Source organism: Lampris incognitus, chromosome 5 (genome assembly GCF_029633865.1).
Source record: "Lampris incognitus isolate fLamInc1 chromosome 5, fLamInc1.hap2, whole genome shotgun sequence".
Taxonomy (NCBI): domain Eukaryota; kingdom Metazoa; phylum Chordata; class Actinopteri; order Lampriformes; family Lampridae; genus Lampris; species Lampris incognitus.
In genome coordinates this window covers 16,184,476-16,328,654 of record NC_079215.1, presented here as the reverse complement: position 1 = coordinate 16,328,654, position 144,179 = coordinate 16,184,476, and the positions used below count along the sequence as shown (strand labels likewise).

Sequence of the window (144,179 nt, the reverse complement as noted above, 5' to 3'; positions counted from 1 at the left end):
GCACTTTAGCTTCCTCTGGAGATCCATTCAGTTTTATGAATACTTTACAGTTTGTTGTCCATGTTGATTGAATCTTGGTTTGTTCCTTCAACATGCGTGATTGTCTGGCGATGTCCGCGTTTTTCTTCGTCGGGTGCTCGTTGAGATACACAACGCTTTCTTCTCTGCTTGAGCAGTGCTGTTTTTGTTTTCTGCTTCATAAAGCGAATTATTGTGGCTGGTTTCACGTTATTATATTTTTGGGGACGAGGATGACACGCCTCGATGTCTCTGCTGTCCACTTTTATCCCCTTACTGTCGAAGAAGGTGATCACTTGCTGCTCGAAGGAGACCAGGTCAGGCTCGGTGGGCTCTGGATCCTTCGCTGCAGCCCTGGCGTAGGACCGGGGCTGGGTTTCCAAGCCGCCGATAATAAGGTCATTTATCTTGGAGTATTGTTCCAGGTCTGCCACACGGCCCTCCAGTATGTTTTTTTTTATCTTTGTCGTCATTTTGTCTTCTCAGTTCCTTTATTTATCCTATCATTTATCAAGTCCATTATCCGTTTCTGTTATTTAGAGATTTTTACAATCGCTTCCGACATAAAGTTTAGAGATTTTGTTGAGATATGACACCAGTGTATTTGTATGACTCTGTGTTACTGTATACTATTATTTTGTTTACAGTCAGTGATGACTTTGTCCACAAGTGGGGGGTGTTGCGCTTGCATGCGCGGATTGATTACGTCACTGAGACGCTGTTCATTTTCTTCTTCCCAAAACGACCGAATAAACGGAGGCTGCATTTTTCCCTCCAGCAGAAGTTCGGTAGTCAGTACGATTCTTAATAACGGTTTAATAATTCACTTCATCTGCACAGAGACAGACATAAAGTATTATTCTAGTCTTCTAACAGGTTATGGGCCCAGATAACGTTGGATTATTTAGTAGTTTGATAAAAGAAGTACACGAAGTGTGATAACCTCGGATGGCGGGATGCGCGCAGGTTAGCACGGAGTAGCAAGTTAGCAAGTGTGAAGCTAGTTAGCATCGAGAGAGCCTATCGGGAAGCTAATGGAACGCTAAGCTAAGCTAACGCTACCTAGGGAGATGGAGCGGAAGAAGAGCAGATGGCCCACATTCAACGGACAGGCCGATGAGTATGAACTGTGGGAAGAGCGAATGCTCTGTTGCATGCATGGTGTGGGGCTGAAAACCACCATCCTTACCGAGCCCGTGGGACCTTTGACAGCGGAAGAGCAGGCCCTAGACGAGGAGCGGAACGCGGACGCCTACTGCGCATTGGCGCCTTTATTGGACAACACAAGCTTGGGACTGATCTTCAGAGAAACGAAGAACAAAGGTAGAGAGAGTCTACGGGTGTTGCGGGAACATTACATTGGTAAGGGCAGACCCCGGATTGTCACTCTGTATGTAACATTGACTGGGCTAAAGAATGCTGATAATGAGACGATAACCGAATACATTATCCGAGCTGAACAAATCATTACGGCTCTCAAAGGGGCGGGAGAAGCACCGAGTGAGGGTGTTATGTCTGCACACATCGACAGTGCTGCATTTGATTTGGTGCTGTTCTATTGTGCTGGGATCGATTGGTGATGCCTGCGGACTCTGGGTTATTTGATCGGGTCTGCCTGTGATGCTGTGTCAGTCTAAATAAAGAATGCATCGTGTCCTGACGTGATTTCTAAATACAATATTGGCGACGAGGATGGCTGATATCTCTCTCCCACCACCTGCCCCCTTCCTGGCATTACCTGGCGAGCCTCCGGTACCATGGACTCGCTGGCTACATAGTTTTGAAAATTACATCATCGCCTCAGGGCTCGACGACGTGAGCCAGGCTAGGAAGACGGCTCTGTTGCTACACTGCTTGGGAGCAGAGGGTCATCGTGTGCTCGGGACTCTGGGGAACGTCACAAACTTTGACGAAGCTGTGGGACTTATGTGCACCCATTTCGCCGCTCCACAGAGTGCCCTCCTTCGGCGATTTATATTCCGTCAGCGACACCAACTGCCTGGTGAGTCTGTGCAGCAGTTTGTAGCTAATTTGCGAGGGCTAGCTAGCTCATGCAAGTTTGGCGCGCTTCAGAGGGCTTAATGATGGCCATGGTGATGAGGGGGTTACCCGAGAGATATAAGCCATTCACTCTAATGGTGACACATGGCGACAGTGAGTTGACATTGGGACAATTTAAGGCCAAATTGAGAAACTTTTGAGGCGGCTGAAGATGTGGCTAATGCTACAGCATCGGACGAGACGTCCGAGAGGGTGATGAAGGCCCTCGCAGCGCCTAAGAAAAAGCCAGTGAAACGCTGTGAGGGAGATGATGAACAAACGGTGTGCTGGCGATGCGGTGACAAAGGCCATTGGAAAACGGACTGTTCACGCAGCGTGTGGTGCAGCTTCTGCCGGGTCAAGGGTCACACGGACAAAGTGTGCAAGAAGAAGGACCGCGCTGATGGAGCCAGGTGTGCACGCGAGCAAGGTGGCGGCGGCGGTGGTGGTCACGGAGCACGTCGAGGTCAGGGACCGGGGAATGCTGCGGAAGAAGAGAACTACATCTTCAGAGTGCAGGCTGGAGAGACCAGCTCAGCAGGACCAGGACGACGGCAACAGTTCAAACCAGGATTGATTGTGGACTGTGGGGCTTCTTCCCACATAGTCAATGATAAGAAGAAGTTCAAGAGCTTTGACAGCTCGTTCGAGCCAGAGAAACACTGCATGGAGCTGGTGGACGGTAAGCGCACCTTTGGTGTGGTGCAGGGCAGGGGAGATGCTACGGTATGTCTGCTCGACAGTGAGGGGCGACGGTGTAGAGTGACACTGCAGAATGCACTATATATTCCATCGTACCCCCAAGAGCTCTTCTCTGTGAAGTCTGCGACAGCACACGGAGCCAGTGTGTTCTTCGAAGAGGGCAGAGATGCCCTGATGTTACCGGATGGTACCAGGTTTGACATTTTTGTACAGGGGAAAATGTACTATTTGCAAACTGAATGTGTTGTTGAAAAGTGCCATGATATAGAAACTTGGCATGAGATAATGGGCCACTGCAACTATGACGATATCATAAAGCTACAGGATATCACTGATGGTATGCATATAAAGGGTAAAGTGTGTAAACCTGACAAAGAGTGTGCAGTATGCATAGAAGGGAAGTTTACCCAAAACAGGAACAGGAAACCTACAGACAAAGCCAAGACACCACTGGAGTTGGTAAACACTGATTTAGCCGGTCCTGTGGCAAACGAGTCCATGAATGGTTTCAGGTACATGCAATCATTTATAGATGTGTGCGCAGGGGCAGTGTGTGTTTATTTCTTAAAAACAAAGAGTGACACAGTGCAAGTGACCAAGAAATTTCTGGCAGATGTAGCTCCCTATGGGACAGTGAAATGCATAAGGTCGGATAATGGAACTGAGTTTACAGAAAAGGAGTTTCAAACCCTGTTGAGACGGAACAAAATAAGACATGAGACGTCCTGCCCATACTCTCCCCATCAAAATGGCATTGCAGAGAGAGAAGGACGCACACTATTCGAGATGGCAAGGTGTATGCTAACAGATAGTGGTCTACCAAAGAGCCTCTGGCATTATGCTGTACAGGAGGCAGCCCACACCAGAAACGGATGCTTCAACAAGCACACAGGCACTACGCCATACACGGCAATGACAGGAAAAAAGTGCAACATGGCTAGAATGCAAAAGTTCGGGACAGAATGCTATGCTTACCAGCAGGACAAGGGAAAGTTAGATTCTAGATGTGAGAGGGGGCGTTTTGTAGGACACGACAAGAACAGCCCGGCCTACCTAGTCTACTACCCTGACCAAGAGAAAGTACAGAAACACCGACTAGTTAAGTTTGTACACAAGGCAACTAGTGAAAATGAGACTCAGACACCAGGTCTGCACCCAGAAGACTGGGTAAGAGAGAGAAAGTCTGTTGAGACAGCTGCAACTCAGCCTAGAGTACAGAAAAATGTACAGACTGACGGTACACAGTCAGCACCCGAGGATGATGACGAGGAGCACCCAAGGGTGACGTCACAAGCCTCAGCCAGTGGGAGGTACCCCCAAAGGGAACGCAACCCTCCGAGATACCTGATTGACTATAGTCAGGGCGACAGTGATGACAGTTCACTCACTACTATAGATTATGCATACAGGGCAGTATGCGGTGTCCCTCTGACCTTTAAAGAGGCCATGGAATCGCCAGAGTCAGAAAAGTGGTCCAGGGCAATGGACGAGGAAATGGAGTCTCTAAGAGACAACAAAACATTCACCCTTACGAAACTGCCAGAGGGCAAGAAAACATTGGGAGGAAGGTGGGTGTATGCGATAAAGACAGATACTGCGGATAGACGCAGCACATCAGGTTACTGTGTGAGCATGAGCAGGGGAAGTGCACTTATCTCTTGGAAAGCCAAGAAACAAGCTACTGTAGCACTTTCTACGTGCGAGGCGGAGTATTAGGCTCTGGCTTTAGCCATCCAGGAATGTATTTATGTTGAACAGTTACTGGGAGGTATTGATTCATATGAATACAAGAGAACAGTGGTTTATGAGGACAACCAGGGGACAATAGCTTTAGCGAAGAACCCGGTGTGTAGGCAACGCTGCAAACATGTGGATATCAAATACCACTTTATAAGGTCTACCATGAGAGGAAAGGATGTCATTGGTGTATTGCCCTACAGACGAAATGGTTGCGGATGTAATGACGAAGCCCGCATCCAAGGTAAAACTGAAGACATTTGCTAAGGCAATGTTTGGTGTGTGAAATGTGAGTGGTATGGGTTATACCAAGTTTCTTTTCATTTTGTTCTATGAATATGAAAAGGTATACAGTAAGCATATGATTCATAAGTGGGAGTGTTGAGATATGACACCAGTGTATTTGTATGATTCTGTGTTACTGTGTACTATTATTTTGTTTAGTCCGTGATGACTTTGTTTGTCCACAAGTGGGCGGTGTTGCGCTTGCATGCGCGGATTGATTGAATAATCCACTTCATCTGCAGAGAGATAGACATTAAGTATTAGTCTAGTCTTCTAACAGATTTCTTTATGTCTTCGGCTTCCTCGTCTGTAATTGTACTTGCCTTCTTTGGTCCCATCTTGTGCCTCAGTGTGGAAATCGCAAGTTAATTTGGTAGTTAACTTTAACACTACCAATCATTAGAGTTGATCCCATCCTCGTCGCCAAAAAGTTGTTGTATCTTATGACGAATGGATTGTCTACAACATCTCAAACTTCGTTTCAACATTTTACTGACTTAGCGCGGAACCATTACACGTTACATCCGCATGTCTTCACGTTGTATCAACACCGAGCTTCCGGCCGCCGACGCCGCTAACTCTTATTCTACGGTTACAGAACATACACTCTGAACAGCATGACAAGATCGCCGTCTAGTGGACTTTTCAGTAATACAATGATACAACGATACATTTCATTTAGCAGCCGCTTTTATCCAAAGCGACGTACATCTGAGAGTTAATACAACACAAGCAATCAAGAGGCGACAACGCAAGTAAGTAATAACCCATCTCATTACTCTGCAACAGAGTAATGAGATGGGTTATTCCTGAAATCATTTTCAACCCATTTTGTGCGATACTGGACCCGAGGACCTGGACACGTTACATTCACATGTCTGACGCCGACAAATCATTTTCCCCAGGCGCTGCACGGCAGCTGCCCGCTGCTCCTAGCTACACAGCTAGGATGGGTTGAACGCAGAGGAAGAATTTCCCCACGGGGATCAATAAGTAGTTGTTGTGTAGTCGGTTCATTCATTGTTCATGCATTGCAATACCACCACGCCACCAGAGGGCGCAGTAGCCTAATGATTGTTGCTGAGTGTAGTACGGTGCTGAGGGTGATGAAGAAGTGAGTAAAAAAGAAAGGAGTTGAAAACGTACGGTGCTCGTCTCTTGCCTCGTTATTATTTTACAGCTATACTAATGTGATAAAGTCTAGTATAGGACAAATTGGCGACGAGAAATGGCGACTGCAGCTGTGCCCTTACCTGCTTTATTTCTGCCGTGTGCCGGACAACCTACAATTCCGTTCGACATGTGGGCTAGGATGTTCGAGAACTATCTGCTAGCCATTGATGCGGATGGTGATGACTGGCCAGACACGAGGTTACGTGCACTTCTTTTACATTGTCTGGGTACAGAGGGCCAGCGTGTGTTTTATACACTTGCAAATGCAGGTAGGACTTACAAAGAAGCAATGATGGCACTGCGTGCACACTTCAACCCAGCCATAAATGTTGTGGTGGAACGTCATAAGTTCAGACAGAGAATACAGAGACTGCAGGAGTCCATTACAGAGTACGTTGCCGCGCTGCGCGACCTTGCCACAACATGTGGGTTTGACAACAGTAGAGACGAAATGATACGTGACTAGATCATCGAGCATATCCATTGTGCAAAGATACGCGAGAGACTGCTAGGACAAGCAGATGCAAATTTGACACTTGAAAAAACACTCCAGATTGCATGCCAGGCGGAAGCTGCCATCGGGTATGCGCGCACGCTAGGTTCAGAGTCCCAGGTTCCCGTGCAAGCTGTAACGGCGAAGCCTAAACGTCCATTCAAAAATAAAGGGAAATACAACCGCTCTGCAGAGCCTGCAAACGCCACTCCAAGACAGGACAGATGCTGTTTTAGGTGTGGGTCGTCTACTCATCTTGCAAATGCTCCAGACTGCCCTGCCCTGAAAATGACTTGTCGGAAATGCAATAAAATAGGTCATTTTGCCAAAGTTTGTAAATCTTCTGAAAGGTCAGGTGAAAAGTCTACCAAAAAAGTAGGTGAAGTTGTTGTGCAAGTGCTGGGAATTAATGCAACCCAACCAGCTCAGAAAATATCATGTGAAGTGACTATTAATGCCAAGTCAACTTCTTGCCCAGTGGAGCTAGTGGTGGATACGGGCGCCGCTGTGTCCATCATTCCTGAACCCGTCTACAGAGAGCATTTCAGCGAGGTGCCCCTGACAGAACCAGAGGTTAAGTTAGTGTCATATACAAAGTCAGACATCCCAGTAATAGGCTGTCTATCAGCTACAGTGCAACACGAAGATACTACAGTTCCGGCTACACTATACATTGTGAAAAAGACAGGTACCGCTGTCTTGGGTATGGACTTATTCAGGGCACTGAGACTTTCTATAGTAAATAATACTGTGCTCTCAACTGCGGCTCCAGTGACAGAGGTTAAAACTGGACCAGTGAAACTGGGCTTAGCCAAGGGTTTTGTCCACCGTGTTAAAGTGAAGGAGGGCAATGAAGCAGTACAGCCCGTCCAACAGAAGCTGAGGAGACTTCCCCTCTCCGTGAGACAAGCTGTCTCCACAGAACTTGAGAGACTGTTAGAAATGGACATGATAGAGAGGATTGATGCATCTCCATGGGTTTCACCCATCGTGGTCACGCGACGGAAGAATGGTGTGGTGAGACTGTGCGTGGACTTACGTGAGCCTAACAAGGCTATAGTGATGGACAGTTACCCACTTCCACACATGGATGACTTGTTCTCCGAGATGAGCGGTGCTACTGTATATTCTTCCATAGATCTCGCAAACGCATATCATCAAGTCCTTTTAGTGCCAGAAAGCCGGGACTTAACTGCATTCATAACGCACGACGGACTTTTCAGGTTCGAACGGGTCCCATACGGGCTGTGCTCCGCCCCAAGTGCGTTCTCCAAGATGATGTCGTTCGTACTTAAAGGCCTCAAGGGGGTCCAGTACTACTTGGACGATGTCATAGTGTATGGCAAGGTCAAGGAGGACCACGACTGCAACCTGCAGGAGGTGCTCGCCGCTATCAGGGGCGCCGGCCTCCAACTAAACGAGGAAAAATGCCAGTTTAACCGGTCCAGCCTGCGGTTCCTTGGGCACACGATCTCTGCCCAGGGCCTGCGGCCACTCACCGAGCACGTCAGAGCCATTACAGAGGCTCCAGTGCCAAGTGATGCCACAACACTTCGCTCATTTCTAGGGCTCACGGCGTGGTACCAGAAGTTCGTAAACAACTACGCGTCGCTTGTGGAGCCTATGCGAGCATGTCTGCGTGAGGACACATTTCAGTGGATTTCAGCAGGTCAGGAGAGCTTCGAGGCGGTGAAGGACCGTATTGTAAACAGCCCAGCGCTGTCCGTCTTCGACCCCAGCCTCCCCACCTACGTGTCTACGGACGCATCCGATTATGGCTTGGGGGCCATACTGACACAACTACAACCGGATGGGACAGAACGTACAGTTTCATGTGCCTCACGCACACTTAACCCCGCTGAACGCAAGTACTCCATTGTTGAAAAGGAGGCATTGGCCTGCGTGTGGGCCGCTGAAAAATGGAGGACCTTCTTATGGGGTACTAGGTTTACACTACGCACGGACCACCAGGCTTTGACCACACTACTTGCAACAAAAGGCCTGGGCCGCGCAGGGATGCGTATTGCGCGTTGGTCTGCGAAACTACTGTGCTTTACATACGACGTGGAGTACCGTCCTGGCTCACAAAACCAGGCGGCCGACTGCTTTTCCCGGTTGCCCCTCCCTGCAGACGAGGATACAGAGCCAGTGACCGAGCCGGAGCTTGTTGCTCTGTTGGACACAGAACTGAAAGCTCTTTCAGTAAAAGACTGTACGGAGGCATGTGAGGCGTCCCCTGAGCTCACAGCTCTTAGAGCACAGATAAACAGGGGCTGGCCTAAGACAGCTAAGTCCCTACCAGACGAGCTCAAACCATACTTCGCCACGAGAAATGAACTGTCAATACAGGATGTGATTATTTACAGGGGACCTCACCGACGACTTGTGCCAGTTGCCCTACGGAAGCAGCTGGTGGACTTGGCACACGAGACACACCAAGGGGTGGTCCGCACCAAACAGAGGCTACGGGACTTATACTGGTGGCCCGGTATGGACACGTGTGTGCAGGAGACTATCCGCTCATGTGGATCGTGCCAGATGAATGATAAAAGTGCCAAGACGCATTCTGCTCCTCTCCAGCCCATCCCACTCCTGGATGCCCCATGGCAGAAAGTGGGGATAGACATAGTGGGACCGTTCGAGTCAGCTACTTGGGACTGTCGCTTTGCTGTGACGCTGACTGACTACTACACAAAGTGGCCAGAGGTCGCTTTCACTTCAACTATCACTACCGCTGCAATCACTACCTTCCTGTCTGCTGTGTTCTCCCAGTTTGGAAATCCTATCGAACTGGTGAGTGACAATGGAACACAATTCACCTCTACCGAGTTGGCAGACTACCTTGCAGCAAGAGACATTAAACACAGTAGAGTGTCTCTTTACTATCCACAAGCGAATGGAGCCGTGGAGCGCTGGAACCGCGTTCTCAAAGAAACACTACTCTCTGCCTAGCAGGAGAGAAGGCCATGGAAGCCATATGTACAGGATTTCTTGTCCACCTACCGTGCTACCCCACATGGCACCACCGGGGTGTCACCGTATGAACTCATGTACAACCGACTGATGCGCACCAAAGTGAACATTGGCCCTGCACGAAAACCTGACCCACGGTCGGAGGAACAACTACGCAGTCGGGTTGCTGCCAAACAGGAGGCATCGAAAACCTACACTGACAAGAAAAGGGGAGCACGTGTGCCTAAGATCAAAGAGGGAAGCTTAGTCAGAGTGAGGAAACCTTTCCATGTGAAAAAGGGACTGTCTTAAGTTTCAGAGACCTACCCGAGTGATACGCAAAGCTGGTTTGAGTGCTTATCTGGAGGATGGGCGTACATGGAACGCTGTCCACCTCTCTCTGGTCCCTGAAAGCGGAACAAACAGGGAATCCGATCCAGAGCCAGTTGACAACCCTGCTCCAGTGCCGGAGTCGGCCCGACAACCTGAGCCGCCCCAACAACCAGTTGGCACTGGGGTCATGGACAGACCTGTGAGAGTAAGAAAGGAGCCTGCTTGGCTGAAGGACTATGACCACTAGTTAGTCCAATGGACGGTGAGAAATGAGGAGAGAATGAGTGGATGTGAAAATGGGAAAAAAAATGTTGATACTAAAATGTGAAAAAAAAACAAAAAAAACAATGCTGTGACTAAGAAAAAAAAAGAAATGTTTGTTTTGCACTGATTTTGATTGATACCAGGTTACTGTGATTTTAGTGCCTTGTGATTGAAAGTGCCTATGTTACACTGACTAACATTTTTGGGATTACAGGTTCAAGATTTCCTGCTATATTTTATTTACAGTAATATTACAGTAGAACTGTGGTCCATGGTTATTGTGGTTGATGGTTATTATAACATTTCTATTGTGGGAAGTTGTGTTGATGCTGATAGCACTTGAGTTATTGTACTACTGATGTCTGTGACATGGGACATAGTATTTTCATGTACGGGTAAGCTTCTTAAGAGAGGGGGAATATGTTGTGTAGTCGGTTCATTCATTGTTCATGCATTGCAATACCACCACGCCACCAGAGGGCGCAGTAGCCTAATGATTGTTGCTGAGTGTAGTACGGTGCTGAGGGTGATGAAGAAGTGAGTAAAAAAGAAAGGAGTTGAAAATGTACGGTGCTCGTCTCTTGCCTCGTTATTATTTTACAGCTATACTAATGTGATAAAGTCTAGTATAGGACAGTAGTAAAATAAATAAATAAAATTATAAGGTCTGGGTTATCTCGCCGCACTAATGCTAGCCAGGAAGCGGACCAAGCTAACCTCGGTAGCTAAACTAGCTAGGCTTGGCGATTTGCCGTCTCGCTATTTCAAGTCTGTTCTTTGCTCGTTGTTTCAATCCATAGGTCAAAGCCAAAATATAACAATCAGTGAATCCAAGATCCGAAATCCAAAAGCAGTTGTTTAAGGCAAAGACAGTCAAAAGCCGGGTGACACGAAGTAGATACACAGTAACACAGCGGCCGTATGGAAAATCCGGATCAGGAAATCCCTCTTATTTGTCAAAAACTGAACGTGAGGAAATGATTCGACTCATTGCAAAAAAAAAAAAAAAAAAAAAAGATGCAATTCTGGCTGACGTGAAAAATGCCGGATATTTCACGTTTTATGAATACTAACAGTGTTTTCAACAATTTCCAGTCTGGTTTTAGAGCACTTCATAGTACTGAGACAGCTCTTGTCAAGATGCCTAATGACTACTGCTGACTGCAGACGGAGTGGAATGAATGCTCAATTTTAGTTCTTTTAGACTTAAGTGCTACCTTTGAGACAGTCGATCACAGTATCCTTTTACATCACTTGGAGACTTGGGTAGACATCAAGTACTCGGTTCTTTGTTTATAACACTCACACCTCTCCAACATCATTCTGGGTAACTCTACTTCCTCAATGGCTCAGTTGGGATGTGGTGTCCTCAAGGTTCAGTTCTTGGCCCCGTTCTGTTTTCTACATGCATGCTGCCTCTTGGCCAGGTTATTCAATATCATGATGTTTTAACATTTTTATGCTGACGACACTCAGTTATTCATGCCACTAAAACCCACAGATCGTAGCAGCCTAGCAAATCTTAAAACTTGCCTCTCTGATATTAAATCCTGGATGTCCCAAATTTTTCTCAACTTTAAAGTTAATTCTGAGGTAATTCTGTTTGGTGCCCCAAAAGGGCTTATGGAATCATAAGCCCTTTTAGTATTAAGCAGGCTGCTTGGAATCTAGGGGTAATATTTGATGCTAACCTCTGTCTTGATAACCAAGTCAAAAATGTTGTTCAGTTACATTTCTTCCAGCTCAAGATAATGTCTAAAATTAGGTCATTTTTATCAATTGCTGATCTACAAAAGTTGTACTTGCTTTTATCCATGATTATTGCAACGCACTTTATTCAGGTACAAGCCAGGGCTCCTTCCACCATCTCCAGTTGGTACAAAACACCACTGCTCCACTACTGGGACAAAGAGGCCTGATCACACCACCCCTGTGCTTGCCTCCCTGCGCTGGCTACCTGTTACATTTTGAATTGACCCCCCCACCATTTTTCTCCCCAATTGTACTTGGCCAATTACCCCACTCTTCTGAGCCACCCCGGTCGCTGCTCCACCCCCTCTGCCGATCCGGGGAGGGTTGCAGACTACCACATGCCTCCTCCGATACATGTGGAGTTGCCAGCCGCTTCTTTTCACCTGACAGTGAGGAGTTTCGCCAGGGGGACGTAGCACGTAGAAGGATCACGCTATTCCCCCCAGCCCCAGCCCCAGCCCGAACAGGTGCCCTGACTGACCAGAGGAGGCACTAGTGCAGCAACTAGGACACATATCTACATCCAGCTTCCCACCTGCAGACACGGCCAATTGTGTCTAGGGACGCCCGACCAAGCCGGAGGTAACACGGGGATTCGAACTGGCGATCCCCGTGTTGGTAGACAATGGAAGAGACCGCTACACTTCCCTGGATGCCCATATTTTGAATTGATTTTAAAATTTTATTTCTCACTTCTAAGGCCTAAAACGGTCTTGCTCCTAAATACCTCTCTGATTTATTGACCTGGTATGCGCCCTCTTGACCATTAAGATCCGCAGATGGAGCCCTGCTGGTTATTTCCAGGTCATGGTTTGTCACAAAGAGTGATGGGACTTTTGCAGTTAGAATCCCATACTATGGAACTCTCTGCCTACTGAACTCAGTCACACTGTCTCTAGTTTCTTTTAAATCTCTTGGAAATGTTTGATATTTGTTTTTATTTATTTATACTGTTTTTATTTTTATTCCTATTTATGTGGTCTTATTCGTTTATTGTCTTTACCTCCCTCCTCTTTGCTCATGTCCTTTGGTCTTATTCTTATTTTTGCCTAGTGTGGTTTTATTTCATTTGTAAAACACTAACATTTTTAAGAAAAGTGCTATATAAATTAAGTTTATTATCATTATTATTAATCTGGACAGTGTTGCAAAAATTTGGCAAGTGACTGCCTTGTTTGGTGACAGCTGTGAGCAACTCGTCCATTTCTTTTAGCTTCAGCCTCAGATTGTCGAAAACCATCCTGCAAGGGGGAGGTGGAGGCAGATTGGAGAGAATTTGGTGTTTGTTGGCTGTTGTCACAGTTATGCGATTGATGGGAATGGGTAGGCCAAGTATAATAGCCACGCAAATGTGTTCTTCCATGTCCTCAGCTAGGCCTAGCAAAGGAGTGGAGCAGAAGGAGTAGCAAGACAACATGCTGGGTTTTTTTGGTGCATTTTCCACCTTTATTGGATAGTGATAGGTGAGAGAGACAGGAAAGGCAGGGGATGACATGCAGCAAAGGGCCCGAGCCGGATTCGAACCCAGGCTGCTACGGTAAGGACTCAGCCTTATGTAGTATGCACTCTACCAGATGAGCCACCGGGGTGCTCCCAACATGGGTTTTCTATCCTCATCACTGTCCTTTGCCTCATGGGCTGCTGGGCAGGAATTAGGTGATGGTGGGGAGGAGAGGACCATCTGTATCTCATCACCGTCCCCGTTTTTCATGTCATCTATAGGAGGGGGAGGAACAAAGCAAATGGGATCTTAATTTGTGTCTATATCCAGCTAACAGATAACTAAAGTGAGAATTGTAATAGTGAAGTCATTCAGCATGTTTTACAACTGAACTAGAAATCTACGTATATGTACCACTGCATTATTTCATAAGAATAACATTCAGGTGTTCTGTTCTCCTGAAGCTGCAGTGACCTGTGTTATGGTAACAAGTCTCTGTTTTTCAAATAAAGTCTCACAAGAAGGGAGCTGAGCTGAACAGAGAAAAGAAATCTCTCCATTACACAAGGGGAATATTTTCCCCTTCCCTCTTCTGTATTCCATCCTAAGTTCACAGGCAAGGCCAAAATGCTAGATTGCTTCTCCTGGTGCCAAATTGAATTGAAATTGACACAGCTTTAAAGTTGGCATATGCTTAGCGATCTGGAGCCAGAAACAGACTAGCAGGTTTGGAGCAGGTGCTCACTGCCCACAGTCTTTGGCAGTAGAGCCAAGTTTCTTGCTTTCTTTTTCTTTTCTTTTTTTTGTCCACTGAAGAATACGCATTACTACATTTGTTGAGCTTAAGCAATGAATAAAATTGACTTGACTTGACCAAATGATGTCACACAGCGGCTACAACAAGCGTCGCTACTGGCTCATTATAAGCTTGGTTATTGCCATAACCGTCTTAATACCCTTGAATGTGCTGTGGCTCATATGATCCATTATCAGAGGTGGAAAGTAATGACACTACTCTCATACAGTAGCCTACTTGAGTACATTTTCCCTGTAATATTACCTTTTGAGGTATGATAAACTAATGGTACTTTGAGTTCCTGTATAATAAAATATTCCACTAAGCTATTTTCATTGTGATAAACAGGGTACAAAAATGGCTTGATGAAGAATTAGTCAGTCTCGAGCGTTACCGACACTGGCTGTTTTCAGAGATTTACATTGCCAAAAGACATTTGGTTTGTTGTACATAGCCTACGTTTGTCGAGGCTATTTCCAATGATATAAGGTATGACAACTTGTAGGCCTTTTTTTATATATTGTATTTTACTTGCAGGTTTGCTTTATCCCCAAAGCATTAGCGCTTTCACCTGAGTAGGAATTTTCAGTACTCTACACTTCTGACCTTTATAAGGGTAACAGCACACATCCACAACATACATCAGTTTTTTAAAGGCTGCATAAAACGTCTCTTGCAGGTGTATGCATACACACGCACACGCGCACACGCAAAGCACACGTTTACAGCTCGCGTCATGGACCCCTGTATAAAATGCCATCATGGGGCTTGGAAGCACGAGCTGGCAGACGCTGGGCGCACAACGCAACGGATTTGCGGAAGTGCACAAGCGCACAAGCGGGTGGGGCTTGGATGGGAACAGAGAGACAGACCGTGGTCATTGACCGTAGACTTCACTGGCTTTCATTCTGGAGCAAGAAAAAAAAACAAAAACCGTATGTCTGACCCCGAGGCTCGCCTGCGTTACAAGAACAAACGGGATGTATTTAGCAGCTGTCGTGCAGGGACGGATGTCAGGATGAAAGAACGTCTGAAATAGTTTTACATTTTGCTCGGATAACCTATTTATCGCGGTTGCCTCTCTCATTTTTTTTTATTATAATAGGAAGAGAGATCCATGGTCGCTATGTGAGGTGCAGATCGCTCTATTCCCTTCGCGAACTGAGGACTAATTATGAACAACGCGCAAGATATGTCGCCCGATTTTGTCTTGATGCGCCTGGTCTCCGCGGCCGAAGATGACCGCCTGGACGAGGAAAACGGTAATTTGTCGTCGGGCGGAGTGGTGGGAGGACTGGGTAAGGAGATCTTGGCTCACAGCGGCATAAAAGGAGACCCGTCGACAGGCCTCCCCCATACGGTGAACAATGCCCAGCCGAGCGGCGGGTTAACGGCTGCACCTGACACCGCAGCGATGGCGACCGGAGCGTCGCTGTCCGGTACTCCTCATCCTCCTCCTCCTAATCCTCCTCAACTGAGCGCTCCGGAGGCCCAGGGCTTCGAGTTCGCTCCCAGAGGCGGCCTACGGCCTCAGCTTCTGGTGTTTCCCAATTTAATGCGGGACGCTGATGGGCTTTTGGACCGCGAATCGGACCGAGGGAATCAGGACAAAATCCCGGGCTCGACCTCCTCTAACACGAGCCTGCCTTTGCCTTTCAATAACAACGTTGTTCTGAGCCCCGGCGGAGCGCAACAGCAGAACCGCTTGGACCAGACCTGGAATATGGGGCTGCTCCCCCAGGTGGTGGCCGGGGAGATGGAGGGGGGTGCGGATGTATGTCGCCGACACCGTCTGATCACCTCCCCTCCGGAGTGGCCCTTGTTGTCGGATAAATCCGGTCCTCTGGTAACCATGGAGTCCAAATGGAGCTGCGCGGCGGGGGACCGGGAGGGAGCCGTCTTCGAACTGGCCCGTCGGTTCGGAGAGCTCGGGGTCAGCGCGGTCCCGAAAATGTTGTTCAAAAATGGGGAGCTGGCGCAGTGTTCGTGTCAGGGGCCGGCGGGAGCGGGGATGGAGCCCGGAGACGACCCGACCGAAACCAGCGACGCCTTGTTAGTGCTGGAAGGTTTAGGGGGCGGGGATGTCGCCAGCCTGGGCATAGCGGGGGAATGCCCGGAGGACGCGACAGATGACGAGAATGGACGCCGTGCGTTTTTGCTCAACAGAAAGAGGGAGATAGTTCAAAAAATGTCCGGGGCTTTCTCCCTTGGCAGCTTTCAGGCGGAGCTGAGCAGGCAGCAGGTGGAGGTGATGGGCCGGGAGCCGCGGGCGGCAGCGGCGGCGGCGCTCATGGACACTCAGGTGTGTGGCGTCCACGGAAACGTGAACGACCGCAGCTCTCATGTCGCCGTGGGAGATGTCGGGGTACTTCTCAGGGACCCGGACGTCTCGTCGCTGTCACCGACGCCTTTACAGAGTTGTACCAGGGCGGCCAGCCCGAACCCCAGCCGGGCATCCACCCCTCGGCGGCGGCCCGAGCGGTGCGCCAGCGCGCCGCGGACGCCCACGGACCGCGGAGGCGGCGTGGACAAAACGCTCAAGATCCCCGCCAAGCCCAGAAAGGGGTCGTTAAAGAATCGCTTGAGTAAACTTTTCCGGACTAAGAGCTGCAGCGGCTCCAAGCATCTGCTTGACAAGAGGCCCTCGGTGACCTGTTCGGTCTCTTCCGCCGGAAGTCTGATGGATGTGGCCAGCACAGGTGGTGCTGAACAGGACGTAGACAGGTGAGGAGTGTACTACTGGTGTTCACTGAGGCGGCGTCTAACAGGGTTTGTTTAAACAAACATAAAAGCTCCAAAAACATCAAATACAAAGTGTTAAATACCAAAAAGTCCCAGTATTGTCTTACACACATCTATTTATCTATCTATCTATCTATCTATCTATCTATCTATCTATCTATCTATCTATCTATCTATCTATCTATCTATCTATCTATCTATCTATCTATCTGTCTGTCTATATGTCTATCTATCCGTCTATCTATCCATCTATCTATCACTTTCTTCATTTTTTAACAAAGCATAATTCAGGACTTCCCCCTCAAACTAATTCTAGTAGTTTTCTCTGCTTCACACTGATGAGCCCTGTATCTAACACTGGTAGTTTCTGCTATTCTTCCCTGTTGTTTCTCTCTCTTGCCCCCCCCCCCCCCCCCGGCATTCTCCCTTCCCTCTAGCCACAGCCAGCCTCGACTGACCAGGGCCCATAGTGCCTTCTCCCCCACATCCCTCTCTGCCTTCACCGGTAAGGGATACTGGCTCATATGGGTCTGTGTATATATCGGTTGACGTCGAGTCAGGTTTATCACAATTTCAGCCATTTAGGTGAACAGATGAAACAAATTGGGGTTCTAATGGGCAGCAAGAGGTTAACAGTAAACATCTAGTGGACAGAAGCAGCAGTCCTTGACATTACAGTGCATGCAACGGTGGTAATATAGTGCAACATTACAATACAGTTATCACAGAACAAACCGTTCACTGAGTGCAATATGAAACCAGAGCAAACTTAAGGACAGTGCATGCAAGTATTGTAGTATATCATGGTCTGTACTGTTAAAATTGAGCTATATCAGTGTATACCAGGAGCATTTGCATTTTGCAATATGAATATTTTCTGTAGAAGCCCTTTGAAACCAACGCTCGGGATATTCTTTGAGGCAGCGTTTTATGTAACGAGACCGTAAAGATTCTCCGAGATTGGTTAGCAGTCTCTGTAGCCAATTTAGTAAGTCTGTAAGTATGCTTGGAGGTTGTTTCAAGTACAAACCAAAGAGTTATGGCGCAAGCACAGGAATCAGATATAGGCCACTTTGAAAAGTAGATGTGAACAAGCAAGCGGTCAAAGAATTCAGATGTAGGCAAAATATCAGAACTGGGCATCAAGACCTGTGGTGTAAATGTAACCTCAGCGACCTTATTTACATGTGGCATTACGATGCCTTTGTGAGCCAATATCAATTCCATTGTCCTTATTTGCGTTAAACATGTAAATGTGAATGCACCTGAGAGATGTTGGGGAGTGGATAGTTGTGCGATTGTTTAAACCATCTAAGGGGGTAAGTTCCACACTCATTGTGGTCGCATGTTAGCTGAAAGTCAGACAAATCTCTTGTCTCTACTCCTCCCAAAAAATTATGGCCCCTGAGACGTCCAGGTAGCATAGCGGACTATTTCGTTGCCTTCCAGCATGGGGATCACCAATTCGAATCCCTGTGTTACCTCAAGCTTGGTTGGGCGTCCCTACAGACACAATTGGCCGGATGTGGGTATGTGTCCTGGTCGCTTCACTAGCGCCTCCTCTGATCAGACAGAGCGCTTGTTCGGGGGGTAGAGGGAACTTGGGGGGGAATAGCATGATCCTCCCATGTGCTACATCCCCCTGGCGAAACTCCTCACTGTCAGGTGAAAAGAAGCAGCTGGCGACTCCACATGTATCGGAGGAGGCATGTGGTAGTCTGCAGCCCTCCCTGGATCGGCAGAGGGGGTGGAGCAGCGACTGGGACGGCTCAGAAGAGTGGGGTAATTGGCCGGATACAATTGGGGAGAAAAAGGGGGGAAATCCACAAAAAAAACCCAACTAGGATGAATGGTATGTGGAAAGTTAAGGTCTGTATCATAAGGGTTGTTGAGAGGGCTTGGCCCCTCACAGATGGTTGGACTAACACACAGGTACCTAACAGCCAAGTTCATCCAAGTACCTGAGTAATAGTATGATGTAATTGAGATATGTTTTAGAGTTTAAAAAATATATTTATGCTCACAGGAGCAACCTCATTCTGAGCTAGAAATATCCGTGGTCAGCGTTTTTTTCCAAACCCACATCCACAGGCATCCTCGTGGAGCCATATAGAATCACCCAGAACGTCACAAAATTTCAGGAAGTCACAGAAGCACAGTTCCATAGATGACACTGAGGCCTTCTCATTTTTCACCTATTATTGCCCTCTCCTCTCTCTCTGGTTTTCCTCTTCCCTGGTCTTCTGTCAGGTGAGACCGTTTCCCTCTTGGATGTGGACATTTCCCAGCGAGGCATGAACACGCCACATCCGCCGACACCTCCGCCTCCCCCACGCCGAAGTCTCAGTCTGCTAGGTACCCGACATTCATCCCTCACTCCCTCCCTCTTTCTTTTTATGTCATGACTCTCTCATGTTCTGTATTTGGTGTTATCTTTCTCTCTCTCGCTCTCTTTCAGTTTTCCCCCTTTTTTCACTTTTGGCTTATTGTGCTCCGTTTACCTCGTTCATTTTTAAGCGTCTGACTTTCAGCCTTTCTCCACTCCTGTCTGTTATCCTATCCTCTTGCATGGCAACACTCCAGCTCTGTCCTGTTGAACCCAGTGTGAATATTCTGGATATGCCGGCTGGCTGTGTGTGAAGTGATGATGTCAGTTCAGCTTCTTCAGGGCACTGTACATCCGCATCCATTGACTTGACTTCTGACTTTGGCTATTCTAAAATCAGTTGGACCACTGGATCCCACATGCTAATTGCTCCAGCCTTAAAATTTGTTGCATATCTCAAGTGCAGATGAAACATGCTGGAGTTGTTGGATATTTTGAAAACTTTCTATATTTAAAAATGATATCATGATACCGGCCATGGCACTGATGTTGTGTTATCCTTCTCTGACACATCAGTTTTTCTTGTAAAAGTTGTATCTGGCATGGTCTTTAATCTGGCCTGCACAGAAGCCATATTCTTCTCTATGTACCCATGTACATAATGGTTTTCACGCTTCTTCTTGCCTGTTTTAATCTCTTAAAAAAAGATGCATTATCAGCAATTGATATTGGCATGATGGCTCATGATGTAGGGTGACACGATGTAGGGTGGACAGCAGTGGAAAGAGCTGGAAGGGTCATTGGCAGAAACGATCTTAAAACGGTGTTTCCTACTCTTTTTTTTCTGTCACAGCACACCACTACCCACTATGATAGAAGGATTTCGAAATTCCAACACAAAACCTTATTTCCACCAGTAAACATATGAACTTATTTCATTTTTTATATGAATAATTAGTTTTTAAGTGGAATTTGATTTTTTTCCCCCCATGGCTAACCACTTGAAAAACTGCATTAAAACTAAACTGCGGCGTTTTCCATGAAAACAGATTTGGATTGGTTTACAGTCATAATTTCCCCTGTGCAGACGTAAAGGATGCTGTTAGACCTGACTGACTATGTGGACAAATGTTATTACCTTCAAAGATGTTTGGAAAAAAGTTTAATTTTTAATATGTAGAATGCTTTGATGTTTACATTATAAAGGTCCATTTTTTTTAAGATTCTTTTGGCATGTCTGCTTTATTTGATAGTTATAGTAGAGAGAGATAGGAAAGGCAGGGGGAGAGAGGGGATGACATGCAGCAAAGGTCCTGTGTTGTATTTGAACCCAGGCCGCTGTGGTAAAGACTCAGTCTTGATATGTGTTACAAGCTCTACCATGTGAACTACCATGGTGCCCCAAGGGTCCAATGTTAAAATCTGGATTTCAGCGCAGCGGCTTAAAGGGAACGCTTCCATGGCGTTAAGAGTTTTTGTTATGGTATGGTGACCCACTTTGCTCAGTAGTGCTACCAGATGCCAAAAAGTCCACAGTTCATCTTTAGATTGTTAAAATCTAGGTGGTGTTAGCACTCTTTATTGGAACTTTAAGATCTACTAGAATTCATTTCAAGAGATTAAAAAAAGAAGAAGTCATAATCGTGTCATAATGAAAGGAAAAATAGTCAAAAAAAATCATTGGATGTTATTAGAGGCATTGTTTTCATCCTCATGCAATTTTCTATAGAATAGAAATGCCGATGAATCTGGAATGGAACTGCAGAGGTTCATAAGGTCCTTCCTATCTGGAAACATCATCACTGCGTCCTTAACAAACCAGTCTCTGATTCAATGCAAAACTTCCATCTGGATTTCCCCTATTGCACAAGAATGTAACAGTCCTACTTAAATAAAAGCATTACAACTAACAGGTTCACAAGAATTTCACAATTTTGAACTGAATTCAATTGTAGTTCTTTGTAAGCAGAGCATGGCCTACGACCCGAGAGGCCAGGAGGTATTTAGAACTTAATATTTCAGTCTAAAAATATGGCTTGGTAAAAGCTTTAATTGGTTGCTGTTTCAGCGTGTCTAATTTCCACAAATTTAACCTACGCTTAACTTGAATTAACATGCAAATTATGTTTTGCAACCGTATTGTAATTTTTAACAGGATTGTTGATATTAACTTACCCAAAATGTTAGTACTGCTCTTGTGAAAATATATCTGAAGCCCCTTGAGAAACTATCATCGTGGTTGTCAACATACTTAAATCAATTGGGGGAACAAATCTGCTTATGTTAATAGATAACATCATTTAATACCCTGATTTCACTGGACAATCAATGAATTGTCTGTCATCAGTCTGTCAGTTGGAGTGTTTTTGAATAGCTGCCTAGCAACATTGTGCAGGTTAGCAAGCTAGCTAGCTATCAATAAACAGTCTTATGAGCTCAGGGCCACGTCAACTTCCTGAGACTTGGCTATGCTCAGAGGTGTGCTGGAACAGTTAAAACAAATCAAATGATACCTCTAAAGTAGGAAAATGACACTCCTAACTTTAATATTCCATAATAAAACTTGTCTGACTGAATTAAAATCATTGGGCGTCATTCATCAATTGTTTGTACTTACAAATTTGTTCTTAAACACCCATGGAATTATTTTTTACTCTCAAGATGGTCTGACAGAGCGAAGCCAGATGATTATTTTTAGTTCCTTCCCCCTAACATTTAATGTCTACCTCTTTCAACGAGCAATCACACAGGCTTGCAAAGAAATTAGTGTTAGCCTATTGGTGTCTAAATTCAGGGGTTACTCAGGTTCTACACTGGCCTCTGAGACAAACTTCAGGGCTAAAAAATTCCATGGGTGTGGAAGAACAAATTTGGACGTCGAATGATTGATGAATGAGGCCCATTGCCTCCATTCCCACCCATACTAAAAATACATGTACCATTAATACTGTAGTCCCTCAGACAATACTGGCCACCAAATGGTTGCAGCATGAAATATTTAATTTTGCAGCTTAGATCCAACAAGTATGAATTTCTCTGTATTTTCTTCTGAAAATTAGTTTGGTCAGTGATGTGGAAGTTCTCCAAGTCAGACAGACTCCATCAGAGACTGTCTGCCTCTGCAGCAGTGTTGAAAAAGACTGTTACTACATAGTCTTCCTTGAGTCTGAAATCCATTCCTTCCTTCCTTCCTTCCTTCCTATTTCTGTTACTTTTTCCACATTCCTTCTTTCCCCATTTCCCTCTTTTTTCCACCCGTCCTTCTTTTTGCTTTATCCTTTCTTCACCATTTCTTCCTTCCTTCATCTCCATCCTTCATTTTTGCTTTTTCTTCATCCATCATTTTTTTCTTCATACATCTTTCATGTTCTTTCACCAATCACTCGTACCTTTCTTCCTTCATCTCCATCCTTCATTTTTGCTTTTTCTTCATCCATCATTTTCTCCTTCGTTTTTTTCTTCATACATCTTTCATGTTCCTGTTCTCTTTCTCCAATCACTCATTCCCTCCTCCCTTCCTTCCTTCTTTCCTTCTTTCAGATGACATAGGTGGGCCGCAGCCTGGGCCTTTCTTAGTGAGTGTCATGGGGGCGTCCCTGCAGTCCCTCCCCCTGCCTCTTCCCCCTCCTCCCTCCTCCCACACCACCATTCAGCACAGTCTCAGCCTCAATGGTAAGAGTGCAGGGGGCTATTGGGGCGGGGAAGACTTTTAGGGTTGGTTTCCTGGACACAGATTAAAACTGGGCCTGGATTAAGCTAAATTTTGAATGGGAGAGTCTCCCTACAAAAGTAAATTTAGTGCAGGATTAGGCCTTGTCTGTGTCTGGGAAACTGGTCCTTAAAGTCCTAATTGACTGGGGAAAGACTCTGCATTACACATTTAATGACCGACTTCAGCATAATTACAATTGTAAACAAGGATACTGGATATGACTGCTGTCATAGAAATGCATATACTGGTGTCTGGGTAGCATGGTGGTCTATTCCATTGCCTACAAACACGGGGATCGCCGGTTCGAATCCCCGTGTTACCTCTGGCTTGGTCGGGCGTCCCTACAGACACAATTGGCTACGTCTGCAGGTGGGAAGCCAGATGTGGGTATGTGTCCTGGTCGCCGCACTAGCGCCTCCTCTGGTCGGTCGGTCGGGGCGCCTGTTTGTGGGGGAGGGGGAACTGGGGGGAATAGCGTGATCCTACACGTGCTACGTCCCCCTGGCGAAACTCCTTACTGTCAGGTGAAAAGAAGCGGCTGGCGACTCCACATGTATCAGAGGAGGCATGTGGTAGTCTGCAGCCCTCCCCGGATTGGCAGAGGGGGTGGAGCAGTGACCGGGCCAGCTCGGAAGAGTGGGGTTATTGGCCGGATACAATTGGGGAAAAAAGGGGGGGAAATGCATACACTTGCAGATAAGCTTATATTTATCCAGAGTCCAGCCGTAAAAATCAAATTTTTCTGATGTTATCGCGACGATTCTGGCGGCCAAAGGCTTGATCAGGAGGCGAGCGTTTTCTATCTTAAACCACCACACATTGCAAGATAATGTGCCAGTTGTCCATGGTGACCTGTTCTGTTTTACACAGACCAGTGCAGACTTGCCACGATCCTCAAAAACTAGTCATTATGGCCAAACCGGGGTTATGGTCATCTGGTGTGTTCACAGCTCGGTTGTGTACCATGCTCAGAACTGGGAGATGGCCAAAAGTTAAATCAGATGTGTCAGAGGTGTTTCTGAAATGACCAAAAGTTTGTGAACACTGACATTATAATATTTTCACTATGGAAAAGAAACAGTATTATTTTGTAAGCAATGTTTTTAAGATGAATTATCATTTGAAAAGAAACCTGTTATAGGTAATTTTATTTTTTGGTAACTGCCCTTCGTTATGTTATTGTTTTTCGAAGTAATATTAACAAATAATTATCCGTAGTCCAAATTTTCTCTCAAACGGGCAAGTATTTTGGACGAGCAGGTGTCACATTGTTCAGACAGTAGTCTCATTTTGCTATAAAACTCTTCGTTTAGGTGTCATTTGCTCTGGAATTGCTTGTAATGAATGGAAGGAAAGAAAAGGCTTGTTTCTTTACAAGTGATGCTTGAGGCACCTGAAATCCATCATCATTATGAAAGGGTTTTTGTTATTCCTGGAAAAGTCTGAGCAGCATAATGTTTAATGACGTGGGTCCTGGATAAAACAAAGATATTATGAGACTCGCCTTGTTCTACAAGGGAAAATACGGTAGCTACAGGGACAGGTCTTGGTGACATACTAGCTGTATTTCTATTACGCTACTTCATGCAAGTATTGGCGCTTCTAACATGAAAAGCTTAATAAAGACAGAGGTTTTTAAGTTTTTGGCCGGTTTTCACTGCTCGCAGTTCCCCATCGTTGAACTTTGTGTGAAAATGAAAGGGCAAAACTGCTTTGAAAGCGGAAATGATGCTATTTTTCCCCCCTTTACATGGAAGGTGAAATGAATCTTGGCACAGTTTTCTGTAGATGTGACCGCCCCTTGACAGTGAGAGGGGTGCCATGTGTAATTCTACTTGAATCCTGACCTCTATAATGCAGCAATGTCAACGATGGCTCCAGAAAAAGCAAGACAAACAAACTCAAATAGGAAGGTAGCAGATGTGCAGCGCTTTTGCCGACAAAAGCGATTTACCAGAGTCCTCAGTATATATTTCTTTTTATCAGTCACGACAAATCAGCCGTCCTTGCTCTTGTGTTTCTGAATACAGAAAAGGGAGGAAGCAGTGTGTGTGTGTGTGTGTGTGTGTGTGGGGGGGGGGGTTAAGTAATTTGTTCCAGCCAGAACCATTCAGCAACACCTGCTGATATTTACTAGTCATATTATACTTCAGGAAAGCTGAAATACTGCACATGGTACATTTAAAAAAAACCCCAAAAAAACAGGTAACAGAGGTTATCTAATTTGTGTTTGAATGTTTTTTTTTTATTCTTTTGATATTTGTATGGAAACATAGCTATTCAAACAGTGGACTCTGAACTATGTGAGAATAAGAAGCCTGTATGCAGGTTTTCATTCCAGCAAATTAAGTGAAGACTGTGCAGTAGTCACATAATACTGCATTTTGCTTTTGCCACTATGTGCAAAGATAGTTATCGCCAAAATTTGTTTTAGCCCCATACCAACTTGATATTTTCCAAAGAAATAGATTCTCTTAGATTTTTAGATAGACACTTGTAGTCTTGCCACATTAAGAATGATGTCTTATATCCTGTGTGTTTGTTTATGTATCCCAACCAGAAAAAAATCTTATACGTGAAAACCCGATATGAGTGAAAATAAAAAACTTGACTTGACAACGCAACTTGACTAGACTCGAGGTCCTCCAATGGCACCTGACCGGCGATCGCTGCAGCGGACTACACAAATCCTTCTTTATGTGACCAAACGTAACAAAGTGTGTCTGTTTTAGATGCGTTCCTCCGGGCCTTGCCTCATGCGAACCTAATGCAGGCGGACACCCAGCCCCCAGCCAGGCTGGCCCCGCCCTCAACGCTCTGCCCTTTGCGGAGGCCCGACGCCAGCAACTTCACTGCCAGTCTGAGAGAGCTGGAGAAGGTACGGTGCAATGTGTGCATTTGCATTTTCACGTGCTTCTGCCAAAGAGACTGTGGGACTTAGCATTTGTGTTCATGCATGTTGTGATTGGAAATAAGGAGAGGGTCCAGATCAGTCAGGCCCACCTGGGCCACCAGCTGGTCCTGATGGAAGGACCAGCTTGAGCCCTCCGTCCTGCATCACCTGTACTGTCCTGTGTTTGTGACATGGGGGGAGGGAGAGAGTGAAAGAGAGAGAGAGGGGAGATTGAGGGTACGTTTACACAGCAGCTAAATACAGACACAATAATGCTAGACACAATTCGGTTGCCTACCAACATGGGGATCGCCGGTTTGAATCCCCATGTTACCTCCGGCTTGGTCGGGCGTCCCTACAGACACAATTGGCCGTGCCTGCGGGTGGGAAGCCGGATGTGGGTGTGTGTCCTGGTCACTGCACTAGCGCCTCCTCTGGTCAGTCGGGGCGCCTGTTCGGGGGGGAGAGGGAACTGGGGGGAATAGCGTGATCCTCCCACATGCTACATCCCCCTGGTGAAACTCCTCACTGTCAGGTGAAAAGAAGCGGCTGGTGACTCCACATGTATTGGAGGAGGCATGTGGTAGTCTGCAGCCCTCCCCGGATCGACAGGGGGGTGGAGCAGTGACCGGGAGAGCAGCAACTGGGATGGCTTGGAAGAGTGGGGTAATTGGCCAAGTACAATTGGGGAGAAAAAAAAGGGGGAGGGTAAAAAAAAAAACCCCACTAAAGCATCCAAAGTTGCTGTCAGTGTTGGTTTATCACAGCCTGATGGAAAAGCTTACGCCTCCGGTTGCTTGATTAGTCAGGTGAGATAAAAAAAACACTTCCAGAAGCTGCTGAAGTCACCGTCTTTGGTTTGATCTAAGGTAGCAGGCGTTATTCATGGATACGGCGAGACTGGCTGATAAAGAGAATTATCTCTGTTTACTTGTTTATACACGCAGTGCTCATTTCAGTCCACTCTGCTGTAATGTCTGCAACACAATTTGAGATTCACTTGCATTAGTAAACACAGCTGTCAGTCCCAAACACTGACAGTGTGAACGAACGGAGCCAGAGAGAGAGAGAGAGAGTGAGAGAGAGAGAGCATTCTTTTCTACAGGAGATCTAATATTCAGCATCCTGTGCTAGTACAGGACACCACCGAGCAAGAGCAGCTTTGATTCAATGCACAATAATGACTTTTTGATTGGATAGAACGAGACATAACCAAGGCTCAGCGTTTTCGGTTTTTATTTTTCAAAGCCATCCAATTCAATTTCGTCACAAGAAGACACTGTTACATAACCTCACACAAACAGGAACAACTTTTGGATCCGTGGAAACATAAATCCGGGTGAAAATCCGTTTAAACCGATCTGCTCCTTTTGAAAAAAAATCTGGGTATTTTTCGATGAAAATCGGAAAAAAACGAAAACGCTGAGCCTTGGACATAACTCAGAGAAAAGGAATTTGTGAGAAAAGATGTTATTTATAAAACTGTCAGGACAATGTTTTTTCTAAACTCTCCCTAAACTCAAATACGGCCGTCATAAGTGCCCCGTATGGGTAAAATGTTTTGGAAAACCACACTTTCAACTACATAAAGTTGAAACTTCATAAATCAACAGGTACATTAACATCAGCTTAAAAAGTAAATTCAGGGTGAATCAAATCAGCTGCAGCCATTTTTGTCAGATGTTACAAGAAGCACTTTTCATGCTACATTGAATGCGGCAACAGGTTTGGACATGTGTGGAGGAGAGATGCTGGGTATATTGGGAGAAGGATGCTGAATATGGAGCTGCCAGGGAAGAGGAAAAGAAGAAGGCCAAAGAGGAGGTTTATGGATGTGGTGAGGGAGGACGTGCAGGTGGCTGGTGTGACATAGAGAGATGCAGAGGACAGGAAGAGATGGAAACGGATGATCCACTGTAGTGACCCCTAATGGGAGCAGCCGGAAGTAGTAGTAGTAGTAGTTTAATGCAACAACAAATCGCATATGATGTCATGTTGCTTACCTTTGCTGTTACATGAAGTAATTGTTGCAATTCAAATCATTCTCAATGACCAGTTAGTTATATTTAATCCCATTTGATATGGCTATACCATTAGCTAGCTAGCTAGCCCAAGATTTTAATACATGTGAGACAACAGCTAACGCAATCTCTGCTGGAATAGCAAATATTGGGAGCACGTCAATGTTCCCTCAACCCTGTTTCATTGAATTTACCTAAATTTAACCTAACCTACCTTAACCTCAACCTCTACCTAACCTGACCCTGAACCCAATGCTTTCATAGCTAACCTGTTCAACAGCTAACCAACAGGGCTGAGGGAACATGTGGCTGACCCTGCAAATATTTCTAACTCTAGCTAGGGGGTTAATGTTGTTGATCAGCGTTGAGTAAAAGCTGTATAACATTGCAATGTTAGACAAAAAAATAAAATAAATGGACTTTTTGCCTAGCCTGCTGTGGCATACAGCTCTTGATCAAATTCAGTGAGCATTAGCTATAACGCTAAATGAATGGGTTGATATATTTAACTAAAAATGCTTTAACTAACAAACCATCATCTAACCACAAACGTAGATTTTTTTTCATAAGCGGAAGATGTCTGTATGTTGATGAACATCATTATCTGTATTGGGAAGATGAACAGCTCTCAGATGGTTACAACTAATTTGCTGCCGTGTTGGGGGCAAGATGAAGATGGTGTCGGACGAGGCAATTAAGGAGCAATTCAATGGCAAGCAACAAAACTGCTAGTGTCTTTATTGTGCTGATGTGTCACTGGAATTATAATAGTCATCTTGAAAGTTCATTGGACATAGAAACAGTAGCTAAGGGAGGTGAAGCATTTGCAAATGGTCAGTTTTCTAGTTGTTACTATTGTAAATTGTATCTCCAGGTATCATTAATGTGGATGCTGAATGTGACTCTGTTGGGCTCCTACGAACTGTTCTATTAAGGATTTATTCATATTATTATGATATTATCAATATTTTTATGTTGTGTATTAATTTAGAAATGTAACTATCATATTTTCTTAACCCAGCCACTGAGAATGCACAAGCAAGTGCATTCTTAGTTATAATTCATTGGTTATGTTAAATAATAATGTATAAAGTGTGGTTTGGTTCTGAGGTCCTATTGACCACTAAATATTTTTAACGAATTATTGATATGTTTTTACTCTTTTTCTTATTTTCTTAAAATGAAATGATTGTATTTTATTACCATGACATTATCATTCACTTAACCTGATAAATCTGTATGCAGTGCGGTTGGTACTGGGGTCCTATGAACTGGGAGGATGCTGAGATGAAGCTGAAGGGGAAACCAGATGGTTCCTTTCTTGTCCGGGACAGTTCTGATCCGAGATACATCCTAAGCCTGAGCTTCAGGTCCCAGGGAGTCACACATCACACACGTATGGAGCACTACAGGGGTGAGACATGCACACACACAAGTTGAGTCATAAATGCAGCATATGTATGGAGCACACAGGGCAAGTGACATGAAAATAACATTTTGGTTGCACACATTCACTTGCTGAGCCACAAAATTATATGCACAATATATATTGGTGTACAAAACACAAGCACAAATCCATATGGTTATGGACATATACCAGATATGTATCACACCTGTGGTATGTTTTTATATATGCACGTATGTATTATATTAATTATGTGGTATATTTTTTAGATTTGCGCAAACATATATTTTCACTTATTCCCAGTTATGCATTAATGAGTTCACCCAGTGAAAGAAGGTACAGCCTGGTAGTAATACGCTGAAAGACAACTGATGTGAAAACGCTGGTATGCAGGAACTTTTAACACAAGGGTTACCACGAAACACAGTGCTCTTTAATATTGTGGCAACAACACATTCCAAGTGCATCTTTTCTCATGCCGCTAAAGAGGTTTTACCAAATGGAGACAGTGCAGGCTGTCACCAAGACATTGTAAGACAACTTTTACAAACCACCTGTGGACAGAACCTCCTTACACCAACAGTATCATGAACTCCCAAGGCAGGGTGTTGTCAAATATTGCCAATATCAGCATATTCCAAGACATGGAAAGAAACAAGTGATGCACACAGGGAGGACATCAAGTACGCAAGGGGGGGGGATGTACCAGTGTATAAAAGGAAGGGACTGAGCTTGCAAAAGTCAGTCTGCTCTTGAAACTACCTGGGTTTGTTGCTGTTGTATGACTATATACTGCTGCAAGGACTCAAGATTTTCAGTGACTCGATGTTTGACTTTCTGGAAATCAGAAGAACCAGGGGAGGCCAAGGATTAAAAATCCTCCGACACACTATAGAATAACAGAAGATGTTGTGTACACAATAACGTGGCAATTTACATAAGGGAGCACACAAAGACGCCCAAATGTTCACTGACTAATATAGTAATCCCTAACAGTACATGCATATCTGAGGTCTTGCGCACACAGTCACACACACACACACACAAACACTCATGTATAGATAAACACTCACGCACACCTAATGCACAAATACAGTTCTAACTAAATTAGTCAATCACTGGGTAAGATCCATACGACCATGCCTGCTGCAGACACATTCATCATGCAGATGATGCAAACCCATACCGACATGTTCACATGAACACAGTCATGTTTGAATTTGGGTCAGTAGACAGACCTCCAGACAAACATCCATTCTCCAATGGTGAGATCACTGGCTCCTTGTCGTGTGCCACCGAGGAAAAAGAATATGCAGGATTTCAACACTCGCCCAGCACTGCATCAGTTGTGAAATGAGGTAGAATGTGGAAATAGAACGACGACTGCGCACGTCTTGGGCTTTGATGCCACATTGTTCAGGATTGTTGGTTGTCATCGCAGTCTCATACTAACAATTTAAGAAATGAAATTTTAACGTGTCCATGAACACTCACCTGTCATGCTAATATATTACATATCCATATCGATAATCACATCCTCTAAGGTGTTATTGTTTAAAGCCAAGTTAATTAAATAACAAAAAACTTGCACAATATTTAGTTGCTAGTTATCTTTGCCAGCGCCTGGGTGGTGTTGTGGTCTATTCCGTCACCTACCAACATGGGGATCGCTGGTTTGAATCCCCGTGTTACCTCTGGCTTGGTTGGGCGTCCCTACAGACATAATTGGCCTTGTCTGCAGATGGGAAGCCGGATGTGGGTATGTGTCCTAGTCGCTGCACTAGCGTCGCCTCTGGTCGGTTGGGGTGCCTGTTCGGGGACTGGGGGAACAACAGTTACCTAGGGAGTGAAAGTTAACATTTTTTGAAATAGTGGTGAGCATAGGCCAATGCGTGTCCTTAGATTGTGTTGCCGTCATGATTAAATTGCTATTAGATATTTCTCACAAACACTCAAACAACATCGCATTTTTTGTAAGCCAGAGGACAAAAAAAAAAAAACTAAACCCTGAAAAACAGTAAGCCAATGAAGGTAGCAATGTAATTTTAGAGCAAAAATCCTTACATACGTTTCCTTTGGCCATCTCTAGGGACTTTCAGCTTGTGGTGTCATCCTAAATTTGAGGACCGCTGCCACTCAGTAGTGGAGTTCATTGAGCGAGCCATCATGCATTCCAAGAATGGCAAATTCCTCTACTTCCTCCGATCCAGAGTGCCAGGTAAAATATATAAGTTACGTGTTCGTAGGAAACCCAACCTGATCACAAAATAAATGTGATTTGCTACGAGAGAGAGAGCTCGATAAATGGAGCAAGAGATGGAATGTATGTAACTGTACATCTCTGAATGTGTATATCTGTGTGTGTGTGTGTGTGTGTGTGTGTGTGTGTGTGTGTGTGTGTGTGTGTGTGTGTGTGTGTGTGTGTGTGTGTTAGTGAGCATTTGTGTGCATCTTAAAAAATATTTCAAAATATGATTTTCTGTGTTTTGTTTTTGTTTTTAACAATTACATGATAATTTGGGGTTCAATTCTGTGTATTTTACATGTGCATGTCTGTATTATGTATGTGTGTTGATTCCTTTTTTTGCATGTTTGATTTTTCTGTTTTTATCTGTATTGTTGAGCGTTCAAAAAGATCATTAAGGGGCTCAATATTAAACTGCCTGGCTTATGTAATTCACAAATTGACTTCAGTGTCGACACATTGTGCACAAGCCAACAGAGACTGACAATGGACACAGTAGCCTAGTATAGAGTCTGACAGGGGGTGGAAATTATTCAGCATGTTACTAAAGCCACTCATCAGTATGGCAATGTCCCTGTTCTGGCCGTGTCCTGGGGGTTGAACATTGATAGGGTTTTTCAGTCTGATATCCCCATTTCTGATCATTACTGTGTGTTCTTTGATGCTCTTCTAACGACAGTCAAAATCATGACGGATTATACAATTCAAATGTGGTATCTAGACACTATATTAGAACTTGTGTTTTCCTGAGCTTATAAGTTCATCTGATCCATCTAGTTGTGGATGGAATGGTTGACACCTTAAATAGAATTTTAGTTTGTCCACTGAGCATAGTTACCACACCTAAAGTTAAAAAGAGGTTATGTCATGAAGCATCACCATGGAGAAATAGCTCTGTTTGTGAACTAAGGAGATCATGAAGAGCAGCCAAAAGGAAATGGAGAAAAACTAGACTTGAGATCCAACGCAGAAGTTACAAGGATTCCATCGCTGCCCATAACAATCTGTATGCACTGCAAGAACGACCCATTAAGAATAGTAACAACTCTAGAATTTTATTTTCCATTATTGACCGACTGTTAAATCCTACTCCTAGTGCTCACCTTCTCAGCTGAGCTTCTACTGCAAAATGCAAAGAGTTTTACTAAATTTTTAACAATAATATTTCAACCATCAGAGCTTGTGTGGTTTCAAACACTCGTGGCCTCTACTGTCATTCCTGCAAAAGACAGGTGACCGTGAGGAAATTCACAAGTGTTTGTCCTCCAGAATTTTATAAGACTGTATCTTAGGGTAAATCCTCCACCTGTCATCTTGATCCTGTCCCTACTGCATTTTTTAAGTATGTTTTTAGTTGTATCTCCATGGGAGAAGGTTGCTGAATATGGAGCTGCCAGGGAAGAGGAAAAGAGGAAGGCCAAAGAGGAGGTTTATGGATGTGGTGAGGGAGGACATGTAGGTGGCTGGTATGACAGAGGATGATGCAGAGGACAGGAAGAAATGGAAACAAATGATCCACTGTGGCGACCCCAAATGAGAGCAGCCGAAAGTAGTAGTAGTATAATTGTTTCTCCAGCTCTGTTATGAAAATTATGAATACATCTTTTGAGACTGGAATTTTCCTAACTGTCTTTAAAACTGCCATCATGAAGCCACATAAAAAAAAATTGAAATCTAGACAGTGGGGTTTAAGTAACTACGGGCCCATAGCTATAAGTCACTACTTGAAAAAGTTATTTGTAATCAAATTTGCAAGTTTCTGAATGAAAACAATATACCGGAGAAGTTTCAGTCAGATTCTAGAACCAATTACAGTACAGAGACTGCTCTTACTAAAATAGTCAGTGATCTGAGACTTAGTATTGATACAAATAAAGTCTCAGTCCTGGTTCTTTTAGATTCAAGCACAGCATTTGACACAATTGATCACAATATTTTCTTAAATCCTTTTGAGAACTGGGTTGGCCTCCAAATGTGCTCTCAACTGGTTCTGCACATACATAAAAAGGAGGACGTTTTATGTTAGTCTTGGGGATCATGTGTCAGAGAAATATGACATCTTTTGGTGTTGCACAAGGAAGCTGCCTTGGTCCACTGCTTTTCTCACTATACAGGGTTGTCATCAGGGAAGACAATGTTAGCTTCTATAGCTATGCCTACAATACACAATTATATATTTTGGTCTAACCAAATGATGCAAATTCCATTAGTTCCCTGACATCCTGTCTATCTGAAGTCAATAAGTGGATGAGTAATAGCTTCCTAAAACTAAATGAAGACAAGACCGAAATATTCTTACTTGGCCCAAAAGCCAAGAGGGACGTGCTTGTAGAAAGACTGTGGAATTTGAGTCCACAGGTCAAATCAGAAGTAATAAACCTCGGTGTCATTTTAGACTCTGATCCAACATTCAAATCCTATATTATTAACAAGGTGACCAAAATAGCTTTTTTTTTCCATCTTAGAAATATTGCCAACTTTAAGCCATTCCTAACCTGACCGGATGCAGAATACCTTATTCAGGCCTTCATTTCAAACAGATTAGATTAATGCAATGCACTCCTTACTAGTCTCCAAAATCAGTCAATAGGGTACAGCTAATTCAGAACTCTGCAGCCAGACTTATAACAAAAACAGAAGAGAAAACAAATCAAAATGCTGCCAAAGAAAAATTGTGCAATTATGGACCAGGAAGGTGAGGAAATAAAGAAATTGCTTGACTTAATGTCGGAAGAGATTACAACTATCTCTAAACAGAAAATGATAATGGATTTGATAGGAGAGAATGCGGAGAAGGATTAGGGGTGGCCATCTTGGAATGTCGAGTATCGGACCTGGAGCAGTATTCCTGCAGACAATCTAATTGTTAGCAGGTTTGAGACCCAGCACCGGTCATATGCCGGGGCTGCAGTAGCTTCGGGTGGAGAGCCCACCAAACCTGAACTGGACTCCCTTGAGCAACAGGTGATCACGTTGACAACAAATGCATATCTGTGGACATCAACAGTATTGAGGGATGTCATCCTCTCCCCTGCAAAAACAAAAGCGAGAAACCTGCAATAATAATTCGCTTTGGGATCAGACAAAAAAAATGCACTGCTCAGATAAGGGAGAAAGCTGATGGGATTCACTGTGTATGTGAACCAACACATGACAAAGAAAAATGCTGACATTGCAAGACGGGCAGTTCCTGAGAAAACAGAACAAGATGTGGACAGAAAACTGCAAGGTTTTCATTAAACTGAATTGGTCACCAGAGGAGGCAAAAGTGCAGGTCATGAGGGAGATTGCAGAATTAGAAAAGTGCCAGTGACAACAACTCATGGGAGAACAGCACACCAAGGTCATGATATAACTGAACATTACTCATTCAAAATGGGTGATTACTTGAACTCAGGATAGCTCACTAAGAGCATAGAGAGTGACTGCCTATGGCCTGGAATGATGATGGAACCTTATAAGGAATTGGATGGATAAAATTGTCAAACAGCAGGAAATGAGCCTTGCAAAGAAGGTAATATCATTTTTCCATTCAACAGCACTGATGACGATGAGATCAAGTGGATAAACTTGCAAGAAAGCTGCAGAGGGCTGGAAGGCCTTTATGAAAAGTGTGATGGTTTGAATCTCAAAACTTTCAAATACACTGAACATAATATGTATGAATTTGAACAAAATATTGACCCCAAGAATAATTTCTTCAACAACCTAAACAACAATTGCTGTCACGACACAGATGATCAGTTTAACAGGAAGGTTCAGACAGATCACGAAATGTCAATTGTCCACTTTAACAGCGGGAGTCTATATGTAAACTTTCTAAACATCAGAGAAAATTTAAGTCAATTCAAGAAACCCTTCAATGTTATGGCTATTTCTGAGACCTGGCTCAGCTCTGAGAAGGGTGTGGACTTTGAGTTGAATGGATACGAATTGACTTAGATGAATAGGGAGAACGAAAAAGGAGGGTGTGGGGCTCTGTCTGTGTATCTTCTTTCAGCTGCTCTCATTAGGGGTTGCCACAGCGGATCTTCCGTTTCCATCTCTTCCTGTCCTCTGCATCTTCCTCTGTCACGCCATCCACCTGCATATCCTCCCTCACCACATCCATAAACCTCCTCTTTGGTCTTCCTCTTTTCCTCATGCCTGGCGGCTCCATCTTCAGCATTCTTCTCCCAATATACCCAGCATCTCTCCTCCGCACATGTCCAAACCATCTCAATCTTGCCTCTCTTGCTTTGTCTCCAAACCGTCCAATCTGAGCTGTCCCTCTAATAAACTCATTCTTGATTCTGTCCATTTTTGTCACTCCCAATGAAAATCTTAGCATCTTCAGCTCTGCCACCTCCAGCTCCACCTCGTCTTTTCGTCAGTGCCACTGTCTCCAAACCATATAACATAGCTGGTCTCACAACCATCTTGTAAACCTTCCCTTTAACTCTTGCTGGTACCCGTCTGTCGCAAATCACTCCTGACACTCTTCTCCACCCACTCCACCCTGCCTGCACTCTCTTCTTCTCCTCTCTTCCACACTCCCTGTTACCTTGGAGTTGACCCCAAGTATTTAAACTCATATACCTTTGTCACCTGTACTCCTTGCATCCTCACCATTCTGCTGTCCTCCCTCTCATTCACGCATATATATTCTGTCTTGCTGTTACTGATTTTCATTGCTCTTCTCTCCAGTGCATACCTCCACCTCTCCAGGCTCTCCTCAGCCTGCTCCCTACTCTCTACAGATCACAATGTCATCCGCGAACATTATAGTCCACTGAGACTCCTGCCTGGTCTCGTCCGTCAAACTATCACCATTGTAAACAAGAAAGGGCTCAGAGCCGATCCTTGATGTAATCCCACCTCCAACTTGAACCCATCCGTCATTCCTACCGGACATCTCACCACTGTCACACTGTCTTGCCCTCATACATATCCTGCACCACTCTTACATAGTATTTCTCTGCCACTCCCAACTTCGTCATACAATACCACACTTCCTCTCTCAGCATCCTGTCATATGCTTTCTCTAAATCCATAAAGACACAATGTAACTCCTTCTGGCCTTCTCTTTACTTATCCATCAACACTCCCAAAGCAAACATTGCATCTGTAGTGCTCTTTTGTGGCATGAAACCATACTGCTGCTCGCTAATCATCACTACTCATCACATCATTACTTTACAGCACAGTGACCCAGTGGTTAGCACTGGTGCCTCACAGCAATAAGGTCCTGGGTTCGAACCCAAGGCCACCTCTGATCCTTTCTGTGTGGAGTTTGCATGTTCTCCCTGTGTCTGTGTGGGTTTCTGCTGGGTGCTCCGCTTTCCTCCCACCATCAAAAAGACATACACATTAGGGTTAATACTCCCACCTGTGCCCCTGAGCAAGGCAATGGAAAGAATAACTGGAGTTGGTCCCCGGGTGCTGCAGCTGCCCACTACTCCTATGCAACAGGATGGGTTAAATCTAGAAGACAAATTTCTTTGTAATCAAAACCAACTGTACAATGACAAAAATAAAGTTTCTTTCTTCTTCACATTTTTATTATTTTCATATTCATCAATGGTGCTCCATTTTTATGTGTCTGGTTTCGGTGGGTCATGTTTTAAAACGTCAATCTCTCGTGGTGCCATTTGTTTGATTGTTTGAGTAACTACATTGTGTTATGCAGGCCTACAATCTGCAAATGTATTTGAGCGTAACTGGGTCTCGTCCCGGGAGAAACTGACTGACTGTCATTTTGTCTGAGTAGCTACTTTGTGTTAGCAGATTCAAAATCTGCAGGAAATTAAGGTGAGCTTGATTTTATTCTGCAAGTGCTGTTCCAGTGAGTCTTCCCCCGTTAAACTAGTTGCAGTTATGAATTATTTCACCAGTTCGTTATTTTATTCCTTTATGCTTTTATCTTTTAATTTCCATTTTAACATTTTCTTTTCATCCTAGTTACTATTGAAATATTTCATTTTGTATTGTTTTACATACTTTTGAATTGCTTTTAATTTTCACTCTTTCTTTTTGATTGAAATTGTATTTTTTCTGCTTGTGGTTGTTTTGTTTTGTTTTTTGTTCTTTTTTTGGGGGGGGGGATTTTTGGAATTTCCCCCCCCTTTTCTTCCCAATTGTATCCGGCCAATTACCCCACTCTTCTGAGCCGTCCCAGTCGCTGCTCCACCCCCTCTGCCGATCTGGGGAGGGCTGCAGACTACCACATGCCTCCTCCAGTACATGTGGAGTCGCCAGCCGCTTCTTTTCACCTGACAGTGAGGAGTTTCGCCAGGGGGACGTAGTGGATCACGCTATTCCCCCCAGTTCCACCTCCCCTCCAAACAGGCGCCCTGATCGATCAGAGGAGGCGCTAGTGCAGCGACCAGGACAAATACATCCGGCTTCCCACCCGCAGACACAGACAATTGTGTCTGTACGGACGCCAGACCAAGCCGGTGGTAACACAGGGATTCAAACCAGCGATCCCCGTGTTGGTAGGCAACGGAATAGACTGCTACGTTACCCGGACGTCCTGGTTGTTTTAATTTTAGTTAGAGCTGCATCTCATACACGAGAGGTGCTGTATAAATAAAGTTATTATTATCATTGTTATTTCAGGGCTCCCACCGACCCCCGTGCAGTTGCTGTACCCTGTTTCTCGCTTCAGTAATGTCAAGACCCTGCAGCATCTCTGTCGCTTCTGCATCCGGCAGATGGTTCGCATCGATCACATCCAGGAGCTTCCGCTGCCCAAGTACGTCCTATCACCTCATTCCTATTGCTCGCTGTTTAGCGTCTGCTTGCCAAAAGTTAAAGAAATCTTTCACTAAGATAACGCTCACTGCCAAGGTTGTGTATTTGGGGTACTGCAAATTTGCTAACATTCCTGCAGCACTAATGAATGCATTTTAGTCTCATGATGTTCTTAAAGCCACAATCCTGAAGACAGTTTTTTTTTTGTTAAACTTACTGACTTGGTAATCGCAGTGTTGTCTGAGCACTCAAAATCCCAGAGATACAATATCCAAAATGACCCAGTCACCAGTGCTGTTGTGTAGCACCTTCCCTACCGCCAAACCAAATTACACGGTTGGACCTGAATTTTTCTTACTGATGTTGTTAGTACATGTCGGTAAGGGTCTGCTACCGGCTTGTGCAGTCGTATCTGATTGTTAAGACACAACAACTTCACTTCCTCTTCAAACTCACCTTTACCTGCCTACTTCTTATTCATTTGGCTGCTATGATAAAGATGTAAAAAAACTATGCACCCTGCCGTTGTTTATGAGAAAATCTTATCAGACACTAACCAGTAAAATAAGCAACTGCTAAAGGTGTCATGATTTAGATATTTGTAGATTAGCTATTATCTTAAATATGCCAGCAAGAGAAAATATGAAAAAGAACATTTTTCATATTGTAACAATCCCGCATGAATAGTCTCGGCAGCCCCTGGTTAACGGGTCAGATCCTTTAGTCGACTGGTTAACGTTGTCACTCACGGTGCGGGAAATACGGGTTTGCGTCCCAGCTGTAGCGGTGGTTCCTGGACTGCCCCCCTCCTAATTCGCTACAATATGTGAGCCCTCAGGATTGAAGTTCTCATATGTTATATTTTTAAAAAATTAAGTTCAGGTGTTTTTTGTTTTTTTTATTGACACCTAAGTCATTTTACACATACTAGGAAGTTGTCTTGGTGGGGAATGTCAACATAAAGACACAAATACATGAATAAAATGTTTGAAAGCTTACGTATCTGGCGATATTAATTGGAGGGCACCTATATGTCCAAGAATATTGAAACATAACTGTCTGATGTGGCAAATATCTAATGTCGAGTCATACAGCTTTTTTTGCAAATACAAATATATTGAGTAAACATGTTTGTTTTGACTAGGAATTTATTATTTTTGTACCCTTATATAGTTTGATTTTGTGACTGGTTCCAGGGTTTCTTTTTTTGTTCTTCTTTTTTTGCATTTGTATTTATTTATCTGTACCTCTGGCTGTCTCCAGACCGCTGATCTCCTATCTGAGGAAGTTCTATTACTATGACCCTGAGGAGGAGATGTACTTGTCAATCAAGAGCATCCGTCTGGGGGCGGGACCAGAGCAGCAGGCAGAGTCTCAGACGTAGCAGCAGAGGTCTTCTCAGCTCAAGTGAGTTATCTTAGACTCATATGACTCAGAGTAATTGGACCCTGTCATTACATCTTCTTCTCGCCAAACTATGAAATTTTGTCATTCACTGAGTGTGATTTTTTTAGGCACACTGGGTACTTAGTTCGTGTAATTATCCCCGCCAGGCGGATAATTTCAATTACAGGGGATAATTTCAAGTCGCGTTTGGTCACGTGTGTGTGTGTGTGTGTGTGTGTGTGTGTGTGTGTACCTACGTACCTGTAACATATACAATAATCCACATCGTTTTTCCTACCCATCAAAAACCATTAAAATTAGCCACTAAAAAAGCGTTGATGTTTCAGATATGTATTCATGCATTAGATATCGTGTTAAATATGCCAGCAATATGAAGTGTCAAAAAGACATTTGATTTGAAGGGATACACTGGCGTTTTTTGCATTTTTAACCCATTAACTAGGGTCTAAAAATATCATATAATTTTAATTTGTCTTTTTTTGGGGGGGATATCCCCCCCTTTTTTTCTCCTCAATTGTACTTGGCCAATTACCCCACTCTTCTGAGCCATCCCGGTCGCTGCTCCACCCCCTCTACCAATCCGGGGAGGGCTGCAGACTACCACATGCCTCCTCCGATACGTGGAGTCGCCAGCCGCTTCTTTTCACCTGACAGTGAGGAGTTTCACCAGGGGGATGTAGCAATGGGAGGAACATGCCATTCCCCCCAGTTCCCTCTCCCCCCGAACAGGTGCCCTGACCGACCAGAGGAGGCGCTGGTGCAGCGACCAGGACACATACCCACATCTGGTTTCCCACCCGCAGACTTGGCCAATTGTGTCTGTAGGGACGCCCGACCCGGCATTGTGGCGCAGTGGTTAGCATGGTCGCCTCACAGCAAGAAGGTCCTGGGTTCGAGCCCCAGGGTTGTCCAACCTTGGTGGGTCGTCCTCTGTGTGGAGCTTGCATGTTCTCTCCATGTCTGCATGGGTCTCCTCCGGGGGCTCTGGTTTCCTCCCACAGTCCAAAAACATGTAAATCAGGTGAACTGACTAAATTGTCCCTAGGTGTGTGTGTGTGTGCGTGCGTGCGTGTGCGTGTGTGTGTGGGCCCTGTGATGGCCTGGCGGCCTGTCCAGGGTGTCTCCCTGCCTGCCGTCCAATGCCTGCTGGGATAGGCTCCAGCATCTCCACGACCCTGAGAGCAAGATAAGCGGTTCAGATAATGGATGGATGGGACGCTCGACCAAGCCGGAGGCAACACGGGGATTCAAACCGGGATCCCTGTGTTGGTAGCCAACGGAATAGACCACTACACTACCCGGACGCCCCCATAATTTGAATTATTGCCGACAATCAGTTTTGAATGTATTTTTCCTACCTTCCAGCCAGTCTTTGGTTTTCATTCAATTTTACAGTATTAAAATCAACCAGCTTGAAACTTGGTTGAGGTATGTAATCCATCACAGTGACCATTCTGTCAGCGTTATTCTTTTGTCAGAGCTACACTACTGCGTTTGAGTGCACATGGACATCCACATTTTAAGAGTCAGCTGCTGAACAGCATGCATTCAGGAGCTATGTTGTAATACAATGAAATTCTGCAGATAAACATCGTACACCGGCGTAAAAAAAAGATCACGTAAATTCGGTAGCTTCTTGTACTAAACACTCGCTGTTTGGCAGCCAACTTTCAAATCTCGGACGGCCGAGCACATCGATACACGTTATCCATCAGACTTTCCACAGTAATCTTTGAATGGAACCGCATTGTCCCTCAACAATAGCGTAACAATGACAAAAAATAACATTGACAGCATTTTCCCTGTGATGAATTATCTATCAGAGTCAATCTTCAAGTCTGTGCAAGTCGATTTTTCACAAATGAATGAAAAACAATGGCTGGTGTGAAGGTAAGAAAAACGCATTTATCTGAAACACCATATGGTATGCTTTGGAAAATGGTCAGGAGTAATATAAATTATAGTACGTAGTAGACGGGCTAAAACATGCCAGTACGCCGGTACGTCCCTTTAAATTTGCAGGATTGCAGCTTTAACTACATGAAGCATCGAGTAACTTTGCTTTTAAACCGTGTGATACAGTTTAAGATTTTATCATTTACTTAGTTCACCTGTCTTGTCTTGTCTTGTCTTGTCTTGTCTTGTCTTGTCGTGACTCTAAACCTTGTATCCCTCTCCAGGTTTCTATGTGGAGGACTGAACTGTACTGGCCTGTCAGTCTTCCAGCATGAGCCAATCGCAGTCCTCAGAAATCTCTGCATCCAGCGAGACCCAGATGACTCCGCTCCCCCATTGACTTGGACTCACTGAGGAGGGACGGTCGGGGCAGTAGGATGTAGGGGAGACTGTCCACAGGAGGTGCACAGGCAGGGAAAAAAAGACGGGACAAAAAAGAGACGCAGCCTCAGTGGAGAGAAGACTGAAGATGTCCCTCAGTCTGCAAACACACTGGAAACAAAAAAGAGGGCTTGAATTTTGAACTTTTACTTTATTCGCACACAGCTATTTCCTGTACCTGAAAAGAACTCAAGTGGAAAAAACAAAACAAAAAAAAACAAAACAAACAAAAATATAATGCAGTTGTGTGTTTGTACAACAATCTATCCTTGTTTTCTCTTCTTTTCCAGTCAAAATGAGGGCTGATGGACTCAGGGGCCACAGTTCCACTTTTCGTTTCAATGCGACTTATATCATCCGATCACACCAGGATGCATTAAGTAAGAAGTCTGGACTCACAAACATTCTTTCTTTTTTCTTTTTTTTTTCTTTTGTTGCTAATTTGTTGCAGAATCTTCAACTATAGATGTCAGAGAGGTGAATCTTCCCATTATGTTTGGGATTCTTCACACTCAAGATGTGATCCAGCCAAAGTGAGCACACGAGCAATGTAATGTGATGGACAGAGAGCATGTTGGGGAAACATGGACAAAGATTTTGAATAAATCCAGCCGCAGGAAACATGCAACAGCAGCTGTCGAGCTAAGCGTGGACCCCAAAGTGATCTGTTTTCATCACATCTGATCCCAGAAATCCTATTTCAGAGACTGTCTTGAAAAGCCAAGTGGAACTGATGCCAAATAAGCCCACAGGGGCAAGGCAATAGAGGCCTGTCATGGAGTGTAGAGTGTTTACTACTGGTTACTCCCTCCCACCATGTTTGATAGAGCACAATAAAAAGTAGAGACTAATGTCATCACTTCTGCCTCCTTGATCCTAGTTTCAACCCATTAAGGCTACTATAAAGAGTTTTCTTTGTTTTAGGGTGCAAGTGAGGATGTTATCATTTCTCCTTTTTTGTTGTCACTGCACCAATATGACAATGTTATGCATGGTGCTGGGCAATATTAAAAATAATATTGTGATAATCACAGGGAATTTTATATGGTATCAATCGCAAAGTCTGATTACATATGCAAAAATACCATATTCAAGAATCCAGCTCAGGTTCATAACATTGAAATGTTTGGTCATGTAAAGTGTAATGTCAAATTAAAACTAGTTATCAACTAGTACTTCCTCAAATAGAGGCCTCATTTTGTGAGAAATTTTAGGTAATAGACTCTTGTCGTCAATTTAGAAAACAAAATTTCGTATCACGATATGGCGATTCCGAATTCCAAACCGATACTATACCACTGAAAGACGAAACGATGATACTGATAACCACTCTCCAACCATTCCATGGCGGCCCTCTATTCAGTGGGGGAAAACAGAAGTTGGGTATATTCTTTTATTCCATAAGTTATGTATAAAATCAATACATACACGGCTTCACATCTGTTTCAATTCATTTGTCTGTTAAGTCTGTTAACAGCACGTAATTATTATGTAACGCATAAAAACTGTTCATCAAAACTGATGGGAAAAAAACTCACCCAGAGAAATGTGGGACATTATAATAGACCAAACACACTGCAAAGATGACTTGTGTGTAAAGAACGCCTTTGTCTCTTGGATGGTTTTCTCGTGGAGTTCAGACTGCTCTCATTACCGCTCGTAAAGAATGGAGCCCACATCTGGGACAGTCTTTCACCCTGCTCATAGACATCCAGAGGACATAACAGGTTTTTATTTAGATGTTTTAGGAGCTTCCTCTGGTCTCTACTGCATATTAATTTAACACTTTTTTTAAAGATTGGTTCAGCGCCACTTCATAAGACTGGTAGCCTTAGGAGCCTAGCTGTAGCTGTTCAAAAAAGACCAGCTTTTTATATTTGACCACTGGTGGTCAATGACAGTGCACACGTTTTAATTTATCAACATCGCAAATTCGTGAACAGACAGTAGAAACAAAATTAATGTTTAGTTTTGATGCATCAATTATCATAACCAGCAGACATATGTGTTATTGCTCTGGACATAGATAAACAGGGTACAAGAGTAGCTAATTTCTGCATTTCTCCCACACTGCCCTGCCTTACAGTGTATATCTCTGCCATGTCTGTCAGTTTTTTGGTTTTGTTTTTTGTTTTTTACTGCTCAATTGTACTTTACTCATTCTGTTTCTTGGTATCCTTAAGGTTGGCTATTGCCTCATCATTTTCAGTAAAAAAACAAAACAAAAAACGTGTTGTTTCGTTTCAGTTATTCCTAAAACTTAATATTTCAACAATGAGCCTAATAAATACACTATATGTACAAAAGTGTTGGGACACCTGGCCATTACACCTACAGGAGCTTTTATGACATCCCATTCTGAATCCATAAGCATTAATATGGAGTTGGTCCCCCCCCCCTTGCAGCTGTAACAGTTTCCACTCTTCTGGGAAGGCTTTCCACAAGATTTTGGAGTGTGTCTGTGGGAATTTTTGCCCATTCATCCAGAGGAGCATTTGTGAGGTCAGGCACTGATGTTGGATGAGAAGACCTGGCTCGCAATCCCTGTTCTAGTTCATCCCAAAGGTGTTCGATGGGGTTGAGGTCAGCGCTCTGTGTGGGCCAGTCAAGTTCTTTCACACCAAACTCACCCAACCATGTCTTATATAATGGACCTTGCTTTGTGCCTGGGGGCACAGTCATGCTGGAACAGAAAAGGGCCCTCCCCAAACTGTTCCCACAAAGTTGGAAGCATAGATTGTCCAACATGTCTTGGTATGCTGAAGCATTAAGATTTCCCTTCACTGGAACTAAGGGGCCTAGCCCAACCACTAACCCCTGAAAAACAACCCCATTACATACCATTATCCCTCCTCCACCAAACTTTACAGTTGGCACAGTGCAGTCAGGCAGGTAACGTTCTCCTGGCATCCGCCAAACCCAGTCTTGTCCATCAGACTGCCAGGCAGAGAAGCGTGATTCATCACTCCACAGAACACATTTCCACTGCTTCAGAGTCCAGTGGCAGCGTGCTTTACACCACTCCATCCAACGCTTCGCATTGTGCTTGGTGATGTAAGGCTTGCATGCAGCTGCTCGGCCATGGAAACCCATCCCATGAAGCTCCCGGCGCACCGTTTTTGTGCTGATGTTAATGCCAGAGGAAGTTTGCAACTGCAGTTATTGAGTCAACAGATCGTTGGCAACTTTTACACACTATGCGCCTCAGCACTCGTTGACCCCGCTGTGTGACTTTACATGGTCTGCCACTTTGTGGCTGAGTTGTTCCTAAACGCTTCCACTTTTCAATAATGCCACTTCGGCTGACCATAGAATATCCAGCATGGAAGAAAGTTTATGAACTTATTGCAAAGGTGGCATCCTGTGACAATACCACGCTTGAATTCACTGAGCTCTTCAGAACGACCCATTCTTTCACAAATGTTTGTAATGCAGACTGCATGGCTAGCTGCTTGGTTTTACACACCTGTGGCAATGGGTCTGAATGAAACACCTGAATTTAATGATTAAGATGTGTCCCCCAATACTTTTGTACATATAGTGTAGCTCTATCAAGTGTCTGCTAGTTTCAGATTGACAGTTGTCATTTTCCCGCCCAGCGCCCATGTGGTTTGAATAGCAAATGTGCTCGCCCCCATCTGAGCGCCCGTGGGCGTGTTGGTCGTAAACAGCGCCGTGTATAGGAGGGTTTCCATGCAACGTCATCACAGAGATGCGTGCGCAATTAAGGGGGCAGAAAGCAGCTATAGCGCAGAGATTTTAACCGAGATCGAGCTCAGATACAGCAGAGATAACGCGCAGTTGTTGTGCAATAAACTGCACAAACCGCCAAAAGGACAGGTGGAAAATGTTCAACATTTACATTGTTGAACCGCCTTGGTAGCGCTCAAAAGATTACGCATCTCATAATCTTTTGAGAGCTACCAAAGCGGTTTTGCCCCCTGGCTGTGCACGCACCCAGTAATGTTTGTAAACAGGAAAGCCGAGAGCTGGTCGTAAAATGAAGTGTGGTTACGCATATTACTGTCTCGAGGCAGCGGAAAGCGATGTGCGCGGGCCTCATCTATAAAACTGCGGAGGCTTCACGTCAAAGGGTTGCGTACGGACTAAACAAAGAGCTTACGCACAAAAATATTTCAATTTATAACACAGTGCGCACGCACGTCCTACGCCGATTTCCCTTTTTAAATCACATTCAACTCGAAATGTGGCGTTGTAGCGACCTACTTGCAGGTTACGTATTCACCACGCGGGCCAGGGGCGGTCCGTTTAAGACAGTGGGCGGGGGCTAGCAAAGGGTATTGTGGGTAGACACGAGGCTGAGGTTCAGCAGAATGAATTACTGACTTAGTTTTAGTTGGAGGAAATAAACGACCACACGGCCGTGTGGTCAAAAGGAGAAGTGGTCTCGTTTCCTTTCTTTCATCCTCCACAATATATGTGTGTATATTGTTTGGGTGCCTTTGACGGTGGTCAGATTGGTAATTTTCCGTGTTAATATCTCCCACGCCCCCCCAATTATTCACAGTGCCCCTCTAACAATTTTGCCCTGGAGCCGGGGCTAGGCTATGTACTGGCAGGGAGAGACTTATGTACTCGGCTCTCCTGTTCGCATGTGCCCGGAGGAGATAGAGGCATGGATGAAGCTGAACTTTCTACAGTTAAACAGCTCTAAGACAGAAGCTATCCAAATTGGCACACCTCATCAGATCCAGTCATCATCCATCACCAGCATTACTTTCTCCGGTCAAAACACCCCCCTCTCCACATCAGTCACAAACCTGGGGGTTAAAATGGACCCCCACCTCACCTTTGAGAGGCACATCAAACAACTCTGCCAAAAGTCCTTCTATCATCTCAGGAACATCTCCAAACTCCATCCCATGCTCTCCCAGGCAGATGCAGAAAAGCTCGTCCATGCCTTTGTCTCCTCCAGGCTGGACTACTGCAATGCACTCCTCATCGGGATCCCCAGCTTCTGTCTTCAGAGGCTCCAGTACATCCAGAACTGCGCTGCTAGGATCCTGATGAGGGTGCGCAAGTATGATCACATCACTCCCACCCTGGCTCCCCATATCTTTCAGAGTTGAGTACAAGATCTCCCTCCTCACCCACCAATGCATATATGGAAATGCCCCCTCCTACCTCAAGGAGCTCCTTGCACCAAAGACCTGCACACGTACCCTTCGCTCCTCTGATGCCAACTTCCTCCAAGAAGCAAAGTGGAAGCTGATAACCATGGGGAAGCGGGCTTTCTCTTCAGCTGCCCCCAGGCTGTGGAATGCCCTCCCAGACCACCTCAGGGCACCACAGTCTGTGGAAACTTTCAAACAACACCCCAAAACCCATCTGTTCACCAAAATGTTTTCCTAGCCAGGCCACCTCTTTTCCCATGCCTTTTTTAAATGGTTTTGACCATGGACTCTGTTTCACGGACTATGATTACGGATTCTGGATGACCGTACTTTCGCTGCCCCTGTGATTGCTGTTTCACTAGCACTGTGTACTGATTATTGTAGATGTATTTTATCCATTGTTTTATAGCACTTTGAGGTTTCTATGAAATGTTAAGTGCATTTACAAATAAAATGTATTATTATTATTTATTATTATTATTTCTGCTAGCCAGCAGTGAAGGTTGAGAGTGAGACGTGACAGGCATAGAAAACTACACCAACACACTAGATGCTTCACAACAACCTGACTTCTTACATAAGAATGTCAAACACACAAACGAGGAAACTTATAAATGAGGAAACTGGTTTTAAATCAAGGGCGCATTATTAATATAGTGTAGGTGCAAAACGTGCGATGTTTAAAAAATATGGCTAAGGGTAGCGTTCTTTCCTACTAATTGGCCAATCTGCCACTATATAATAGAATAGAACTTTATTTGTCATTGTATGAGTACAACGAAATTTGAAAGTGCATTTCTTATCAGTGCAAAGATCAATATAAAAAGAATAGAAAACATAAAACACACACATATTAATTTTTACATTCTACTGGACACCACCATATTGCACAAAAAGTCAGGAATCAAGACTTAGCAGCTTTTAGTGCAGCTATGGCTCAGGGATAGAAGCTGTTCTTTAGTCTGTTTGTCCGAGCTCTTATTGTTCTGTAACGTCTGCCCGAGGGCAGCAGTTCAAACAGATGGTGTCCTGAGTGGGATGGGTCCTTGAGGATGCCATTGGCTTTTTTGAGGCACTGTATAGGTCTTCCAGGGAAGGGAGTGGGCATCCAATAATCTTCTGGGTGGTGGTGATGACTCTCTGGAGCGCTTTCCTCTCTGCTACTGTGCAGCTGGCAAACCAGACACAGATGCAGTAGGTCAGTATGCTCTCTATGGAGCAGCGGTAGAAGGACACAAGCGGTGAGGTGGTAAGGTGGTTCTTCCTGAGGATCCTCAGGGAGTAGAGTCTCTGCTGTGCCTTCTTAACCAGCGCTGTGGTGTTAACGCTCCAGGTCAGGCCCTCCTCTATGTGTATGCCCAGAGACTGGAAGTCCGAGACACTCTCCACACAGTCCCTGCCAATGAAAAGGGGATGGCTGCCCGTTTTGTTCCACCTGTAGTCTACAATCAGCTCCTTTGTCTTGGAGGTGTTGAGGATCAGGTTATTTTCCCTGCACCACACAGACAGCCGCTCCACCTCGTCCCGGTATGCCGACTCATCCCCCCCAGAGATGAGCCCCACCACCAGTGTCATCTGCAAACTTGATGATGGTGTTGCTGGAGTGAGCGGGGGTGCAGTTGTGTGTGTACAGGGTGTAGAGTAGGGGGCTCAGCACACAGCCCTGTGGGGAGCCAGTGCTGAGGCTGAGGGCTGAGTAGATGTGGGGGTCCTACTCTGACCCTCTGTGGGTGCTCAGACAGAAAGTCCTTAATCCAGAGGCAGATGGAATAAGCAAGGCCCAGTTCTGTCAGCTTGGTCACCAGTCTGTGGGGGAGGATGATGTTGAATGCAGAGCTGAAGTCCACAAACAGCAGCCTGGCATAGCTCCCCTGCTGCTCTAGGTGGGTCAGGGCGGTGTGGAGAGATGTGGCTATAGCATCCTCTGTGGATCTATTTGCTCTGTAGGCAAACTGGTGTGGGTCGAAATTGGGTGGGAGGCTTGAAATTATGTGACTCCGAACGAGTTTCTCAAAGCACTTCATTATGATGGGTGTGAGTGCCACAGGTCGGTAGTCGTTCAGGCTGCTGACAGTGGACTTTTTTGGCAGTGGGGCTATGGTGGAGGACTTCAGACAGGGTGGGATGGAGGACTGGGATAGGGACTGATTGAGGATCTTGCTGAAGACCCCCGCCAGTTTGTCCGCACATTCCTTCAGCACCTGTCCAGGGACGCCATCGGGACCCGCAGCCTTCCTCGGGTTCACCACCCTCAGTGTGTGCCTCACTTCATGCTCCTCCACCGTGAAGATGAGGCTGCTGTAGGCTGGTGGATGGAACGTGGCTGCCTCTGGTGGCTTCTCCTCGAAGCAGGAAAAGAAGATGTTAAGCTCCTCTGCCAGTGAGGTGTCACCATCAGCGGCTGTGAGGTTGCTGGATTTGTAGCTGGTGATGTGCTGAACCCCCTGCCATACCTGCCTTTTGTTGTTGCTGTTGAAGTGGTCCTCAATTTTATTTTTGTAAGCTGCCTTGGCCACTCTGATGCCTCTTTTCAGGTTGGCCCTGGCAGCACTCTATTGTGCCCCATCACCAGACCTGAGAGCAGTGTTCCTGTCCCTCAGCAGGCTCTGGACCGCTTTTGTCATCCAGGGCTTCTGGTTGGGATAAACCCAGATTTGCTTGTCCACGGTAACAGTGTCCATGCAGTTCTTGATATAGCACAGGACAGTTGTGGTATACTCCTCCGGGTCCTGATGTTCAAAAATATCCCAGTTAGTTCTTTCAAAGCAGTCCTGCGGCTGATGAGAGGCACCTTCAGGCCATGTTTTAACAGTCTTAGTTGTGGTAAGGGCACTTTTCTTGAGGGGGGTGTATGCCGGGATTAGGAGCAGGGACACATGGTCAGACTGGCCCAGGTGTGGTAGTGGTTTAGCCCTGTAGCCCTGTTTGATGTTGGAGTAGACCTTGTCCAGTGTATTTGCTCCCCTAGTAGCACACTTAATGTGCTGATGGAATTTAGGGAGCACTGCTTTTAAATCAGCATGGTTAAAGTCTCCCGCTATGATGTGAACAGCCTCAGGATACATGCTCTGGTTGCTGCTAATGGTGTTATGTAAATGTCCAAGAGCTGAGCAAGCATTAGCATCTGGTGGAATATACACGGCAGTTATCATGACCACAGTAAACTCCCGGGGAAGATATATGGGCCTGCATTTAACAGTCACGTACTCCAGGTCCGGGGAGCAGAAACTCTGCAGTAACAGACTGCTGGTTCTGTAGTCCTATCTTTAGGAGATCGAATTGGCTGTAGATGTTGTTCGCCCAGCAGAATGTCGTCAAGACAAGCAACAAAACATACAAAGACAGCCATAAAACGCCGATAAGAAGAGCACTGAGCTGCTGCACCTATGCGCGCCGCCACCTTGGCGCAAGCGGACCTTAAAAAAAAAAGGGGGGGGAAGTGCAAGCGCACCTGGCTTTTAAAGGGAATGGGAGGTGATATTCTGATTGGTTTATTTCATGTTACACCCAAAAAACATGACTAAGTACAACCCCTTTGCGCCTTATTCGCGCTCAGATTAGCTGCCGTTAAACTAGCAAAAGTGGATTTGGACACGTCCTAATAAATTTCCGCCTTGCACTTTAGAGCATGCGCTTTAGGTCGTTTAAATGGGGGCCCTGTGAGTCTGTAGCACATATAGATGGACTTCCTCTGTAACTGGGGGTCACAGTCCAAGTGGTTTCATATGCCAAGACTTCATCAGTAATCTAAATACGTTAGGATGTTAGCCGGCCTTTTGGTGGAAGATTTCCAGTGTAGTTTAAGTTTCAGGTTTGTATGCAAGCTGTCGGCGAGTGTGATAAAATCCACTTCCATACGTAATACGCCTAAATTATGCTGTTTGTTTTCTAGAGGGACAGGGTAAGGTTGTGAAGACTGTTAATGCCGGTAGAAATGGCACACTGCAGGTCGACATGAACGAACAGGTTAACTAAATAATAAACTCAGTGCACTTTAACAATTTGTGCGGGTGTAGAGAGACAAGCCACAGAGGGTCGGTGGTCATCTGAATGAGGTCAGCGCCTTGTTTGAGTTATTGTAGTATTCTTATACTAACATACTAATGTGGCCCCACACAGTGAACAGTTAGGACAGATGTCAGGTCTCTACCTAAACCCATCTCATCTCGTCATCTCATCTTCAGCCGCTTTTCCGGGGTCGGGTCACGGTGGCAGCAAGCTAAGTAGGGCACTCCAGATGTCCCTCTTCCCAGCAACGCCCTCCAGCTCCTCCTGGCGGATCCCAAGGCATTCCCAGGCCAGATTGGACATGTAGGCCCTCCAGCAAGTTCTGGGTCTACCCTGGGGTCTCCTCCCAGTTGGCTGTGCCCAGTAAACCTCCAAAGGAAGGCGCACAGGAGGCATCCTAATCAGATGCCTGAACCATCTCAACTGGCTCCTTTCTACCTAAACTCACCGGCCATAATAGGCTGCAATTACCTGAGTGTTGACACAAGCAAATTTTATACGTTAGAAAAGAGGAGACACGCATTCAGTTCATGGAAAAAGGTTTATTATAAAAAGGGGGTGATTGTTGCAATGGAGGACCCGAAGAAGGAAGAAAGGAAAAATCATTAAGTCCAAGTCGAAAACCTTTATTTTACATTACCAATGAATGGTTAAAACAGCTAAATAGCTGAAGTACCAATCAGGGGTGGGTAGTCTTATCCAGAAACGGCCAGTGTTTTTGTTCCAACCAAGCAGTTACATACCTGATCCCACTAATCAACCAGTAGAGTCTTTGCTGAGGAACTTGATTAGGAGACACAGGTGTGTAATTGTTTAGTTGGAACAAAAACCTTCACCCACACTGGCCCTTTCTGGATAAGATTGCCTACCCCTGGATGAGGTAGAACACATATACTACTGGGTAGCCAGTAAATAGGCAGGATTCTTACTGCGGGGAGATTCTATCGTAGACCCCAACAAAAACCACCACACTGCAACTTGGACTGCAAAAAGGTAGATCTACAAAATGATTAAGGTGACCACCCACCAACCTTCAGGCCTACCACGTTACATGCAAGGAGGGGTGTGTATATTGCAACCCACTGAAAATGTAAGAACGTCACAGTACTAATTATTTACATTTTACACCCAAAGTGATCCCATTCATGACATTGTCCATTCTAAAACCCAGACCCAGTCTGAGTTGATGCAAATCCTCCCCGCAGTGTAACATCTCTAGATCTTCTCCAGATATGTCAAAACATTCAAATATCTCCTGGCAGCATCCAGCACCATCTTGATTCTTTCCGACTTCCCCTTTATTTCAGCAGCGTAATTTATGACCATTGCAACGAAGGCCAAAAATCTTTTCTTGTCCATTCATATATTCTAATCAGCCCCATTCCTTTTCTACTGCGGTTCTTTTTACACTTCCATCATCTATTAATTTCTCTTAGCAGCTTCGGCGGATGACAGTCCGATTTCTGCTCTCATTTACTTTCTTTTCCTTAATTCTTTTGGACACTGCTGACCCCGTATGTTTTTACTTGCAGTGGAGGCACTTCACTTGCGCTTTCTCAACTTTACAACCTTCAACATTGCAGTTGTCCTTCCCACATCTTCTGACCCCACTACACACTACAGCAACATGTCTATGTTACTGACAACAAAAACATCTGAGAGGATGTCTTTATGCATGTTCAATAATCCAGGTAAGAAAATCAAAGAAAGTGGAATCAGTTCATCTGGATTCGTTTCATCAATCATCTAAGTGACCTCTTCAAACTGACTGCAGGTATCCCCACCCTTATAAACAATATAGTGGCATAACGAGCGAAACCAACGATCAGTTTCATATGCAAATATGGGCATGACCAAGTAGAGGTTTTTTTTGTTAGCAAATTTACAAAACACAGTGGCATGGTACATTGTCTTGAGAAGCCTCAAAATGGGCACATACGAAACAAATGGGTATAACAAGAGGTTAGAAATTCTAACCTCTTGTTATACGTTAGCACTGGTTTTGCTCTTAAATGCTTGTTTAGATGCACTTATGACCTCTAATGACTAGTAGTTTTCTCCCTGCGAACTTCCCGACCGCATGTTGGTCCTTGAAACCCATACTTTCTCTTGTCACAGCTATCCCAACATAATACGTTGCTGGGATACCCTATTCTCAACGAATGAACAGAATCACTTGAACAATCTGATGTATTTTTATTCCTTCCCTGTTTCTTTTCGTACCCTCTCATGTCCTCATTTCCATTTTCAATTTCTCGCTCCAAATCTGACGCCATTTTCGCAATCGAACTCCCTCTCCAAACGAATCTTTGTCAGTGAACCAATCTTTTGCACGAATCTTTTTAATGAACTGATTCTAATCGTTCAGTAGAATGAAAAGAACTGCTTTACCCATCACTATTGAGAAAGCGTTGTCTTTAAGCTCATTGCTCAAGATGGATGTCATTCTTACTCGAACCGCCCATTAAAAATCACATTGGGTGTAAAGAACGTCAGTGAAACTTAATTCCTGCTGTAATAGGGTATTTGCTTTTCATTCGTTTTTTCACTAGGGCCGCCCTAGCTAACGCATTCTCGATATCTCATTGGTTTAAGTGTCATCCATCGATGTCTGCTAAGGATTTCCACGTTGCGATTGGACAATTTAAGTTTCAATCACAAAGACAGCTAAAGGCAATTGGCTCGTTCGGGAATCGTTCAACAATCCATTGTCCGTGGATTGGTGCACATTCGCGGGCGGAATCTGCTATGGGCTTGCTCTTGAAGACTCACGGAGAGCGAATGTCGTCATGAGCGGTGGGTAGGAATTAAAACATTGGTGTTTATATTACATTGTACTTCGTAAAACATTATATCAGCCTTGAGTAAAATCACGCTGAATATGAGTTATCATTTGCAATGTTTGGTTGGAGCTGGGATATTGTGCTAAGCAAAAAAATAATGCACTTCCGGAAAAGGGCAGCCTTTTTTTCTGTAACGTTATCAAAGAGAGTTTGACTTGCTAGCTACCCGTTAGCTGGCCAAATATGCTAACGGCATTAGCTAGCCCCTAGTCCATACAGCAGTCGTCTGTATTTAGTTGCAACATTAGCAGTGCATTTCCGCCACTTTGAGTCCACGCTGGAACACGAAGCTACTTGTACATTACAGCTAAATTAACGCAACCATCCCTCGCTGTTTGTGAAAACGATCAGGCAGCTGGAGTTTTCGGTTCTGTTAACGCTAGCTGCTAGCCACTTCAGCAGCTTGGATTGTTTTAAACGTTTGCTAACAAATGTTAGCCGCTCGTCTCTAGCGCACAGTAGTTATAAAACCAACTGTATTTGATGGCGGCGTAATATATCAGGCCGCGGTCAACCAGGTTTTCCTAATCCCGCATTACTGGCAGGTTTAAAGGCACATGGGCAGTGGTATTCAGCGGCTCTTTATCGGGTTGCAGTTGTGAAAATGCATATGTATTCTGCGCCTCGGGGTGCGGAGAAGTTAGCTAGTGACTGAATACATAGACCTTGCAATCTGCCAAAATTCATACACGTTGGTATTTCTCAGAATATGCTGGCCAACAGCATAGTACAGTAATTTAGCGGTTTGATAAGGCTGGTCCAAGTCAGTTGGCCATGCAGCGAAGTCAAAGCATCCGTAATTCACAGTTGTGTTCATGCTGTAGCCCTCCTCTAATGCGCCTGATGGCACCACGGGTGGATCAATTTAGGCTTTTTATAGAAGCCAAAAATTAAGATACTATTAAAAGCAAACTTTTTTGTGATTTATTGGAGTCCCATTCCCCCCCTTAAAACCTGCTTTATAAAGAATTAAACAAAACCCTGTCCAATCATGTCCAAATCAAAAAAAGCGTCTTAGTACCGAAGTCGTAGTACAGACGAATCCTTGTATGCGTCTCTTACCGGTGTTATGTGCTGGTAATTGTGGTTGTCGTTTGTTCACCTGTTGTTTGATTTTTAAATAGCTGTCACTTAATGACATGAATCATTTATTTACCCACGAACGCGGCCCACAAATGGATTTTATTACAATTTCACGATGAATCACTCATAAGTATTTACTTATGTCAAAACAGTGGTCTGACACGACAGAACAAAAGAGCGTTGCTAGATTAAATTCAAAGTTTAAAGATATATGTCAATTATTTCCTGATTTCCTTGTCACCGAAGTTAAAATGATATGTTCTTCAAGGTTTTTTTCTTTTAAATTACCCATAGCGAAGGACCTCATATTCAAAAGGATATATTGAAACCAAAATTTAAAACACCTCGTGCATTATTGCTTCATAAAATATTGCTCAAATGCATCCAAAACTGGTTACTGTTGGGTGTGCCCGATACTTCAGTTTATGTAATAGCTAGTTAAATTAGCTATTTTAATTAAATTGGCCACAAAGAATGTAGAGCTTGGATAAAGATTTTACATTCTCTGAAATTAAGCACATTCCACATTAGTAGTCTAGCTTCATATGATTTTTGTTTTTGTTCTATTGATCAGTTTTTGTTTTAGTTTCCTTATATTTACATCTTTGTTCATTTTTTTTCTAATTCACTTCCAAATTCTTTAGAATTACGGCAAACCTTTGATTTCTGATGAATGTGCTCTATGAATAAAGTGATCTGACTCCATGGAGGCATAATGCAGCAATAAGTAGTGTCAGAGTATTTCATCAGAATATTTATGGTTATTTGTTGCTTGTGTTAAGGAACTTGCAGAACACCTGAGTGTAAGAGGTATTCCCAGTGTTGGCAGAAACTTTCCATCATGAAGCTGCATAGAATGCATCCTTCTTTTTTTTTTAGATGAAAAGCACCTCATGGACCTGTCATGTAACTCACTCACACACTTGCTCACCCATGTTTAGCAGGGTGAAGATTCTGCACAAGGGGATGCTGACCACATGCACAGCACCAGGGATACTATGTAAGAGTAGTGCCTTGCATCACTGTATGTCATTGTTATCCAAATTGGAGAGGTACCTTTCATGTCACCCCAGAGCATGCAGCAGTTTGAAGGAGGGTGAGGCAGCAAGGACTGGCACCCTAGTCAGCTTCTTATATGACTTTTTTGACACTGGCATGTGTTTAGGAGCTTGGTGAACATTATCAGGCTGTAAAGTTTACATGGCTAAATACAATCTTTGATACAGCTCAAATCTTGTGTTAGCCAGGGTATGCTAACAGTGATTATATCCTTACTGTGATTATGCTAATATTGATTAGACGATCAATGTAAGCTGTAAATATGACAGTTGCTGTTGTCAAGAGTATTGCCTTAATTTAGTTTGGATCAGAGTACTACTTAATGCATGTATGCATGACCACTAGTAATCCATCATAAGGATCCGGCCACAGGACTTGTTTATTTTTTGTGCCGTCACCTCAAACTGGTGCAATACGATTAAACTTGTATGTGTGTTTCCTGTTTTTTCTTTTTATCTTTAGTAGATATATTCTCAAGGGAAGCTGTTCTTTAGGTCAAACAAAGAAGAGAAAATCTCACTAGTCACCTGCTGGAATATATTTAGACCGTTGGTCTGTTTCACAGCTGTTTCAACCTCTTGACCATAAATAAGCAGTTTCTGACCCCTATACCCCGGATTTATTCTTCTCTCTAAACTATTTGTAAGCTGTGTCTGGCTTTTTATGCAGACCCTCTTAGTAGAGATATGACTTGAACAATTGTAGTGTCATATTATTGTCATATATTGTCATACATTTTATAATGAAATTTGTTTTTGCCTTTCTTTGCTTTGGGTTCAGTAAGCCATGAAAAAGTCTAAAATGACTTCATTTCTAACAACTACTTTGCTCGAAAGGGTCTTGAATACAGTTGAATATAACACTTCAAGTCAGTTCAAGAGGCCTTGAAAATGTTGCCAATTCTCTTGTGCAGTTTCCTGTTGAGAGGTCGGCTCAGTCATATGTATGACCTTAATGTTAGGTTCATGTTCAGTTTGTGGAATCGTTCTTATAATTCAAATTCAGCTGCTGGCATTATAAGTGTTATAGATGTTTATAAAACCTTGTAGTCACCGTTTGATTTTCTGAGTGGATGCAGAAGCACTATGTTTTGCACTCTTAGTGTCTTTTTCCTTGTCTACTCGTTTTAGCCCACTGGTGATCTTATCAGGGAGATTATGATAACGCTTAATATTTGAAGTAACACAGCAAAATAGCTTGCTTGCTGCCCATATAAGTTCTTTTATTTTTTACTTGGGCTATTTCAGAAAATATTATATAAAAGTACTTTTAAGTCAAAATTCTTGCTCAAACTAACATTGAAATGTTTCCTCAGATGGTTTTATTGTCCTTGCTGCTAGAAATAATCTCCAGAATGGCTTCTTATGGAAATTGACCTTTAGCAAAGTCCCGCCCCCCTTAGTTACTGTTGTTATGCCCATCAAGCGTTTCAGAACTATCCAGGAAGTAGCTGGAAAACACCAAAACATGAAGGAAGAAATCAGCGCATTGTGTGGGTAAAAGTAACAGTAATAATACGTTAGCTGTATTAGCTATCAATAATAGCTAGTAGCAAGCTTAGCTTAGAGCAGACAGGTATTTTTGTTGATTTTGGATGGATTAAGCTGGCCATGGGGTCTGCTATACTGCAAAATCTATTGCCGACATTGCGCTTCTTGCGTTCTGGGTTTCGGGAAGGGAAAGAAAATTACACCCCCTCCAAACTTTTCAGATATCTAGTATCCGATTTGCAGATCCCATAGGCACACCGTTTCAGCATTTTGTTGTGTGTCTGAAAGCTTGACAGACCGTTGCTGAGGTAGGATTGGACAAGCACCGTTCTGGGGCGGTACTTTGCGAAAGGTCAATTGAACATTTAAAAATGCAATGAATGTAAAAAGTAGCTCAGTCAATTATATTTTTGAGAAGACCTTTTTTCAGTAAGTCGACATTTGAATCTGACAATCGTATTCTGTCAACAAGAACAAGTTCTGTATTACAAGGTATCCTATGCCTGTGTCGTAGTTGTTGTAGCCTGTATTTAGGTCCTCTGTGTGTGTTTGTGTTTCAGAACAACAGGACAGTATGGCTGCCACTGTTGCTGTCAGTCCCAGCGAATATCTCCAGCATTCTACCACCTCCTCACAAGTGAGTACAATGGTATGTGTCCCAGCACTCCCAGTAACCTCAGTACTCATTAAAATTTTGTCAGGATTGTACTTAATCTGTAATGCATGATAAAAAAAATATCTGCACAGTTCTGTGCATGGATACCATGGCTCAAATGTGTAGAAACATAAACAAACTGATCAACTGTAAAATAATGTCTTTATGCATGGTCAATAATCCAAGTAAGAAAATCACAAAAAGTTGAAATCAGTTCAATAAGCGTTGTGTCCAGATGAACTGATTCAACGTTCTGTGATGTAAAATAATAATGATGATATTTGCAATAATAATAATAATCTGGTCTGTACTTTTTGAAGACAAATGTTTGGCTTTACCTCCACAACCTAGACACATACAAAAATACTTACTTAACCTAGTCTACATTTAATATTTGACTAAAAATATTAATAAATATTAAAACACATAAAAATCATATGCTGTGACGTTTACCAGCTGGATTAAATTGGATTCAGCTAATAACTTCAAAAATGACATTCTAATTTGTTGTTTGATAAGTGTTTTCAGAACAGAATGCAACTTGATTGATTGACACACATTTGTTAGAAATTTTACTTACAAGGCCAACCTGATCTTTATCATTCTTTGATATGATTATCATGAATTTTCTCAAGTTAATGTAGCACACAGCCTAGTGCAGATAATAACCGCCTTAATGTATTGTCAGACTACGTTTCAGACGTAGCCCCATGTCCTACATTTCACAAATTGTATTCAACACCATGTCATCACTTCCACTAATGAGATTAAAATAAACTCTATTTGACAAACAACAGAATCACGTTTTTGCAAAAATCATGGCCTTTTTTGTTAGCAAAATAACTGTGTTTATATTTATATCATTGTTGAAATTCTAAAAGGCCAGGCCAGTAAAATTAGTTGATGGGGAAACCCTGCAAATCACTTATACTGTGTCAGTGCCTGATCAGCACTGTGTCAGTGCCTGATCAGTGAGTTTGATTCTCGTTACATTTCCATGGTGCTTCTCTTAAAAGTTGAATGCAAACGTACTCCCCCCTCCCCCAAATGGGCACAAGTCAATCAGTCAATCAAGTTGCATTTTATATAGCACTTTTCTAGCTGCAACAGCCACTCAAAGCACTTTACATTTCTGGTCAAATCTGAATTTCAGACAACTGATATCATAGAACACAAGCCGTTTTCTGTACAATCGCTACCTATTTCGTATGCGTAAGGCCACTGAAATGTGACTAAGTCTTAAATTTTGTCCCCAAAAAATTTATACAGTTGCTGGAGGAGCAAAAGTTGACTGTGGATAGTGTCAGTGAGATAAAAAGCAATACAGCAATGGGTATTATTTTTTCTAATTCCTTTCAATGGCAAGTAGTCCTCCATCCTTCTATGTTTTGTGCAAAGAGAGTAGGGCAGGCCTAGTCAACTGGTGGCCCGTGGGCCAAATCCGGCCCGAGGATTATTTTTTTCCGGCCCTTTGATCAATTTTTATTAGAACATTGAAAATTATAATGCATTTTGGTGAGAAGGTTAGAGATGATCATAATATTTTAACAAGTAATTCATTTTTTTCCCATCTGCCAATGTGATGTAAATTGTTTTGAATGTATCTTTAATTGGGGCCTTTTGATCATCAGTATTGGTGATGGTGAGAAGTGACTCATTAGATAAAATAAACGTAGCCTATATAAATGGATAATTGTATGAAATGGTTGCCCTATTTTGTATGTTACATAAACACATTGTTAATAAAAACGTTTGATACACAGTATTAAGGGTATTTAGTGTTGTTTTTCATGTTCACATATAAGTGCTAAGATCCAATAATTACTCTGAAAAAAGTTTGGCCCTCTTACCATTTACATTTGAATATGCTGGCCCTCATAAGAAAGTAGTTGACTAGCCCTGGAGTAGGGCTATGTATGTATTGGCAAGAATGTGGCAATACGATTTGTATCACAAGTGTCACGATTCAGTATATGTGATCTATTATCAGAGATGGGCAGTATTTCAATTAAATGTATTTAAAATGCGCATTTAATTACTTTTGAGCATTTTGTAATTTGTATTTTGCCAGACAGAAAACAGTAAGATGTAATTTGTAACAAAACATTTAAGAGCTTAAATTTGAAATACTTAAAATACATTATTTAAATATAATTTTATTCTCAAATAAGATAGGTTTAAACTGTAGAAAAAAACTGAACAACAATTAGCCTAATCTCAGTCTTTGGCAAAATGCAAGTGAATCACGTGACATGTCCTGTCGGGTCCAGCAGTGCACTCATTGTGAACTACCATATTTCATTTGTGTTCCTTGTGACCAGTAGCTTGAGGAAAGAAGCTGCTTTGGTGTTTGGTGAAAATTTCCCCTAAGATAAAGGTACGTAATAAAAATATGATCAGATATTGCATGCTAAGGCAAGCTTTCTGAATGACTCTAAAATACAACAGAAGAAAAGAGCAATTAGCAAATATACTTACTAGCTAGTAACGTTAGCATACCAGCTAACATCACAGACATGCTCAGGCAGCCTGAAACAGTGGTATCTCGGGGTTAGTCATCATATGGGAAGCTTCATTAGCAAGATTAGTTGTTAGCAACTTCTGTAACTAACTCAGGACAAAAATAATTTCTAGCATAGCTACATTTAGGCGTTTTAGAGTGTCCATTCTTAATAGCTGTCAGGGAAATAGCTTGCGCAATCCTCTTGAGGATAAGGATAACATTTTACAGTGCCAGAGGATGCCAGAGGTTAATATTCAGGTTAAAAAAATAAAATAAATAAAAACTCAGGAAGCAAGTCATGTATCAATTAAAAATCTTTCATTCTGATCTTTAAAGCTAAATGTTGTTTATCTTTTTGTGCAAAACGTATTACAATATGGATTATAGAGTTAATAGTGAATTACTACAGTGAATTACTACTACATAGTGAATTTATGCCATTCCTGGATTTATTAATTTTTTATTTTGATATACTTTACTGATCCCCATACGGAAATTACACTCTGCATTTAACCCAACCTAGCTGTGTGGCTAGGAGCAGTGGGCAGCCGCCGTGCAGCAACCGAGGACTAACTTCAGTTCATCTTGCCATGCCTCAGTCAAGGTCACAGAGAGGAGTATTAATCCTAACATGCATGTCTTTTTGATGGTGGGGGAAACCAGAACGCCTGGTGAAAACCCACTGCAGACATGAGGAGAACATCCAAACTCCACACAGAGGACAACCTGAGATGACCCACAAGGTTGGACAACCCCGGGGTTTGAACCTAGGACATTCTTGCTGTGAGGCAACAGCGCTAACCACTGCGCCACCTTGCCGCCCATGCTTAAGTAACACAGAATGACTGCGTTTTAGTGTCTATTATGTGAGTTGTTAATGTTTTTTGAATGCTGTTGGTTTTAAGTTGCAACTAGTAGGCCTAATCAATTTAATGGTATCTTTATACATTGCGCTTTAGGTAGAAGTCAGTCATCTCAGGTGATGCGTGGCAATGAACCATCACAGCCTGGCCAGGCTGGCCCATCATATGCCACATCTACAGAAGAAGAAGCCACACCAATGCTCAAATGTGCAATGCTGGATGGGAAATACTTCCAAATAGTGAAGCAGATCCCATATGGAAAGATAGAGGCTGAGTGTCAGCTGTACACTGACAAAAAGGTCATAATATGAAGACCTTTTTGATGAGAAAGATGATATCCGTTGTACTTGCGTTGGTTTTAATTCTGCCTTGATGCCAAACAATTTTGACCTCTTGAATGTGAAATCTCTGGGTAATAAATCCGTTATCATTAATGATTCTATTATTATATGCCAACAGTTTTCCAGGCGATTGAAAAGGATGTGGTGGTCTACCATATCAAAAGCAAAACTCTGTGGGGCGCCCCCAGTGGCTCACCTGGTAGAGCACATACTATATAAGGCTGAGTCTTTACCACAGCGGCCTGGGTTCAAATCTGGCCCGGGCCCTTTGCTGCATGTCATCCCCTCTCTCTCGACTATTGCTATCAAATAAAGGCTGAAAATGCCAACCAAAAAAAAGAAAAGAAAAAAAAGGCGGAACTCAGGTCGAGCAAAATTACAATCGAGCAACCACCAGAGTCAGTGGTGAGCAGCAAGTCATTGGTAACTTTAATGAGAGCTGTTTCTGTGCTGTGGTGGGTACGGAATCCTGATTGAAATTGCTCGAAAATACTACAACTATTCATGTGTGTGATTAGTTGAAGAGCAACAGACTTCTAAGATTTTAGATAAAAAAGGTAGATTTGAAATTGGTCTAAAATTGCTTAAAACAAGAGGGTCAAGAGTAGGCTTCTTCAGGAGAGGTCGGAGTATTGCGTGTTTAAAACTAGATGGGAACAAACCAGTAGACAGTGAGCAGTTGATAATGGAAAGAATTTGTGGGCAAACAGTGCGAAATACCTCTTTCAGATATCTAGTAGGGATGGTGTCCAGTTGAAAGGTGGAAGTGTTAACGTGGGAGATGTTGCCCAGCCACAGCAAAGCAGAGTTGGAAACCCTTCACTTTCTGGAGGACCCCAGAAAGGGCCTTTCCTCACTGGATTCATATCCACTGATCAAGCTACTCTTTGTGAGATTCAACACCACTTTACCAGCATCGGCACCAGTTGAGTGTTTCTTCTCCTTTGCAGGCATGATTTACGACCCTCACAGAAGGCGATTAACAGCTGAACTGATGGAGAAATTAGTTGTGCTGAAAAACAACTAAAACTTAAATGTAAAAAAAAAAGGTTAGATATTAGTTTTGCTGAAAAACAACTAAAATGGAAATGGAAGGACTGCAGTGTTAAGGGGGTACACAAAGGAGTATTTTTTTTAGGTTGTTGGTATTGAGGGGAAGGGGGGTGCTTCTCTTTCTCCTGTTTTGCACTGTAACATACTCTGCTGTAATGGTACTGTTATGTGTCTGTTGCACTCGTTCAATTGGTTGCTTGTAAAGTTTGAGATCTCAGAAATTTACTTACTCCACTGCACTTATATTTACCACTCTTGAAAAAGGCATCTGCTAAATGCCCAGTCTTATTGTCATCTGAAGGAACTAGTGCATCACTGTGGCCTAACTGTTCAGTTCCCCCAGTTGCATTTCAATGGGCTGTTCACTCAGTCAGTCAATGGTCGCTTTGACTGACAGAAACCACCAGCATGCACCCCTGAATTCACAGCCTCCCACCTCCAAGATATCCTGATTGGCCTTTTCAAATCTATTATGTGGGGAAATTAGCAGAGCTCATCTTTTCAGGGTGGGGGGTTATGGTCAGACCCATATTGAGGCTACTAAATGCCTAAAATGTGATATCAGTTTGTAAAGAATGTATTTTTGTATTTTCAAATTACAAATTACTTGTATTTTAATTAAATACATTTTCCCATACCAGTATTTTGTATTTTATTTTGATACATTTGATGAGCAAGTATTTGTAATTTGTAACAAGATACTTTTTGTTGTATTTGTTCCCATCTCTTATCTATTATGATACTACAAACTGATATATTTGTTTGTTTTTTTAATAGAGAAAACACCTAAATAAGCAAAGTGTGAGCAGAGTAATCGAATCCATATCTAGTATGGCACAGGTAACACTTGCTGTTGTGATTCTGTACAGCCCTGTAACAATACTGCACCTGCTGCCTAGTGGTCAGAGATGTGAACAACACAATGAAGTAGTGTCACTATCTCATCTCTTGCGTAATCTTAAGAACTGATGCAGTGTTTTTGAAAGTCAATACAATATTGTGAAAGATGGTATGATACCCCCTAACACAGGGAGTTTTTCTTCTCTTAAAACCAGCCAATGAAAACAAACCTGATCCGCAATTGAATTTTGTCTTTTCAAAGTTTGTTTAAAATTTGCTTAACATTTTGATGGAATCATATCTAGCTTCTATCTCTCAACAGGACCCTCAACCCTCTCCACTGGCTCTCTTGGCTGCCACATGCAGTAAGATCGGCCCTCCTGCTGCCCAGGCCCCTATCACTGCTCCTCCCGCCCAGCCTCAACCCCGGAGACTTCTTCCCATCAAACCAGCTCCTATTGCCCCTGCTCCGCCCAAAAACCTGGGTTTCCTTTCAGCCAAGGGTAATGTTATCCAGCTTCCCGCTGGCCTAGGCTCCACCAACCCTGGCAGCCCCATTGTGCTCACCATCCAGAGCCCGGGCCGCACTAACGCCTCAACCCCCACCAATATCCAGTACCAGGTGGTGCCCCAAATTCAGGGCACACAAACCATTCAGGTGATGCCGCAGGGAGGCCAGATCCAGCTCATCCCAGGCACCAACCAGGCCATCATTGCCACACCTATGACCATGCCCACCCCGGCACCTGCCACTGCTCCAGTCACGCCGCAAAAGACTGTGGCCATCAAGCCCTCACCCAGGGGAAGGAAGCCCAATAATATGACCTCCAACATTGTTCAGCTCCCCAGTGGGCTCACGCTGCCACTCAATGTGGCTACCGGGGAGGTGGGCGGGACTCAGATTGTCACAGAGACTGCCACAGCCCCTCCTCCTGCTCCAGTGAAGGGACGACGTGGAAGGAAGAAGAAAATGGTTTTGGCAGCTCAGCCTCCTCCTCCTCTACCTCCACAGCCAGTCTCCCCACCCCCTGAGCAGATGGAGACCATACTGATAGAAGCCACTGATAACATCATTCAGGTATGTGTGGCTTTCCAGTAGAGTTAAAAACACATGCTTGTGTTCTCAAACACACCAAATGTTTTCCATAGTCCGTTGTGCAGTGCAGGGCTCCAGATGGATGTAATACCACTCACTCACCACTGCAACCCCTAAAAAAATCTGATCGCTATTGTTTATTTCATGCTAGTCACCAAATGAGAGCTGTCCTCAACAGTAAATGGGGGGGGGGGGGGCGACAACTCAGGATCAGTTTGTCTAGGTAAGGCTGCCAAATTTTCAGAAAGGTGTTGTATCCTTTTCTAAGACTATATCTTTTCAAGAGGAATACAGCTGTTCATTTCTGAAGACAATCTATCAATGAGGAGAGGGTAATCAGACTTCCATGATACTGTTACGCATTTCCTGGCTACACATAAATTGATTTCCATAAATGTAATTTGGGAATTGGTTGAGGATCTACTGACACTTATGAAATTCCCCAGTAAGCAAAGTTCAGGATCTAATGGAAAGGTAATACCTGTACTCTTGTTCAAAGTGTTATAGAAGTCTTACCAAAAGAGCCTCACCTTTGTACAAAACCAGGTACAGTGCATGAAGGAGCCGACCTCTATACAATATCTGAAGCACATTTCTGACAATTGAGGTGGATTGAGGAAATTATAGTGAACCAGTCTGTATCGGGCATTAATGGTAGCTGACAAACTACCTTGATATAAATCTGACCAGAGTTGTTCATCAATTGCTATGTTCAGACCTGACTCCCATCTCGCTCTAGATTTGTGTAGATTTGGCTTTAGGCCCTCATTCTAAGGAGGAGTAAGTAAGTAAGAAGTGCATTTTAGAAATAAATTTGTATACAGTTCCCTCAAGAAGCAGTTTCTCCACATCAGTAAGTACAGGTAAAGTCATTCCAGGGCCCAGGTTGGTTCTAAGACAAGATCTTAACTGAAGATGGCAGAAAAATGTCTTGTTGGACAAGTTGTATTTCCTCTTCAATTGTTCAAAGGACATGAGAAGTCCTTTTTCGTAGCAGTCTTCCAAATGCTGGATCCTTTGTGATGCCAAGTCTCCAGAATCTTGTTATTTAGAGTCATGGTTATGAGTTCATTTTGTCTCAGAGGTGGTTTTGGTGACACTCCCATTTTCAGTCCAAGACTTCCATGAGTCTCACCATATTTTAATCAAATGCTTTGAAATATGATTGTCTGTCCTGTTGGGTATAATTCTGGAGTTGCACTTATGAATAAAATCACAGGATACCTTTTCTTTCAGGGCATGCAATCCAATTTATATCCACGAGGGGACACTGTTGCCCTCAAAAAAGGATGAAATAAGGCCGCTTTGATGGCCGAGCGGAATAAACCGCCGTTCTTGCAACCCGCTCGTCATGTGGCTGGGAGGTTCGTATCCCAGACTCGCCGTAACTGGTCACGGTCAGAGCGTCCACAGGGTAAGGCATTCATTAGGCCACCCTTACCCGAGGGATAGTGGGTGTAGATTGGTGTAGTGTTCGGGGACTCGTTGTTCTCCAGCGACCCCTCTGGCCCATCCGGGCGCCTGCAGCCAAGCAACTGAAAGCATTCTCCCTACGTTTCCTTCGCGGCCTGAAGGTAATGCAATCCGTGCAAGGCTTCAGCGTGTGAACTAGCGAGAGCAGCCGAAACAGGTTTGAAGGAAACTGGTGTTACGACTATCTCCTTCCTGTGGAAACGTGAGCCAGGGGAGTTATTCGACAAGAGTTCCGGCCATATGCCATTGGGTTAATCGGGTGGGATAAGGGGAAAAACTAGAAATGAATTTATTTTAAAAAAAAAAAGAGAGAAAAAAAAGATTAAATAAATGGCATTTGAGCTGCCAAATAATTGAAGGCCCCCTAATTTATAATCCCATATTAATTTCTCTATAGATACCCTGGACACTTAAAAATTCCATATAAAATTCCATATAAATTGTCTAAGGTTGTCTAGGTTGTGTTTTACTGCTAGAAGGTCATTCATAAATTGACATTTTTATCTAGTTTTTATGCACAACTTTACGTAACTTTTAACAACTTTGCTTCGCCAAAAATTTTGGTCAGCAGCCGTCACTGGTTTGAACCTATGTTTTTTTAGAAGGAATAATTGAATGTAATTTTTGGCCAATTTTGACAGCCCTAGTGATTGTATTTATTTTTCCGATAATTTTTTATTGGAATGAACATTGAGTGTACAAAAAAACATACAATGTATATGAAAATGATTGTCCCTTCAGTTTTTGGTAATCCCCCCCAACCCAATCCTCACCCATTGCCGATGCAAAAAAAAAAAACCAAACATTAATTACAATAATAACAATTGTAAGAAATTAAAAACTTTGGGGGCATCCCGGTGGCTCATCTGGTAGAGCGCGTACCACATAAGGCTAAGTCCTTACCGCAGCAGCCTGGGTTCGAATCCAGCCCCGGGCCCTTTACTGCGGGTCATCCCCTCTCCCCTGCCCTTCCTGTCTGTCTCTACTATAGCCATAAAATAAAGGCGGAAAATGCCAAAAAATTACATCTATAAAAAAATACAAACTACAAATAAAATAGGTTAGAGAGCTTTACATCAACAAGACGCATTCAATCATCTCCTAAGTACCAAGTTCAGGAACATGAGGTACAGCGCACCATATAGAAAGGAACTATTAAGCCCAATTTATGCTCCAAATGTCGGCTAGCAGAAATGTCTGCTAGCCGACATAAGAAAATGTGTCATGTACACCAGTGGTTCTCAACCTTTTTGGGGTCCTGGACCCTCTGCGTATTTTTGATCTACCCTGAGGACCCCTCCACCTGATCTTGGGGGAGGGGGGTTGCAATTTGATAGAAACAGTAGAAACTGCATTTTAAATTGCATTATAGCATTTATTCACTCTTTGGGGCAAAAATAAGAGCTTTCAGTTGTAACTTAGATATATTTAACAAAACAGAATTCTTATGCAGTAACTTTCAGATATATGTAACAAAACAGAATATTTATTCAGTAACTTTCAGATATATGTAACAAAACAATATGTATTCAGTAACTTTCAGATATATGTAACAACAGAATTTTTATGCAGTAACTTTTAACAATGCAAACGGGAGCGAGATCTCTTATTAAAATACAATAAATTACACTTGTGAAACAGATGTAATTAGAGAAAAAAGTCCTGTTACCCTTTATAGTTTAGGTAGATAAAGGTCTCAGTCACATTTGAGTAAAATAATCCTATTTCTATAAATGTCATAGGATCTTTTTTTAAAGATATTTTATTTTCACGGACCCCTTGCAATTACACCACGGACCACTAGGGGTCCGCGGACCCCCGGTTGAGAAACACTGGTGTACACGACAGCCCTGGGAGACACAAAAAGTGTCTCTCATGACGTCAAAATTGTCGAGAGACATCTGTCTGCTAGCCGACATTTGGAGTATAAATTGGGCCTAAGTAGTCATTTCTGTTGACATAAGTCATGCTTATGATGTCATACATTTTAGTGATTGGAGAAAAATATCCCATAAATCATAAGTACAGTAGTCTACACTGATGCACAGCATCCAATTAACATTAAGACATATAAAAATAATACAAGTGGTCTTAATCATAGGGAAGCACTGTCAGATGGTCAAAATAAGATAAGGAGGGCTGTCAGGTAGAGTAAAATTTCTGGGCTGATCTGCGGATGGCAAATTTACATTTTTTTTCCCTCCCTTTACCCCAATTGTATCCAGCCAATTACCCCACTCTTCCGAGCCGTCCCGGTCGCTGCTCCATCTTCACATGTGTACTAGGGGAATCTGAACTCCTTGAAGGCCACCTCACCTTGAAAGCCAGTCTCTCTAACTAACAAGTCCTGTGGCTTCCTCTCTGTGGCGTTCTCCACTTCCTGCTGTTTCTCTTCGGCTCTCTCAACACCTGGGTCATCTGGCTGTGTCTCAATGTCGGCCTCATCATTGTCGTTTTTATTTTTGGGGGCAGCGAAATAGGACATAATGTCCCTTTTCCCCCCCTCTTCATTTTGATAACTATAGAGCAAAAACAATGGAGGGGAATGCACAACACTTCGGCAACCCAGAATATTAATATACTGTTGCCGGCTTGTTTTAATTAATTTGTGTTGTGGTAGCCTTTGCGCTTACATTTCACAACTATATATAGCAAAACCAATGGAGACGAATGTATAGCATGCCATCAACTCAGGTTAGCCATTCATGAAGAGAGAAACTTTCTTCCAAACACTATCGCAAAGCTCACAAGCAACCCTTTCACATGTAACTTGTTTTTATGTAATGTAGCACACGTTACGTTACACGGTTCATTATGTTTTCATTAGTGTTATTAAGCTTCTCCTAGTTTTCAGTTAGCATTTGCTATATTTTTTAACGTTAAATCGCTGCTCCCTCAAAGCTAAAATTAGCTAGAATTTTTATAATCTAGTTTTCTAATCGCACTGGTTTTAGCATACCTGCTAAACGGCTAATCACACCACTGTGACCGTACACGTGTAAAGGTTAATTAATGCAAGCTAGCTGTAGCTGTTAACGCTGGCCGCTATCAAGTTAACTAGTCAACAACATTTCCTGACCACAAGTCTTACCTTGGAACAGTTGCACAAATAAAATAGTTTTGCTCACCTTCAATTCTTTGCGGTAGTCTTGCAACGTTTAGCTTTGATTCTTGCTTCTGGTCAGAGCTGACGTGTGGCTGGTAGCCTACTTTCGCGCTTCAGCCAGCCAGTGGCAGTGTGCCGCGCTAAGGGATCCCGCTAGAATGTTGAGCCACATTTTTTGCGTCAGCGCCGTGTCATCGCAAGAAATCGACAATTGTATTATTAACGTAGACTCTTCGTTCGGAGGGGGGCCACTGGGAGGTCCAAACTCAGTGTTACAGGGGCCCTGGCCCCTGTCGGCCCCTCCTGAAAACCGCCTATGGGACTTAAAAACAGTGGCGCCCCCAGAAATTTTTCGTAGGGGTGGCCAAATGGGGCCACTAAAAATCTTGGGGTGGCACACCAAACCAAAAGCCATGACTGAATTTCGGGAATTCTATGATGCTCTTGTAGTATACTGTATAGGCTAGTTGAAAACTGTCAATATGAGAGTTAAGAAAAATATACATTATTGATTTTAAATGAGCAGCACCTAATGTAAAATATCAGATAGAAGCATATTATGCATAATCAGAAGCATATTGTGCATATGCGACTCGTGGCTGGGGGGGCCAGCAGGGGGGCCAGGGATAGTATCAGGGTGGCAGTGGCCACCCCTTGGGGGCACCGCTGCTTAAAAAGGACAAGGACATAAAATACGTTATAACACAGCATACTTGTTAACCAGAGTGAGGTTTTGATATGTTGTGAATTTGTTGTATGTGTAACCCCCGTGATACGCACAAGACAGTGAGTGTAGCTACATGGCGTTAACACCAATGTAGTTCCCCGTTCTTACCAGTAGAGTGCGCATACTCGTTGCAGATCACCCCCCCCCCCCGCCCCCGTTTGGCTAATGCAGGCCACCAAAGCAGAGATATCCCCGTGGTGAAATCTTTATTAGGCTTATAAGTTTCTCTAACGTTAATGAACAAGTACTATATTTAGGACTCTTGAGAACTGAAGCTTGGCCGGCGAGCATCATCTCTTCCTTTGTATTTTACCGAGCAAAGCTGTATTTTACCGAGCAAAGCAGTTTAACACTGAGTCACGTTTATAATAGCTTAGCTTAGTTTATTATGCTAGCAAAATTCACTCCGTGGTATAATTATTTTGTGGCTATGTGCAACATTATGTATCTTTAAGTGTGTTAGAGATTCTTAAAACCAATCGGAGACAGACTGAAGGTGTTTGTTGGATTCAATGTTTGATTTCATGATTTATTCTTTAAAATATAGTAACTAATGTTGCTGTGTTGTGTTGAAAGCCATAACATAGATACTAAGGTACTTTGAGTCGGTTCATCTACAGTTTTGTGCATTGTGTCATCGCAATTGAGTTAGTTCATCTACACAGCTTTGTGTGGCGTTATTGTGTCATTGAATTCATATTTTCATAGGCAGAGGAGAAAAAAATTATACAGTACAGTGTAGGAATACAGATTCTAAGTTAAACAAAAAACATGATGTTAATTAAAAAAAACTGCTGTATGTAGGTTTGTTTTTTATATATGTACCCGTTGCGAAAGTGGATTCTGAAACAAGATGGCGAGCCAGAGCCCAAACCAGTGAGCCTCGTGGAGCAGAGTGCAGGCCAGCACGCGTGGAGGGTGTGACATAAAACAGGATAACAAATTATGTGGATTTCCCACACCTTTTTATTTTACCACATGCTGTACATGGTTAGAAAACTTAAGAAGTTGGCTTTATAACTGTATAAATGACAGGTAGGTTAATTCAGTAATTAGCAAGGTAGGAGGCGTTAGTTAATCAATGGGTCACAAGACGTGACACATTCATCACTTAAATATAACACCGGTATTGTGCAATACCCAGAGCTAGCTGGGCTTCCTAGTTCAAAAAAAGTCAAATCAAATTGGCATTATTTTTTCAGAAAGGGCAAAATTTTGAGGTCTACATTATTGATTTCTTGCCATAGTTTTTCTGAATAGTGAATTTGGTGACAAAATAACAGTTGTAATACAACAATTCCTTCGTCCGTCAAATATTTTCAGCTGCTGGTTTGTCCTTGATGTTAAGTAGTTCATTTGGTTATAATGTAATAAGCTTGCATTATGTCTACCCACCACCACCACCCCAGCCATATGGTCACCCAATCTAATAACATAACTTAGACCTTGTTACCAAACCAAGAATTATCACACAGTTCTGGACACGTATGTGTGCGTCAACACAGTTTTTGTCACATTTGATAAAATCCCAAGTATAATTTCAGAATTTACAACAGTGTCAGAAGGTTTTTGTGTAATTTTATATTTAACATTAAAGTATCAATTTAAAGCCTTAATAAAGCTTTGTATTTTTCATTGGAATGTCTCTTAAAAGTCTTGCATGTAATTGTCCATTTCTGTAATCTTTGCAGGCAGGAAACAACCTTTTGATAGTCCAGAGCCCAGGGCAGCCGGCGGTGGTGCAGCAGGTCCAGTTAGTTCACCCCAAGCAGGAGACTCAGGTGGTCCAGATCCCCCAGCAGGCGCTAAAAGTGGTCCAGGCTGCATCCGCCACACTGCCCCCTGTTCCACAGAGACAGCCGGCCTTGCCAAGCCTCCAGATGGCCCCTGCAGAGCCCTCATCAACACAGGTACTCAAATTGACACCTTATGTCGAGAACACAATGAACAGAAAACAAATTTCAGTGGTTTCCAATTCTTGCAATGTCTTGGGCTCCAGAAAAAAAAAGTTGAGGATAGAATGAAAAACATTGTTTTCCTGCACTGATACACAATATGTTGTATGTCATTGTTAACCTAATGTAATATGGCAGTTTTTTGTTGTTCATGTGAAGAGTGATCATCAGTTATAACGTGTAGTACCCCATCTCAGATTCATGTATTTCAGCTGCTAGCATTAAATTACGAGTGCTGCACATTCACTTTAATATCAAATCGAATCAAATCAAATTTTATTTGTAGAGCTCAATATCACAAATTACAAATTTGCCTCAGTGGGCTTAACAGCAACATCACATCCTGTCCTTAGACCCTCTTATCAGATAAGGAATAACTCCATAAAAAAAACCTTTAACAGGGGGAAAAAATAGGAAGAAACCTCAGGGAGAGCAACAGAAGAGGGATCTCTCTCCCAAGATGGACAACAGGCAATGGATGGGAATAAGATTGAGAGAGACATTTTTTTTTACATGACCATGCTGAATGCCACACTAGCTATCAGTAGGTTTATCACCAGTCCTCATAGAGAGATTAACATGTTAAGTGTTTGCGGGAGGTGGGAAGTGTCAGCAATTAGTTTTATTTCTAGAATATCACATGGTATACAAAAATTAGGCAGCTCAGCAGAGCCTCGCAAATAGGTGCTTCAATGCAGGAAGCCCAAAACTGAGAGGTGCTTTATCGTGCCAGAACAAAATGATGAAGCAGTAGTTGTTCTCCTGCTGACCCTGATGTCTGACCTCAGGGAATGAGAGACTCAATCAAGAACTATGTTTTTAAAAAATTGTCCAAGTAGGTGTAGAAAATACTGTTGTTCACTTTGTACACAGATAAGAATTCATTGTTTTTAGCATCTAACCCTCTGTCATTTCATTCATTGTTGCGTGCTGTTGTGAAGAATAATCTTCAGCTATAGCAGCGTTTCTCAAACCTCTCCTGGAGGACCACTTGTCCTGCATGTTTTAGATCTCTCCCTGCTCCAAACACAGCTGATTTAAATGATCAGTTTTATTATTAGGCAGCTTCGAGAGCTTATAACGAGTTGATCATTTGAATCATGTTGAAACATGCAGGACAAGTGGTCCTCCAGGAGAGGTTTGAGAAACGCTGAGCTATAACATGTTGGGTTGTTGGTTATATTGCATCTATCAGCATATATCTTAATTGAACATCGAATTAAGTCTAAACCCCCATCAAGAAATTGAGTTCTAGAAAAGCATGGAATTTTGAAATAGAAAAAAAGTTCTAGAAGTCTTCATCAAAGGTTCCCAAAGTAGTTTTCCTTGTAAACACTTGGTTTTGTTTACATTCAAAATTTCTCACCGAAACACATTGTGTGTGTCCTTGAAGCCCAGTAAACATGTTCCATACACTACCTACTTCACTAGTCATTTGCATTACGATTGCTTATTTTTTCTTCTTCTATTCTTGTTATTGTCGGCTGATCATGTTACTTTGGCACGCTCCTGCCACCAATTGTCAAATTGAGTGTGAGCAAATGAAACAAACTTAAAACCTCATTCACCTTTTGTTCAATTGACATCAAGTCTTTAAGGAACATGCAGTTTTTCTTTGTAGGCTATCATGCAATTTATCATGTGGCTAACAACATGTTTTCAGCTAAGGTAATATCATAAAACTGCCAGCTGCTGTTTATTGTTTAAAATATGTAAATTAGCCTATTTAGTGTTACTGCAAGTTATTTTCATGACCAAAACATGTGTGTGATGTTATTCTATGTTGGTTTTACAGTGCACAACAAAATGCATAGCATTTACCAATCCTATGCTCTTGTATAACAAATGGAAGATAGAAAAGCTGTTCATCATTGGCACCAATTTTCAGATTTTAGATGATACAAAATAAAAATGCATTATATAGGTGTCTTACAAATTTATTACATGAAGTTTGATTTTACTTGGCTGTACTCAATATTTGCACTCGCTATTTTGATAGACATTAGTATCTTTTTTTTGGGGGGGGGGCCCTCCCTTTTTCTCCTGAATTATATCCGGCCAATTACCCCACTCTTCTGAGCCGTCCCGGTCGCTGCTCCACCCCGTCTGCCGATCTGTGGAGGGCTGCAGACTACCACATGCCTCCTCCGATACATGTGGAATCTCCAGCCGCTTCTTTTCAGTTGACGGTGAGGCATTAAGCCAGGGGGACGTAGTGCGTAGGAGGATCACACTATTACCCGCAGTTCCCCCGCTCCCCGACCAATCAGAAGAGGCACTAGTGCAGCGACCAGGACATATACCCACATCTGGCTTCCCACCCACAGACACGGCCAATTGTGTCTGTAAGGATGCCCGACCAAGCTGGAGGTAACATGAGGATTCGAACCAGCAATCCTCGTGTTGCTAGGCAATGGAATAGACTGCTACGCTACGCCCAGATGCCCATACATTTGTTTCTAAGACAGTTTCCTACTTTTCCTGCCCAGGAGATGGTCTTGAGGATGTCTAAGGCTGAAATCAGGGAACAATTTCTAAAAGTTGTTGAACATCAGCCAGGACTTCATCTATAAACTCCATTATCCTTCTGTCTTCTTTGTTCTATGTTATGGTCAGGTTTTCATTCTTTTCCTTTGTGGCAGCAGTTTCGCTCTTGGTGGTCAACATAATTCTCTTGTTGATGTTCTTATTTCTTCTTATTTCCTGGATACATATTGATGCGGCTCAGTTTCTGGTTTGGTAGTTCCTCTAGTTTTTTGGGGTTTTTTTTTGCAGATATGTGAAATATGTTACCCCGTGCTCATGGTGTGCATGCTGTGTGCATTGCATGCTGGAAGAACACATGATTCAAACAATATGGGGACCCACTGTTTTGTTGCACCACTAGTGCCAAAACTGCATTGGTTACCTTTAACAACCCCTGATTATTCCCAAACATCACATTTTAAAGTGGTCAATTTATGGTCCCACCACTCACTGATGTAATTCTCCTTCCAAAATTCAAAGCATTTGTAGAATACATTATAAACAAACACCTTTCAACACTTGTTTGTTTTGAATATCAACGCATTTGCCAAGTATCACCCGAACTTTTTCTTGTAGCACTCAGTTGTTGGCTGGAAAATACTATTATAGTTATCATTTCATCATTATTTGAGGCCATGAAATGTGTTGAATGTTTGTGTATGTCATTACAATCATGTGTTACCTCTAATTCCATCTTGCCCCACCCAACAATACTACCGACATATTCTACAACAAGTGTTAAAGGGAAACGTCACCAATTTTCAACCAAATTTCCATGTATTAATCATAGTGGAGGTATCTCTATAACATACACAATACTTTCCCAGTGTCTGTATCGCTTTAGCCCTCTACAGCAAACTTGCTTACTACAAGGCAGATTGGCTGAGTTGTTCATTTTCTAATCTCTGCTGTTGAGAAACTCTTATGCAATGGATACTGGTACATGTAGGCAATATAGAATAGCTCTCTAGGCAGAAGAACATCATCTCTCTGTCAGAATGAATTACGCCAAAGTGGTTATAGTGTTAAGAGATGATAGACCACCAGCACTTACTTGATGTGCAGATTTTTTGGTGGTGAAATTTCCTTTACAATGCATCAGTGAGTATCATCTGTCACTCTAGGCATGAGCATTTAAAGATAGATGCGAAATGATGTGAAAGTTCTTGTGCCTCACTATTCAGACAGAATGCCAATTCAGACAACAAGCTAATCTGTCAATCTATGTCCTGATTTGATGTACTCTTAACCCGGAGTGGTTATGATGGATGACAACTGTTACTCTATCATGAATCTGTTGGCTCCCTTGCAGCCATTATCATTCATCCAACTACTGAAACCAACTATTAGCGTGATGATTAGGTGAGTTCGGCCATATCATTGGTGGCTACCAAGGAGACACCTTTCTTCACTGGCTTTGATTAAAGAGATGCTTTGTCTTTCCTCAGATCCTAATCAAAACACCATCAGGGGAATGGCAGACCCTTCAGCTCCAAGAGACGATCTCCACAACGACCACACCCTCTACATCAGTTACCACCACTGTCTCTCCAGCAGCTGGCACCAAGAGGACACAGGCAGGGGGGGGTCGGAAAGAGAGGACTCTGGCTAAGATTGCCCCAGCTGGGGGGATGATTGCATTGAACACGGCGCAGCTCTCCTCGGCAACTCAGGCTGTTCAGACCATCAACATCAATGGGGTTCAAGTGCAGGGAGTCCCGGTCACCATCACCAACGCTGGGGGTGAGTTTTAGCACGCGCACATGTGCGCGTGTGTGTACGCATTGCCATACTTCTGGTCTGACCCGTGACATCCCACCTTTCTTGAGAGGACAAATTTTGTTTGTGACAATATTTTTGCTGAGCCACATTTCTTCAAGGGTCTATTGTAGGGTTAGGATTTCGGTTTAAAGTTAGAATTAGTATTAGGGTAAAGGTTAGAGTTAGGCATGTAGTGTTGATGGTTAATGTTTGGGTTAGGGGCTAGGGAATAGATGTCAGTAAGGAGTTCTCCAAATTATGTGTGTATATGTGCTTGTGCTGACTGTTTCAGCGAAACACAAAACAGATGTTAAGTGTTTGCAAAGAGTTGCAGAGAGGGCTTCCTGTTGATATAAAAGAAAGCTAGGTCCATTCCAAGTGATGTATTGTCCATAAATAAACTCCAGGTAAATACCGCGGCTGTCTGCCTCACAAATTTTCGCGAGGGCCTTGGCTGCTGTACTGAATACGGTGCATGATGGACAGGAGTCACACAACGTCACTTTCATTCGTTGAACATGAAATTTAGGTCAAGCTGAAACAGCAGATAATTCAACAACAACCGTGTGGTAAAGATGGCAGAGCGTTCACAACCCAACTCGGCTGCAGAGAGAGGGATATTCAAGCCAAACTATCTGAAAAGCCCCATTTAGAAATACTTCGGACTTTGGTCAGAAAAAGGAAAAACCGTGGAACCTCGAGATAAAGTCGTATGCAAGCTATGTAAACTACAAGTAGCTTACCAAAAATACTATCAAGTCGTTTATTTAAACCAGTATGAATAGTACCTAATAAAAATTAGGCAATCGAATAACACGTCAATTACAAACCACTCATCTCACTCCAAGAGACGGCGTGTTCTCATTTCTCACTCTAGCACCAACCATGGTGCAGAGAGAGAGAGAGAGAGAGAGGTTCATGGTCCCCCCCCCTTTTTTTTTTCTCCCCAATTGTATCCGGCCAATTACCCCACTCTTCTGAGCCTTCCCGGTTGCTGCTCCACTCTGCCGATCTGGGGAGGGCTGCAGACTACCACACGCCTCCTCCGATACATGTGGAGTCGCCAGCCACTTGTTTTCACCTGACAGTGAGGACTTTCACCAGGGGGCTGTAGCGCGTGGAAGGATCACGCTATTCCCCCCAGTTCCCCCTCCCCCCTGAACAGGCACCCCAACCAACCAGACGAGGCGCTAGTGCAGTGACAAGGACACATACCCATATCTGGCTTCCCACCTGCAGACCCAGCCAATTGTGTCTGAAGGGACGCCTGACCAAGTCGGAGGCAACACGGGGAATCGAATCGGGATCCCCGTGTTGGTGGGTAGCGGAATAGACCGCTATGCTACGCAGACGCCCAGGTCTATGGTCTTTAAGTAAAGTATTACAGTATAGGACATTATTTTATTTGTTTATTTTGTAATGTGTAGGTATGTAGATCTTTTAAAAGACATGTTTACGTTGAAATAAATATACCTATACAATTAGTTGTGTCTCTCATTGCATTGGTTTGCCCTCTTATGGACATACTGTGCAAAAATATAGTCGAATGGGTTCAAACCTGTGTTTTTTTAGAAGGAATAATCGAACGATACTTTTGGCCAATTTTGACAGCCCTAGTACGTTATAATGTTGATACTGGAACAATATCATGTTCAACCCTACCAGGTAGCATTAGTACCATTTTCTACCCCAGGGGTCGGCAACCCGTGCCACTTTAAAAAAAACAAAAACAAATTTCAGACCCGAGTGCCAGTTCATTTTCATAATGAGCGTTTACCTATTTATTTATTTACTGCTGCTGCTGCACACACACACACACACACACACACACACACACACACACACACACACACACACACACACACACACACACACACACTTGATTATTTGTGCAAATGTTTGAAAATTACATGGGCAAAAAAGAAAATAAATTCAATCTTACCAATTTAGTGACCCTTGTTTGTAGTAATATCTGGCAACCACTGCTAGACGTAGATCGTTGTTTACATCCACACTCTTGTCACGAACTACCTTGAATACTGACACATCTGTCAATGCAAAAGTTTGCTGGTGCCTTACGTTTTCAGTCATGTCTGTAATGCACCTCTCTACAATTCTCGCAGAAAATAATATTTCTTTGATCCTGTTGATGATGGTGTCTTGGTTTGGAGGCAAATTTGTGATATGTGTGGGCTCTACAAACAAAATTGACTTGACTTGACCTCCGAACTGCTGAGGAAAGCCTCGTCTATATACTCTCCATAGGAGAATGGCTTCCCATGTTTAGCAATGCACTGTACAACTTTATAGCTGCCATCTGTAGCTTGGTTTTTGGTAGCATATCAGGTTGTAAACATGGCTGCTTTGCTTCCCGTACTGGTTCACTGCCCTCTTGATGGATTCAGCTTTATCAGTCTTATCTTTGAGGTTTTTGTTGTGCCTTGTTTCAAAATGACGTTTTACACTTGAAGCTTGACACACAACGTTTTCGTAGCAGAGAGTGCACACAGCTTGGTCTTTTCGCGAAATAAATCAGAATTCTTTTATCTAAGAAGACTGAAAGAGGCAATTATTAGAGAATGTTGCTTCTGCCATCGTCAGTTCTTGTCATATAGCAAAAACGGAAGCTAGCTAGCTATCCTACATTTTCACTACCACTGTAATGCCATGCTCATCGGCAGATCAGAGGGAGGGGGAGGAGGGGTATGATAGACCATGTAAATTGTGTGCGCTCTATTGCTGTCAAAAACAATGGTGTACTTTGAGACTAATTATTTCAGTATTATTTTAAATCGAATTGTTCATTTAGTTCTCACACACATTCTCACACACAAACCTCTTCCTGTCTTGCTCTCTCACCCCCTTCTCTCACTCAGGCCAGCAGCACCTTACAGTGCAGACGATGCAGGGTGGAGGACTCCAGCTGGCAGGGACTCAAGGGCAGCCAGCAGTCCAGGTGGACCAGACCCTTACCCTGGAGCTGCCTACCCAGCCGGGGGAAAAGAAGCGTCGCATGGCCTGCACCTGCCCCAACTGTAAAGATGCAGACAAAAGGTGAATTTGGCTGCGCTGGAGTGTTATCGTATATTTGTATCCATATCTTGAGTAATAAAACACACCAATTGTGAGCTTTGAGAATGAGCAAATTAATTATCTTGTATGCATTAATTACTATTGATGAAATCACATGATTAAACATTATGCTGAGCCCAAATGCACATAAAAAGGCTCTAAACCCAAGCCGAAGATAGCACTTAGACCTACCTGTGGGACCAATGGAAGTAATTAACACTGACAGCAAAATGAAAGGGTGCTTATGCTGTACTAGGACGAAATGGTTTATATTAACACCTTTACTTGAATGTTATTTTCTCGTATTTTATTTAGTCAGCAGTGATTACCCTGCTCATATGGAGGCCATGTCTTTGATCGAAACCCACACTCTTCACTTAGACATGAATAGCTGAAGAAGCATTTGCACATATCAGGTCTGGACAAATCAGTTGTCCACATGCATAGGAGAGCCATTATTCAATCCTGGGTAATTCAACCTTGGCAATGCAAAGTCCAGGGGACAATTAGAAATGTTTGCTTTGTTGCTTTTCTTACGCTGTGCTTAGTTTATTGAAAATGAATGATATCAGTCAAAAACTCAAGTACTGTGTTGTAAAAAAACTTGGGGGAATGTTTTTTTTTTTTGAGTATTTTATTTTGTTTTTTCAAATAGTATACAAACTACACAGCCACACATTAATAATACAAAAATGTTCACTGTACATTAGATGTCTCAAAAATAGCAAAATAAATTGACATAATTAAAACAAAAATAGAATATAATATGAATATATAATATAAAAATAGAAACACAATAGAATGGTATTTTATGATACTACTACAGTAGTAGTATCATAAAATACCATTCTATTGTGGTTAAAGCTAACCTATCGCTCAGTCTTTTTCCTCTTTGTTTTACTTACAAGCCCGGATAAATGGCTGATTAGATTAATGGTTCTGTAGTTGCTGCATAATTTCAAGTTTCCTTTCTTTGGAAGTGGAATTGGTACCAAAGTAGTCCACTGCGTAGGCCATCTCTTCAGACTATAAATTTTTTTGCAAATGCTAAGTAAGATTTCTATAACTTTGTTGCCGCCGTTTTTGATTAGTTCTGCTGGTGCTTTGTCGTTTTCAGATGTTTGATGGCTTCTTCAACTTCGCATCTTAAGATGTGATCTTCGTCTTCTGCGCCTTTGTTCTCATCAGCTATCAGTTGGTTGTATACTTGCAGATTTTCATTGAGGTCACAATTGTAAAGATCACTGCAGTGTTCTGCCCACCTCTTTGCGATCGCTTTTTTGTCTGAGATCGGTTCTCCATTTGCGTCCTTAATAGCATATGGCTTTACGTTTTGTTCTGTAGTTAATTTCTTCACTGTTTGGAAAGCCATTTTAGTGTTGTTGTGCCTCAGATTGTTATCAATACGTCGACATTCTTGTTCAATCCATTCCTCCTTATCTTTCTTCATCACAGCTTTCACTTCTGTGTTACATTTTCTGTATTCTTCCTTGCATTCTTCAGAGCCTTGGCTTCGTGTCTTCTGTAACATAGCTTCAATGTTCTATCTTGAATCCATTGATGTTTCTTGGACTTCTTTTTACCTAATATTTCTAATGCAGCTTTGTTCATTTCTTCTGAGAATTTTTCGGTCACTTCAACATTGTCAAAGTTCCAGAGAGCAGCAAAACGTCCTTTAATTCTGGCTTGGAATTTGTCTCTAAGTTTTGCATCTTTTAGTTTTTCAAGGTCATATTTGAATCTACCATTCTTTTCTCTTTTCTGCTTTTTCAGCTGTATGTTGATGGTCATCATCACCAAATTGTGGTCACTTACTATATCAGCTCCAGGAAATAATCTTGTTTTATTTCTTATAATGCTTGATTGAAACCTTAGTATGTAGTCTATTTGGCTGTTGTTTATGCTGTCCAGTGGATGAACAAAGTGGATATTATTTTTTTTAAAAAGTCTTAGGTTATTAGAGTAAAGTCTATCAATTATAAACCCAGTTTGGTCAGAATTGACAAGACAGGGAAGAAATGTCTCCAACCTCTTGGATATCAATTTGGTTGGGAGTGCTTTTCCTGGTGGTACACAGTTTAAGAGTAACATCTTTGAAATGAACCCTACACTGTCAATGTCTGTTTTTCAACATCTTCATATTATGATTATGTAAATGAAAAGAAAGCAGCATGGAGGAATATATCTTCTTTCTTTTTTTTACCAAGAATCTCCTGCCATTGTTAGACGCCATCTGTCATTTGTTTTGTACAGCATTGGCCGAGTACTTTCCTAGAGAGCTGGCAGTGTTTCAATGAAAGAAGTGTTCCATGGACACAAGGCCTCCCTTTAGTAGTGAAAGATATTAATGCAGGTTATCAGATAGCAACATGGGGGTTACAGTGGTAACAATTTAAGTGTAATCATCTGTCATCCCTTACCACAGGCCTGGTGAGGTGGGGAAAAGGAAGCACATTTGCCATATCCCAGGCTGTGAGAAAACATTCAGGAAAACATCACTCCTGAGGGCCCATGTTCGGCTTCATACTGGTGAGAGACCTTTTGTCTGCAACTGGGTCTTCTGTGGCAAACGCTTCACACGCAGTGATGAACTACAGAGGCACGCCAGGACACACACAGGTGACATTTTAACCCTTAATCTTTTGATTTTACCGTGAGCTAATTTCCTTACAAGAAATGATGTAATTTAAAGCTACAATCCTGAGGATTCTGGGCAAAAATGGTTGAACCTGAGTTTTAGCAGTTGTAATATCTGTTGGTAAAGCTCCTGTACATTCTTAGTTTATTCTATCATATCTGCTTGTTAGTCACAACAGCTCCGCTACTTCAGACTTGCTGCTACCTAGCCTGTTCTTGTGCATTTGACTGCTATAGTGACTATGTAAAAAGCTATTCGCAATTACCATTAGTAATCACTAAAACAAGCAGCTACAAAAGTTTTCATGATTTGGATATTTGTGGATTAGCTATTGTCTTAGATGTGCAGTGGTAGGAAGTATCAGAACACATATTCTTGTGCGTGTAATACTTTGAAAGTTCCATCTAATCTGGTCAGAGTGCTGCTGCATTACATTGAACAGAGCAAATTGGGAATTTTTATGTTTGAAGTTCTAACCTCTGAATTAAATGCGTTTTAGCGCAGCAGCTTTGAGAAGCCAAGCAGGACCATGGATATTGACATAAAACAGTGCTAGACCTGCCACAAAAGCATCTAATGCAGTGGTGCCCAATCATGTACCGTGGATAGTTGTGTGTATGTAGGTTTTCATTCCAACCCAGCAATACACTATCATATTTACCCGATTAACACACCTTCAACCATACAGATGAGGACTAGTTGGTAAAATCAGCTGGTGTCGTGTTAGGTTAGAATGAAAACCTGCATACACCTGGCCCTCCATGGCACATGATCAGGTACCACTGAACTATAATGTTGCTATCTAGTCTAGATTATTATCCTGAAAAGCATATAAAGCAAATGAATAAGTGACTTTTGAACCTTATGTGATTTACCAGTTGTGCTAAAGCTGTTTTTAAAAAAGGACAGATTGTACTGTTGATGAAATAGATTTTAGTTGTATCATGAAAATTATATTCCTGATACAGTCAAGCTCTTTACAGTTCACAGTTGTACACCTTGCTGTTATGTAATGATTGACAACTCTTGAAAAAGTCAGTTGTGACGTTCAAAGATGGCATTCTCACTTGAAGGAGGTGGTCTGTTTCAGTATTACTAATAGGAGTTTTGACATGTTACATGTAGTACAGCAAAATGCAATATATCATAGTGTAATCTTGCTTTGGGACATGCTGTTGTATACCTTGCTCTCGGGACATGCTCTGCATTTTGTTTGCACTCTGAATAGGCCTGTTTTGCTGTTCAGTTTTTAAAACCGGTTTCTAATTTACACCACCACCCGTCATGTCCTTCTCCTCCAACCCCCACCCCCACCCCCTTACAGGAGACAAGCGCTTTGAATGCAACCAGTGTCAGAAACGCTTCATGCGGAGTGACCACCTAACAAAGCATTACAAAACTCACATAAACACCAAGAACTTGTGAGGGGGTCCTGTCGTGGACTTAGAGGCACTCATGAACCAGACTCCACAGAGGGAGTAGGGGAAGGTCAAAGGTCGCCATGGGTAGTGTTTTGACTGTTGTCCCATAATGGGAAGGTTTCACAAAGAAAAAAAAAACCTCCAAAAACCATCCACCTCCCGTGGCACTCCCCTTGGATGTTGGCTAGCCTGGTGTACATACCAATCCCTCCTCACAGATTCCAGACTGATTCAGCAGATGTATAAATAATATTTTTTCTAATATTTGTTGTTTTGGCGGACAGCCAGCTGAGCTACGCAAGCGGAGTACATAGGACAGGAAGTCGGGTTGAGGTGTAAGACGTGGACCTCAAGCTGACTGTAAAGACGCAGATGCTTGGCTTTGTCTTTTAAACCGCGCTGGGGGAAGGACATGTGCAGAATTCCCCAGACAAAAACACCCCAAGCCTACTGAACTCCAGTCACTTTTTAATCTCTTTTTCTGCTCCCCAACCCCCCCCCCCAAAAAAAACTTAATAGGTTTTAAATTATTGCAGGGGTCACTTAAGTTCTGTTGGTGAAAGAGAGAAGGTGAAATTTAACCCTTATTTAATGCTGTGCACTGCAAGATAGGCTGATGATTATTATCTTGGTTGAACAGTATTTTGTCATTTTCCTGCTCTTTATCAGTTTGCCTCATTTGTTTCAACATATTTGACTAGTCAGGGCATTTAAATCCCGTACACTGAAAAACAAGAAGAAATTTAACATTAAAATGGTTTTCAGACTTTACAACTTCAAGAAGCTCACATTGGCTATATTTATTCAAACTACCATGTGTATATTGACTCCAAAATGCAGTGCACTCTAAATGGGCATATGTTGTTGGTTTTATGTTAAAGTCTGAATAATAGAGATGCCACTGGGTAATAAAGAAGGAAATGCTTGTTATTTTAAAACTTAGCGTTGAGCCTCCTATTTCAACCAACAATTTGTGATGGGAGGGGCGAGCCTGCTAGAAATGTCAAGTTCTCCCTCGTGAGCCCTCCCAGGATCCATGCCAGGTTTCAGCCTTGGTGCTCACATGACTTTGACGATGCAAGAGTAAAGTGACATCACATCCTGTGCACTGGTATTAGTTCACAACTGTCATGGTAACAATGTCGTTGGACCAAGGAAAGAAATGTGAATCAGTTCATCTGGACACAACATTTATTGAGAGAAATGTTTCGTCACTCATCTAAGTGACCTCTTCAGTTTCAACTGACTGCAGGTATCCCCACCTTTATAAAAAATACAGTGGCATAATGACTGAAAATGATCGGTTTCATTTGCAAATTGCCACGAGCATTAACTAGAGTTTCAATGGCAATTGCAGCGTGTTTTGGGGTTTGAAAGGATCGGGTCCCCTGGCATAACAGAGCAATATAGTGGACGCGGTTAAGTGCAGGGAGGATTGCCGTGACTTGTAAATCAGAAAAACCAAACAGACACTGGCTAAGAGAATGGCACAACACAGAAGAGCTAATACGTCAGGCCAGCACCCCGCAGTCTACACCCATCTACAGGCCAGTGGCCACTCTTTCAAGTCAATTTTATTTGTATAGCCCAATATCACAAATTACAAATTTGCCTCAGTGGGCTTAACAGCAACACAACATCCTGTCCTTAGACCCTGTCATCGGATAAGGAACAACTCCCTAAAAAAAAACAAAAAAAAAAAACTTTGGTAACAGGGAGAAAAAATAGGAAGAAACCTCAGGGAGAGCAAGAGAGGAGGGATCTCTCTCCCAAGACGGACAATTTGCAATGGATGTTGTGTCTACAGAATTTACACAATACAACATTGAAAGAGGATAAACAGAATTATAATGGACTTATAAAATTTATGAAGAATATGATGCGCAGGATGTCAAGCAATGCCCAGACACCATCGGAACAGTCCAGGACCCAAACTACGTGACCAGCATCATCATGTAAAAAAAAAAATGATGTGGATTTATAAAAAGGATGAGGCTCAATCAGTCAATCAAGTTGCATTTTATATAGTGCTTTTCTAGCTGCAACAGCCACTCAAAGTGCTTTACATAAATATATACATAAGAATATTATATACAGATAATATAAAGTATATCAAACCAAAACTAGTTTTCAAATAATGTTCTATTCTGTTCTATTCTATCACATTCTGCTCTGCTCTATTCTATTCTGCTCTAAAATGTTATGTTCTATTCTGTTCTGTTCTATTCTGCTCTGTGTGCATATCCCTGATAAGGAGGAATGCTGGTTTGAAAGAGGAGTCAAATACCCCTTGTCCACTACATGGTACCGGCTCAACTCGACTTGCCCTTTTTTCATTTTCCATTCCTGGAAAGTACCAGCATTTTTATAACTGTTACCACTTTTCTGGTACCACCTTTGTCGAGGTACCAAAAACACTGGAGCGGGTACCAAAATCATTGCAGGCCTCTGATTGGCCAGAGAAATGTGTCACTGCATCACTGTGTCATCAATGTGCGCATGGGATATCACCCGGCATTTTTAAATACTGAAGCGATCGAAGTGGAGTTATCTTAAAAATACATTTTGAAATTGAAAACAAGGCGTCGCTATGACGGCCAGCCACACTGAGGGGGTACTGTTACAGTAATGGAAAACAATACAGAAGCGAATCGCGTTGAGTCAAGTTGAACTGGTACCATGTAGTGAAAAAGGGGCAAAAGAGGCCATCTATGTGAAGAGGGAACAACTATCCCTGAACTGTGGGAGGGGGTGGGGGGGGGCAAGAGCACATCTGTCACCAACCATTTTACAATGCTGTGAGTGCAAACATTCCCAAATCCTCTGTGAATAGTACACATTGCTATTGTAACTCTAGTTAATGGTCAGGCCCATATTTGCACATGTCGTTGGTTTTGGTTGTTATGCCGCTGTATTGTTTATAAGGGTGGGGACGCCTGCAGTCAGTTGAGACTGAAGAGGTCACTTAGATGAGTGACGAAACATTTCTGTCAATAAACGCTGTGTCCAGATGAACTGATTCAACTTTCTCTCTTTGATTTTCTTACCTGGATTATTGAGCATTCATAAAGACAATGTCGTTGGACTTACAGTAGAGTTTTGATCTGGTGGATTGTGGACTATGCATTACTGTATATATGATTGGATTTCCCGTTACAGGCCTGACTTGACAATCGTGTCATAAAATGCAAAACAAAGCAAAACCCAGTTGTCAGCTCTTGATGACCTTTTTCCATGTACATGACATTGTCATTATTTGCTATGTAATAGCTTTAATTTTTATTAACAGTTCTTTTTGATGTGCAGAAGACCAGCTTTATACTTACTGTACAGTATTCAAGTTATTTGATGTAGTTTGCTTAACAGAAACCTGTTTCTATTGTTTTGGAAATACCGAAGACGCACTAGCCTTTTTCTAACAAATGGCCGTTGCACATTTTTAGATCCGATCTTCTTGAGTAACCCTCATTGAAGATATACACCAACTTGTAAACAATTAAACTCCCTTGATCAATAAACTGTGATGTGATGAGACAGTTGTGAGCAGTTTCACCTCAATCGAGCATTTGGTTTGTTTGCTTTGGTGATCATGAATGTTTTGGCAAATTGTGGTCGTTGGACAGTGCAAATCAATGTCAACATCACCGAAGCCCGTCAGATAACGAGCACACAGGTTAACCTTGACTAATCCCCTTTTAGCACAGTGTTGTTTATATTAAAGAGCTTTAAGTCGAGTTTATTTATAAAGCAGTTTTTACTGACAGGTTTGTTAGAAAGTGCTCCTCAAAGTATAGAAAGCTAATTTACCTTAACAATTGGCGTATTCGTTGGAGAACATCTCTGGAGACCTGAGAGGCTGTCGGCAAAGATTGAAAGAGCCTGCTCTTATTTATGTGTGTTTTGTATGTCTGCATATGTATATACAGTGTGTCTGGTAGACACATTAAATGTAGGATTATAAAAACAAGAAGTAACACTGCCTAGTATTACAGCCGGCATGGCTGGACCTAAAAGCAAGTGGACTTTGTACAGTGTGTAAGGAATAAAGTATAATGTGATATTGTATAGCCTCATTCTTGCTTTGTAAGGGACTCCTAGATTCTCTCTTTTCTATGGAATTGAAGATGCCTTAGACAGCCGCATCCAGTATTTAAAAAGATTTTTTTTCTGTCTAATTCCAGGGAACAACATTTGTAGAATTTCTTTTTATTTTGTGTTTTTATTCTAATTTATGTTACATGCCAATGCCAGTGCACTGATAAAAACCCAGGTTCCAAATTTGTGACTTTACTTTTTAACTGTATATCAATATGTGGTTCCCAAATTGAGATTTTGATTATTATTTTTTGCTTTTTTGCTTTTGTAAGTGAAGTGCTTTTCCCTCTCCACGCCATTATTTCATATATTTCTACAAGCAGTCCCTGTAAACCCAGAAACCCAATTAATTTTATAAATTGTACTAAGGTGCTTACTACAGAGAGCTTGCTCCTTTTCTACAGTCATCCCCCAAATAAAGAATTCAATCAAATTTGTGTTTTTTTTGTTTTGTTTTTTGGCGTCTTGTTTTTTGAATATAGAACATTTATCCAATGTTTTCAGATACAGTGCATCCGGAAAGTATTCACACCCCTTCTCTTTCCCCACATTTTGTTATGTTACAGCCTTATTCCAAAATGGATTAAGTTCCTTTTTGTTTTGTTTTGTTGTTTTTTGCTAATAGCAAAAGAAGATCAATTAATATTTATATTTTTTATTTGCTATATGTCAGGAAAGCCAAAAAAAATCCTTATAAAACAAAGACAGCGCACAGGCTTCTCAACAAATTTTCTTTTTTTTCCCATAATAAATGGATCTTTAGGCAGTCCCAGAATAAATGCAAGAATATCTCATCTCCGATCAATACCTGCTTTCAGCCTTTTGAAGTAGCTTTCAATATTTTGCACGTATATTTATTATTATTATTATTATTATTATTATTATTAGTATTATATTTATTATAGCGTTGTTTCATGCTTGGCCCTTTAGAAAAAAAACAACCCTCCAAGTTGCGTCATCAGAAGGCGACACAATATGCCTCCACCGCTTCATGACATGACGGAGGACGTCAGCCAGATGGAAGCCGGAATTTTATGAAGGTTTATTCTTGCTGGTAATGTTAATGTACTATCGTCATAGAATTATATTCAGATAAACATGTCTTTTTAGACAGCAGTTTTATAAATTGAAAAATAAACTTGTTCGTCAAACACGTTCAGCCGCATTGAACGTTTAGCCGTAGTTGTTTACATACTGGTGCGTCCCAGCCAGGAAACTTTCTATAAGCTACTGTAAATGATTTAATCGACCAGTTTTCGTTTAATTTTAAATAAATAGGACAAGACCGTGCAGAAAAATATGAGCAAATGTAGAAATCATCATCAGTTAATTTGCTGTAGCTTTTAGTGCTGGGTGATACGGAAAATATAAATTTAGGGGCTTTTACACGGTATTGGTATATATCACGATATCTGCAAAAACGCAGTTTAAGAATCCACCTGAACTTCATCGCAGTGAACTGTTATGTTACCTATGATTTCAAAGTAAAACTAGTTTTCAAATACCTCCCATGTATATCAGACCTCATTCTGTGAGAAATATTTAGGCAATTGGTTCATATTATCAGTTTACAGAACAACATTTTGTGTCGCGACAATATCCACATTTAACATACCACTGAAAGAAGATAAACGCTAATATTGGATTACCTCCAAGCCCTGGGTAGCTTTCATGTTTGTCAGTCCCATACCCCACTTTGCAAGTGTTTCCATCCTGTGGAAGATATCTCACATTCACGCATCCATCGTGGTTAATGGGGGGGGGGGTCACTTGGACTAATTAAACTTTGTTTTTCACTTGCCGCAGTATTTCATGGATCAACTTGTATTTACCCATCTTTTTTTAGCCACACAATCACAAGCTTTTCAGAACTCCTTAAGAAAGTACACACCAGAGTTAGAGTTAGGGCTGGGCATTATATTGATGTAATATCCATATTGTTATTGTTATTGTCATGATTTAGTGAAATAACTTAAGTGTTGTTTTTCCACGGTGTTAAAGGCTGCATTACAGTAAAGTAATACAATTTTCTGAACTGATTAAACTGTTTTAGCTAAGGGAAATGAACAATGAATGTCTACCTGCTTGGTCATCATATCCACATTACTAATGATCATTTCTCAAAATTTTCTTGTGTGTAAATAGCTTATGAAAGCACTTATAGTCATCCCTGGAATATTGTTGTTGGTATTAGTCAAGAATATTGTGATATTTTATTTTGTCAATTTCATCCAACCCTAACTTGAATGAACTCTGGCCCATTTGCAGTTGCTGCCAGGAGCTATAACCAACCTTACCTACCAGCTCCTTCTGATGGACTCATTATCTTGGACAAAGAGTCATTCTTTCTTTTTTTGTTCTCCAAGTGATTTTAGAAAGATCTCAGACAAATAAGAAGAGGAATGGGTGATTTGGGACCAGCAGAGCTGATCTCAGGCCTCTGTCATACAGATGGTAAGGACCCTTTCCCTGTGTGGCACAATGGAGCTATCAGCCCCTGTTTTAACCAGCTGGTTCTTGGTGCCTTGCCTCATGCAGGGATGGCAATCTGCAGTGCCTGCTACCTTAGCATTCCCAGGTAAGTCACAATTACTAAATAACTACTTTATTTATGACAGCTGGGTTTTCAATAGTAATTAAGTTATCATTTTGTATAGTAGTAATGATAAAAATATACCATGTGGGTATCAGAACAGACAAGCTTGTTTTTTTTTTTTAGACTATTTTTCATCAAATTGTGTCATGCTGGGACAGGACAGTGAAGATGGAACTATAGAAATATAGGATGGAGAGAGAGGTTTAGACATGCTGCCATGGTATTCAGTGTCAGATTTTATCACAGGTGTTCCAGTCTGACAGCCCATTATGATACATGGTGTCCTCAGGTTGAGCTACCAGGTTACCTAATAAAAGCTTTTCTTCAGTAATGATTTAAGAAACAAATACCAAAAATATCCCACTCAAAAAGCAAAGCAGAAACATTTCTAGGGATGTACTGATATCACTTCTTCACTGCTGATATTGGTTCCGAGTACAAATCATTAAGTACTGGCCAATACTGATAGATCTGTTACTTTAGTTTTGGTGAAAATACAGACTTAGACCATTATTTTGAGGTAAACGGGCAAAATAATATAGATAAGATCAATTTTTTTCCACCATTAAAGAAATACAGGCTTCCGTGTGCCAAAAATGCAGTAAATCAAGCTATTTTGCTTTGGGTTAATGGAATCAAGCTCAGTGATGAACATCAAGGCACCTCTGAGCAAGGCACATAACTTCTAACTTCTCTGGTACTGTAGCACCTCTGCGACCAAGGGTACATTGCAGATGTGTGGAACTGAATGAACATGAAACAGGGCAATACTGCTGGTTGTGTTAGCTTCATTCCCTTTGCTATTTCTATTACACATTTATGTTATCGAAGAAAAAACATTTTGATTTTCCACATTTGCTAATGGTAGCATGTGGTTAAGTTTTATGTAATCTAATATAATCCAAAAAAGCACATGCACTTTGCTAGTCTTTCCATATGCTACCATTGATTTTTTTTTTTTAAGTGTGTTAATTTTGACAGTTTAATTTGCATTTTCTGCTCCTTAGATGCAACCTGCTCCAGACACCTCCGTCCTGTGGTTGGAACCTCAGGCTGGCTTCAGCCTTTCTGGTGGCTCTACTCTTCACAGGAGATATTGTCATAGTGGCCCTGCTGTCTCAGGGGGACATGTACCTGGATGTCCTGGCTGATGGCTGTGCCATCTTGGCTTGGCTGGTCCACCTCAGCACTATCATTGTTCTCCGGAGGTCTGTTTTCAAAAGAACCAGAGGTCCGACAGTGCTGCTACTGCTGGTTCTTTTAACATTACCAAACCTGGTAATCACCATTGTAACATACTGCTATAGTGAGGCATGCCTGAACCTCACAGATCTGCTCGGGCTGGCAAGGTTTGCATTTGCCTCAGCTCGGCTCGTCCTTATTGCTGCTTACCCACTGGCATTTGTGTTCCAGTGTGTTAGAGATGCCAGACCAACCTTGTACATCAATGCTGCAGATGGCTCCCTGGAGAATTTGTACCCAGACACAGGTGAGATGGTGGCGGAGGATGGGAGCAGCTGTGTGTCCCGACTCTTCTATCTGTGGCTGAGTCCCCTCCTCAGGCGGGGCCAGCGGGGGGAACTGGACAGACCCTGCCAGGTTTACCACCTCCCACAGAAACTGCGCACTGCTGTTGTGCGTCGATATTTTAACAGCTGCTGGGAGGCCACCCAGCAGCAGCGAGCAGGCTCAAAAGGACAACAGGATCACTGGCCCCGGCCGGTCAGCAGGAACCTTAGGAATGGCACTTGGACTTCATTATATGAGGAGGAATCATTTGAGCTTGACTGTGAAGTAGGACTGCTGAAAGTGCTCCACAAGGCTTTTGGGCTACGATACTACATGTTAGGGGTGTTGAAGCTCATGGCCAACATGCTGGGCTTTGCTGGACCACTTCTCCTCAGCAGCCTGGTGAGCTTTATGGAGGAGGAGGGGGCACCTGTCAGCCAAGGAGCCTGGTGCACCTTCGGACTTTTTGCCAGCTCCCTCCTCTCAGCTGTACTCCGAAACATCTTCATATTCGAGGTTTCAAAGGTGGCGTTGTCGGCACGTGCCTCACTCGTTTCAGCTATCTATGGCAAAGCTCTGCGGGTCAGCAGTGTTGGCCTGGCTCAGTTCACCTTGGGTGAGGTGGTCAATTTGATGAGCACAGACACAGATCGCATCTTCAACTTCTTTAACAGCTTTCACGAACTGTGGAGCCTTCCCTTGCAGTTCTCTATTGCCCTCTACCTGTTGTACCTGCAGGTGGGAGTGGCCTTCCTAGGTGGGCTAGGTGTTGCCTTGCTGCTGGTGCCGCTAAACAAGCTCCTGGCTTCCCGTATTCTTGACAACAACAAGCACATGCTGAGGCACAAGGATAGCCGGGTTAAGGTGAGACCAATTTGGATTGCCTTTACTCTACTTTTTTTAGTAGTAGTAGTAGTAGTAGTAGTAGTAGTACTAGTGGTGGTAATTGTAGTTGTAGCGGTAATAGTACTACTATTAGTAGTTGCTGTTTCAGGGATAAGTCTTTATAGTTATTGAAATAGTGGTAGCTTTAATGGTGGTAGAAATGATAAAAATTAGTAACTTTATAGAGCCATTTTAAAACAAAGTTCACAGAACGTATCACCTGTCAACTAAAACAACATATCCTAGTTTGAAATGAATTCTGACAAGTAATACACTATGAAAAAAATGGGAGTGGAAAACTGGCGACAGACAATAATAATATAATAATAATAATAATTAATTACTATTGCAACAATTTAGTTATTAAAAAAAAACATGTGAAAGATGTTCCATGAAAGCAAATTTAAAAGCATGTTTTAAGAATTGATTCAAATTGATTCAAAGTATGATAATAGCTTGACAGTGTTAGACGTTCATTTGAATGACAGCCCACGGAAAGAAACTGTTTTTATATGTGGTTGTTTTGCGGTGAAGTGCTCTGTAGCACCTGCCAAAGGGGAGAAGTTGGAACAGGTTGTGACCAGGGTGTGATGGGGTAGCAGTGATGTTGCCTGCCTGTTACACTACATGACCAAAAGTATGTGGACACCCAAACATCACACCCATATGTGCTTGTTGATCATCTCATTCCAAAACCATGGGCATTAATATGGATTTGGTTCCCCTTTTGCTGCTGTAACAGCCTCCACTCTTCTGGGAAGGCTTTCCACTAGATTTTGGAACGTGGCTGTGGGGATTCCCTTCTATTCATCCACAAGAGCATTAATGAGGTCGGGCACTGATGTAGGGGAGAAGGTTTGGCCCACAGTCGGCGTTCCAATTCATCCTAAAGGTGTTGGATGGGGTTGAGGTCAGGGCTTTGTGCAGGTCATTCAAGTTCTTCGACACCAAACTTGGCAAACCATGTCTTTATAGACCTAGACCTCACTTTGTGCACAGGGACATTGTCATACTGAAACAGGAAAAGGCCTTCCCCAAACTGTTGCTACAAAGTTGGACATACACAATTCTCCAGAATGTAATTGTATGCTGTAGCATTCAGATTTCCCTTCACTGGAACTAAGGGACCTAGCCCAAACCATGAAAATCAGCTCCAGATCATTATTCCTCTTCCACCAAACTTTACAGTTGGCACTATGCATTCGGGCAGGTAGCGTTCTGCTGGCATCTGCTGAACCCAGATTTGTCCGTCAGACTGCCAGATAGTGACGCGTGATTCATCACTCCAGAGAATGTTTCCACCTTTCCAGAGTCAAATTGTGGTGTGCTTTACACCACTCCAGCTGATGCTTGGCATTGTGCATGGTGATCTTAGGCTTGTGTGTGGCTGCTCGGCCATGGAAACCCATTTCATGAAGCGACTGACGAACAGTCCTTATGCTGATGTTGCTTCCAAAGGCGGTTTGAAACTCGGTAGTAAGAATTGCAACCAAGGACATGATTTTTTACCTGCTACTCTTCAGTACTCGGCAGTACTGTTCTCTGAGCTTGTGTGTCCTACTGCTTCAGGGCTGGGCTGTTATTGCTCCTTGACGTGTCCACTTCAGAATCAGAATCATGTTTATTGGTGATGTAGGTTTGCACATACATGGAATTTGACTCAGGTTTCATGGCTCTCTCAGTGTACTTAACAGAATAACAACACTACAACACAACAATCTTCAGATATATACACAAGGATTGAATTATACAGGTGAAATAAGAGGTGATAAAGTGCAATGGTGCAGAAATGCTGAAATAGATGTTAGCAGGTTACTTACATACATGCCTGACGTAGATGGACATGACAGAGCATACCAGTATACGTGCAATGTGCAGTACAGTATATACAAAATGGTTGGATTTATTTGACAATGGTAAGCGTTCATTTGAATGACAGCCCGTGGAAAGAAACTGTTTTTATATCTGGTTGTTTTGGGGTGCACTGCTCTGTAGCACCTACCAGAGGGGAGGAGTTGGAACAGGTTGTGACCAGGGTGTGATGGGTCTGCAGTGATGTTGCCTGCCTGTTTCTTGCCTCTGGAGATGTATAAGTCCTGAATGGAGGGCAGGTTGGCACCAATGATTTTCTCTGCAGACCTAACTGTCCGTTGTAGTCTGTCCCTGTCCTGTTTGGTAGCCGAGCCAAACCAGACAGTGATGAATCTTCTGATGACAGACTGGATTATTGCAGTGTAGAACTGAATCAACAGTTCAGTTCTACACTGCAATAATTCTTTCTCCACCAGCTCAAGAAATTCAACCTTACTGAGGCATGTTGAATTTCTTGAGCTGGTGGAGAAAGTACATCCTCTGCTGGGCCTTTTTGACGATTTTGTCTATGTTGGATGCCCACCTCAGGTCCTGGGAGATTGTGGAGTTCAGAAACCTGTAGGTTTTCACCGTAGACACCATGCTGTTGAGTATGTTGAGGGGGGCAGTGTCGGGGGACTCCTACTGAATTCCACTGTCACCTCCACTGATTTGAACATGTTCAGCCCCAGGTTGTTATGGCTGCACCAGAGGGCCAGCTGATCAACCTCCCATTTGTATGCAAACTCATCATCATCCCGGATAAGGCCAATGATGGTTGTGTCATCCACAAATTTCAGGAGTTTAACAGATGGGTCCCCTGAGGTGCAGTCATTGTGTAGAGGGGAGAGCACACATCCCTGAGGGGCGCCAGTGCTGATTGCCTAGGTGCTGGATGTGATTTTCCTCCAGCCTCACCAGCTGCCTCCTGTCTGTCAGGAAGTCTTTAATCCACTGGCAGATAGGGGCTGGTCAGTGAGTCAGATGAGTTTGGAGTGGAGGATATCTGGGATGACGATGTTGAACGCTGAGCTGAAGTCCATAAACAGGACCCTTGCATATGTCCCTGGGGAGTCGAGGTGTTGGAAGATGTAGTGCAATCCCATGTTGACTGCATCCTCCCCTGACCTGTTTGCTTGGTAAGCAAACTGCAGGGGGTCGAGCAGGGGGCCTGTGATTTCCTTCAGGTGGGCCAACACCAGTCTTTTGAAGAATTTCATGACCACAGAAGTTAGGGCAATGGGCCTGTAGTCATTTAATCCTGTGATATGGGCTTTCTTGAGGACCAGGATGATAGTGGAGCTCTTGAAGCAGGAGGGGACTTCACACCGCTCCAATGATCTGTTGAAGATCAGTGTGAAAATGAGGGCCAGCTGGTCAGTACAGACATTAAGACAGGAGGGTGACACGCCATCTGGGCCCAGTGCCTTCCTGCCTTCATAATAACAGACTTGCAGTTCACCGGGGCAGATCTAGCAGGGTAGACATTTGACTTATTGGGAAGGTGGCATCCTATGACAGTGCCACATTGAAAGTCACTGAGCTCTTCAGGATAACCCCTTTTTCAGCCAGTGTTTGTCTATAAAGATTGCATGGCTGTGTGCTTGATTTTATGCATCTACCAGCAATGGATGTGGCTGAAATAGCCAAATCCACTCACTAGAAGGGGTTTCTGAATACTTCCGGTCATGTAGTATAGCAGTATATGTTGTAATAGAGCTAGAAATGGTTATAGTCAAAGTGGTGATGGTGTGGAAGTAGTCACAGCAGTAGTTGTAATACTGATATGAATACTAATACTGAAAGAAAGAAAGAAAGCTGATTGCATGATGCTGTAAATATTGTAAGCACACAATAGGTAGATCATCAGCATTGATGTGACTAATAAGAGTAATAAGAGGATTCAAATTATAATTTATTACATCCATAAATTAAGGTAGGTCTTGGTAAGGAAAGTTTTTAGGCCTTTCTTGAATTAAGTGAGCGATTCTATAGTTCTAATGAGAGTCTGGGGTGCCTTCCATCATTTTGTGGCCAGGTGAGAGAAAAGTCTGGACCAAGAACCCAGTCCTTTTGAAAGGGATATACATAGTAACCTTACTGACATAGAACAAAGGGCCAAAAACCAGTGCAAAGACAGAAATAGAGGGGAGATTTGTGCACATCAAGACAGGTTGAAAACCAAAAGCACGACATTGTTTTGGATTCTTTGCAGCACTAGATTGCACAGGCAGGGAGACCAGTGAAAAGCATGTTGGAATAGTAACCAACAGATGACCAACAGATAACAAGAACCTAGACCAGGAGCTGTGTAGCATGCTCTGATAGATAGAGTCAGATGTTGAACAGAGCAAAGGGGCAGAAATGGGAGACAGCCGCAGTGCAGTCAGAAAATTAGAAGGGATGATTATCTGTGAATCCAGAGGGCATGATTGTGAATGCACCGAGCCTGACTGATATGTCCCTGGCGATGGAGGATTTGAAAGAAATGACCAGGAACCCAGCTTTGGAAAAGCTAAACTGGAAGTGCCGTTCCCTCATCCAAGCAGATATGTCTGTGAGGCAAGTTGTAATCCACCTTGACACCTCAGTGTCATCTGGAAGAAAAGGAAGTTGAAATTAAGAGTCATCTATGCAGCAATGATAAGAGAGACCTGGTGCTAAATTGATTGGGCCAAGCAAAATGGAATAGTGTACTAGTAGCAACAAAAAAAAAGCAGTCTAAGCACCAACTTTGTGCCGATGCAGTTGCCCACTGGGGACCGGGGTTCTTGCCCCAGTCTCATCAGATCTGTCTATGGCCGGACTCGACGAAGCAGCAATAATTGGCAATGCTGTCTTTGGGAGGGGGGCAGAGTCGGCTTGTGTTTGTCACAGGAATGCATCTCTGTGTGTCGGAAAAAGCAGTGGTTCGGCCTGGATTCGCGTTGTAACGAAAGTGGGGAGGCTTCTCCTTTGAGACTGCCGGCTGGAGAGATGCAGTTGGCAAACGCATGCAGTACGAGGGTGGGTGTTTGAACTAAAATAGGGATCGATTGGCCATTAAATTTGGAGAAAACGGAAAAATCAGAAATAAATGTATTTAAAAAAAATTTGGAGCAGTGGTTGTAGCAATGGTGGTAGTGGAAAATGTGAGCGTAGTAACAGGACTAGAGGTGTTGTATTAGTAGCAGCTACAGTAGCATAATTGTAGTGTTTGTGGTCTTGGTTGAATCAGTATTACATTGAGCATTACCCACTAGGCCTGTCAGATAGCATTTGAAATTCGAATGTACATTCGAATTATGGTAATAATATTCGAATTTGAATATGAAAATATGAAATTCGATTTTTTTGTAATATATTTTTTTAATATATTTTTCCCCCTTATTAATATTATTATTATTAATGCACACACGTTTAAATGGAAATAAATGATGGGTTCGTGAAACGTATTTTATGAAAATAAGCATTGCCTACATCCGTAGTAAAACCGGAAATTAAAAAGCTCTTGTCAGTTCCCACGCCGAGCGGGCGGGCTCATAGAACACAGGAAATGGCGGAATCCGAGAAGAACGTTGGCTCTGACCCAAGCGCTAGCACTAGCACTAGCACATCTCCTGCGAGAGTCATTCATACTATTGCATGGCTGTACCAGAACTGCAGAATGGTGTAAACCTCAAGAAAGAGATGAACAACTATGAATCTGAAGTCCCGATACCTGCCAACCAAAACCCACTTCTCTGGTGGAAGGCGTGTGGTTCCGGAAAATATCCACACCTCGGGAAGATGGCTCAGAGATACCTCGCCGTGCCAGGGACATCCGTGCGCTCTGAGCGTGTCTTTTCTGATGCGGGAAACATAGTCACCAAAAAAAGGAGCGCTCTCGAGTCTGAACACGTGGACGCTTTGGTTTTTCTCGCAAACCACTATTAGCACAACTTCTTATACTACTACAGTGAGTAGGACTCTTGATTTTATTTTTTTAAGCCCCGTGGGTCATGGATAATTTACTATGCCTATGTTACTTACGGTAAATTCGTTAACACCATCTGGCCTTTTCCTAGTCAGATTTATTTTACTTGTATGTTACTTAGAGTAGGCCCTAGTTAACATCATCTGGCCTTTTCCTAGTCAGATTTATTTTATGTTTAGGGGTGCTCAACAACAGTTTTTGGACTAATATGTGCGGACAATGTGCTGGAGTTGTATGTTGTCATAAATATGCTGTTAATAAAAACACGGGCTACAATAGACTTACTCTCTCTGTATTGATTTTTGGGGGTGATATGCAAATTCAAGGTATTCGAATGCCATTCGAACCTCAGTGTGTAATATTCGTTATTCGTTCGAGGCCTATTTTTGGCATTCGTTCACAGCTCTATTACCCACTCAGACCCATCGAGGGAGATTCCTTCATGACTCAAAAACCAAAAAGTGATGCAAATTTCTTTTCTCAGATGATGGCTGAGATACTCTTTGGAATACGTGTGATCAAGTTTTATGGCTGGGAGCCGCACTTCACCCGGAAGATCGCCGGCTACCGCAAGCAGGAACTGTCCCGCCTTAAAGCCATCAAGTACCTGGACGCCGTGTGTGTGTACACCTGGGCCGCCCTGCCTGTGGTCATCTCCATCCTCACCTTCGTCACTTATGTCCTGCTGGGCCACAAGCTGACTGCAGCAAAGGTAGGCAGCCAGGACTGTCTTAAGTGTACTTGTAACGAGAGCTGGGCATTAATTCAATATTATTGTTTATCCTCTTTCAAGATGAAATCAATTACCTAAAATTTCTAAGTCTGAAATATTTGGGGGAATATTGTTTGAAAATTAGTTTGGTTTGATATTATACTTAAATTTATCAAACAATTCAATGTGATGAACCTCAGCTGGAATCTTAAACATGTCATTTATGCAAATGTAAGCAGATAGTGTGATATATATCGATATTGTATAAAATTTCCTTGGTTTAATAATATTTTCTGATACACTCAGCACTATTTTTAACATTAAAAATATGTATTTACTACCATCATATAGAGTGCTATATCTGATGATGTATTGTTTTGAATTGATTGTAGCTAATATTACTTGTTGGTATTATTATTATCATCATTATCATTACTGTTATTATAGCTCTTGTAACTCTTTCATAATATTTGATAAATTTCATTCATACTTATGGGGAAACTGACTTTTACACCAGTAAATAGACCCAAAAAAAGAGAAACTGTAGAATTCAACAGTGAGAGACATAAAACAATGTAACAGACAAGATACTCTTTACCACACTTACTACACTATTAAAGGATACTTACAAACTACACTTTATAAACTATTCTGTACCGGGAAACAAGGATTCCCTTCAAATATGATGCTGATCCAATTAACATGTCAATCAAAATTTTAAAAAATAAATAAATGGCCACTAAGTATCACTCAAATATCCGACCCATTATCACCAACCAGTCATCCACAGTCTGGAACAGGTGAAATGAGAAATCTAGAATAAAAATCAAAAGTGCAAATAAGTATGAAAATGCAGGTGAATTACAAACGAAGCAACAACAAAAAAAACTCTTTCGTTAGCAACACAAACCAAAAACAGAAAAAAAGATAACATGAGTAGAGTACAGCTATAAAAACAAAGATATCACAGTCATGGTTGGGTTAGGTTTAGGGACGACAGGGCACTAAACCTGGTTTGGGGGGAAAGAGTGAATATGTAATAGTGAGGTTGGTATGCATACAGATAAATCATCCAGTAGAACAATAGAAAAAAATAATAATGTTAATTGTATATTTCATAGAATTATGATCCAAGGGGGCTAGTTGAAATGTGACAAAGCAGAATTATTAACAACAATGGTGGCACTGGTGAACAGTAGAGTTACAGTGAGAGAAAACATGTACAGTGAGAGAAACATCTCTCACTGTACATCAAGAAGCCCACAACCTCCACCTCTCTGCCTACAAAGATGCCCTCACCACCGCCAAGTCTGCCTATTTTTCCACCATCATTAATGATTCTAACAGTAACCCCCGCACCCTCTTCTCCACTGTAAACAACCTCCTCAAGCCCCATGCCAATACCCTCTCCAACACTACTGCTGAACAATGCAACTCATTTCTCCAATTTTTTGCTGACAAAATCGCCGCTATCAACAAATCACTGTCCCCTGCATCTGACTTGGCAGCACCTACTCCAGCCCCTCTTCTCCCAATTCCTCTTGACCTCCCTACCCCTCCCCCTGATTGCCGCCTCTCCCGGTTTCTTCCAGTTGCCCCTACTACTATCTCTGAACTCATCAGCTCATCAAAATCCACAACTTGCTCCCTTGATCCCCTCCCCACCCCCCTGAAGAAATGCCTCCCTGCCCTATGCCCCTACCTCACCAACCTTTTCAATTCCTCACTGTCCCTTGGAATTATCCCCTCTGCCTACAAACTGCAGCTGTCACCCCAATTCTCAAGAAACCTGGTCTTGAACCATCCCGCCTCAACCACTACCGGCCATTTTCCAATGTCCCCTTCCTCTCTAAAACCCTGGAACGCATTGTTGCCACACAACTCCAAACCTACATACACTCCAACAACCTACTCAAACCCCTCCTGCCCAGTTTTCGCCCACTCTACAGCACTGAAACTGCACTCCTTAAAGTACTTAATGACCTCCCCACCTCTGCTGATACTGGAGCCCTTAACGTCCTCATCCTCCTCGACCTGAGTGCAGCCTTCGATACTGTGAGCCACAACATCCTGCTCACCAGATTGAAAGATGTTGGTATTGAAGGCACCATACTCAGCTGGCTCCAGTCCTACCTCTCAAACAGGTCACACTCCATCTCACTTCACAACCACTCCTCTGTTCCATCCACAGTCACACAAAGTGTTCCCCAAAGTTCTGTACTTGGCCCACTCCTTTTCATCATCTACATCTTCCCTCTTGGTCGGATTCTCCGCCATTTCAACTTGGACTTCCACTGTTATGCTGGTCACACCCAGATATACCTCAGCACCAAATCCCCTCATAATCCATCCTTCTCTCAAATCGACTCTTGTCTGTCTGCAATTAAAGTCTGGATGCAGCAAAACCTTCTCAAACTCGAACAGTGACACAACTGAACTCCTCTTCATTGGCTCCAAGTCCACTCTCAGCCAAATCAACAACCTTGCACTCACCATCAATGGCACTACTGTCTCCCCTTCCTCTCAGGCACACAACCTTGATGTGATCCTTGATCCCACCCTCTCCCTTGAGCCACATATCTGCCAAATGGTCAAATCCTCCTTCTACCACCTTTGCAACATTGCAAAAATAAGATCCTCTCTCACATGCCCTGCTGCTGAGATACTGATCCATGCCTTCATCTCTTCCCGCCTTGATTACTTCAACTCACTCCTGTATGGCATCAGTGCTAGCCTATCAAGAGACTCCAATTGGTCCAGAAGCATCCGCCCGACTTCTAACTTTCACCAAATCTTGGCACCATATCACCCCAGTCCTAAAAGACCTCCTCTGACTACCCATCTCCCACCGGATCAATTACAAAATCCTGGTTCTTACTTATAAAGCCCTTCACAAACTGGCTCCCCCATACCTCACCGATCTCCTCTCCCCCTACCAACCCTCTCGGTCCCTCAGATCCACCTCAGCCTCCCTTCTCTCTACCCCCAGGTCCAACCTCCACGGCTTTGGTGACCGAGCCTTCTCCAGAGCAGCTCCCAGGCTCTGGAACTCACTTCCCCAAATCATTACAGACTCAGAATTCCTCCCACTCTTCCAATCTCGTCTCAGGACACACCTTTCTCCATTGCCTTCTCATGCCTCCCCATCCACTCATCCACCCCTGGTCTGGGACAGGCTGGGGACTGAGCGCTCAACCTCCCCCCTCCCTCAACCCCCCCCCCCCAACTCCCTCCCGAAGCGCATCGGACACTGCTGCAGGCTGCCCACATTCAGGGCATTGGTCGGGACTCACCTCTTCAGACTTCATCTGTGATTTATATGATTTATGATGTTTGTTTTTCTTTCCCTTTTGTATCTGTCCAAGTCGGAGAGTACTGCTGGCGTCGTGTGTGGCTGCCGCTTCTCCCTCTCCTAGCCCCCCTTCCTATTCACCCCTGTATGTCTGTGTTATGTTTATCTGTCATCTTGTTTCACCCCGTTTATTGTAAAGTGACTTTGAGTATTAGAAAGGGGCTATATAAGATTGATTTATTATTATTATTATTATTAGGTAGCTGTATCAAGAAAGCCATACAAGTTGTGCAGATGGCACAGTGTACAAGTTCATGTCAGCTGTAGTCACTAAAATCACATTTTGCATTGAAGGATTTTTGTCAATGTCATTGTCTCTAACATGGTCTCTATGTCAGTCTCCCAAGCTGTGATTGGAACTCACTAGAAGGGCTTGCTTATTTGAAATTGCCCTCACTGTGAAGGAGGCCAGCCCTTATCTTCTGAGAAAGATCAGTGTGATGAACTTTTGAGATTGCTCTGGTTCAAAAGGCGAGGTACAGATGCCACTCTCCATTTCCTCCCTACAGGTGTTCACCACACTGGCCCTGGTGGGCATGCTGATCCTGCCACTCAACTGTTTCCCCTGGGTCCTCAACAGCATCTTAGAGGCCAAGGTATCCCTGGAACGCATCCAGCGTTTCCTCAAACTGCCTAACCAGGACCTCCTTGCATACTACAGTCTGGGTAGGTGGGAGTGTGTGTGTGTGTGTGTGTGAGAAATTATTTTGCTTGTGTTTTTTGTTCTTAATGTTAAAGGGAATCGATCACAATTTTTATCATTGTATCCTTATATATTGTAAGGATAACACTCCATGAATAGCTGTAGTACTGAGCAGTCCTCTTCGTGTCTGAAATGGCAGCAAACATAGACGCAAAAGTGTCTGCCAGTGACGTCACTGGTGGACAATTCATCAATCGTTGTCTTCCTATGGCATTCATTGGCATTCAATACAAAAGCTGTATGTATGTTATTTCCGGTTCGAATCCCCGTGTTACATCTGGCTTGGTCAGGCATCTATTGCTATGTCATGACCTACTCCAGATCCTAGATGTCTCTTCCTGTCAAGTTTCCCTCCTGTGTGATTACTGGTCCCACTCTAATGCGTTCCACCTGTGTGTCAGTCTCCTCCATGTGTGTGTTTAAGCCATGTGTTTGCTCCCTCATGTTGCCAGTTTGTCTTTACCCCCGTGTGAGCATTCCAGCATTATTTTCTTGTCTTCCCAATTAATGTTTTGACCATTGCCTGTTTTTTGTGACTCTACCTTTTTGCCTGCCGTTTTGGATATCTCTGCCTGATCTGACTGAATCCCTTGTACCGACCTTTTTGCCTGATTAAACCTTTTTGGAACTTTTACTACTTGTGTCAGTCTGCTTTGTGGGTCCTTTGTTATTGTGAGACTGAGACTCTACAGATAACACTTTTTTTAGCCATATTTGGAGTGAGCTCTTTAGGACAACCAAGAAGGGACAGAGATGTTACGTAATGCACGTGACCACAACTGTCACCACTAGGAGGTGCTAAGTGAAAGATGTCAGGTTTGAATATGGGGAGTACAAGAGAAACTCTTTATAGAACTACTACTACTACTTTCGGCTGCTCCCGTTAGGGGTCGCCACAGCGGATCATCCGTTTCCATTTCTTCCTGTCTTCTGCGTCTTCCTCTGTCACACCAGCCACCTGCATGTCTTCCCTCACCACATCCATAAACCTCCACTTTGGCCTTCCTCTTCTCTTCCCTGGCAGCTCCATATTCAGCATCCTTCTCCCAATATACTCAGCATCTCTCCTCCACACATGTCCAATCCATCTCAATCTTGCCTCTCTTGCTTTGTCTCCAAACCGTCCAACCTGAGCGGCCCCTCTAATATAATCGTTCCTAATCCTGTCCTTCTTCGTTACTCCCAGTGAAAATCTTAGCATCTTCAACTCTGCCACCTCCAGCTCCGCCTCCTGTCTTTTCGTCAGTGCCACTGTCTCCAAACCATATAACATAGCTGGTCTCACAACCATCTTGTAAACTTTCCCTTTAACTCTTGCTGATACCCTTCTGTCGCAAATCACTCCTGACACACTTCTCCACCCACTCCAACCTGCCTGCACTCTCTTTTTCACCTCTCTACTGCACTCCCCATTACTTTGGACAGTTGACCCCAAGTATTTAAACTCAAATGCCTTTGTCACCTCCACTCCTTGCATCCTGACCATTCCACTGTCCTCTCTCTCATTCACGCATGCTCCTACTGACTTTCATTCCTCTTCTCTCCAGTGCATACCTCCACCTCTCCAGGCTCTCCTCAACCTGCACCCTACTCTCGCTACAGATCACAATGTCATCCGCAAACATCATCGTCCATGGAGACTCCTGCCTGATCTTGTCCATCAACCTGTCCATCACCATTGCAAACAAGAAAGGGCTAAGAGCCGATCCTTGATGTAATCCCACCTCCACCTTGAACCCATCTGTCATTCCAACCGCACACCTCACCAACAGTCTTCCTTCTTCAACTTCCATCATTTGATCTTCGGCTGTGTCTTCACTCGCTTCCTCTTCTTGGTCTCCAAAGTCATCCTACAGACCACCATCTGATGCTGCCTAGCTACGTTCTCCCCTGTCACCACCTTGCAGTCTCCAATCCCTTTTAGATGGCGCCTTCTACATAAGATATAGTCCATCTGTGTGCACTTTCCTCCACTCTTGTACGTCACCCTGTGTTCCTCCCTCTTCTTGAAATATGTATTCACCACAGCCATTTCCATCCTTTTCGCAAAATCGACCACCATCTGTCCTTCCACATTTCTCTTCTTGACTCCATACCTTCCCATCACCTCCTCATCACCTCTGTTCCCTTCACCAACATGTCCATTGAAGTCCGCTCCAATCACCACTCTCTCCTCCTTGGGTACCCTCTCCACCATGTCGTCCAACTCATTCCAGAATTCTTCTTTTTCATCCATCTCACACCCAACTTGCGGGGCATATGCGCTGATAACATTCAGCAATAAACCTTCAATTTCCAGCTTCATACTCATCACTCTGTCTGACACTCTCTTCACCTCCAGCACGCTCGACATACTCTTCCTTCAGAATTACCCCTACCCCATTACTCCTCCCATTCACACCACGGTAGAAGAGTTTGAACCCACCTCCGATACTCCTGGCCTTACTCCCCTTCCACCTGGTCTCTTGCACACACAGTATGCCTACCTTTCTTCTTTCCATCATGTCAGCCAGCTCTCTCCCTTTACCAGTCATAGTGCCAACATTCTAAGTTCCAACTCTCACCTCCACATGCCTACCCTTCCTCCTCTCTAGCTGCCTCTGGACATGCTTTCCCCCTCTCCTTCTCCTTCGCCCAACAGTAGCATAGTTTCCACCGACACCCTGCTGGTTAACAGTACCGGTGGCGGTCGTTGGTAACCCGGGCCTCAACCGATCCGGTATGTAAGTCTTATTTATGATCTGCATATTTGATTTGGCAAAGATTTTACGCCGGATGCCCTTCCTGACGCAACCCTCCCCATTTGTCCGGGCTTGGGACCGGCACTAAGGATGCACTGGCTTATGCATCCTCAGTGGCTGGGTTAAACTCTTTATAGAACAATAACTTAATATATTTTGCCAAACTTCAACAAGCTTACAACATGTAATTCCCATCTCTGTTACACTCTCCCCTCTGAATTCGGCTAAATATGGAAAACAAACAAAACTCAAAAGGAAACACCCTATCACCATGTCCCTTTAAAACATGCATGCCCATGCAGACCGGCAGTACCGATAACACCGAGGGCAGTCTGGCAGTGGCCTCGCCTAGCCTTGACTATGTTTTTAGTGTCGTTGTGTGGAGTGCGGGGAGGTGTGTCGAAGGTGTCTGGCTGGGAGAGCTGGCATTGGATCAGCTGAGGGAGCTTGGTCTGCTGCGTGCTGTGGGCCCATGGACCATGGCCCTGACCGGAGCTGTGCCTGAAGAGGAAACACTGAGGGCGGTCTGACAGGACGCGGAAGCGGGGCAGGCTAAGCTAACTGCTAGCCCATGCAGACTGGCAGTTCTGACACTCATCCTGGCTGGCATTCGTTCTCCTGGACAGTGATTTTAAAAAAAAAAAATTTTTTTAGTTTACCTATATGTGTTAGTTTTGATATATATGTGTTCTTGTAGTTGTTGTAGTTTGTGGATGTTTTTTTGTCTTTGTGTTGCATTTCTGGGCTGGGGAAAGCGATGTTTTATTTCATTTCATGTGCACAAGTGCATGAAATGAATTGACAGTGTTTCTGCTTCTGAAATCTTCATCCCCCTTTACTTATGGAATTGAATATATTATCTAAATGAATAACAGACAGCAAATTCCGCTTTAATTTGTTTGGTCAGTCTATATCAGCAAGAGCAGGCATTGATTCTGTTTTGAACACTAAGTGTATTTTGCACATCAATAAGTTAAAAAGTGGCATCTGGGTAGTGTAGCGGTCTATTCCGTTGCCTACCAACACGGGGATCACCGGATCAAATCCCCGCATTACGTCCGGCTTGGTCAGGCATCCCTACAGACACAATTGGCTGTGTCTGCGGGTGGGAAGCTGGATGTGGGTATGTGTCCTGGTCACTGCACTAGGGCCTCCTCTGGTCGGTCGGGGAGGGGTCTGGGGGGAATAGTGTGATCCTGCCACGCACTACGTCCCCCTGGTGAAACTCCTCACTGTCAGGTGAAAAGAAGCGGCTGGCGACTCCACATGTGTCGGAGGAGACATGTGGTAGTCTGGCAGCCCTCCCCGGAGCAGCAGAGTGGGTGGAACATCGACCGGGACAGCTCAGAAGAGTGGGGTAATTTGCCAGATACAACTGGGTGGGAAAAAAAGGGTGAGGGGGATAAAAAAAAAAGTCGGGAAGTCCTTTGCAATGAAAAGGTTGCTCTAATTTTTTTTTTCTTGGTTTTACACGACTCATAGATTTGTCTTAATGAAGTTTATGCTATCATGACTCAGTTATGTTTTTATTGCTTTGAAAATTACTGTCCACAGTGTCTCATGAGGACCCCTCGACAGCTGTCATTTTGGACCAGGGGATGTTTTCCTGGCAGGGGGTTAATGATCCAGACCAGGACTCAGTCGGACATAGAGATGTGGAGACGGAGACCAGACACATTAAAGGGAGTCTGCTGTTACACAGGCTCAATCTCAACATAACTACGGTACATGACAGACTTGTTACAGTGGTGCAGCTTTTGCTCTGGCACTGGTGCTGTGTTATGCCACTGGAGGGGGCTTTTAGATTTCCTTGTTGTGCATTGCAAATCCTAAATTATCATGTCGCATAATGACTCTTAACATTTAGGAACACCTCTACCCGTGCAAGACCAGTTGTTATATCTTAAAAACACTCACCTCGACGAGCCTATGACCTCATGTCACGGATCGCATGTGTTCACTACTTTCATTGTAACCCTTAAACTCAGTTTCTCTGTCACTCATACAGCACTAGCGAGAATACGAGCACTACTGCTGTCAAAACTTGTGAAATTAGAATGGTGGTATTTAGCTAAAAATCTTCTGTCCTAATCACACAAAAGTATCTCTTTATCCAGAAGTGTAGTCTTTATCCCTACATCTATGTTTTTAATCATATTATGATCATCTAAAGGGAAACTTTTACCAATACTGAAACGGGGCAGGATATGAAGCCAAACTAAAAACCAACCCAAGCACTATCGTCATACACAACATTATCATAAACAAACCCCCAAAAAAATCCTCTTATAATTTGTTTTTCAGATTCTGATTTATTAGCCAAGTAAACTGTACTTGCTCAGATACTTAGACTGAACACACAGGATACAACTCCATGTGCTAATTCCCATTTTAACAGAAATACATACAGATCTGAGTAATACTGTCTTGATCGTTTGACACACAACTGCCATGAGCAAAAGCACAAAACCATATATTGACATTTTCAAATTTTCATTTTATTCTACGTTTTAATTTTTCTTAACGAAAGTAACGGTACTGATGTTTTTGTGTGTTTGTTGACTCAGCCAACTTAACTGGGCAGGAAACATTTTGTGTGTGTGTCCTCTGTCGGCAAAGCACATCAGTATTTTAAACCTGGTGATTATGTAGAAACACTGTAACTAGTATCTAACTAATAAAAGCTACAGACTAAAATTCAACATTTTGACTTTCACTGTAAATTCTTGACATGATTAATCAAGTCACATTCCTTATCCGTTTTTATCGCTCAGATTTCATATGCATCTTTTTTTCCATCTGAAGAATATTATTAACCTTGGGGGTTGCCATTAACTTGAGAATAGTTGGTTGGTATTGACTGGTTAATATTGACTTGACAGAATTCATTCTCTCTTTCAGGGCTCCCTCATTGTTGTGGTGGGTAAAGTTGGCTGTGGAAAGAGTTCCTTATTGGCAGCCATCACTGGAGAACTCAACAGGTATGGTGCTTCTGAGCCTTTACCACATTGTTCATAAATTGTCCAGGGTGTGTGCAGCTTGCATATCCTGGTATTCTAATCAATACCACATCTGTATGTGAAGGAACACTATATTCTGAATGAAACAGAGATGAATTTGCAGTATTCATGAATCCGATAGGATTAGAGGATCCCAAATAGGATAAGGTTGGAGCTGGCATAATTCAATATCAGCATTCATGGTTTTTCAGTGGTGTTGTATCAGGATCAAATATGGATATTGTCATATCATGATACACAATATTGTTGTCTAATTTAATAACAGCAGGAATCTATTCCCTACAATTTCCCGCAAAATGAGATCTGAAATATTAGAGGGAGTATTATTTGAAAATTATTTTCCTTGTTTGTTAGATGAGCCACTGGTGCTATCTATGTGCCTCCAAACCAACACATAAAACCCATCTGCCCCAGATCCCCTAATGTCTATTTCGAATTTCACTCTTCCTTGTGCAGGCTTGGTGGTGTGGTGTATGTCAAGGGCAGAGAGGCCGGCTTCGGGGTGGCTTCCCAGGAGCCATGGATCCAGCATGCCACAGTGCGAGACAACATCCTGTTTGGCAGGAAGTATGACGTCACCTTCTACCAGGCAGTGATCGAGGCCTGCGCACTGGCAGATGACCTCAACGTAAGATTAACAAAAAAAGTTCCTGTTTTCCCATCTGCATCTTTCTACTATGTGTATATTATCTAGATATTACTTAAAATACTGACATAATGATTTGTTATTAGATTGATTTTTGTCTATTTGAGTGTCTGTTTTTTTACTGTGCTGTTATGCCTCTTGATAGTGTCTTTCATATATGGAAGTTATGGAGTTAATCCTTGTTTTTCAGACTGCAAATTAAACCATAGAATAAAAATTCTATTGTTTTGTGCACTTGCATTAAATGGAAACATTGCAATGTTATGCATTGACTGCTTCCACCAACCCATTGAGCAAATGTTATCAAGTAAAACTTTTCAAGTTCAAATTTTATATTGATTGCTATGTTTTCATATACAGGTAATTAACATTGGTGGTATGTACAACTGAAAGAGTACCAGGACATAAAGTTGATCTTTAAAAGTAGAAAAAAAAAACAGTATCTAAGAATATCTGCAAAAGTGTTTCTCCTTATCCAAGATTTCAGTTGCCAAGTACTTTAAGGAGTTAGTGACTGACTGGCATCTTCCTGTAGACTACAAAATCAGAACCAACCGTTTCACATTTAAGAGAATTTTGCAGATAGAGGGCCTTTTCGTTCTCTTTTCATTTAATATTTCACTGGAAAGAAACATACTGAAAAGAAAATACATTGAACATATGTAAAAAAGAAAGGATTAATTTGTGAATTTGGTTTGAAATGTTTGTTGAACAAGTCCAGCTTCTGTTTTTCTGTTTTTGCCAGGTTCTGCCAAAAGGAGACAGAACAGAAGTAGGCGAGAACGGAGTGACTCTGAGTGGAGGGCAGAAGGCTCGCCTTGCCTTGGCCAGGGCTGTTTACATGGTCAGTCATGTACAGTAACTGAACAGCCATCTGCTCACTGAGCAGACAGACACTGGTGTGTCACGAATAAATGTTTGGCAGCCAAAAATGTGTTTAGATCTCACGGTCCAGTACCATGTAAAAATATATGCTCATTAAGATGTTTAGGTTTGTACATGAAATATATGCTTTGCGGGCAGCATGGTGGCACAGTGGTTAGCGCGGCCGCCTCACAGCAAGAAGGTTCTGGGTTCGAGCCCCGGGGTACTCCAACCTTGGGGATCATCCCAGGTCGTCCTGTGTGTGGAGTTTGCATGTTCTCCCTGTGTCTGCGTGGGTTTCCTCCGGGTGCTCCGGTTTCCTCCCACAGTCCAAAGACATGTAGGTCAGATGAATCGGCCATACTAAGTTGTCTCTAGGTGTGAATGTGTCGGCCCTGTGATGGACTGGCGGCCTGTCCAGGGTGTTTCCCTGCCTGCTGCCCAATGACTGCTGGGATAGGCTTCAGCATCCCGCGACCCTAATTAGGATAAGCGGCTTGGATAATGGAATGGAATATATGTTTTGAAATTTTCTTAGTAATGTTTAGGAGGGGGAGAACATTAAATTGCTTTGCAGAATATATATAGTTTTATTTTTTTCCCTTAACTAAATTATATATTCACTTGATTATGCCAAATAGTGAGGTCTTAGGCTAGTTTTATTGGCATATTACTTGTTCTACAGATGCCAGTTGACTGCTGGGATAGGCTCCAGCATCCCCGTGTCCATGACAGCAGGATTAGTGGTTTGGATAATGGATGGATGGATTATGAACCTTTATTTGACCATGAAAACCAGAAATTTGACAAGTAATTTACCTTGGCCTATACAGCATCACAATAAGTTACACAATCTTCTTCTTCTTTCCGCTTGTTCCCTAGACATAGTCAGAGAGGGGCCAGTCAATTTTGGTGTACAAATCAAAATAATGAGTGAGAGCTTTATATCCAGTCACAAACTTCAACACACCATGGTAGATCAGGTCTAACATACCCAGACACTGTACAGGAGCATTCATGCGTAGTAGGTCAGAAAGTTAAAACAACCAGTCCTTTTCTAACGTCAAAGGAGAAGCAAGACCTATGCCTGAATTAGAATCCTAATAACACTTAAACCGAGAGATTTTTAATGTGATGTCTAAAAGACAAACTAATCGATCAGGGCTGGGCATCGCTGCTTATTTCCCAAATCGATTCTCTTCCAATTCACAAGGTCCCAGATCGATTCAAGTCAGTATCGATTCGGTTGGGGACATTTCAGTTGCAATGCCAATTTTGCAACCTGGTGCATTATTAAAAAATGTTAATGTTTACATTAACAATTGACCCCAAAGCAGTTTCCAGGAAAAAAATCAAACATTAAAAGATCAATTCGGGGCATCCGGGTAGCGTAGCGGTCTACTCCATTGCCTACCAACACAGGGATCACCTGTTCGAATCCCCATGTTACCACCACATTGGTCGGGCCTACAGACACAATTGGCTGTGTCTGCGGAAGCCGGATGTGGATATGTGTCCTGGTTGCTGCACTAGCGCCTCCTCTGGTCGATCGGGGCGCCTGTTCGGGGTGAGGGGAGAACTGGGGGGAATAGCGTGATCCTCCCACATGCTACATCCCCCTGGTGAAAATCCTCACTGTCAGGTGAAAAGAAGCGGCTGGCGACTCCACATGTATCGGAGGAGGCACATTATAGCCTGCAGCCCTCCCCGGTTCGGCAGAGGGGGTGGAGCAGTGACTGAGACGGCTCGAAAGAGTGGGGTAATTGGCCGGATACATCCATCCATTCATCCATTATCCGAACCACTTATCCTGCTTCCCACTTCAGAGTTTGAAATTTGTTTTTGTTAATTTTCAGCCTCATTATAAAATAGGACACTTGACAGTTTCATTGCCTTGCACGTCCGTCCATCCATTATCTGAACCGCTTACCCTGCTCTCAGGGTCGCAGGGATGCTGGAGCCTATCCCAGCAGTCACTGGGCGACAGGCGGAGAGACACCCTGTACAGGCCGCCAGGCCATCACAGGGCCCACACACACACACACACACACACACACACACACACACATTCACACCTAAGGACAATTTAGTATGGCCGATTCACCTGGCCTACATGTCTTTTAACTGTGAGAGGAAATCGGAGCACCCAAAGGAAACCCATACAGACACGGGGAGAACATGCAAACTCCACACAAAGGACGACCTGGGATGACCCTCAAGATTGGACTAACGCGGGGCTCAAACCCAGGACCTTCTTGTTGTGAGGCGACTGCGCTAACCACTGCGTCACTGTGCCGGATACAATTGAGGAGAAATTGGGGGGGGGTCCCAAAAAAAAATAAAATAAAAAATCAATTCAGGGACTTAATGAATCGATAATCGGATCGTTATGATGATGATTGATTCGAATCGGGAAACCGATTAATTGAACCCAGCCCTATAATCGATGTCGATGCTTGATGCAACCTCTCTTCTACATCGCGTGGTTGCAATGATCAGAGGATTAAAGGAGGTCTTCTTGGATAATGGGAAAACATTAACTTTGTCTTATCAGCATTTAGAACCATCTTAAGGTGAGAGAGCTGAGACTGTACCATGTCAAAAGTACTCTGCAAATATTTGCCAGCCGGAGCAAGGGTGGATGCTCAACAATAAATGATAGCATTATCAGCATAAAAGTGAAACAGAATAATAGGTATGTTTTGACTCAATTTATAAATGCTGAACAAAATTGAACCCAGTATTGTTTATTTATGATATACCTATGAAAGACCAGTTTTTGTGATTCATAAAAGTGCACTGATGTGAATTCTTTTTTTCCTTGACTAACATAACCACATTAGGAGAAAGACATCTATCTCCTTGATGATCCATTGGCAGCAGTTGATTCCGATGTGGCTCACCACCTTATGCAGAAATGCATCATGGGCATCATCAGGGGCAAGACCAGAGTCCTCTGCACGCACCGCATTGAGTTTGTGGACCAGGCTGACATGGTGGTGCTAATGGACAATGGGACAATCATCAAGACAGGTAGCAGAGATGGATTGTGTAAAAGGTGGCATTACATGTAGCCCTGTTTAGGTTAAGTTATAAAGGTTTTCATTGCCTCTGTGGGCCTTTAGAAGGTCACAAGGTCAGAACTTTGTCAGATATTACATGACAATAATTCTACTAAAGAGAGGCTTTACATTTTAAACAACTTTAACAAAAAATGGATTGGGTTAAGAATAGTTCAGTGTAATTAAAATGGTACCATAAGCTTCAGTTACTAAGTTAAACTGAATTAACTCTACGGCACTCATCCCGTTGTCCCGCTGGCCAAACCTTTCTTATCACATACTCACAGCAGCTCAAATTTTTTTTAATAAATAACATTAGGGAAATACCAACAAGTTTTAAACTCCAAACATTCAGTTAAAGGCTTTCTACTTCTTTAAACAGGCTCTCCAGCTGAAGTCCTTCCTTTGGTAGAGGCTGTGCCAAAAAACAGGAAGAACAGGAGCAATGCAAAAGAGAAAGGTACTTGGATTTTCATTCAGAACTGTCTTTTGTTGGGGGGGGGATTCATCTGTATCACCTTTTGAATGAATTACAAATGTTTTAATCTGTTAAACAACTTCCAAACTGGTCCATTACTTTTACAGTATCAAACAAGCATAGACCATAAGTTTGACTAAGATGTAAGCCTTTATCCAAAAGAGATATTGTACATGATTCTTTTTGTCAAACATTGTGATGAAGATAAGTCTTTGCTTTGGTTTCTGACATATTACCCATGGCTTTTGGTATCAAACTTAAACATTTGGCAAATTTTGCAATATAAATTATTTCAGCCTGGTATTGGGCTAAGGCCTAATTCTGGCAGTCTTTTTGATGGTAATTTTTATTCAAACCAGATGACATTGAGCAGGAAGAGGCGAGGTGTGGTTCGTCCAATGAGCTGCAGGTGGAGGATAATTCTGACCTATCAGGGGAGGAGCAGAAGCAGGTGGGCGGGCTGGCATGGAGGGTTTACCAGACCTACTGGGTAGCGGTGGGGAAAGTCCTGGCTGTTTCCATCCTGATGTCTCTCTTTCTCATGCAAGGTTTGGACTTTGTGCTTAACATTTCATTACCATCTGTTTGCCTCTGTCAACTGGTAAATATTTACATCATCAGCACCAAAAATACCATAAATTCATATATATTTTAAACACTGGTGGTCCAAGTCTTGCGATGTCGGGGGCGAATTCTACTTAACAAGATAAACAGAGAATGGAACCCTAATCCCGGTAGTGTTAGTGCAAAGCTCTACCTATTTAGGTAAATAGGACCATATTTCACACCTCTCCATTTTAGCTGCACACCACATTTAAAGTGGCTAGCAGCAATTTTAATTCGGAACACTTTTTGATTGAACTCTTTCTGCACCCCGACAGCTATCAAGTAGATGCACTAAGAAAAAATATGGTCTCTTTGGTCACCCTAGGCGCTGTAAACAGAACATTTTTTCTGTACCTGTAATTACTGCCGTGATGTGAGCATCTGGGGAATAAGGAGTTACAACATAGTTGGAGCACCACCAGGGGCAATGCTAGGATCAAACTTCTAGGGGGAGTTCAGCCCCTAATGAGAATGTGACATGCATACAGTACCTTGCAAAAGTGTTCAACTCCCCTGCTAAATCACTCATTTCATTGGATAACAATTAATAGATTAATATTTTTCTATATATGGTATTTTAATTTACAACAATACTTTTCATTGATAACCATTAAGTAACACGAAATATTTTTTAAGAAAATGAAAAATGGAATATGCTGTTTGCAAAAGTATTCAACTCCTTTCACTTTGGCAAACCTCAGTTCAATCAGGTACACAATGTTACCTTTAGAGGCAACCTAATTAGTTGGGTGGTCTATTATAGTGTATGGTTCAGAGCGAACAGTCACAGATTTCAATGTAATACACCTGTTTTAGGGAGGACCCACAGTCATTTAATGATTAGCTATGACTGCTAGACTAAACTGCACTCTAACCTACTGTGGTTTGCCTGCACTCTTCTCTGCTCCCACATCTCAGGCCTCAAATATATAAAACACTAGTCTTTATAGACTTAGTGCTTCTTAAGTAAAGAAAACTCTCTATTTGTTCAAACAACCAGTTCTTCAATTGGCCTTGCGTTGCAGCTGTTGCATTGCAAACAACCAGAGTCTGTCTCCAAACAACTGCCAACTACTGCTGTGTATTCTTTTACAGTTGAGTGAAGTAACTACCAATAACTTTGGCTTAATACTGCTGCCTACTGGAGGGTGTACAGAAACAGTAATAGGGCTTAACTGAATGCAAGACTATTAAGAATAATACTAGTTCAGTGGCACTTCTTTCAGGAAGGAGGCAGGGTGGAGCTATGAGGTTTTGCTGACAGTTTGAGGATCCAGCGGAGTTATGAGATTTAGGCACAAGCTCTTTCTAATACTTTTCATTGGTTAAATATTTGTAAAACCCACAGACAGATGTAAAGGGTGACCAATAGCATTGATTTATGGAAAAAAAAAGACTAAATATGGAGATACGACCTTTCTGCCCAACAGTGACAATTTAAGCCCTCAGACAAGTTCATAAAATCTAATGTTAGCGGGCTAAAAATGATTTCAGAAAATAATGTTAATTACAGTTTTTTTTAGGGGTGCTGAAATGAAATGTAGATGTGCTTGAGCATCCCCAAAAAGAGTCTAAAATCGCCAGTGAGCACCACTAACATTAAATGACATTAGCATTTTGTTTGCCAGTCAAGTTTATACGTTTTTAGTGGGCTAGTTGGTAACTACTACTTAAGACTTTTTGATTACTGTGTCTGAGCATATAAGAATGACAAACTCAGATTCACTATGTTAAGAAACAAAGTAGTACAGGGGCTAAGAGAGGCCAAAGCTGACTTTTTCTTGAACATAATCGGTGAAGCAAGAGGTGATGCTAAATTAATCTGGGAGCAGATTAAGAAACTGACTGGACAACATCACAAAGTAGGAAGGTAAGTGGAACTTGAAATCAATGGAAACCTTTCAAGGGACCCAGTCATAATTGTTGAGGCTCTCAACCATTATTTTAATGATTCAGTGGCCACTATTGCACAGATTTTCTGAGTGAGTCAATTGAACACTACTTCAGTGGATATTGCAGCCTTGCAGCCACTATACCCTTCTTTAGATGTTGCAGAACTACCCTTGCACATAAGAGATATTCCTGAGGCAGATGTACTAAGAACGATCAATGCTCTTAAAGCATCAAAAGCAAAGGATGTGTATGAGATGGATACTGCCATGCTTAAAGAGCTAAGCACATCATTAGTCTCTCCCCTAAAATATATTAAACCAGTCCTTCTCCCAGGCAATCTTCCCGGGTGTTTGGAAGATGGCTATTGTAACACCAATTTTTAAAATTTGGCAACCCTCTCACCATCTGCACAGGCCTATCAGTATCCTACTAGTAGTATCGAAGTCAAGTCAAGTCAATTTTATTTGTGTAGCCCAATATCACAAATTACAAATTTGCCTCAGTGGGCTTAACAGCAACACAAAATCCTGTCCTTAGACCCTCTCATCGGATAAGGAGCAACTCCTTAAGATATATAGAAGATAGCAGAGAGATGCGTTGCAAAGCAATTAACTTTCCACCTGAAGAACAACACCTTTTCCCTGTACCCGGTGCAGTTCAGATTTAGAGCTAGCCACTCTACAGAGATGGCTAACTGCTTCTTTATAAAGAAGGTTAAATCATTATTGGATAAGGGTGGTGTTGTTGGGGCAGTGTTTTTAGATCTTGGGAAAGCCTTTGACACTGTATTTCATGCTGTCCTCCTGTATTAAGTTAACTACCTTCAATTTCTCTCCAGATGCCCTTAGGTGGATAGAGTCGTACCTTTCTGACCGATCTCAAATAGTCAGAGCCGATAACCATCAGTCACTGCTCTCAGCTCCTCCACTGACGTCCCAAAAGGATCCATATTGGGCCCACTTCTGTCTAGCTTATATGTTAATGATCTGCCATCTGTATGCCCCAGGATAGACTCAAATTTATGCTGATGACACTGTAATATATGTACACAGCAATACAAAAAGCCAAGTTGCCTCCATCATAACCAATGCAATGGCCCATGTTACCAAATGGTTAAACCACTGCTTTCTACAACTAAATGTGTCAAAAACCACCAGCATGTATTTCACAAAGAAGGCTAGCAATACTGTTGAGCCACACATATTTGTACTTGGACAAAGATTAGAAATGATAAAATAATTCAAATATCTTGGGCTCATGATAGACTCAAATCTCTCGTTCAAAACTCAGGGTAAGAGGGTTTGCAACAGGGTCAAGTACAACCTAGCACATTTCAGATTCATACGGAATGTCAAACAAAGCTGCTATAATTTACGTAAATCCTATGATCATATCGCACCTAACCTATTCAAGCTGGTCACAGGCAAGTAGTTCAACCTTGAGACCACTAGAATCATTATATAAACAAACCATGAAAACCCTTGATAGGAAACCCAATAGTTTTTCACCGCTGTCTGTCATAAATTGGAAAATTATACATTTATGAGCTGGGAAAATCTCATCAAGAATGCAAATATATGTCTCATCTAGAAAATTATTCATGACATGGTTCCTCTCTGACTCGGTTGCTTTGCTAGGGAACGAGTAAATACAAATCAGATTACAAGAGGATTGACAAGAGGGAATTGCATTATCCCACTAAGAAAATCGGCTTTCAGTCAATATACCTTTTCAATTAAAGCAGCATATGAATGGAATGTTGCACCAGTCCACCTTATAGAACTCACCACTTACACTTTTCTTGACAATTAAGAACATGGCTTTTCAGACTATAAGGTTGTTGTTTTTTTTCTGAAAATGTTTCAAAATGTTCCAAAAACAGACTAAAATTGAAACATGGACATTGTTAGACTTTATCTCAATATCATATGTCTGTGGATTGTTTAACAATAAATACATAAAAAATCTTGTAGAAAGCAATATTTTACAAAAGCAGAATGCTATTTGGATAAGGCCTGCTTGTTCACCTGTCAGAGTTTCAGTTAAAGTTTGCATGTTGAGTAGAAGCACCGTTCAGTTGATTTCGAAAAAATTAAGAATGTAAAACACCAACACTTGCAATCATCAAAAACTGTGACTATGGTTAAGCTGTGCAAAAACTGGTGATCAGTTCAAGAGAGTTTGTTGGCAGACTCACAGACACCTCCAGTTCCTCCCACCTCCTGGTTAAGTAAGGTTATAAGTTTGGTGTGGTTACGTTTATATGGGTTTGGTATGGTTAAGGCAATGGTTATGATCTGGGAGGGCAGTTGTCCCTTCCAGCAGGCCATCTAGTGGCGACTGTGGAAGTGGCTTTCTATATGTGCAGGATGACTGTGGTCCAAATTTTCGATGGTCACAGATTTTGGTGCAACACCAGGATAGATGTTAGTCTTGACATGACAAAAGTGTAAAAAAATAAATGGAGGTTGGCTTGGGTTAATGTGAAAGTTGTAGATGGAAAACCACTGACTAGAGTTGATTTCAGACTAAACTATATTCCCAACTAGATTGCAGCATCATATTAATTTGACAATTCCATAAACAAATTTATTAAATCTGTCATTATTCTAATGCTGTGCATCACATTTTGAATAAATTTGGTTGCCATCTGACAAACCATGATATCTCACTAAAAAAACCTAATACTATGTGAAGCAGGCCATCTCACCTCTCATAGAGTGGAGAAGTGTGCATAGCCGCTGGTTCTCAGAGGAATTTTCCCATTCAGTCCACCCATTGGAAATTTTAGTTTTAAAGACTACCATATGATAAAATATGAAACACACTTAAGCGGTTAACATGGATTCCACTTTTTTGACGGTAGGCAATCAACAAGTAGCAGTTGCAATATCAGCAACCCAACACACTACTTTTTTTCATATTTCTGTCTCATTCAGCCTCAAAGAATGTGTCTGACTGGTGGCTGTCCTATTGGATCTCTCAGCTGAAGAACAATGGTTCCACCTGGACCAATGGTTCCTCCCCAAATGACTACGGCTCACCCCAGCTGCTCTTCTTCACACCTGGAGGACTTGTGTGAGTTGGACAGTGAATGTCACAATGAATCAAGAGCATGTGAGGAGTCACAGAATAACATTTTCTCCACTTAACTGGGAGTGTGATTTTCCTTGTAAACCGGTTGTAGCTCAGCTGTGCCTAGAATGGCACCAAAATAGGACATTATGCTTTCTTCCACAGAATGGTTCAGAGAATTTAGCTCTTTGATTTCAACTTGTTTGCTCATATTTAAAAATTTCCCCCCACAGTTTGCATTAGTTTTTGAAAGTGACCCATTTCATATCAGTGTGAACATAACTTTATCCTGAAATGCCTTAGATGTGCAAGGGAACATCAACAGTACATCTTTTGACTGTGTGTAACCACTTCACTAGTAATGTATTGAAATCACTTAAACCTTTTACATTTTTCACTGTGTATCTTATAAGCTAGCCATAATGAGATCTCGAGTAGGTATGGATATAATTGTAACCGAAGAGGAAATCAGAGAAATTTGATGAATTTTAGAATTGTTTTTTTTACATTTATTTTCATGCTCATTTTAGATTCAGATTTCTTCATACACCTACATGGACCAGTGCTATTTCTTGTATAGATAGTACCATATTAGGAATCTGTGATAATTGGGATTCATGGTGATTTAAAAAAAACAATAACAATCGTGTAAAGGAATTTCATGAGAGTAATTACCCTCCACATAATTATAAATACACAGGTATTTTGGTGCTTTGCCCTCCTAATGCAGCCCTCAAACAAGTGGTGCTCGATATTGAAAACATTATTATGATCATCATAGGGAATTTTACATGATATCTGTATATATATCATGATATCTGCTTACATACGCTAAAATACTATGTTTAAGAATCCAACTGAGGTTCATCACTTTGAACTGTTTGTTAATATAAGCTATGATATAAAACCAAAACTAGTTTTTAAATGATATTCCCTCAGATATTTCAGACCACATTTTGTGAGAAATTTTAATTAATATATTCTCATTATAAATAATTTGGAAAATAAAATTTTGTCACGATGTGACAATTTCCGAATTTCATTGATATACAATACAGTTAAAAGACAATAAACAATAAATTTTTGCTCAGCTGTCCCTCAAACTAAAATTGTTTTCAACCATCTTGTGTTGACCAGGTCTCCGCTGCCGTTTGTACAAACGTCTCCACTAGCCAACATGAGTTCGGAGGTCAGATTCTACCTGTCGGTGTACACCTCCATCGCCATTGGTAACACCGTCTTCGCTGCTGTGCGAGCCTTCCTCTTCGCCTATGGAGCCATCTGCGCCGCTGCAGTTATCCACAACAGACTCCTGGACAGGGTCTTTAAGGTGATCGTTGTCTCAGCTTTGAACCCATGGGATACGCTCTCTCACTCTCTCGCTCTCTTTGTCTTGTTCTCTCTTTCTATGGTCTCTCTTCTTCTCTCTTTCTCTCTCTCTCTAATTGTCTTTCTCTGTCTCTCCTGCTGCTCTCTCTCTCTTCCTCTTTATCTGTCTCTCTATTTTTCTCTGTCTCTCTCCTGCTCATCTAACTCTCTCTTTCCCTCTTTCTGTTTCTGTCTGTCTCTCTTTCTCTGTCGCTCTCCTCCTGCTGCTCTCTCTCTCTCTCTCTCTCCCTCTGTCTGTTTCTGTCTGTCTCTCTCACTCTTTATCTCTCTTTGTCTCTCTCTCTCTCTCTCTCTCTGGGCTAACAAGCAGAGATGAGCTGGCCCCTGTTTTTTACAGAGCCAAAAAGATTGCAAGTGTTCACAAAATTTGGCAGCATCCAAGGAGAATGATAGGAAGGTTGCCAGTTTGAAACCCGAGACTAGCAAGGAAAAGTCTGGGTGGAGTAACTAAGTGAGAAATTGTATTCAACCACATCCAAAGGAACCTTGAGCAAGGGATTTAATGCCTCATTTGCTCTATTGGAGCTGCTCAGTGGCCAACAGTAGGAGACCATAGATGGGAATGTGTAGGGGGGATTTAATGAAAAAGAAAAAAAATTCTCAATAAGCTTTTTCCTGAAGATATAATGTATGTAAAAATTGTTTGCTAATAGCCTTCTGGGCCAAATTTATTGTGGAGTGGCAGTAGATGAAGTTGATTCATTAATTTTTGCACATGTCTTATTTGTTTTGACATGTTCTCCCCTTCGGCCGTCCGAAGGCACATTTTATTGTCATTTGCGCGCAGCTCAGTCTGTAGTTGAAGTGCCTCTCTTTGTTGAGATGTCCATTGTCTGGGTATCCCTTCATCAGCTAGCTCAATAGAGGATATGCAGGGTCACCAAGAAGCATAAGGGGCACTTGTGTACATTCAGTTTCCTGTGTGTTCTACATGGAAAGACAAGAACTTTAGAGGCATTGACGTTGTGCCACAATATTAGGGTCTTAGTATTTCTCAGGAGTTAGGGTTAGGTGTGAATATGTGTGTGTGTGTGTGTGTGTGGGCCCTGTGATGGTCTAGCGGCCTGTCCAGGGTGTCTCCCCACCTGCTGCCCAATGACTGCTGGGATAGGCTCCAGCATCCCCGTGACCCTGAGAGCAGGATAAGCGGTTTTGATAATGGATGGATGGATGGATGGATGTTCGGCAAAGATACGACATAGTTGTTAGTTTATGGTTTCCCTAGTTCCCTATCATTTCACCCCAGATTAAGGTAAAGGACAAATACACTAATTAAATAACCATGGAGTGTATATTTGGTGGGGAACAATCATAGTTCATCATGGCGATGGAGCAGCTCTGTAGGTGCAACTGTCACTTTCTCTCGATTCCCCCCTCTCTCCCTAAACTTCATTTCATCTCCGTAGACGAAGTTTCCAGTCCTTAGACATTACTTCTGTTCCTTAAAAGAAAAGTAGATCATCGTAAAAGCACAGAAAACAGAGGTTGATATAAGTTATTCATGCTAAAAATTGAAACTAAAGAGCTCATACAGCTAAGATCTCCATCTCTGACAGGATTTAAGCAGAATTCCCTCATCATGGACAATTTCATGAATGCTGTCACTGAAACTATTTTAACCTCTCCGAGGAATCCCCCGCATGGCTTTTGTAAACTCTCTGACGTCAAGTTAAGCAATTTTATTTGTATAGCCCAATAGCACAAATTACAAATTTGCCTCAGCGGGCTTTACAGCAATACAACATTCTGTTGTCTAATTCGTAGTGTAATTCGTACTTGCTTCCTTCCCAATTGCTTTGATTTCATTTTATGCATTTTGTCTCTTCTGTACGTAACATAGACACCAATGGAGTTCCCCTCAATAGTGAGCCTATATCATAGCATGCAACAAAGAATATGGTGCCTTCAAGTGGCAGTAAAACGTTGGTACAAAACTGCTCACAACTTTCTCATAAATGGTCAAACATGCCTGAAACTTTTCTTATGGGCTCCTAATGTTACAAGTTATCAACCCAATATGCATTTATTTTTCATTTATTATCACTTATTCACATATGTATGGAATTTGTGTATATATTTGTGTATATCAGAATCAGAATATTTTATTCATCCCCAAGGGGAAATTGGATGTATTTATAATATGTAAAATACATTCTGAGTTCTAACAATCCAAGAGAAGTTCCATGTAAGTGTAAAAGCATACTTTGCGAATAAAGCCTAATTCTGATTCTTTAAACTTTATTTCCCCTGTCAATACTTTACTTCCTTTCTGTAGATTTCACTTTTTCTCCTTAGACTTCTTGCAGCCTGGCCAGGAAGTTTAGAACACATGAACTTACCAAAATCCAAAGCTGACTCTCAAACCTTGTGGTTACTCGGCATTTTTTCAACTTCCTGTTTTGCTTGTCCTCAGGCCACAATGACCTTCTTCGACATTACCCCACTGGGCTGCATCCTCAACCGCTTCTCCTCAGACCTATATAGTGTGGATGACAGCCTGCCCTTCATCCTCAATATTCTGCTGGCGAATATCTTTGGGCTGTTGGGAATGCTTGTAGTGATGAGTTACGGCCTGCCCTGGGTCCTTGTGCCCCTCCTGCCCCTGGGTCTCCTCTACCACCGCACCCAGCAATTCTATCGGCACACCTCGCGGGAGCTGAAGCGCCTGTGCAGCCTGACACTTTCCCCTGTCTACTCTCACTTCTCAGAGACACTAAGTGGGCTCAGCATCATCCGTGCCAGCCGAAGCACCATCAGGTTCATGCTCGGATATACATGCCCGCTAATATAGTTATTGATAGATTACTCAGGGCTTGAGCACAACTGGGCAGTCTTCTGTGTGTCTCTGAAATGCCACTTAAATTGTGAATGTGAAAACTTTCTTCCTGGTTTGCTAAAATGCTTCACTGTATAAAAAAATACAAATAACAGCGCCACATTATAAAGCTGTATGTAGATTTGATATTCACATTTTCGTATACAGTGCAGCCTATCGTCCCACCAGGAAGTAATTTTTACATTTAGGGTTGTCCACCAGTCATGTCACTGGCGCACACAATTTTGGCGGCGTTTAAAAGACACACAGAAGACTGCTGCTCAGAGTTATGGCTGCTAATGGACTGTTATCCTTGCAAAATATATGTTCTGCTATCTATAATATATAGAGAGATAATGTTGGAAATTGTAATTGTCTCCCTTTAAATTGTAAACATGTTGACATACTAAAGTCCTCATGACAAATATCTGTTAGCTTAAAAGGATCATGGTTCTTATTCTGATCTCCAGATGAACCTGATGAAGTTCTTGTGTTCTTTGTGGTTCTGTCAGGTTTGAGGAGGAGAATGCAAAGCGCCTGGAGCAGAACCAGCGCTGCCAGTTCCTTAGCGGTGCTGCCATGCAGTGGCTGGACATCCGCCTGCAGCTTATTGCTGTCACCGTGGTGACAGGCATCGGCGTGATTGCTGTCATCCAGCACCAGTTTGGTTCTGTAAACCCCGGTGAGAGGCCTTAGGCACTGCAAGCAATTTTGGTTATAGTGGATTAGTTACTTGCAGAATTTCATTCTGAAATTAGATATTCAGCTGTTACACTGGAGTATCCTTAAAATTGCATTCAGCAATATTTGATATTAACAGTTAATCAAGAGGCTCCCTGTATTGCAAAAGGATCGCATGTACTGCTGATAGCACTGAGAATCAAAAATGCGCTGTTGACAGTTTTCCTTAACCTGAGGCAGACTTTTCCTTCACTTTTTGGCTAATCGTTTACTTTAGTCGGCCTGAAGATGGCACCTCTCCCCTTACAATAGTACCAAGGATAAGCCACTTGCCATCTTCGGGCCGAATAATCTAAACAATTAGCTGAAAGTGAAAGGGGATGCGAGCAATCATCCTAAAATGGACATAGCTTTCCTTAAAATATGCTGATCACATAGAGTTAATAACAAAAATTGTGGTACCCCTGTAATCTTACAGGACATCTTTACTACTCTGTGCAAAGAGTTTTTACATTTCAAATTCAAATTACAATACCAAGCAAGAATGGGAAAAGTTAGGGTAGACGAAATAAATTATCTATCGAACAATATAAGAATTCTCCTATCTATGTCAAATTTGCAAAGTTTAACAAAAACAGACGTTGTTGTACTTTACAGTGTATAACATTTGTATGATCAACCCACTTTAATTTACTGTCAATTATGGTACCAAGATATTTGTAAGAGGAGACTATTTCTACTTTACCAGATATAGCAGTTTTGATCTGAGGTCCCTTATCTTTTCTGAAGTCAATCAGCATGTCCGTAGTTTTGTTGACATTGATCTCAAGAAAAGAAGCCTCACACCAATTAAAAAAAAATCATCAAGGACTGCACCATGAACCCTTTCAGCACCTTGCAAGAGACTAAGTAGTCTAGAGTCATCAGCATATTTGATGATGTACCTGTTGGGCTGCTGACTCCTACAGCTGTCTGTATAGAGGATGTGGAGGAGAGGGGAGAGGATGCAACCTGAGGGGAGCCAGTGAAGGAAAAGTGTTCATCAGAGAGAACTCCATTAACTCTCACTCTCTGAGACTTGTTAGTTAAAAAGTCTGATATCCACCCAGCCAGCCCCAGGTTCAATTAGGTACTGAGCTTCTCAGCAAGCAGGTGGGGCTGGATGTTGTTGAATGCGGATGAAAAGTCCACAAATAACAGTCATGTATGGCTGTTTCCTTCCTCTAGGTGTTCATAGATGAAACTGAGAGGAGTTAAGGTGGCATCCTCTATACTACTGTTTCTCCTATATGCAATTTGCATAGGACATAACAATTGTGTGGTTTTCTTGAAAATTATGCATTTCATTATCTTCTCAAAACATTAAATGTCCAATGATTAATTTATGCTATTCAACACAATTATGCTATTCTTAAACTATTTTAAACTATACTATTTTATGTTTTGATTAATTCTGTTAGACTTTGACATTTAGATAAAATAAACATTAAAAAAATCTAGGATTACTTAACCTGGCATAGTTCAGTGTCACTATTTCCTGATTTTCCTGGCAAGACTGTTTCCCTGCGTATGTCATACAATCATGGTAGTGTGGATTGCAAATATTACATCTTTTTGTAAAGGTGTCAACACAAACATTAAGATGGATGAAAACTTATGTATCTGGGTACGCGGAAAAAGATTTTGCTTTTTAGCGAGCCACAGTACAGGTTCAGTGAGATCTAGCTTTCAGAGGAGAAACAGATGGGACAAGGATGATGCAACATCCGCACCATCGCTGTTGGCATAATGTCTAGTCTTGAAAATATAGTGAGTTGTTTGAGCATATAAAGGCTGTACCTTGTGTCATCGTCTATACTTACCATATTCAATATAAATCAAGGACGGAGTGATTAGCAAACAGGGTCCAAAAGTCCTGTTCAATTTTATGTAGAAAATGGAAATCAAATGGGTCTGGATGTGCATCATCACTTTAGAGGTCTGCTCTATTTTCTCCTCTACAAAGGAGCAGAGATATGGGAGGCAATAAAAAAAATAAGTTGCAAAACTGGAACGCCTCCCATGTTTCTCTAACATCTCACTGTTTGTGTGTGTGTGTGTGTGTGTGTGTGTGTGCGTGCGTGCGTGCGTGCGTGCGCGTGCGTGCGTGCGCGTGTGTGTTGTCCCTACCAGGCCTAGTGGGACTTTCTCTGTCCTACGCCCTGTCCATTACTGGCCTGCTGTCTGGTCTCATCTTCAGCTTCATCCAAACAGAGATGCAGCTGGTGAGCGTGGAGCGCACCGAGGAGTACTCCACCTGCCTGCCTACTGAGCCGCAGCATGAAAATTCACAGGTCAGAACTAGACACGGACAAGTGCTACTACTACTACTACCACCACCACCACCACCACAACTAGTATGACTTTCAGAACAACCGTTAAAAAGTGCAAAATACAGGTCGTCCGGGTAGTGTGGCAGTCTGTTCCATTGTCTACCAGCGCGGGGATCACCGGTTCGAATCCCCGTGTTACCTCCGGCTTGGTCGAGCATCCCTACAGACACAATTGCCCGTGTCTGTGGATGGAAAACCAGATGTGGGTGTGTCCTGATCGCTGCACTAGCACCTCCTCTGGTTGGTCTGGGCGCCTGTTTGGTGGTGGTGGGAGAATAGCGTGATCTTCCCATGCGCTCTGTCCCCCTGGCGAATCTCCTCACTGTCAGGTGAAAAGAGGCGGCTGGTGACTCCACATGCATCGTGGGAGGCACCTGGTAGTCTGCAGCCCTCCCTGGATCGACAGAGGGGGTGGAGCAGTGACCAGGATGGCTCGGAAGAGTGGGCTAATTTGCCGGATACAACTGGGGAGAAAAGGGGGGGCGCAAGATAAAAATAAGTAAAGAACATTGTAAAATTAAAACAAGAAAAGGATGAAAACTAAAAGACAAGAGGAAAAGGAATAAGAGGATTTGGGGCTGTACAAATAAATTTTGACTTGAAGGAATGAGATGAAATTAAAATGATGAAATTAGGATGGACTTAGAAACGCTTGGTGAGAGAAACGGGTTAAGGGTGTTTTTTAACAAAATGACAGACTGCTCGCTTGAGGTAAGACCCACTCAAGGGTCAAACCCAGGGTCAGTGGGGTTTTCTGCATGTTACCATTAAGGTATTACCACCCTTTTCTATTAGAGGCAGTCGGCGGTCTTCATTATTGTGCATTTATTGTGTAATCAAGGTTTTATTGTTATGTGATAACACCAAGAAACAGCATCTCATGGCTGGCCCGTGATGCAACCTCTTCTACAGTGGTTGGTGTTCAGCGCTCAGATGAGTTATTGTGAATATTAATTCATTTAAAACAGTCATGAAATGCTAGTGCACTTTCAAATTCTTATTACAGTTTAACAATTCCGTGGTGTTACATAGACCGTAATGTCTTGTTATGTTGTAGTGTTGTTATTCTATATTAAGTACACTGAGAGAGCCACGAAACCGGAGTCAAATTCCATGTAGTGCAAACCTACATGGCCAATAAACATGATTCTGGTTCTGATTCTGGTTCTGGTGACATACTGGAAGTTGGAGTCTGGTTTAGTCTGGACATGCTGATTACAACCTGATCACAGCTGCTGAATGAACGTGTTATACAGGAGATACACATGAATATACAGCAGAGAGAACACGACAAAAGTGAAAAGGAAAGCCCCTAAACACATCACCACTTCGTTGTTTAGGGTCTGGTGAACGCGCTACTCTATCTTATATCTTATATGTTGTTCTGTTGTTCGGGTCTGCAGAAAACATTTGCTGGCTAGCGTCACATTGGTCTCATAAGGAGTGAAGGTCTTTGCTGTTAAGTGGATCTGATGGTGTTTTCTTCATTTTTATGTCTTCCTACTTTGTTTTTACATCTGTGTTTTTAAAATGTATGTACTTTTTGTACTGATTTTTTATGCCTTCAAGGCCAGGTCACACTTGAAAAAGACCTTGTCTCTGGCTTCTCTCCCAGTTAATGTAATAAATGAATAGACAAGATAATTGAATAAAAATAAATCAGTGATAATGAGGGCCCTGTCTAATTCATCTAATCATTCAGTTTGTCTCTATCTGACAGTAGGGACTCTATCTAAGGTGCTTGCCAGTTACCTCCAACTCTGGTTGTTTGTTTTCAGCTGCCCCTGTCATGGGCGGAGCGGGGCTGGCTGGAGTTTCGGGGGACGGTGCTGGCCTACAGAGAAGGTCTGCCCAACGCGCTGGACGGGGTGAGCCTGGTGGTACGGCCCGGGGAGAAGGTGGGAATAGTGGGGCGCACGGGCTCTGGCAAGTCCACCCTGTTCCTGGCCCTGTTCCGCATGGTGGAGCTGACGGGGGGAAAGATCTTCCTGGACGGGGTGGATATCAGCACCGTAGGCCTGACGCAGCTCAGGTAGGGCGGAGAAGGAAAGGGAAACAGGCGGTGTTATATAAGATTAACTTTTGTGGCATACTGGTAGGATTACCTTGTTTTGACTCACATGCTCTGTATTCAGCAATTCCAAGACTGGTTTATTTGAAAGTCCAAATTTAAAGATTTATTGAACAAAATGAAGTGTCTTGATTAGAAAATTGCTGTAGTAATTTATATATATATAAAAAATCCTTAATTGGATGCCTCATTTATGTTTGGGTCAAAAATTTAATTTATAATCACTGCTGTGAAAAACTGTTTTTTCTCCATCTGGCCATTCACACCTACTAAACCACACACACACACACACACACACACACACACACACACACACACACACACACACACACACACACACACACGGCTCACATGGACACACTTCTCCCTATATACAGTGCCATAAACATATATAAAGTGCCATCTAAAAAGAAATATAATATAACATAAAACAAACAATACTCAAAATATTCCATTAAAAATATTCTCTTGAATGAAAATAATATGAATAAATTTAATCCTTCATGTTTACATAACCATATCCAAATATGAATTATGGCTCTAATAGGTATAACAGGGTTTTCTTTGTGACATAACAAAAAAAATGATGAATAGTTAATTTTAGCTGTTTGCTGACCTGCTGAGTGGGTGGTTTCAAGCCGGCAGTGTCAGCCGTCCTGTAAGCTTACTGTTGGTAATATCAACACTGAGGACCAGCTTTATGGAGATTTATGGTGGCACTGCCTGATGTTCTCGTTGAATGCAGGGGCAAGTGTGCGAAGTTGGTTTGGTTAGGTTTTTCTCTTTGTTTGTTGAACTGGGTTTTCTGTGCAGCCCCCTAAACACAAACTGATCCCAACATCAGATCCTGTGTGTTACTGAATATGTAACAGATGGCAACACACAACTTCATATTCCTCGTGTGTGGACATACTTGGCTCATAAAACTGACTGTTGCCCCTTTTCCACTACCTGGTACTGGCTCGACTCGACTTTTTCATTTTCCATTACGGAAAGTACCAGCATTTTGGTAACTGTTACCACTTTTCTGGTACCACCTTTGTCGAGGTTCCGAAAAAACTGGAGTGGGTACCAAAATCAGTGCAGACCAGCTACACTGAGGGGGTACTGTTACGGTAATGGGAAACGACACTCTGCGAGTCGAGTCGTGCCGGTACCATATAGTGGAAAAGGGGCATAAGACTCTGCCTCCCCCCAGACTAAAACAACTTTGTGTGTGTGTGTGTGCCTCTGGCTCTCCCGCAGGTCAAGGCTGGCTATTATCCCCCAGGACCCCTTTCTGTTTAGCAGCTCCATCAGGGAGAACTTGGACCCGTGCGGGCAACACTCAGACCAACGCCTGCTGGATGCCCTGGACCACTGTCACCTTACCAATGTGGTCGACAGAATGGGTGAGAGTCAAGAGAGACCTTTTTAATGAGAACCGGAGGGTGATGGACAGGGTACAGCTTATGAAGCAGTTGGTGCATTTGTTTATTTTTGGTTTTTTTTTTTTTTTTTTTAAGCCAGCAGTCAAGTTTTAGGTGACATTTCACAGATTTTGCTCCACTCCTTATGTGACGGATCTTTTTTTTTTTTTAGCTAAAATGCTCTCAAACAGATTTGAAAGTTTTGTTCTCTATCTCTCAAGGACCTCTGTGGATAGTCTTGGTTTTACCAGGAGGATGGTCATTTATTTAGGTCAACCTGAAGTTACTTTTTCCGAAATTCTATGACAGGTTCCCTTGAATTTATGCTAAAATGGAGCTAAAATCAAAGTTGTTATTGTAAAGCTATATTAAGATTTTAATGATGCGCTACATGATATTTCTCATTTGGTAATCATTTAACATCACAAGTTCCATTAAAGATGGCACACATTTTGATGGACCCAACAGTTGTTGTCATCTTGAAGAACAAACTATAATAAATAATAATGATGTTGATAATATAGATTTTATTTATAGTGCATTTACTAGTCACAGTCCCAGGTCTTCTCGAAGACCTTATATGGACCTTATGTAATTTTATGTAGACCTCAACGTGAATTTTTTTTTTTCAAGAAAAAATTGCATTAATTGTTGCAAGGACAAGCGAGGGGCTTTTTTTTATTTCTTTTAAGCGTAGCACATTTATTTAAAAGTCATACATCAAAAGGCTATCACAGAAGAAGACAAGCTATGTTCACCGACGAGGTAAAGTAAAATCACTAAACAGGAAGTCCCCAGATTACGAACGAGTTCCGTTTTTGAGTCTGTTCGTAAATCGAATTTGTATGTACTAAGTCAGAACGGTTCACATCTAGCATCAGTTAGTCAAATGTTTGTCTTCGTATTTAGTATATATTTTACCTGAAATGTCATAAATATAATAATGCAGTAATAATGATAAATGTAACTACAGTACAGTATTTAAAGCCATGATTACAAGGGTAAACACATGAAAAATTGAAGTCAAAACACAATGCACACAACTATGTTTACATGATGCAACTTAAAACGGCGACGACAGCGTGGCGTTGTTCTCCCTCGGGCCAACAAACCGCCTAAAACACGCAGTGTTTTGAGCATCGCGCAAAGTAGTCCATCCAGTCATTAGTATGAACCATTGTATCTAACTAATTTTTAAAAAATAATAGGCTTTGCTTAGGTCGGTTCGTAAGTACGGGCATTCGTAAGTCGGGTGTTCACAACCTGGGGACTTCCTGTATTTGTATGCAACTCCTTTATTTCCCGGTTTGGTGCCCGCTGGCAAACAAAATGCAGAGTGAAAACAAGCCTTCTAGGGCACTGATCTGAATGGCGACAGTGTCATTCTCCTATAGCCGTCACACTATGCTGCCAAAATAAATTTGATATGTTAAAGCAAAAAGATTACCAGGCGCCACTTTAACAGAACAGACGGGTAAAATAGATGGTTTTGAGGCAACATTAAGACTCAGTGCAGTTGCTCAGATGATATATGTCTGTCTGTATGTGTGTGTCTGTCTGTCTCAGGTGGTCTGGATGCTGAGGTGGGGGAGAAGGGAAAGGCTTTCTCTGTGGGCCAGAGGCAACTGCTTTGCCTTGCGAGAGCACTGCTGACCCAGGCCAGCGTAAGACGCAGCCGCAGGCATCCAATTGATACTGACTAACTGACTTTCACCCAATGTTCTGTCCACGTTCCTCCTGGTGGCGACCCCAGCTATTCTTGACCTGCTTTAATCACCACACCCTGTTAACATGTGAAGAAATACTATAATACATGGTAAAGTCCTTACATTTACTGACACGCTTGGTCGTACCGCAGGTTTTGTGCATCGACGAGGCCACAGCCAGTGTGGATCAGAAGACGGATAAACTGCTGCAGCAGACAATCAGAGAGAAGTTTCAGGACAAGACGGTCCTCACCATCGCCCACAGGTAGAAATGTTGATTTAGCCGTATTTCAAGAGTTCACTTTCACAACTGAACATTTTGTTGTAAGTGAAGGGAAGTCATCATTCAGTGCCTTTAGAAATACAGAGGGTTTTGGTTCATGTTATAATTTTCCCAACTATGGATTTTAATTTTGGGAATTTTTGTTTTTAAGCATTTTGTGATCGTAACAAAAAGAGACACAGTGCGCACATTTCACTATCAGATGCAAAATTATTTGTATTGAATAGGCTGCTAAGCTTTTGGTCAGTAGATCAACAGAGCATGTCTGCACAACCAAATGAGCCTTTGAGCCAAATGAGTTCCAAGTTTTTTAAAAGAGTAGGCGTCTCTGTTGTTGAAAGTGAATTTTTCATGTCGGAAGAAAGCATTCGTAAGTGCATATTTAAGACACATGTTTAAAATGATTAAAACTCACTGAAAAGTTTGTCTGTCTTTAACCAGGATCAACACCATCATGGACTCTGACAGGGTGCTGGTGATGCATGCTGGGAAGGTGGCTGAGTTTGACACGCCTGTTGCTCTCAGCCAATCTGAAGAGTCCATCTTCCACAGGCTGGTTTGTGGGAAGGGACAGTGACATGATGGAATGACAAAGGACAGTAGAATGTTTTTGTCTTTTATTTTTTACCCTCATTTATCCATGAAAACTACAAATGACACATTTGCACAAGTTCCTCTGGGAGGCTGCTCAGTTCAACCCCGGTTTTGAACGTCGGCCACTGAGCAGTTCCACCAGTGCACTTTGGGGAGTATATGCCTTGCCTAAGAGCACATTGTAAGGTGGCTGTTGAAGGTCGCTGAGCTGTATTTGTTCCTTTTTCCCAGCTCATTCAGTGAAATCCAGTACTGGTGGGAGTGTGGGAGTTTGACCCAGGATCACTGCAATAGAAGAGAGTTTTCCCTCAGACTGCTACAGGGATGTTTTCTCCGGCTCTTTGTGGTTAAATAAGTTTGAGCAACAAGTTTAAAATTATCGGCTTTATCAAGATTACTTTTTAGGCAATTATTACCATTATTCGACAGGACAATAAAGATGGACAGAAAATATAGGCCAGAGAGAGAGGAAGAGATATGCAGCAAAGGCCCTGGGTTGGATTTGAAACTCGGGATGATCTGCTCAAATCTGAGCCTACATGGTTCATGGTTATCCGGTTGAGCTACCATGACGTCTGGAAATTTTGTAATTATGTAAATTATGTACTGTTGTTATTGCGGTTGAAATGCAAGGCCAGTTAAACAACATGGAGTCACCAGCTATGTGTGAAATTGTGAGTTTTCGCTTAGCGGTGACTGCTTGACACGAGGGCACAGTGGATAGGCCAGGGATCTGTTTGGCTACCTCATCTCGGAGACAGAGCCACTGACCTTTGACCCTTTATGCAAGAGTGCACCATCGGAGAGTTCAGGAGTCTTTTTTTCCACACCTACTTAAAAGGTTATCTGAATAGCCCTCTAGATGCAATGCTTTCCCCCATAATCAAAACACACTTCTATAAATTGGGTTTTATGCAGTGACGTTGCTTATATGCAGTGGGACCCTTTGAAGCAGCCGAAATTACACACAAGTGAGGTTTCTCTTTGTATACCTCTGCACAGAGAGAATGGGATGACTTTCAGCTGTCGGGTCATTCAAAGGTTTCTGGCCAGTATAGAGACCACAGTGATCCCAACATCAGTTTGTGATGTAACCGTCCTCTCTTTTTGTAATCTTTTTTTTTTTTTTTTTTTTTGGTACTTGTTTCGTTCTGTAATTCTGTTACAGGTCTGATTCTTTAAGCGAATTTAATTTACAAACTTAACTTGACTGACATAGTGGACAGTACAGTTCTCCATACCAACTTCAACGTCAAGGCTAATCACAACTGGCTGTTATCTTCAGTGATGTTCTGTCTTCTAATTACACGAGTAATCAATTTAGTCTGTTTCATTAAACAGACTATTTGACTCGACGCTTGGCAAACGTTCATATGTACAAAATTCATAATTATACCAACTCTGTCCACACAGATGTTTTACTTGATTTATTTCACCCAACTGTCAACGACTTAAGCAAGACACTGTGCATGCAGCACTTGTGTGCCTATAGGCAATTTTGGCACCAAAATATTCAATGCCTGTGTATACACTGTAACTATATTTTAACATGGAACGATGTGATATATATTCGTAAGTTGTTTTATTTTTTGAATGGGTTCTGTAAAAATGTTGTGGGAATACAGTTTAGGGGGAATTGTTTTCCTTGCACAAACCGTTTTCAGTGTTGGTCAACAATATAAAGGTTTAAGATATTAAAAAAAAGCACCTTAAACTTTTTTTATACGTTGGTGTCCTTACCTGTGTTCTGTCACGTGGTTGGCCCGGTAGTGTGTTGGTGCACGCTGGTCAATCAAATCAGTGTTTGTTCATGGGCGTGGCGGCAGCCGGGGTTGTATAATCGCCCTCTGAAGGGAACGGATTTATTTCGCTGTGTTCGTCTCTCGTGCAGTATGTGGTGTGTTCAAGTGGAGCGTTGTGGTTTTGCCCCAGAGGCTTTTCAGTGATCAAAAATGACTCATTACCTTGAACACTAATGCCCCACCCTTGGGCACAACACCCTACACAGATCAGTTTTTGTCATGTCAAGATGTCCCTCTCCTTGATGCGTTATGTCCCGTTGACATGGGGAGTGTGGTTTATGACCCCTCTCTTCTTCCCCTGTTATAATGCGTCAAAGTTTGGGGGGGGGGGCATGTTATAAAGCCCACCACGAAAGAGGTGGCGTGCTCGGTGTTTACTTTGCGCGAGCCAAGCGCGCTCGTGTGACCAAAAAACCCAACCCAAACAAAACAAAACAGCGTGGTATCCATTCAGATGGTGTGGGTGTGGACATGGGTGTGTTTACGGGTCGGTCGCACACCGCAGGTGGAAACCTGTTTGTCGACTTCGGGTTTTTATTTGTGCCCCGTTTCGCCGAGGCAGACGACCTGCCGCAGTCCTGCCGGAGTCCACCCGGACCGAAAACGACGTTACACCTCTCCGGCTCGGCTGACACCTGTAGAAATAATAATAATAAAAAAACAATGGATGGGGGGCAAAAACAGCAAGGAGGGCCACTGACAGATCTGCCCGAATCATCATGAAGTAAGTAGTTGTTTTTACTTTGTAAAAGTTGCGTGAAGTTATTTTACGGCAGTTCCCGGTTACACGGTTGGCAGAGGCGCGGTGACGTCATCACCCCCAGTAGTTTCTGTCGCGCCTCGGTTTCTATTAGAAGCTGTACGTGGGAAGTTGGGAAGTTTCGCACCGAGGTTATTTCTTGGTAACCGGGAACTGGTGGGCTGTGTGGATGGTTTTTGTGAAGCTTTTGCTGGAATTTTGATCAAAGAACAAAAAAATATGATTATTTGGGCTTCCACTAAGTACAGCCCTGTTTGCACTCAGACTGACATACAGGTCTATATTTTTTCTTTTAATATAAGTTAAAATCTTCTCTGAGGGGAATTATCTAGTCCTCGTGATGCATGTGTATTGTGTGGGTGAATGCCAGACAGTATCAAGAACCAGAATAAAAGTAGGTAGCCTATCATGTTTGCACAGTGTGTTGAATTTTGATCCCCCCCCCGTGACTTTAGTGCAGATAAATTGAGAATTTAAGGGGCTTCATAATACATACATGTAGTTCTAGAACGATATAACTTAAAAGGAAACGCATCATAATCAACCAACACACAGTCCATCAGTGTGGATTGTGTTGGGTCTGTCACCAGTGCTGCTGCACAGGCTATCTCAACTTAAATTTGTAGGTAATTTGATGTATTTTCTGCAGCACTCAATGAAATCCTCATGAATTAAGTTTTCCAGGCAGCTACAACAGCAAAATAACAATTGTTTTCATCTGTCATTTTTACTAACTCTAGTGTTGAGAGACAGTCTTAGTTTTGGTCACATGGTTTTAGTGTGCAGGCCCAATCTGTGATTTAACTGACCGTATAAAATTGAGGTTATATTTACGTACATATTTCAAGAGTTTGAGTTATAGATGGGTGGCATGGTGGTGCAATGGTTAGCCCAGTCTCCTCACAGCAAGAAGGTCCTGGGTTTGAACCCCGGGGTAGTCCAACCTTGGGGGTCGTCCCGGGCTCATCCTCTGTGTGGAGTTTGCATGTTCTCCCTGTGGATTTCCTCCCACAGTCCAAAGACATGTAGGTCAGGTAAATCGGCCATACTAAATTGTCTCTAGGTGTGTGTGTGTGTGTGTGTGTGTGTGTGTGTGTGTGTGTGTGTGTGTGTGTGTGTGTGTGTGTGTGTGTGGGTGTGGGTGTGGGCCCTGTGATGGCCTGGCGGTCTGTTCAGGGTGTCTCACTGCCTGCTGCCCAATGACTGCTGGGATAGGCTCCAGCACCCTGAGAGCAGGATAAGCGGCTTGGATGGATGGAGTTATAGATGGAAAATATGCATTTTGAGTCTTTGCCAACTAAAAACAATTGAACATATGGGCCTGTTTGCCCCTATCCTCACCAGTGTAAACAAACCTTTACAGCATCAGAAAACACCAGAGACTCAAGATTTAGTTGTTGTTTAGTGTCGGTCCTTGTGTTAAGAGACCCATCAGTCAATTTGTGAGTGAAAACAGGTTGCAGTCCTGTGTTTCGTGTTTTGGTAATGGGGCGATCCTTTGGTTTACATTTAAATTAAGGATTGTACCTTTTTAATTTTTAAATATTGATGTTTTTGAAAATTATTATTTCAACTCTTTCAAATGCTAAAGAGATCGAGAGGAGACATTCCTCTATGCCCGTGTGGCCTAATTTTGATGAACTATGTGAAAACACAACATTAGGCCAGAAGAATTAGTATCTGAGCAGATTTTTATTAAGCCTCTCACCATAGTTTGGCTGATTGTGACAATGAATGTAATAGATCATCCAGCTGATCCTTTGCAAAGTCTGTCACATGATTAAATTAGCAAAATGATGCTGCAGCATGTTGCAACTAGAGCTATAATCTGCATAGGCAGGAGAGAGGCGGGTGTGGAAACGCCCAACAACAGAAAATGTGTCATGCTGTCCTGAATAACCTGCTCCTGGTTTTCCCATGTGCCTCAAGGTAATAACTCACATACCTTCAAGGTGCAAAGCCAACAGTGTCAAGTTGCAATTTACATATGAAAATATGTCTCTATTCTCTACTGTTTATATTTCTGGATTCTCCTTTTAGTGAAAAGGGGCTGAAGGGTTTCTGAAGAAGTGTATTAAGTGTTCATAACAAAATGAACAACCCAGAGTTTGGAGATGTGCTCTCTTGTTGAACGGTTATTGTCTCTGTTGTGCAAAAAAAATAATAATAAAAAATTGCATCCTCTTTACCTTTGGTAGCCGTAAAGAGAATATGAATAACACAATCTGGATTCAGCTGGTCAGTTCATGTCACTGAAATACAGACAGTTCTTCCAGATTTAATGTACAATATAAGTAAAGCTGGGTGATATGGAAAATGTTTGTTTGTTTCTTTATTTACACATAAAAAAATAAAAAATGATACAATATATATAATTTGAAAGAAAATGTGAGGGAGAATTGCCTAAAAACCCTCGAGGGGCTTGAAAAGTGGCATTCCCTAGGCAACACACTATATAGCAAGAGACAGAGACACAGTTCAGCACAGCACCCAACAACAATGCATCCCATAAACACCCATAGTCACAAGACACACACACACACACACACACACACACACACACACACACACACACACACACAAGAACACTCATTCATGATACATGCAAGTATACCCAAACACTAACAGACTAAGAACATACACTTGTGATACGGCTTAGAGTTTTCATAAGACAACGATAAAAGAAAACAAACAAATAATATATATAATAAAAGAAAAACAAGTGATATTCATAATAGGCCTTTAGACTTATATGACAAAGGAAAATATTGGTTGGACCCAGCTTATATACCAGCTTATATAGGCAGACCATATGGAAAATATTGGTTGGTTAGAAGCAATTTCTCTTAAACTGCCGTGAAGACAAATAAAAAAAAATATAACGGCAGGGAATTTCATATTTTGGACCTTCGGTAGAATATACTAAACTGAAATTGGGAAGTACCGGAATGGGGGGGGGGTCTAAGGAGAGAAGAACTACGTGTGGAAAGTATATGAAATTGATAATTGTATGGAAATATGTCATGGAAAAAGGGGGGAGGGTTCTTTTTAAGGAACGATGAACAAATAAACCAATCTGGAGATGGTTCGCTTGATAAACACTGAGGAGACCGAATTGAAGAAAGAGACGCTGAGAGGAATGTCTTTGATATACACAATTTATTATTCTTAGTGCTCATTTCTGAAGACGGTATATGAGCTGACGTTTGGTCTGATGAGTACTAGCCCAAGCTATATTAAAATAATTAATATATGGATAAACCATTGAATAATATAACATAGTGGCGATCTCAGTGTTGATCAAGTGATGGGTTTTGCCTAGTACACCAATACTCTTGGCCATTTTCGTGGTTATGGCCCTGGTATGAGGTTTCCAAGATAAGGATTCATCAATTAGAATGCCAAGGAATCGTGTAGAACACACATTAGTTATGATAATCATAGGGAATTTTACATGATAGTGATATATTATATATCTGCTTAAATATGCTAAAATACCGTGTTTGAGAATCCAACTGAGGTTCATCAGACGAGCTGTTTCAGAATGTAAAGTATGATATCAAACCAAAGCTAGTTTTCAAATACTCCCTCAAATATGCCAGGCTTCATTCTGTGGGAACTTTTAGGTAATAGATACTCTGTTAATATGAATTCTGACAACCCAAATTGTGTCTCACAGTGTGACAATATCTGAATTTCATCCTGATACATACCCTAAAGAGATGAGATAATACTGAGTTGTTGCCCAGCCCTAATTATAAGCTTTGTTATCTTGATGAAGATATTCACCTCCTTTGAACGTTCTCCACATTTTTTTCCTTTTACACCTCCAAATTTTATGCATTGGAATATTTTGTTCACCCTTCTAACACAATGAGTTTAACACATGAACCAAAATATTGTAGCGAAGTTGCTGTTTTACCCATCAGGCACTGCGTGCAGATTGTCAGTTGTTATTAAATGTTTTGTAAGTGTTTTATGTGGTTTCATGTGTTTATGTGATTACTATTTGTTGTGGTGTAATTGTAGTTGTCATTCTGTTGTGTTGTGTAACCTTGGAACTGAAACCCTGAACAACTTTGTTGTTCGAGTAGATAAGAGCCATGTATTGTGTCACATTTCCGTAAGTTCTTGTTTCTGTGTGAGGTCAATAAAGGGGCTGCAAAGTTACCTTTGTCGTTGCTTCTACGTTCGCCACAATATATTATAAACACCCCCTTGCCCCTATAGTAACTATGCAGCAGTATTAGCTTTGTACAGTTAGATTTTTAAATAAAATGTTATAGTCTACCTTGCAAATTTGCTCCAACTCTGCATAATCAGATTGAAAACCAACAGTAACTTGATGTTGTTGATGTAAGTTGTTAATAATACAAAGGGGACGAATAGTTTCAGCTAATTTTCAAGTGTTTCATTTTGATATAATTCCGAAGACATCTTCATCATACTTTATTACACATTTTATATTTTAGAGAATTCATGGAAATAGGGAAAAAATCCCATTTAAATATTTTAATTTCACTAAATATTATGTTCCTTTATGTCCTCATGATTTGCTCATCATCTAAACACTTGCTTCTATTTATTTCCTCCTATAGGTTTGACACACAGTAATATTTTATGCCACCGTGACAGCAGCGCAACATCATGGTATGAAACACTGACAGACTGTTTTATGTGGAACTACACAAGTTGAACATTTCATTACTTTACTGTGATAGTCCTAGTCAAATTTGGATGAGAGCAGAACTTCCTCGGTGCTACTCATATGCAGGTGTGCTCGTGTCAAACCACACTTTTAAACGTTTCCCTTCAGCCAACACACCGGAGGGGGCGGAGCCTCTCCGAGGGGCTGACCCTGGAGGAATCAGAAGCGGGTGGACTGGTCATCTCCAACGTCACTAGCGACTCCTCAGCCAATCAGGGGCTCAAGAAAGGTACAAAGTCTCCGCCTGTTAATGCACCTATTTTAGGTATTGAACCAGTCTGCCCTGAATTAATAATATGACAGTATTTTGACTCAATGAAAATATCCTGAAGTGAAAGTATCTGAACGGTCATGTTTTAACAAGTTGTTTGGCACAAGAAACACCTTGGAGATTCAGCACTGACGATTCACCTGAATTGGAAGTGCATGCTTGCATTTGATCTTAATTAGTTTGGCCATTTCAGGGGGGAAACAAAAACAAAATAATTGTTCATTCCAAAACCTTTCTAGGAAATTTTTGTTGAAAATTTGTTTTGGATAGCTGCTATGGTGCAAATCTCAGTTTGCTTTGGTGGTCCTTAAACTCAATAGAGCCAAGCAGTAAAAATGCCAGGGTTAACAATAATATGTGTGTTGGGAATGAACATTTTTATTATTATTATTATTATTATTATTGTTGTTGTTGTTGTTGTTAGTAGTAGTAGAAGTAGTAGTAGTAGCCATGGTAGTATTATACATTTTATTTATTTGAACTTAATTGAGTACATTACAGTCACGTTAGGAATAAAACTAAGTGCTACAAGTAGAAAGTAGAAAGCACACAATAGGCAAAGCAAAACTTTCTCATCAGGAAATTCTTTTAAGACATGTACTAAAAGAAGTCAGAGTCTGTGATGCCCTTGGTCAGTCTGGAAGAATATTCTAGGATAAAGGATTTGATTCCAACTGTTCACAGTATTCACAGTACTTTGAATACTTGAGAGACCCTGGATAGACACATCCAAGACATGTCAAGTAATATAGTTTGTTTTTTATTGTTATGGTTTGTTTTTACAAGCACACATTTCTTGTTTTGCAGGGGATGAAGTTGTGGGGGCTGCAATTAACTTTGATGACTTATCCAAAGAGGATGTGTTAAAAGTACTAAAGTTGATGGAGCCATTTAATGATAAAGTCCAAGTCTTAACAAAAAACAACCTGAGCAAGAGCCTTGGGAACCTTGACAAATGTACCAAAGGTCCAGAGGAGGTTTGTGCACCACATATCCCATCATGTCAAAGAGGATTAACTAATGTGAATGTGAATGAATGAAATTAAAAGCAATAAATCATTTTGTTACATTCATTCAACAGTGGTTTGCAATTTCAGCAGGAACACTACTACTGGTGCAAAATTAGAAGTGAACAGTTCAGAATGTTGCTCAGTATTAGACAAAATGCAATTGATCAACATATTGATATTGGCTGAACACTTAGAAATATTGTTTTTATCATGAATAAGGTAAATACATTTAGTTCCATGGCAGCCAAAAGAAAAATAATTACCATTGCCTCTACAAAACAACTAAACAGGACCAGATGAATGAAGATGCACAGAATAGTGATATCTTACATGTTTCACCTACTGAGACTTATATTTCCAGATGCTGCAGGATTCCTATAACAGACTCTACAATGCCAAAATCAAGAAGTTCATGAAGAATGACTATCTCTGTGCTGAGGGAGGCTCAGTGAATGAGGAACCGAAAACAGACTTTTCCAAACGCAGCCGAAAAGACAACACTGAGCTCCCTCGCCTTGGAGTGGACTTTGGCATTCTGAACTCAAAGGGATCTGACATGGAAGTTCTTAATCCTTCAGAATCTGGTACCATTACAGCTTTAACTCCAGAATCAAAGGTTTCAGAGTTTGGGGTCACAGTGGAAACACCTACCACAGATGTGGACAATGGAATGATTGTCAAATCTGCCAGTGAGGACAATTCATTGCCTTACACCAATCTGAACATACCAGAATACTCTTTGACCAAAGGCTTGGATGGAACCTTGGAGGGTGATGCTAATGTTGGTTTATCTGGCAGGGATCTGAACCCTTCTCTATCTAGCCTTGACTTGAGCATGCCAGCTGGAAATAGTGCTCTTGCTTGTGCCTTGCCCAAACCGCATTTGACATTTCCGGACATAAACTTAAACAGTCAAGATGACAGTGATCTGGACAGGAGGATAACTTCACCTGAGGGAAAGCTTGCTAGGCCAACTGTTGACATCAATGCCCCAAATGTGAATATTGAAGGAACAAACAACAAATTCAAAATGCCAAAATTCAAACTGCCAAATTTAGGTCTCTCTGAACCCACTGTAAGTGGTTCAGAGAGTGAGGTAAAGACACCAGATATAAGTGTACCAAATGTGCCCTCAGGTAATATGAGTTTGAGGCCTTCAAAGAAGCTCAAAAACCCTGACCTCGATTTGGATAATCCTTGCAGTTATGTAGAATTATCCAAGGTCAGGCTATCTAGTAGACTGCCGAAAGGATCAGATGTTGACCTAGATGTTGGTGTAAAGGCTTCCAATGTGGATCTTAAAACTACTTCGCTGCACACTCCTGCCATGAGTCTGAATGTTGATGCTGATATGAAAACACCTAACTTGAAGCTCAAAAACCCCAAGACAAATGGTGAGATTGATGCAACTGTGCTGAGTCTACCAAAGGTTGACCTGAAAGCTCCAGAAATGGACATTGACTCTCCAGATATCAGTATCAAAGCCCCATCAGGTAAATACAAGGCACCAAAGTTCAAGATGCCCAAATTTGATGTTCCAGTGCTTCAGAGTGGAAATCTAGAGGAAACAGAGGTGAACTTGTCAGCACCAAAGTTTGGAATTGGAATTGTGGAACCAAATGTTGATGTTAATTTACCTTCATCTGATGTCCAAAACCCCACCCTGAATGTTGGTGGTCCATCTGGAAAAAGGCAAATGCCAGACTTTAAGATGCCAGGATTTGAGCTATCAGAGCCAAAAGTAAAAGGGCTCGAATCTGAGTTGGAAACTCCAGAATTGGACCTCTCTGGTCGTAAATTCAAAGCAGGGGTTAGCCCCCTAGACAAAAGGTTGCCTGATATTCATCTCAAAAATCCCAAGCTGGACTTTGAAGCCCCAAATATGGATATTAACTTACCTTCGGGTAAATTAAATCCTCCCTCAAGCAAGTTTAAAATGCCCAAATTGGAACTGTTTGGCACATTACCAAAGAAAAAAGATTTGGGGATCAACACAGGTGTGTCAACACCTAACCTAACTCTAAAATCCCCCAAAATAAAAGCGACAGATACTCCTCATGTGAATCTACCAAATATGGATGTCAAATCTCCTCATGTAGACCTACAGACTCCAGATGTGAACATTGGGTCACTCAGTGGAAAGTTTCAAACACCAAAACTGAAAATCCCCAACTTTGACCTATCAGGTCCAAAGGGACCAAATATGGAAATTAATGGAGATCTAGACAGACTAACGTTGCCATCAGGTAGTCTCAATGTAGATTCACCAGAATTTAGTATTGACGCACCAACGCTCAACCTCAAAGGACCAAAGAATGAGCTGAAAATTCCTGATTCTGATACTGGTAGTCCATCAGCAAAATTGAAACGGCTAAAGTTACAAATTCCTGATTTTAAACTGTCAGGACCAAATTTAAAAGGACTGGATGCAGACTTAAATACCCCTGAATTTAATCTTTCAGTCCCCAAACTGAAAGGGGGTATTGTTTCCCCTGATTTGAGTTCACCAGAAATTGATCTCAAAGCCCCAACCCTGGAGAAACCAGGTATTGACTTGTATGCCCCTGGCATGAATATTGATGCTTCTGGTGAATTAAAGATGCCTAAATTTGGGGGTTCGGGTACCATATTTAGCGCACCAAACATGGATATAAATACAGATCTGAAATCACCAAATCTGAGTCTCAAAGCACCAAAACCCAAGCTTGATATGAATACACCAGACATGAATCTTGGTTCACCCAAAGCAAAGTTCAAAATGCCCAAACTGAAAATGCCTAAATTCAGTTTGCCAAGCTTAAAAGACCC

General features: G+C 42.5%; 3 protein-coding genes and 1 long non-coding RNA gene across 4 annotated transcripts; all 4 read left to right on the top strand.

Moving 5' to 3' along the window:
• The first annotated feature begins 15,160 nt into the window (after positions 1–15,160).
• Positions 15,161–39,449, top strand: socs7 (suppressor of cytokine signaling 7). Its single transcript, XM_056280881.1, has 9 exons — positions 15,161–16,710; positions 17,172–17,233; positions 18,979–19,083; positions 22,595–22,726; positions 25,499–25,644; positions 28,926–29,094; positions 31,175–31,303; positions 37,931–38,066; positions 39,329–39,449. Exons 1-9 carry the CDS (start codon positions 15,161–15,163, stop codon positions 39,447–39,449), a joined length of 2,550 nt encoding a protein of 849 aa, XP_056136856.1.
• Positions 39,450–53,688: 14,239 nt separating this feature from the next.
• sp2 (sp2 transcription factor) lies at positions 53,689–86,253 on the top strand. Its single transcript, XM_056280166.1, has 9 exons — positions 53,689–53,748; positions 55,820–55,878; positions 57,988–58,076; positions 64,005–64,760; positions 71,776–71,994; positions 76,014–76,308; positions 79,203–79,380; positions 81,824–82,017; positions 83,361–86,253. Exons 3-9 carry the CDS (start codon positions 58,002–58,004, stop codon positions 83,459–83,461), a joined length of 1,818 nt encoding a protein of 605 aa, XP_056136141.1. The 5' UTR covers positions 53,689–53,748; positions 55,820–55,878; positions 57,988–58,001; the 3' UTR covers positions 83,462–86,253.
• A 2,291-nt stretch (positions 86,254–88,544) lies between these two features.
• Positions 88,545–134,531, top strand: abcc10 (ATP-binding cassette, sub-family C (CFTR/MRP), member 10). The gene is made up of 22 exons (XM_056281117.1): positions 88,545–88,606; positions 89,919–90,130; positions 91,156–92,521; positions 98,833–99,060; positions 102,922–103,078; positions 107,411–107,580; positions 108,758–108,837; positions 109,333–109,504; positions 110,268–110,366; positions 113,230–113,419; positions 113,831–113,908; positions 114,286–114,474; positions 119,365–119,503; positions 120,638–120,830; positions 123,303–123,646; positions 124,217–124,386; positions 126,558–126,718; positions 128,536–128,789; positions 130,074–130,219; positions 131,804–131,901; positions 132,096–132,208; positions 132,668–134,531. Exons 2-22 carry the CDS (start codon positions 89,955–89,957, stop codon positions 132,801–132,803), a joined length of 4,659 nt encoding a protein of 1,552 aa, XP_056137092.1. The 5' UTR covers positions 88,545–88,606; positions 89,919–89,954; the 3' UTR covers positions 132,804–134,531.
• Positions 134,532–135,292: 761 nt separating this feature from the next.
• LOC130112250 (uncharacterized) lies at positions 135,293–140,308 on the top strand. Its single transcript, XR_008810220.1, has 3 exons — positions 135,293–135,346; positions 139,981–140,032; positions 140,199–140,308. It is a non-coding gene; the product is annotated as an uncharacterized LOC130112250 (long non-coding RNA).
• The last annotated feature ends 3,871 nt before the right edge of the window (positions 140,309–144,179 follow it).

Coding starts and splice junctions, on each gene's coding strand:
- abcc10 (XM_056281117.1), top strand. CDS start 89,955: ATGGGTGATTTGGGACCAGCAGAGCTGATCTCAGGCCTCTGTCATACA. Junction 99,061..102,921: donor ACAAGCTGACTGCAGCAAAG/GTAGGCAGCCAG, acceptor TCCTCCCTACAG/GTGTTCACCACACTGGCCCT. Junction 132,209..132,667: donor GTCCTCACCATCGCCCACAG/GTAGAAATGTTG, acceptor GTCTTTAACCAG/GATCAACACCATCATGGACT.
- sp2 (XM_056280166.1), top strand. CDS start 58,002: ATGGCTGCCACTGTTGCTGTCAGTCCCAGCGAATATCTCCAGCATTCT. Junction 76,309..79,202: donor CACCATCACCAACGCTGGGG/GTGAGTTTTAGC, acceptor TCTCTCACTCAG/GCCAGCAGCACCTTACAGTG. Junction 79,381..81,823: donor TGTAAAGATGCAGACAAAAG/GTGAATTTGGCT, acceptor CCCTTACCACAG/GCCTGGTGAGGTGGGGAAAA.
- socs7 (XM_056280881.1), top strand. CDS start 15,161: ATGAACAACGCGCAAGATATGTCGCCCGATTTTGTCTTGATGCGCCTG. Junction 16,711..17,171: donor GCTGAACAGGACGTAGACAG/GTGAGGAGTGTA, acceptor CTCTAGCCACAG/CCAGCCTCGACTGACCAGGG. Junction 22,727..25,498: donor GCACAGTCTCAGCCTCAATG/GTAAGAGTGCAG, acceptor TGTCTGTTTTAG/ATGCGTTCCTCCGGGCCTTG.